At 42.4% G+C, this 139,598-nt stretch overlaps 2 protein-coding genes across 2 annotated transcripts; both read left to right on the top strand.

Annotated features, from left to right (window-relative positions):
* The first annotated feature begins 51,133 nt into the window (after positions 1–51,133).
* CD96 (CD96 molecule) lies at positions 51,134–79,477 on the top strand. The gene is made up of 13 exons (XM_081859545.1): positions 51,134–51,353; positions 54,596–55,000; positions 59,303–59,349; positions 61,659–61,749; positions 62,346–62,519; positions 63,349–63,423; positions 63,906–64,001; positions 67,480–67,602; positions 68,435–68,548; positions 70,963–71,052; positions 73,478–73,567; positions 76,781–76,904; positions 78,404–79,477. Exons 1-13 carry the CDS (start codon positions 51,293–51,295, stop codon positions 78,573–78,575), a joined length of 1,662 nt encoding a protein of 553 aa, XP_081715671.1. The 5' UTR covers positions 51,134–51,292; the 3' UTR covers positions 78,576–79,477.
* Positions 79,478–92,036: 12,559 nt separating this feature from the next.
* Positions 92,037–115,621, top strand: PLCXD2 (phosphatidylinositol specific phospholipase C X domain containing 2). Its single transcript, XM_081859568.1, has 4 exons — positions 92,037–92,848; positions 108,476–108,936; positions 110,874–111,115; positions 114,998–115,621. The coding sequence occupies exons 1-4, from the start codon at positions 92,740–92,742 to the stop codon at positions 115,146–115,148; spliced, it is 963 nt and encodes a 320-aa protein (XP_081715694.1). The 5' UTR covers positions 92,037–92,739; the 3' UTR covers positions 115,149–115,621.
* The last annotated feature ends 23,977 nt before the right edge of the window (positions 115,622–139,598 follow it).

Genomic DNA, 139,598 nt, shown 5'->3' on the forward strand with positions numbered 1-139,598 from the left:
AATAGCTTTTGGCCAAGAATATCCTTAAGTCTATATTTACCTTATTACTGCAATTGGCATTGTGGGGTTGGTTGAAATTCCTGTTATGGTGGCAGATCTGACCGTGAACAAGCACAGAGCTCAAAAACCTTTCATGAGCCCAGGAGAGCCTGTGTGCCTTATCAAGGGGCAACCAATGAGGCTTATCTAATCTAATTATTACTGTGCTTCCAGGGAAATTTAGAACCATTATGTATATCTGAACTTAACATGACCCCGCACAGTTAATTTTCCTTAAACAAAGGTGATCTCGATAAGGATAGTGGCATTTGTATCCATCTACATTTTATCTCTGTGTTTAAAAACTTGTATTAGGAACAGACAGGTTCTCTTAAGTGAAAAAAGTTCTGCTTGTGGACCAGGGATAGCCTATGCTGTTGAACTACAACTCCCATCCGCCCCAGCCAGTATGACCAGTGTTCAAGGAATATGGGAGCTGCAGTAAAAAGAAAATCAGGGGAGGGGGCACCATCTTAGTTAACCCTGTCATAGATGTTATGTTTCCCATAGCTGTATTTTGTATGATACTTTTTCCACATGTGACACCCATGCTCTGAAGAAGTTATGTCCTGAGCTATCATGGATTTAGACAATTTTGATGGAAGAGAACATGTTTTAATTAGAACATTAGAGATATTTATTTCTACACAAACACATATACATATATCAAATAGTCACACATTGAAGGAGAATATTGTTTCATATGTTTTAGGTGAAATCTTCGCAAATGGCATTTATCTAGCACATTTTTGTGTGAGGTATTCCCTATGCCTCCCCCAACCAAGTACATACAATTTTACTCATCCAGAACTGACACAGGCTGATATTTTGCCATATATTTCCTCCTAGGCTTCTCCCTGTAGTTATGCTATCCTTGGACAGTGAAGCTATTCAGTGCATTAGCATTTACATTATGCCAAGTGCTGCAATTGAAACATTTATCCTGCAATTTCCATATAAATGTCTTAAACAGCTCTCCAGCTTGTCTACATGTTCAGCTATAAAAGAGTCATCTTTTGTTGAAGAGGCTAATATCAGATGCGGTAATACCTTTACCCCAAGGCAGCCCCTCTTAGTAATGATCACTTTTAAAAAAAATAATTTAGGTTCACTTTCCTTTTCTCTGTACAGACGCCTCCATTCATAATGAATTTAAATCCACGCAACACAAACCCATCTGGAGATAGAATTATGTAGGAGGCTCCATTTTGGAAAAAAATACATAATTGCATTATAATAAAGATGTCATTTCTGAAGATAGTGGGTAGTGAAATATGCCATAAACTGAGACAGGTGCCAATTATTCTTATAGATATTATTCTTTTGAGATAACTCAGTTGGGAGTTTTAATAAATAATATTCTGTTCGATAGGAAAATCTCTGGTCTCTGAAACATTAACTGGATGAGAAACAAAAGATGTTTGTCTACTAGAGCCAAAAGCAGACTCCAAAGAGCATTGTGTTATTAGAAGGACAGCCCAGATTTATATGAACGATGCCTAACATGACTTTAACCAACATCTAACAAAAAGTATAGCCTATGTGGCACCTCTTTTGTTCTCCCAGTAATTCTATGCATAGAACTATTATGAAGCATAATTGTTAGTCATGCATGACCAGTGCAAGCAAGTAATACGTAAATCCAATGATGATTTTTGTGGTCATTAATAAGTGTACTTATAAATGTGCAGCATTGCTGCAACATGGAGAACAAATGATATGCATGTCCAAGAAATAATATTAAGCAGCCTGAAAAAACACACACACACAAACACACACACAGCTCCCAATTATAAGCAAATTTTCTTAAAATTAGGACTTATTTATTTCAAGGGAGGCATAATTTTTTATTCTGATGCAGCCATTCAAAGAACAAACTGGAGAAGCTTGACTGTATATATGCAATTTGATTGTTTTATAAGTAAATGAAGTATTATTTTTTCCATTGTTGTACGGATGGTGTCAGAAGAAGCAAAGCCTCGATGCACAGATTTCTGCTTTCTTTTTTGTGCATTTTATGGTGCAAATACCTTTGAGTTGTTTGTTTGCATCTAGTAGTTCAGTGCTCAAGAGCAGATGGCAGCTTTTCTCAAAAAAGGTGCCAAAAAGGGGGGATTTGCTAGTGATTTGTGTGCCTGCTTTTCATCAATCCAGAGTAACATTGGAATGGAAAATCTCAATTAGCCCACCTCCTCTCTCGCCTCTTGGAGAGCCAGGCCCAGGCTTTAGAGACCTTAAAGCCAGAAGGGATTTTGTGAGGCATTTGGCCTGGATTGATGGTAGCTGCTTAGTATTATGCCACTAATGATCTCCCCCTCCCCTCCTAGTGCCCAATTCTACCTGCTTTGTGTTGGTTCCATTTCTGCCATTTGTTGTATTTTATAGTATTTGTTTATGACTCTTGTTCCAATATTTGGTTGTTGGCTGCCATTCTCTACAAGAACAGTGGGGGATAATTTTAAAGGAACAAATAAATAGTGCTTTTCAGTGCTCCCCTTTGTGTGCAAAAGTATTACAAACGCCGCTCACTATTATGCAAAGGAGGAACATGGCAGAACATGGCAAAGAAGAAGGGAAAGTTGCTTGAACAAGTTGCTTCTGCCTGGTTCTCCTCTTCTGCTGCAGCTCATCGCATCAAGTTCAAGACCTTTCCTGGGGGTCCCATAAGCAGGGAGAGAACAGACGGTTGTATGGGGAAGGAGGAGAAGAAACCCCTCATTCATCAGCAGCCTTCTTAGGTACCATGGGACACAACTGTCCATTTTTCTGTTTTAACATCTGGGGCGAGTGAACAGATCAGTGGCCTCAAAATACTGTGGTTTCTACATTCATCACTGTGCTTGATTCAGAAGGAAAGGTGGACGGCTGCATCCTTGACAAGGTCCTCTCTTTCTCTTTGCAAATCCTACCTGACTATATGCAATAAAAAGTCCCCAGCTTGTTCAACCGTTGCCATAGGCGATTCAGGACTAGCCAAAGGAAGGATTACTTTGCACATTGCATAGTGAAGCCGCAGAATTCGCTATCACAAGATGTAATGACATCCACCAACTTGGGGGTTAGGGCAATGTCAGGCACTGGTGGTGGTTGCTCCGACCTGTCTTTTACAGGTTTTATTGGTGCAAACTATTTACAGTGCAGTTACAGATAGGTAGCCGTGTTGGTCTGTCATGGTCAAAACAAAATAAAAAAATTCCTTCCAGTAGCACCTTAAAGACCAACTGAGTTAGTTCTAGGTATGAGCTTTCGTGTGCATGCACACTTCTTCAGATACACTGAAACACTGAATACACTGGTGACTTCTGTTTCAGTGTATCTGAAGAAGTGTGCATGCACACGAAAGCTCATACCTAGAACTAACTCAGTTGGTCTTTAAGGTGCTACTGGAAGGAATTTTTTTATTTTGTTTTGACCATGACAGACCAACACGGCTACCTATCTGTAACTGGAACTATGGAAGGCACCACATTGAGCCGCATGAAATGGAAGTCCATGGTGACTTCTGTTTCAGTGTATCTGAAGAAGTGTGCATGCACACGAAAGCTCATACCTAGAACTAACTCAGTTGGTCTTTAAGGTGCTACTGGAAGGAATTTTTTTATTTTGTTTTGACCATGACAGACCAACACGGCTACCTATCTGTAACTGGAACTATGGAAGGCACCACATTGAGCCGCATGAAATGGAAGTCCATGGTGACTTCTGTTTCAGTGTATCTGAAGAAGTGTGCATGCACACGAAAGCTCATACCTAGAACTAACTCAGTTGGTCTTTAAGGTGCTACTGGAAGGAATTTTTTTATTTTATTTACAGTGCAGTAACCCAAAAGCTCATGTCTGTCTTAGTCACTTGACAGATTCCAGGAGTGGCCCCTTCCGGTTCTTCCCCCAACATAAGAACTTAGACACCCCAAATCTCCACCTCCCCTCCTTACATTTCATCCCTCTGCGCAAGCAGGGCAATGGAAGAGGCATGTCTGTTTCCTGGCCAGCCGGGCTAGATGAGGCGCTTGGGCTCTCAGTAGCATCTTCGAGACCTCCCCTCGCTTGGCTACCTCCTTCCCCCTCTGCTCCACTGGAGGTATGGCTTTCCCCACCGCTAGACGAGGAGCTGCCCCTCATCAGTGCCGGAGGCTCTCTGTATTCACCTGCCCCACTCCCCTGTTTTGATGGCAGTTCTCTGACAGGCAAATTCATGGGGAATATGTCAACCAGTGGCTACTAGTCATGATGGCTTCAGTATCAAAGGCAGTAGGCCTCCAAATACTAGTTGCTGAGGATCCTGAACAAGAGAGGGCTATTATGCTCACGTTGTGCTGGTGGCTTCCACAGCCGTCTGCTTGGCTGCTGTGACAATGGGATGCTCGACTAGGAAGGCCTTTGGTCTGATCTGGAATAGCATTTTTTACCCCCATTAGGCAAGGAACAAGCATGTCAGATAGAGACCTTCTGTTTTAAACCTTTGAGCACTTGGGAGTTGGGGGGGGGGAGAGAATGATGTTTATGACTTCTTACATGTTATCAGTGCTTTTTTTTCTGGGGGGACGCATACCCCTAAACATTTTGTGAATCTAAGTTTGGTCTCATTAAGGGGGCAATACAGTATTTCAATATGAGTAGTAGAATGAGCGTACCCCTAAACATTTTTTTTAGAAAAAAGCACTGCATGTTATTAATGATCAAATAATAACTGATACATGGACACTTGAGTGAAGGCGACTGCCAGCTGACCCTTGTTTTAGAGAGCTTTGCTTTCAGTCTCTAGAGCCATATTCCCAAAGAAATAAAAGGACTATAGGAAATAATTCCTAAGTGGCTTCATCAACAGCTGGTGATATTTTTAACTCTGCCATTACGCTTGGATGATATGCAGCACATTCCCTGGGTGTAATGTTACCTTTTAATAAATCCACAGTGAAACTCCATAGACATTCCATGCTGATCTCATTGTTTGGGACTTGTGCTGATGTTCTGCCTTTGAAGCATCTGAAGAACCGACAGCAAACAAAATAAAGGGAGATTTGCGTGTTCCCATTTTATACCTGTGTACAACAGAGCTGAAATGAACATTCACAAATATTCAAAAGCTGTTGGATTTTCCGTTTGGGGCATTCTGATGCCTGAATGAGAATCTGCAAAAGTAAAACTTCAAATGTTGGACTCTGACTGTTAACATTTCAATTAGAATTTTTCAGATTTCTTGGCATCTGTTGTTTTGTTTTCATTGTAGCAGACTTCATGTACAAAATCTCATAAGCTGTCTACTGTTACATACTAATTGCAAGGTTTTTTGTCATCAACTGTCAAATACTTAAGTTAAATGTTATGGGATGCCAACCATAAAAAAATTTATCGTATTTAACTGACTAGTGATTTCATGCAAAACATATTTATAAATGCTGATATTGCTCTTCCCAGCCAACATATCCATCTCATCTACCACAATTTATTTTGTTTCTGAGAGATTTTGTTCAGGTTTAGATCAAAGAATCATAGAATTGTAGAGTTGGAAGGGACCCTAAGGGTCATCTCATCCAATCTCCTGCAGTATAGAAATAAATACAGCACTGGAACAAAGGAGCAAGACAAATTCACACCATTTTCAAAGCCAGAAGAAAAGAAACAAGGATCCTTTAAAAGAGAGAGAGAGAGAGTGCCGTATAATTTTATGAAGCACCTCATCTCTGATCTATTACCAGTAATTAAGACATGCAAATCCTATAACACACCATAACATACGATGATGTCTTTTACTGAACCTGATCAATGGTTTTGCTGTTTTCATGGCTGGCCATGGCTGGCCAGCATTTCAGCCCTTTCCTAGCCTTATCTGGAGCTTTAAGAGCCAGTCTTGGATAGAGAAGACCACCTTGCAACGTGGTGATCATTTTTGATCCTAAACCTTCACTGCTTTCTTCATTAGGAGAAGAAAAGGCTATGGAGTGGTACCTATGGGACCGCCTCTCCTGGTATGCCCCGCGGAGGACTTTAAGGTCCAAAAATGACAACACTTTGGAAGTCCCAAGTCACAAGGTGGCTAGATTGGTCTCACCTAGGGACAGGGCCTTTTCAGTTCTGGCCCCAACTTGGTGGAATGCTCTGTCACAGAGACTATGGCCTTGCGGGACTTGACATCTTTCCACAGGGCCTGCAAGACAGAGCTGTTCTGCCTGGCCTTTCCTTTGGACTCAGTCTGACCCTTATGTTTCCCTCCCCTTATGGTTTTGATCTATGGGCTACTATTAAAATGAGGCTGCATTTTAAATTCTATTTTAACCCATATTTTAAATTGGGTCCCCCCATTATGTTGAGGCACACTCAATTGTCTCTCAAGACAGATGCCAACAACACTGTGGGTATTGTCTTTATGACTGGAGTGGTGTTAATTAATTTGGCTTCTTTGGCATTTAATCTGGGCGGGTGAGAGGATTTAATAAATGCTTGTGCTAATAGCTGAGGTAGTTTTGGTTGTGGGCACTGTTCCTCAAGCCTTCCTCAAGCTAGGCCTGCAAGAGGTACTTGAGATGTCCTTTACCTGGCATGCACGCTGAGATGAACATTGGCGAATGGGGGCACAGTGTGCATGTCAGGTATATAAAACCAAGGAGGCAGAAATATTGACAAACTTTGTTGCATTGGCCCAGTGCTTGGCTGTCAACTCACCCGGGAGATAGAAAAGTTAGAATCTCTCCATTTGTTGCCACTCACATGCCTAGACATATTTAATTGATTTACAGATCCTCTAGTTTGTTATATGTTAATAAATACAACCTGTTCAGCGATAAGATTGTTTGTCTCGAGTCTTCTTTCTAATGTGATGGCAAAGGAGGCACCTGAAGATCTTCTGCACAATATGAAAATACTTTCTCCTTTAGGTATTTTGGTCACTATGTTTAGGGCTTAAAAGGAAGCAGCTGGGCAGCCAACCAAGTTTTTAAATAAATGTACTTTTATTTATTTAATAAATATGCTTTAAGAGATTAACACACTGGAAGACAGCATTACTGTAATAAATTTCAGAGAATCAGATACTTCTACTTAGAGAAGTGCTGGCCTCGTCATCTGCCTACTTATTTTTACAGCAATTATCATTACCTCTCTAACAAGTGTTTGCCTGACCGTTCAATATGTGAATTATGATTAATTAGGATTTTCTTATCCCCCCCCAAACATAGTCATCATTAGAAGTGCTGTGAGCAGTGATTAACTGATGACCTGTGCCTATTCATTTTGGATATAAAAGCATGTCTGCCAGGAAGGAGCAAAGATCTTTTCTTCTTAGATGTACTCCTTAGAAAAGAGGACATTTTTAGTTTCAGGACAGAAGGTCCAATTAGAAGATGAAGAGGAACTTTGTTTCAGGCTTTATTGGTGTCTCGTTTCACTTGCCAGCCGACTTCCTGTGACTGAGAGCTCTTATCCATATTGTTGCAGACCACCCCAATCTCCAAGCAGTGCTAGATTCCAGAGGTTTCAGGTGTTTATCCAAAGTTTGTGTTTCCTTTTGGGAATGAGGCACAGCGGAGACTGTGGTATCTTTATGATATATGGTTTATTTACACATATCTACAACCTGAGCCTACAATGGAGGGGTTTACAGCATTAACACCCTCAGTAGTTATTGTTTCTCCCACAGCTGTAGCCTTGGATTCAAAGAGAAATCAAACTCAAATGTTGCTCTGACTGTCTCTTCAGCTTGCTGCTTTACTCCTGGGTCACATCACTGTCAACAAAACTCTCTACTCTAAACTCTGACTTTAGCTATTGAGCAGGGGGCTCCATCCATTTGCCACCTTGCACCGACCACCTGAATGGCTCATCACCCAGGCTATTACCTCACCAGGAGGCCAGCCTGATGCACAGTAAGAGTGACATGACATTGTACACATCATTGATGCAAACACCTGCAGTGAAATTGATTTTTTAAAAAGGAAATAAGCTTAGTTAAACTGTGTATGCTGCTGGGGATGTGAACTCTTTACTTTTCTTCAGCCTGGTAAAACAGGAGCACTTCCTGGAATGTTCCAGATCTCACGAAGGTCCTGATCTCCTGTCTATTAGATACACCAACACAGGGATGACTAAGAGGGATTGTTTCATGGTGGATAATTCCTAGCTTTGCCCGATGTTACTGAATGTTGTGGTTTAAAGCAAGTGTGTGTGTGTGTGTGTGTGTGTACTCAGCATAGACATAGTGGAGAACTAGTTGTATAACCCAGTAATTTTAAAACAAGGATGAAAATATCAGAGATGTGCCTATTTAGTCTCCTAAATCAGCACCAATCTTGAAGCCAAACGCTTGTATTTCATACAGTCAATGCAACCAGTTTTTAACACATCCACCTAGGCTATTTTGCACAGCCCTCTTGGCAGCCAGATTCTGAGATGCTGACAAAAGATTACGGATCACCTTATCTGTGACAGGTGAACAGATGAGTGTTACTGAAGTCCTGCCTAGAGGAAATAAAAGCACAGTTGGACTTTCTGGAACTGGCTAATGATGATGCTGGCAAAACACAATGAACTGAATGAGAGCATGATTTTTTCTACACGGTGTGCCTGACTAATGTGTTGCTCATCACTTCATAATGGGGGACCATACAGTGATAATTTTTTCTCTGCTTTCAAATATCCATACTATTTAAAAGAGAAAAGAAAAACCTGATGGGTAGGAGCTGATAAAGGGAAGTTGAGCCTAACGATCCCCGTTCAGTTTTAAATCTTGCTTTTCAAAGAGTTTGGCTTGTCCAGGATTTGTATTTCATAGGCTAATCACACTGTGATTCAAAACACTCCCCTCAACGTAATCTTGCACACATATGATTCATTAGCAAAGAAGTGAAAATTTAGACACAGCTTTGATGTACTTAGACTATGAATGTGGTCCTAAATGCTGTGATTTGGAGGTTATTGGAGGCACTCTCTCTTTTTCATTAGATTTAGATACCACTTAGAAAAGGTAAGCTTCCAAGCAGGGATGAAGAGCATCTGGCCCTCCAGATGTTGATGGACTCCAGCTCCCATCAGCCCTTGCCAGCCTGGCTAATGGCCAGGGATGGTGACAGTGATAGTGCAGCAACATCTGGAAGGCTACAGATTTCCCAGCCCTGCTTTAACAAAACCACAACACTCTGACTTCTTCATACTCACCTAGTGAGAATACAAGAAAAAGAACCTGCTGCCTGGTTCTTTTCCTTCTTTGTTCTTTGCATTACTGCAACCATCCCTTTCTTGTCCCATTCTCAGCTGCTAGGGAAAATCAGCTGCAGAGATAACAGAAAAACACTACCACCCAGAGCCATGCCAACGTATTGACACAAGAATGTAGAGTGCTTCAGCTGCTGCGGCAAAGCTGAGCTAGCAGAGGAAGCAACACAACCCTATTTGACCCTTATTTTCCACATTCCAGGCAGACCCACTGCAGTTGCTACCTGATTTATCCAGATTAATAGTACTGCAAGTCCGCAACTTTCACACATTTAACTTGTGTGCATTCAGCTTTACACGCTTGGCAAATAAATAAATAAAAAGAGGACAGGCATACAGGAAGAAAGACTTTGGCAATTCTAGGTAAAGGTAAAGGGATCCCTGACCATTAGGTCCAGTCGTGGATGACTCTGGGGTTGCAGCGCTCATCTCATTTTATTGGCCGAGGGAGCCAGTGTACAGCTTCCGGGTCATGTGGCCAGCATGACTAAGCCGCTTCTGGTGAACCAGAGCAGCGCACGGAAACGCCGTTTACCTTCCCGCTGGAGTGGTACCTATTTATCTACTTGCACTTTGACATGCTTTTGAACTGCTAGGTTGGCAGAAGCAGGGACTGAGCAACAGGAGCTCACCCCATCGCGGGGATTCGAACCGCCGACCTCCTGATCAGCAAGCCCTAGGCTTTGTGGTTTAACCCACAGCACCACCCGTTGTGGCAATTCTACTCAACATTAAAGTCAATGTGTTTTGACTATACACTACTTTGGCTTTAGGCATGATCCCTGAAGCATAACCTTGAGTAAGTTGTGGGTTTACTGTACTACTGCACAAAGACCATGGCCACCAAAGATGAAGATATCGAGATCTGAAGATGCTGTGAAATCATGTGCATATCTCTATGCCTCCCCTTTTTTGAGGGGGGGGGTAAGGTGCTGGGATGAACAATATGAAGAAGAAACTGTTGCTGGGAGGTTCTTAAATCCCACCTCCCCCTTGCCTTTTGGCAGCCATTGCCAACCTGGTGCCCTCCAGATGTTTTGGAGACGTAGCCACTGCCGCATCAATTATGTGATCCTAGAGAGGCCTTAGGACATGTTCCTGTTATTTGATTATAGATTGTTTTGTTCTTTAACCAAGCCACCTACGTTTTATCCCAGGTGCAGTTCCAGGAAAGTCTCTTCTATTTTGCAAAACAAAATATTGGGAGTCAGATTAATGTTATATTGCTCCACAACACCTCCTCCTTCTCCTTGACAAAGGTTGCCCATGGGGAAGGACTGTAGCTCAATGGTGGAACATCTGCTTTGCATGCAGAAGATCTAGTCCCTTGCATCTCCAGGTATGGCTGGGAACGTCTCCTGCCTGAAACCCGGGAGAGCTGCTGCAGTCAGTGCAGGCAATATTGAGTCAGATGGCCCATTGGTCTGACTCAGAAAAGGCAACTTCCCAAATACTGCCTTTTGCTGTGAGGAACCATAAGTTCAGGTGGCTGTGGGGAAGCAAGTAGCTCACTCCGTGAAAGTCCTCTTGCTCTTGCCCAAGACACTTCAGACCTCAACAGGTATAGAATATATTGGGGATGAATGCAGCTTACCATGTTCTTTTCCTAAGCCCAAGACAAGCTCCACAATGGCACTAGGGACAAGCTCGCTTCCCACCTCTGAGACCCAAACTCATCACAGAGGCCACTGAAAAGATTCTAAGGAGGACTGATTTCAGAGATTTAGGTATGTAATATTGCTCTCTCCAGGGATGCCTCATTAGCTGGTAAGGAACTGGGGTGGGGTTTTGGGGGAAAGTCAGAAAGAGAGAGAGAAAAAATCATTTTGCCCAGTCTCCTTACCCCACCTCATCTCCCAAGTCCTCATTGGTTCTAGGTTTTTTTATTGCTGGCCTAGTTTTATACTCATTAGAAGGATAGGGTGCTGGTTTCCTTATTAATTTTGTATGCATTGTGATTTAGAGACCACACAAAAAAACCGAACACAACTTTGGTGCTTAGCATAGACAATTTCCTTTGACTTTAATATACATTAAAATAAGTTCTTAGAGATAGGAAAAACTGTGTCTACTTTATCCTCCAGAGAGTTATATACTGTGAGTGAGATTAAATCTGCTACAGGAGGATGTCATCTGAAGAATACAGATGAAAATGTACTAATATGAATAACAAATTAGTCTGTATTTAACATTAGTAATTCTTCTCCAAACTCCTCTTGTGTTTCGCTTCTAGCTCCCAGCACTTAACTGTTTGCCTGGAGTGACCCACTTCGGAGATCCCTGGAAGGGGCAAGTGTTTTGATCCTGAGGTGTCTTGAAATAGGACATCTGAGAGCCCTCTTTACAGATGGACTGATAATGGATTGCTAGATGAACTTCAGAATAGATTTGGCTGACTCAGCTGATGACCTTTATATAACTGTGAATTTTCCAAACCCAGCTCAAGGGAAGGGAAGTTGGTCTGTAGGAAGAGGACAGCCATCCATGCAACTTGGGAGTGCAGCCAAGATCCCTTGTGGCAGCAGGGAGGATCCTAGGACATACTCTTCATTTGCAGATTGGCCATTCAGGAGACCCAGGTACTGTTCACATTACTGTGTTAGGGAATAGTGAAGTTGTTGTTTTCTCCTAGTGTTTCACAACTCTCCCCTCACCTGCTCCAGCTGTTCACATCAGCATGGCTTCAATTAATTTCTGTTTGTGTACACACCAGGTGGCGTTGATGGGGGCAGGAATGTCTTTAACCTATGCTAAGGCTTAAGGATGCCAATCAGCATGAAGCTGATTTGAGAAACAACACATCAGACAGTAGCATCTTATAACAAAATGCAAGATACAGTGGTACCTTGGGTTAAGAACTCAATTCATTCTGGAGGTCTGTTCTTAACCTGAAACTGTTCTTAACCTTAATGGGGCCTCCTGCTGCCATTGCGTCACCGCCACGTGATTTCTGTTCTCATCCTGAAGCAAAGTTCTTAACCCGAGGCACTATTTCTGGGTTAGAAGAGTCTGTAACCTGAAGCGTATGTAACCCGAGGTACCACTGTACCGATACATTTTGGATAGTGTCCCATGAACATGGATTAAAAACCCAGCACTGGCAATGCAGTGAGTGCACAGTAAATAGGAGTGTGAACATAGCTTGAGTGTGTGGATTTGCCCACTATTTCTATTGCAGCAGGCACCCTTGAATTGTTTGCCTGTATCTGCACCTCAATATATCGGGGTGAGGAACCTGTGGTCCAGATGTTGATGGACCACTGGACTTTCTTCATTCCTACTGTGCTGGTTGGGGCTGGTGGGAATTGGAGCTCAACATCTGCAAGGCTGTGTGTTATGCATCTCTGAAACGTATGAAGCTGGTTTAGTACTGTGTACTTTGCCTGAGATTAGCTTTCTGAATATTAGGCAAAGGTCTTTCCTACCACATGCAACACAAAATCCTTTGAGAGGAACCTGGGATCTAATCCATGTCAAGCTGTGGCCCATCTCCACTAGGGAGTCAAGAAAGTTCAGGATTTATGAGGAAGATGCAGAATTGCAGTTAAAACTGTTTGATGATTTAAGGTGAAATTGAGAATGACAATGAGTTTAAATTTAAAATTTAATTGGCAAAAAGGGTTGTTGAAAAACTGTAAAATAAGGATGCAAAAAGGGTGAGGTACGGGGAAGTCCGAGAAACGAGGCGTATGAAAATGAGGTTAAGAAATGATATTTCTCTTCTTTTTTTGGGGGGGGGTGTTTGTATTTGTTGATGTTTGTGTGTTGTTGTTGTTTAGTGTTAAAAATTGGAAAATTAATAAAAAATTATTATTATTATTATTATTTTTAAAAAAGAAAGTTCAGGATTTATGTGATGGAGCCAGTGGTGTCCCTTATTGGTTTGATTGCTCCTTACATTTGTACTGTATCGTATTAGGCTTGTCACCACATACACACCTGGTCACCATCAATGACTAGAAATTTCACCCTGGAGAGGGCATGGGATGCCAGGAGAGGGATGGAGCACTCAGCTCTTCTTCTGGCAGCCCACTGCTAGGCACGAAGGGGGGTGCTTTGCTTCCTTCCCATCCAGTGTAAGAACTAAGTGGGCTGCTAAGTGGGTGGAGTCAGGGAGAACTTACAGTATGGAAACACAGTGAGCTGCTGAAGAAGGGATGATGTTCTCCCTGCCTGTATCCAGGGGATGTCCACGAAGCACTTTTGGGGTAGGTTCCCAGCTCAGCTCCAGCAGCAAAACCCTTGGCTATGTCAAAGGAGAAGGTCAAGCCACACCTTGAGAGTTTCAATGCTGGAAGGTCCAAGCCCAGGCAGATGGTCAACAGGGCACACACCAGAGATGCCAATGTCACGGCATTAGGCTCTACATCAGTAGTTCTCAACCTGTGGGTCCCCAGATGTTGTTGGACTACAACTCCCATCATCCCTGAGCTCTGGCCTTGCTAGCTAGGGGTGATGGGAGTTGTAGTTCAACAACATCTGGGGACCCACAGGTTGAGAAAGGCTGCTGTAGATTAAAGGGTGCTTGAGGACACTTGCAGTCCCTTGAGTGAAAAGGCTCTATGAGAACCTTGGGCATTGCCCAGGAGGTCAGGCCATATCAGCCTTCAGTTGGCCGTTCAACTTTCCCTCCTAAAACTTGATTTCTTGGCTTGCTTTCTTCTACATCTCCCCAGCTGCCGACCCCCTGAACTCCTGTTTTATTGTCACTGTCCCCAGATTATGTTTTGTCTCAGATCTAATCTCTTGTGCCTAACTTCAGTTTGACCTTACTTTATGCGGTCCTCTTGATACAGCTGGGCAATTTTGCATTTTGACCTAAGCCTGCAGTGGACTAATACCTAGGCTACCCCAAGCAAGACAGCACTGTGCGAACAAGAGAAATGAAATAGGTCCTTTTTGCAGGCTCAGAATCCAAAGGCAAAAACCAAGACACAATATAAAAAGGGAAAGGAAGTATGAAACAAAAACAAATGTAGAGCCAGTTAGAAAAAGCCAGAGTGAGGCATCAGTTGTGATTTTAGGAGATGCTTGAATGTAAAAATCAGAGGAGAGTAACTTCTCAAGTGGAAAGCCATTCCAGTGACAGGGAGCTGGAAGGGAAAGAGAGAGGGTAATCTTAACCTCAACTAAAAGACTGGGAGCTGTAGAGTGAAGGGTTTGCATAACAGCATACAGAAAAAGAACATTAGATAGGCCATTGAGATCTCTGAAAGTAAGTATAAGAAGCTTAAAGAATAGATGGAAATCTAAGGAAGAGAATGGTGCAAAGGAACAATATGATCTGAATGACAAACAGGAACCAATGTCAACATTTAGAGTTGGGACACTTGAGTTGAAGCAGGAAGAACAAGGAGAACGATGTTTCAAATGACAGTAAGTCTCTTCAGCACCAGAGCTCTTTGGTGTTGCAAATTTCAGCAGCACCCTGTGCAAGGCAAAAAAAATTGGCAACCCCACCCCACCTCTTGCCTTCAATTCTGCTCAATTCACTACGTGATAGTTGTGGCACCTCGCAGAGCCCCCTAGGCTTGGCACGCAGTGTGGCAGAATTGATGATGCTGCCCTAAATCTGGTTCAATGATCTATGCTACATACACCAGCCCACAAGTGGATGACCCATATCTAATAAGAAGTCTGCCCAGATCACTCTGCAATGTGTGGCTGGCATTTGTACTGCATGCATAGGTTGTGATATCAATTTCCTCAGCTGTTATTGTTCAAGCAGAAGGTAGGAAGTCCGGCCTCCACATACTACCACAGCCTTGACTGTTCCAGTCACGAAATATCAGGATTTCTCAGTTCAAAAAAGTAAGTTGACTGCTGAATTTTCAGGAAAAGGATTTTCAAACCCCCACCCCACAAAAATGATGGCGAATGTGTGGAAGTTTACACTATTTGAACTACTGGGTTTTTGTTTTTGGTTTTTTGCCGTTGTCCTATTTTGGCAGAAGGCTAGGTCATGGTGGAGTATTATGTGGGCCATGTGACAATGGCTTGACTGCTTCTATTGCCAAGAGACCAGGTGATCCATATCTACTTGTTTCCTGATGTCCTCTGGGTGCCCTCTGGAATCAGATGCTCAGCAGACACCGCCCTGCGGCTGTAAGTGACAATGTCATATCTACCACCAAAGGTGATCTCTAGCTCTTCTCTTCTTCCCTTTACACAACTCGCACAACACACCATGGGATGTGACATCATCAAGTTGGGTGCTTGAATGTAAATGTGTATTTATTGGCTGGTTAAACAGCTGAGCGGCTTCAGTATTTGCTTAAGCCCTCTGCTTCAGCTGTTTCCCATTCACTGCATTAAGTTAGGTTGTGCAAATGGATTACACTTGTCATAGTATCACAGCTGATTCTTGACTAGATGACAGCAAAATGCTTCCACAATTACTCAGAGCGTAGTTTAAAATACATCGTGCTGGGGATTTACTAACATCTTGACAAATACCCAGTGATTGTCTGAAGCATTGAGTCTAAGCAAACAAACATGACTGACTATTAATGAAGCAGCTAATGATATTTTATCAGCTATATTTATCAGCCGTTTCTTCCAACCATGTGCAATGACTACATGGAGAGGAAGTGAGAGCATGTTTACTTTCTCTTACCTACCTGGGCTTCATGTGTGAACAGTCTGCATAAGGAGACCACAGACACTGGGTATGAGCCCCTCTCCCTCCACACAATTTTTTTTTTTTTTTTTGCAAACAATACAACAGAATGAAAATGAAAATTTAACATATGCGCGTGCACACACACACACACACACGAAACCCAAAATTGGGATGCTTCATTCACACTCCCTGGGAATAATAATAAATATTATTCATGTAGGAAGGTGGTGACATATTTTTAAAATATTTGCTTTATTTATAATATCAGGATATTGTCCTTCAGGTCTTACAATATTTTCACTTGAAGCCAGAAAGTTACGATCAATTCCAAATAGTAGCATATTTCACAGAATGCATTTGAACATTGTTATCATTCTTATATAAAATGAAATTTGTCACAAAGTTGAAAAGAAATATTTTTTTCTTTGCCCTCTAGCATCTCTTAATTTTAGAGTTAATTTTTCATCCGTAGCTGCAGTACAGATTTGTCTCTACCAAAAATCCTTATTTAATCCTCCTAGGTTTTCCCCCATTTTCTTACAGTAATCATCCTGCCACATCTGTAGAGGAAGAGGATAGTTAACAAAATGCAACTTTTAAATGGAAGCCATGTTTAGCATTGCTCCAGTGATATGGATTGATTTCCTGCAGAGTGGATGGACTGGAGGTATTGGACTGTGAGGGATGGGAATTGCTAGAAAGGGCCCGGGAAAATACAATTCAGCTGCAACATCAAGAGCCCTCATGGAAGGCAGACAGGGAGCAGGCTAAAAGGGAGCACTTCTAAACAGAAAAGGTTCAGGAAAAGGGCCAGCAAAGCAGGACAGGGCAAGGAGGAGAAACAAAAAGGAAATAAACAGAAGCAGAACATGAGGCTCATACAAGCTGTTGACTCACTTCCTTTAACACAGGAATGCAAGAGCTCTGCTGGGTCAGGTGAAAGGCACATCTATTCTAGCATCCCGTTCTCACACAGGCTGACCAGATGCCTATGGGAAGCCCACAAGCTGGGCCTCAGTGCTACAACCCTTGTAACTCAAAGTAACTGGTATGTAGAGCACATTCTCTCTGACTACAAAAGTAGAACACCACTGATAGCCTTATCCTCCATTAATTTGCCTAATTTGCCTCTTTTAAATTCAAACAAGCTAGTGACCAGCATCATATTTTGTGGAAGCAAACTCCATAATGTGCACTGTGAAAAAATACTTTCTTTTGCCTGTCCTAAATTTTCCAGCATTCAGCTTCATTGGATGGCCCCAAAATCTAATATTATAAGGGGAAAGCCTCTCTCTATCCACTTTTCCCACTCCATATGCACTTCTGTCATGCTCCCTCCTTATTGACTTTTTTTTTAGAATATAAACCAAAAAAGCCCGAATCTTGTAACCTTTACTCACAGGGGAGTTACTCCAATCTCTTAATCATTTTTATTGCCCTTTTCTGAACATTTCCCAACTCTACAATACCATTTTTGAAGTGCGGCAACCAGAACTAAAAACAGTATTCCAGGTGTGACCTACCCATATGACATTATGATAGGGACATATTTATTTTCAGTCATTTTCAAAGTGATCCCTAACATGGATTTCACCTTTCACAGCTCCTGTGGGCAGCAGACTACCATATACAGTGGTACCTCGGGTTACATATGCTTCAGGTTACATATGCTTCAGGTTACAGACTCCGCTAACCCAGAAATAGTGCTTCAGGTTAAGAATTTTGCTTCAGGATGAGAACAGAAATCGTGCTCCCGCAGTGTGGCAGCAGCGGGAGGCCCCATAAGCTAAAGTGGTGCTTCAGGTTAAGAACAGTTTCAAGTTAAGAATGGACCTCCGGAACGAATTAAGTACTTAACCTGAGGTGCCACTGTAAGTGCATATATGTGAAATTAGGATTCCCCATCCCGTCATATGAATTCTATTACAATTGCTTATATTGAATTTACTTTGTCCATTTACTGTCCATTTACCCAGTGCCTTTCAGAAAGCTGGGGCTTCTTACTTGTGTCCTTTTTCCGGCTAGGTGTAGATGGCAACCTCTGAAAGCTATGGGATGGATGGGAAGCAATCTTTGGTCAAGAAACTCAGGCTCAAGAAAGCTGGCCTGAATGGATGTCCATCTGCCTGCCTGCCTGCCTGTCTTGAGGGCAGAAATGTCTCTCTCTGCCTAGACTCTGAAATGTGGGAAGCAGAAATACCTCCGTTTTATGGCAAGGTGCCACTATGGAGAAGATACAGGATGTGTTACTTCTTACAGCTTGCAGCTCTGAGTGACCTTCATGGGCTTAACATGTTCCCTGATAAGGCTTGAGAACATGACCCCTAAAACAATGGGAAACTATTTTTGCAAGTTTCTGCCCCCTGATATGTCATTTACCAACACAGAAACAAATGCCTGATATAAATGAAAGGAGGGAGGAGAAAAAGAATCAGTCTACGATGAGAAAAAGCATTTGGGGACAAAGAGCTCCATCTCTTGTTCACACAAACAGTTCCCTGCCCCCAATACCTTTTTAGGCAGCCCCGTTTAGGGAAGCTTTTAATGTTTAATAGACTATTGTATTTTAATATCTGTTGGAAGCAGCCCAGAGTGTCTGGGGAAACGCAGCCAGATGGGCGGTGTATGAATAATAAATATTATTATTATTATTAGTAGTAGTAGTAGTAGTATTGGTAGTATTATTATGCTGTAGGCAGTGAGGGGGGGACCACTTTTAGAGTTCATTCTTTCCACTTGTAATAATTTTACATTGGGTTAGGATGGGGGGTTTTTTTTGTTCTGTGCTGTTTTCCTCATACTTTTTGTACAGCTCCAATTAATCTTTTCTTTTGAGGTATTCTACTTCTCTATTACCAGAACTGTTCCTGGCTATCCCCCCCCCCCCACAGAGCTAGCTTTTTTCTGTGTTGGGCTTTTAGCAGTTCTGATTAATTTGTTACATAGAGAGAGCTTTGACCATGGACAGTTGTGAATAGGTTTAGTTGTTACAGGTTAATGTTTCTTTCTAAATGCAGCTCAGACTCCACAACTTTATTCTGAAACATTACACACACATTTCAGGAGAAGAAAAGGCTAAGGAGTAAATCAATACAGTGGTACCTCTGGTTGCGAACGGAATCCGTTCCGGAGGCCCGTTTGCAACATAAAAAGAGCGCAACCAGAAGCGCCATATCTGCACAGGTGCACAGTGTTATTTGGCGCTTGTGTGCATGCACGAAGCGTGATTTAGCGCTTCTGCATATGTGCGAGTGGCGAAACCCGGAAGTAACCCAGAAGTAACCCTTTCTGGTACTTCTGGGTCGCCGTGGGACGTAACCTGAAAGAATGTAATGTGAGGTATGACTGTATACAAATCTAGAGTGGAGTCCCTAAGACGGTGGGATGGCAGCCAAGCTGATGCTAAATGTATTCCTCTGCTTTCCTTTGGACCACATCAGTGAGGCCTTGTCATCTGAGCAGCCCAGGATCTCTAGATACACCAGCCAGGCTTGTGCCCCAGAGGGGTCTTTTTGGTGCTACTAATGCAGCAGTTTGATTTCATCCCTCATTGTACCTCAAGACAGACGGATGCCAACAGCCTTAGCTAAAAGCCAGGAAGGTAAAACTGAGATGTATCTCCTGATCCAACATAGGATGAAGGCACCAACGTATATAGGTTTAAGGGGATGAAAGTTCAGCTGGAGACACATCAGTCATCCTTTGCAGAACCCACATTCTCTATCTGCCTTGATTGAGTCTCTCCATTTGTATGTATTAATATCAATATTTTACTAAGGTGATTTCAGTTAAAATAAATAAAGTGATATGGAAAAAAAGAAGGAAAAGTGAGAGGGAGGAAAACAACAACAAATATACATATAAAAGTGAAAATATGCAAAACAGAAGAAGCAATATATGATATACCCATACATCCTTGTATAAATTGGTATAGTGTTATTGTCCTAGTGCTTATGTAAATGCTAATAGCCTACTACATTTTGTATAAACTCGTTGCAAATGTTATTGTATTTGTCCATACAGAGTCTGTGCCTGTAAGCAGTCCATTCATAATTTGCCAGTGATGTCATATCGTCAGTCCAATGGCTGAAGGGTATCACATCTTTATTTCCCCCCAATTCTTCAGTATCAATCTCTTGGCCACCTTTTAGGGCATGGAAAATCCATTTCCGTTGTTCCATTGATAATTTCCGTAGTGGAGGTATATAGTTCAATAAAATATTATCCGCTGAAAGATTTAACTTTTTTTCTGCACAGTCATAGTTAAACAGTCCAGCACTTTCTCCCCAAACCTGTTAAGTAAAGAACACTGTACAAACATATGTTTCAGAGAGGCATTGTCCTTGCCACATCTCCAACACTGAGCTATCTTAGCTGACCCGTTTTTATTCAGCCGTACAACCACTTGTATGTAGAAGATCCCTGTTTGCTTAACCACTCAGGAATTGTAGATCTGATGCTGGTTATTAAGTAACCTGAACTGGCTGCCCAATATTCTGTGGTGTTACGCTTCGCTGAGCTCATTGTAACTAAGAAAATATTTTTTTGTCCACAGCCTTCTCTAATTCATTTGCATGACTGGCTATGAGTGGTTTGATCGTTAAGTGATGGGGAAAAGCACAATACAGTGAAGCTTTTAAAGTAAAAATATCAGGGACTGAAAGTTTGCATTTCATTTGAGGCATCTCTGGATATAATATTAAAAAATAATAACAGGAAAAAGTAAAGACCATCTTGCACATCATGGACTTTAACTTTAAAGACTGTCGTTTCAAGATTAAATATCTCACCATCTTGACTGCTGTCCATTAAGCCTGCGTTCCTTGTTCAAATTCTTCAGAGTTTATTTCCCTTGACTAGATGAGGTCGTATGATTTCAGTTGGAACCAAGCATGTCATGATGTCTGTCTGTCTGCTTTCTGATTCATGTTATTAGTCAATCTAATCAGGACAAATATTCTACATTATCATTTGAACGCTTAAGGTGTATCTTGATTAATTGCAGAGAACACTGAAAAAGGCAGGCATCCATCTAACTTCCTGCATGTTCAGCTTCTATGCTAAGCTAAGAGTTCTTTACCTTCTGTTTTTTTAGTATTTTAGTCTTGCGGGGGCGCAATTAGTGCCAGCACCATCCGTTAAGAGTTTGGGTGTAATCTTCGACACCTCCCTTTCCATGGAGGCGCAGATTGCAGCTATAACAAAGGCGGCATTTTTTCATCTCTGCCAAGCTAAGCAGTTGGCTCCTTACCTCTCTCGCCCTGACCTAGCCACTGTGATCCACACAACGGTCACCTCCAGACTGGATTATTGTAACTCGCTCTACGTGGGGCTGCCCTTGAGACTGACCCAGAAATTCCAGCGGGTGCAGAATGCTGCAGCGAGACTCCTTACGGGGTCCTCGCTGCGAGATCACATTCACCCAGTGCTATACCAGCTGCACTGGCTCCCGGTGGAGTACAGGATGAGGTTTAAGGTGCTGGTTTTAACCTTTAAAGCCCTATATGGCCTAGGACCCTCGTACCTATGGGACCACCTCTCCTGGTATGTCCCACAGAGAAACTTACGGTCTTCAAATAAAAACATCTTGTAGGTCCCAGGCCACAGAGAGGTTAGGCTGGCCTCAACTAGAGCCAGGACTTTTTCGGCTGTGGCTCCGATCTGGTGGAACACTCTGTCACAAGAGACCAGGGCCCTGCGGGACTTGACATCTTTCCGCAGGGCCTTCAAGACAGAGCTGTTCCGCCAAGCTTTTGGCCAGGGCACAGCCTGACTCCCTCCTTCGGCAATCTTCGCGGAGCTCTGGCCCAATCGTTGCCAGTGGTTTGATTTGAATTAATTTTATAATGAATAATTTTAGAGTGTTGTTTGTGTTGTGTTGTACTGTTGTACTGTTTTATTGTTGTTAGCCGCCCTGAGCCTGGCTTCGGATGGGGAGGGCAGGATATAAATAATAATTATTATTATTATTATTATTATTATTATTATTATTATTACTACTATTTATCTATAAGCCACCTTGAGTCTTGTCAAGGGAAAATGAGGGTTTTAACAACAACAGCAGGAGCAGCAGCAGCAGCAACAACAACAACAACAACAACAACACACCAGTATAAAAGAATGCAAATAATATCTATGCATCCTAAATACCTTCATGCTCAGTGGGATTTCTGGCAGAGAAGATTTCAGATTTGACTGCATTCATATCAGTTGAAAGAGCATGCTAAACATACTTAGCCCAAGCCCAGAGAATGCTAAAATCTCATTGAAATGAATGAGAGTTGCGTTGTGATTGACTTGGCCCATTGGATTTGATGGGATTCAAATGAAACTAACTTTTGTTGGATTCTGGCCATCTTCTTTTCAACATTTGTTGAAATGAATGAAGGAATCTAGTCTTATTGTCCACTGGCAATGAGTCCCAAGGTTGGGTATGTTGCACACAATGATATCTGAGTGGCAGTAGTATGAAAAGAGAAAGGAGATATGGCCCTAGGTCAGCCTTGCCCTTTCGGGTGCCCTCCAGATATTCTGGACCACAATGCCCATTGGTCACACCCAGCACAGTCAGTGGTCAGGGATGGTGGGACCTGTGGCCCCAAAACATCTAGAGGCCACCAGGTTGGAGAAAGCTTCCTTACCAGGGTTTCCCAAACTTGGGGCTCCAGGTGTTTTTGGACTACAACTCCCATCATCCCTAGCTAGCAGCACCAGTGGTCAGGGATGATGGGGATTGTAGTCCAAAAACAGCTGGAGACCCAAGTTTGGGGAGCCCTGCTATAGGCTATCTCATGTATGCCTAACTGATGAACTTTTGGCTGAGGCTGTAGAAATCTGGCCTTTGGATGTTGACAACCCAAAGGGAAAATAGGATGTGGTTTGCAAATATGGGAGAGCCAGCTAATTCGACTCTCTGATGCTGCTGTAGCTGCAGTGACAAATCTACTGTTTCCTGGGCCACAGCTAAAGTTATTTATAGCTTCAGGATGCTTGCTGTGCAAATCATTGCCTTTGTTTCACAGTGAAGTTACACGATCTGTCCACTGGAGATGGTCTTTTAGCACCTGTCTACAAAGACGAGGAAACAGAAACTGCATCCATACAGAGGGCAGATTTCAGCTGTGCTAATACAAAATTTCATGCTGAATTGGAATTGCAAGGAGTAGTACCTCACACGAAAGAGAGACTGCACATTCTGAGCAAATTTATGTGGACTGCACTATCCGTATTCACTTCACAATTCTCCAGGTTTTCTGTCTGGAGAAAAACAGCATAGCGATGGGCACAATTTCTAAGTGCATATTGGTCAGGGACCAGGAAATGAAGCCCCCACAGTGTGCCTGCCAGGACCTCCTATGGCATCAGCAATGGGTCTCAGTAAATGTCGCTTTGCAAAGTTTCTGTGCATTTGAGACTGTTTGTTCTTCATGCTTAATTCCTGTTTCAACTGGCTCAACATCTCCTAGATTAGGGTTGCCATACACCTGGAATTTCCTGGGCACAGTCAGTATTCAGCCCTCTTAAACAGCATCCAGGTGGAAATCGCTGAAATGTCTGGTAGTGTAGATTTTCATGAATTCCACTAAAAATAGCTCAACAACTTTTGTGTCTAGATTTTCACTTATTGCAACCCTATTGAAGATGCCTCCATGTTCCATGTATTTCATTGGATGCTAGAATTGGACTCCCACCCTGCTCTCTTTGTGTGGTTTTGTTTATTGTTTCTGCGGAAGAACATTCTCTGTGGGCTAAATGCTGCATAGTAGTATTAATGAACATTAATGTATTAATTATCCAAGTTGTATACTGCATTTTTATCCCAGAAGCCATCACCATGCATAATGCAACATTGGAGAAAATAAGTAGAAGCAACAGAGACTGAACTGTCAAAGCTGAAACACATTGCAATAATTATCCCCTGGATGATACAGCTCTCAGAGAGGCCTTGCTCACCAAATCATTTATCCGGTACAGAAATCAAGTCCAACAATGTGATCGGTCATTAGGGTTTTACTAATAGTAACAATCAAATGGCAGTTGCCTTACTTTGCCTAATGGTAGATCTGACCCTATGGAATAGGTAGGGGGAAATTGTGCATGTAACTTCATCCTAGCTCATCATCAACCAATGGCATGGCAAAGGAGCAGCCTACAGGCTTGACTTGTTTGCTCAGCAGCTGGTGCGCAAAAGATTCAATCCTGATGAGGTACCCCACTGTGGGGTACATGCAGGCGAAGGGGCAGCCTTCCGCCTTCCTACCTGATGCCCCAACTCCAGAAAGCTCTGGATCACCCTGGGCATCCTAACCTGATTTTAGGCTGTCTTGATTTGACTTAGCCAATGCCCAGATGGGTCCTATTTGGTTCAGGATTTGGCCAAATCCAATGGACATCGGCCTGGTCCTCTATGACAGGTATAGGTTCTCCCAGTTGGTGAGTATATGATGTGTGCATTAGAAATAAACAATAAACCCTGTATCATTTGCTACTGACAGTATTCTTCTCTGGGGATTTCCATATCATGGGAGCATCTCTGTCTTTCCATTGTTATCCAGATTCAATATTGTTTGCTCATAAACAGAACAGATAGTTCAAAGCTGCCTTGTGGAAGTTAATTGTAGAAACTGGATGACTTTCAATTATACAGACCAATGATATCCTGGCTGCTATTCGATAAATCAAGACTAAGGATAAAAGTGAGGACTTTAGCTGCTTCACTGGTTTTTATTGCGATATTAAATGACAATATGAAACCTTATAGAGCAAGGCAAATTAAGAACTTATTGGAAAAAATGCATCCAGGAGAGCTCTTTCCCCTTGAAGATACATCTTCAAGCATAATGCCTTCCTAGGCTTTATAGTGGTAAAACCAAAGTGATGATATAAATTCACACAAACATGCTTGAATTTAATTTCTCCGTATCTGCACACACACACCAGAATGTAGTTGGTGAAGATGGTTTAGGATTATATAATATGATGGAATGCATCATTCTGAAGATGGGGAAAATGGGAACACTTTGATTCATGTTTCTATAGAATCGTTTCCAAATGTCTTTCCATGACAACTAAAAGGAAAGAGAGCTTTGAAAGAGGAAAATAGGTTTGTTCCATTGCATAAAATTATTCAGTCCAAGCATAGTTTAACATAAGCTATGAATCTAGGCATACATTTATCCTATATTATGCCTATACATCTATGTGTGAGAGAGTTTATCTTCCACAGTCTCACAAGCTCACACATGCACTGATAACTACCATGCTCTATCATGCATAATAATAATAATAATAATAATAATAATAATAATAATACCCTTCTCAGGGAATTTGCTATTGGAAGGAGCGAGGTAGAAGCATTTGCAATTAATTCTGACTAAAGGACAGATAATCTTATGCTGTGTTAGGAAGCCTCTTTGATAGACACTTACAGATGTTCTAAGAGTCTCATGTATTAGAGCTTTTAGGCAGTGCAATAGTGCATCTGGCAGATTTATCCAGTAACTTACATTCATACAGGTCTTAAAATGGGGATAATATTTATTGAATACATGGAATCAAAATATGTACATTTATTACAGCAGTGGGGAATAGCTCTCAAACAGGCACATTTACTATGGCAATGGGGATTAGTTTAGGAATATAAATTATTCCCTCTGTGTGTGCGTGTGTGTGTGTGGTTTGAAAAAATTAGCTAGATAATTCTAGCCACAACTAAACTAATACATATACAGCTCATACTTGAGGAGGAGCATGAGGCATTAGAGGAGGTGGGTGAAGGGTAAGTCTATAGAAATGGAGGAGTGAAAGTGAGTGTAATCTGAATTATGAGGCAACACAGGGTTGCAGAAGAAGAGAGCTTCAGCACTGTTTGAAGTGGTACACTTATCTCTTCTTTCACTCTGACTCACTAGGCCTCAGTCACGTGCAGCTGCCATGAAACTGAATGGGAGGCTGAGTTAGGAAGGGATCTGAGGTTGGCTTTGAAAGAACCGTCACACACAGTCAAGATAGGATAAGGAAGCTGATGGTGGGGCTACAATTTGTAGGCAAAAGATCTCCAGAAGATAGGATAGAAGGTGACACAGATACATTTTTCAGCCCTGATGGGTAAATTCTGGACCAATAAAACTGGGGCAGAAATAGTAAGACAGGAAATGATTCTGAGAGTGATTCCGATTTCTAGTGCACTTCATAGCAATAGGATTCGGTGAACGTATGCCGTATTCCACAATCTTCACAGTGATGCAATCAACACTTCCTGGAACAGGGGTGCCAACTTGAAGAAAATATTGAGGGAGGCAGCTAAGCCCCACCCCACATAATCAATCACATGACGCAGTGCACTCGCACCATTTGAATGGCAATACCCATCAACTTTGGGGCTCCCCAGCCCCCTCAAATATTTTATTGGGCGGGAGCAAAGACCCCTCGGCCCCTAAGAGTTGGCTCCTACATCCTGGGATCCCTATGGAAACTCATGGGAGCTCATAAAATGCCCTGAAGTGGACTGAGGAAATTTCAGTCGGCTATTAAAGTCTGTGGATCTATCAAAGTTATTTAAAAGTCAAATAGAAAAGAGTCTCTTCTGCTCACTCTGGGGCTTTCATCAGAAGCAAAGCAATTATATTTTGGAAGCACAGGTTAAAAGTTCCAAGAAGCAACATTACCCAAAATGAAGGGTGGAAATATTTTCTACTAATGTTTCCCACCCACATCTATTAATATGATTCCCAAAAACCTCTCCTCTTGACTCCTTGTGAATGGAGCACTGAAAACCTTTATGCCACCCTTCTAGTGGCTTGACCTCTTTTATGTTAATAATGCAAATTGCAGCAATGTTAAGACAATAATTGTATAATGATGAGTTGACCCCAGATTATTTTCTCCTCCTTTTTCACTGCTCTTCTAAAATAAAACAATCATTTGCTTCTGAAGATGCTCAGAAAGTTTGCTTCATTACTAAGCTTAATTATATGGACTTCCGAAAAGTTGCTGTTAAGTGTTCTGCACATTTCCAGATGTTAAGAAGTCCAAGGACAGTGTTAGTGGAGGAGAGAGAGTCCTGGAGAACAGCTATTATATTTGATTTAACAAACGTTGCAGAGCATTGTCAGCACTAGCAGGAGAGCTAGTGGTAAGAATTACTGCCAGCCATACCCTCCTGCAAGATATTGCATATTGTCAGAGACTGAAGCTCCCACCAACTTTCCTTTAATGTTTTCCTCTTTCAATTCACACGCAACAGTCTGTGACTAGTGAGCATTCCCAGTCCTGACTAGGCTTAAGATTTCTCTGTTGAAACCTGTGTTCATGTTGCACTTGCCTTGGTTGAAGCTAGTTTTCATGAATAACTGTCACCCCCAAAACGCCTTCAAGAACAACTGCAAATTTGATCCCCTAAATTCTCTCAGCACTACCTTGCATGCTTATGGGATTAATAATGAGGTATTACCTACTTTTTTGTTCTAACAGAGTCAAGCAGATGTTTAAAGAAAGCATCCATCTCTATTTTAAGTGGTGGGGGTTGTGATCAATCACACAAATGTCTTATTCACCTTAGGACCCATTATGCAAAACAATACCTGTTCTGGAGAATTACTTTGTAACCCTTTAAGACAATCATTCACCGCCTTATTGCCCTCTGATTTCTTGGTTGGGTGGTTAAAAAACTTTCCAACCCACAAAAGACTTTGTGAGTCAGGTGAGCTCAAGGATGGTCTCCCATTATTTACTAAGGTATCTGAAGACGTGTGCATGCACACGAAAGCTCATACCAATAACTAACTTAGTTGGTCTCTAAGGTGCTACTGGAAGGAAATATATATATATAATTTTTCTTCGACTATGGCAGACCAACACGGCTACCTACCTGTAACTAGAATTATTTACTAAGTTACCCTAGGCACAAATTTCTTACTTGTATCTTTTGATCATTGTCAAATAAATCCCTCCTGGGCCAGATATCTACAGTACTTGCAGGCAAACATGTATTCACTAAGATCAAGGTAGCAAAATTTGCTCTGGCAGCTAAGAACATACAAGCCAGGTTCCAAAAACCTTAGGATGGGTGAGTGGGTAAAATGTGCTTTTGTTCTATTGTATTTTTAACACATGTATAGCTCCCTGTGGAGGGACAAGGTGTGGTTTATATTATGCAGGGAGTATTTAGGGTTTTTTTCTTGGCATGGGAGGGGTTGTATATATATTTGCTGAATACGTTAAATGGATTGCTATAATTTATATTGTGGTGAACTATGACTTGAAGCAATGGCATTTCATTCATTTTCTCTCTAGTGAATGAATGCTAGATATGTTTGGGACCTACCACCTTGAACCCACTGCATTCCCTTTCCGCATAGGTTTGTATTTGTATTGCATGCTGAACTTTGGCAAAATAAATAAATAAGCTTTGCACGAGGTGAACAAGGAAGGCAAAAGGCAGAACCTTAAACTTTTTATCATGTAAGTCATTTGTCATTTATCTTTTGCCAGTTTCATTGTGAGGCCAATCACAACCTTTGTGCATCTATAGCCTCTAAAATGCAGGCAGCCCCCTGTTTACATGGGGGTTACATTCTGAGGCACTGTGAGCATCAGTGAAACCACATATAATTGAAACCCATTGAAAAAAACCTGCAAACACCCTATTCTGTCCCCACCCTGACTCTGTTCCACCCTCGTTCTGCCCTTTTAGTGATGCTTCACTGACGTATTCATGATGTTTCCAGGTCACTTCCAGATTTGACATGATGCATGTTTACACAGTCACACACATATTGAACGTGCATAAATGGGGGACTGCCTGTATTGAATAATGTAAATTTCCAGTCAGCAATTAACATTTATTACATTGCTTTTTATGGGCATTTTGAAGATGGTGGACTAATCTACCTTCCCAATAACGAATCATGCTGTTCCATCATCAATGAATCTGCAGGCTGATGGAATATTGAATAGTGTGCATGCTCAGAAATAGCAAAAAATTATTCCTGAGATCATGTATTTTGCTAGCACTATGATAACATTTCTGAAGAGCAAATTTGTACATGGCACAGAAATGCCAAATGAGATCACCTGTCTTAGATCACCTGTCACATCTGAGTTTTGGTTGGCCCTGCTTTACTCTAGAGGAGAGTACATGCATCTCAGCAGCTTTACACCTAAGGAGTGCATTAAAAATGAAAGAAATCCCGAGGTATAATCCATACCATTTAGAGTTGAACAGTATGCAAAAGCTAAATTCAGTTTAGTAAGTGAATTATGAAATCACTTCTTGAATTACTGCATAAAACACACATCTTCTGCATGCTGTTTCCCCCCCATGGATAGTGAGTAACAGCGCTTCCACCTGTTACTGAGATATGCTCCCTTGGATACATCTGTGCCTGCCTGGCTATGCTAAGGAAATGAGGAGCCATTAAAAAGGATAATAGAATAAAACACGCAGTGAAAAGTCCAGCGAACCCATCAATAAAAGGGAAGGAAGCAATTGCTAAAGACAAGCCACTCTAAATGTAGCTTTTATAGCCAGAGGGCAGAAAATTGAGAGAGAATTTTTGCAAACAATTGAATTTATAGTAATAGAATGTAAACACATTGCGCCCTTCAGTTCAAAGTGCTGAACAGATAAAAGAGGAGAACAGAACACCAGTGCCTGTTGGAAATGTATTTTTCCTTGTTAAGTCCTAATACTGGAGATTTATATTGCAAGATTCTGAACCTAATGTATTATCCCTCAGTGCCAGGGGGCTCAGCTGTACTGGCAAAAGGTTACGGATGAGACAGAAGTTTCCTTCAGAGGCTGGTGTTTGCGAGGGAAGGTTAAGCATGTACTTGAGTGAACTTTTAATGATCCTTTACTTTGAGAATAGAAGCTCAGTGCCTTTTTGCCATGAGTTTTCACAAGCAGAAGTCCAGGTGCTGTAAGCAGATGGAGAAGAATGCTTGAGCATTCGTTGTAGGTAACAAAGTTGGTTAGCAAGACCTACTCAGCCAGTCCTTTGGAGCGTATTCTGGGACTTTGCTCTCTGCTGGTTGTGGAACAATGAGGAAGATCTCCCAGATCTGTACCATACTGGGGAAGGCAATCTACTAGATATCCTGGTCTCAAGTTGTTCATGGCTTTAAATAGCAACAACAAAAGCTTATTGTTGTTGTTTAGTCGTTTAGTCGTGTCCGACTCTTTGTGACCCCATGGACCAGAGCACGCCAGGCACTCCTATCTTCCACTGCCTCCCGCAGTTTGGTCAGACTCATGTTTGTGGCTTCGAGAACACTGTCCAACCATCTCGTCCTCTGTCGTCCCCTTCTCCTTGTGCCCTCCATCTTTCCCAACATCAGGGTCTTTTCCAGGGAGTCTTCTCTTCTCATGAGGTGGCCAAAGTATTGGAGCCTCAGCTTCACAATCTGTCCTTCCAGTGAGCACTCAGGGCTGATTTCCTTAAGAATGGATGTGTTTGATCTTGCAGTCCATGGGACTCTCAAGAGTCTCCTCCAGCACCAGAATTCAAAAGCATCAATTCTTTGGCTTATAGTTTGGCCTTATAGCTGTTAGGCAGTCAGTGCAGATCTGTTAACACTGGTGTGAGATGAGTAAAGCCAGGTGCCCCATGAAGCATCCCTGCAACTGAAGTTGGCACTAGCCTCAGCTTCTGAACCAGGTGCAAGGATCGATCCACATACAGTACATTACAGTAGTCAAATTGTGAGGATACTAATGTATATAGACTACCAAAGCAAGGCTGTTCCGGTCCAGGAAGAACTGCAGTTGGTGCACCAACCTAAGTTGGTAACAGCTGCTATAAAGAGAAAAGAGAGCAGTTTTGTGCTTGGGTCCTGTTTACAGGCTTCTCACAGGCATCTGTTTGGCTACGGTGAGAAAGGATGCTGGAGTACATGGACCATTGGCTTGATCCAGCAGGCTCTTCTTATGATTTTATCTTTTGTCCTGCTGGTGGTGGTGGTGGTGGTGGTGGTGGTGGTGGTGGTGGTTGTTATTGTTGTTGTTGTTGTTGTTATTGTTATTGTTATTATTACCCCACCGATCTGGCTGGGTTTCCCCAGCCACTCTGGGCAGCTTCCAACAAAATATTTTAAATACAAGAAAACACCTAACTAACTAATGGGACACTGGTGGTGCTGTAGTCTAAACCACAGAGCCTTGGGCTTGCTGATCAGAAGGTCAGCGGTTCGAATCCCCGCGACAGGGTGAGCTCCTGTTGCTCAGTCCCTGCTCTGGCCAACTTAGCAGTTTGAAAGCACGTCAAAGTGAAAGTAGATAAATAGGTACCGCTCCGGCGGGAAGGTAAACGGCGTTTCCATGCGCTGCTCTGGTTCACCAGAAGCGGCTTAGTCATGCTGGTTACATGACCCGGAAGCTGTACGCCGGCTCCCTCGGCCAGTAAAGCAAGATGAGCGCCGCAACCCCAGAATCGGCCACGACTGCACCTAATGGTCAGGGGTCCCTTTACCTTTACTGAACTAACTAATACATCAAATACTTTGGTTCTTAAGATGCATTCATAATGCTAAATATTGTTGCAGACCGTTTTTGTTCATGCCGATCCTGCTAATATAATATTACTATGTGATATTTTAACATGCATGCCTGTCCTTGCCCAGTGGCACCTGCCATTTGAGGATCCAATACAAACGGATGGCATTCATCAGGGTTTCTAAAGTGTTTGACTGTAAAGACACAATTTCTCTCCCATTCTGTGCGAATTCTTTTAGATGTAAATTGTGCCTTCATCGGGAGCTATCTTGCAGGAGTGCTCTATTTCAGGGCATCTGCAGCACTGCATGTAAATGAAGCCCCTGGGAATTATGAGGAGCAGGCAACTCCTTTGGGTATCGGAGCCATCAGTATGCAGGCAACATGGGGCCTCATCACACTTTTCATCACTTGCACATGATGTACTCTCTTTGCTGCCCTAATGCCTCCACAGCAAGGAAGGGAATGAGTTCCCAAAGATCGCTGCAGAGAAAATGTCAGCGGTGGTGGGGGAGAATGGTGAGATGAGGCACTTCAAAGCCGATCCTAAGCATGCTTACTCAGAAGTACATCCCGCTGGGTTCAGTTTAAAGATAAGCACGCCGTTCAGTTCCTTTGTTGTTACATTGAATTACTCTGCCCCGTCATTCCACTTCTAAATTCTAGTTTAACTAGGAGAATTTCTATTGTAAAAAAACCTATTTCTGGAATTGGAACCTCTGCAATCTGCTGCAGTGTTTAATTCGTTTGCTTCTTTGTTTCAAATGTAATGCTAAATCATATTTCAGCCTTGTGTGCTCCACACTTGTCCTCCTCTGGCGTGGCTGTGAGGAGTCTTTCTTTTTGAACCACCCACAGTTTGTCAGTTTGTTTAAACTATGGTTTGTCTGAACAAGCCAAGATCAAACCACAGTTTCCTATTCTGGCTTGTTTCTTTAAACCATTGTTACAGCCAGTGGCGTAGCGTGGGGGGTGCAGGGGGGGCCGGCCGCACCGGGCGCAACTTCTGGGGTTAGGACAAATCCATGGGTTAGGGGGCGCAAATCCACGGGTTAGGGGGCGCAAATCACTTGCCTTGCCCCGGGTGCTGACAACCCACGCTACGCCACTGGTTACAGCTAACCACAGTTCAGACAAAGTAACAAGCACAGTTTAAACCAGAAGTGAATGCTTCTGATATCTTTCTCGCAGCTGCACAAGAAGGGGAGTAGGAAACTGGCTCCCTGCAGATTACATTACACTGTGGTTTAGCATTCTGTCTCAGTTTCATCACTGTTTCCAATGTGCATTAATAAAACACCACAGAAATGGCAATCTTGATGTGATTTCATCAATTGTTTGAGTTTTATGCGGTGTTGTGCAGGTTTCCTGATCTATGTCTACGCTAGACCACATTGCTTTTGGGCAACCAAAAAGGAATATCTGAAATGAGATTGTGAGACAAAGCATCACTGTTGACCTAAAAAAAATCAAAAATCCATCTGCTCATTTTTAATTGATGAGGTAGATTATTATTATTGCAATGCAAATCTTTGGAGATGGATAGAGTTAGAAGTGAGCTTGTCCTGAAGCTGTTATCACTAAGGGGGCTCCATATCTCATTCTGTAGCTCTCCCAGAATGCATCACTTTATTTAGGTAAGGTTTTACAATTATTATTTTTTCCTGCTTATCTGCTCCTTTCCTTTTGCCCTTTGTGATTTTCCCATCCATTTATCAGGCAATGTCATTTGTTTATTTCCCTACAACTCAAGGCAGGAAGTTAACCTACACCAAGAGACCAGATTGAGAGACTACTGGCATCATCCAGCCTTTTATGTGTGACATGATTAACTATCTCTCGTAACAGATGGGTAGCCATGTTGGTCTGCCATAGTCAAAACAAAATAAAAAAAATCCTTCCAGTAGCACCTTAAAGACCAACTAAGTTAGTTCTAGGTATGAGCTTTCGTGTGCATGCACACTTCTTCAGATACACTGAAACAGAAGTCACCAGACCCTTCTATATAGTGAGAAGGTGGGGAGGGGTATCCCCACCACCCTTCTGAGTAATACCCCTCCCCACCTTCTCACTATATAGAAGGGTCTGGTGACTTCTGTTTCAGTGTATCTGAAGAAGTGTGCATGCACACGAAAGCTCATACCTAGAACTAACTTTTGTTTTATCTCTCGTAAGCGACCCTTACAAGTGGGTAAGCAGTGGCCTGGTACCATGTTACTTTCCTAGTGGAAGCTGGGCAGAGGATACATTAGTGAGACTTAACATTTTTTAATAGGAAAAAAGAGTATGACAGCATTTATACTGATTTCCTGCTCAACAATTCCACAGGGCGGTTTAATCTGCATGCAGCGTAATAGTTTTGTGCCCACTGCTGCCACCTTTGGCAAGGCTTCCCACACCATCATTTGTCAGACAGAAAAGCTGCTCCATAAGTCACTCCAAAGATACATAGACCTCGAAGGCACACTACATGCTGCATGTGAAATGGATCCCATTGTTTTAGGGCTCATTTCCAGCATTGTGGAAGATTCCTATCGCTCTGCTGGGTAAGAGAAGCACTCACTTAATGGGAGCACTAGGTGTTGCCGTGTACAAAAATGCAAACAAGGTTTGGAAATTCTAGGAAATGAAAAAGGACTTTGCTTGATTACCTACAACACACACCTTTTTTTGCTATTAGCTGCCTTTATACCAGGTGTTTCCAATAATCAGATGCTGCAGAACAGACATAGCTCAGCGATGTAGCACATTCTTTGCATTTAGATTGCCACAATTTCACACACACACACACACTTTGCCTGAAGTCTTGGAAAGCTACTGGCAGTTAAAATAGGATACCAGACTAGAGGAAGGTGCCAAAACCATTAGTATGTTGATGGCACTCAGTTCTGTTTTCATATGACTCAGATCTTGCAATCTCAGGATTTTCTCAGTACTTGGCTAGAAGTGGGGATTAAATATGGGCAACAATGAGATCTACAGCCAGCTCCAGGACATGAAACTGCAGGAGTGGGGGACTTTTGTCATGCTGGTATTGTTACAGTGCTCTTCACCTTTCACACTGCAAGGAAGAATAATGTAGAGTCCAACTTCAGCCCCTGTTGCATTGTGGGAAATGTAAATGCAAAGTTGAATTCAGTCCCTTCTTGTTTTGGCATCTTTCTCTGTCAAGCTCTCCAAAAGAGAAAAGGAGAGGACAGTGTGTCTTTTCCATTGGTTGGAGAAGCAACAAAATCTCTTTTTAAAAAAAGTTTTTCCCCTCCCCAATTTTACTGCTTTGATAATAACGATGCTAAGCGATGCCATACAAATTATGCACATTGACCAACTGCGTTGATAATTGACTTAATGAGCATCTAGCTGATCCTGGAAAAATTAATTGAGAGGTTTGAGTTCACTGCCTTGAGAGTCCTAATCTTCCATTCCAGAACCACTAAGCAAGGATGGATGGATGGATTTTGCTCTCTGGAAACGAGACAACAATCCCCTGAGACTGCACTTGGCTGCTTCTCAAAGTACATCACACTGGGGGGTCTGGCTGCAGAAGCCAGACAAAGCACCTTCCATGTGTCTGGATATGCAATGCCAGCTTGAGCTTGCTAGCTAAAGTCAAGCAAATAAACAGCCATCCCTTGGGCCTGGCTCAAAGGACCATTGAAGTTGTGACAAATGGCTGAATTTAAGTCAATTGGTAGGGTTCTAAAACGGATCTCCCTTCACTCAATGCTTGACAAGGACAGAGGTGGAATAGGCAGCCAGGGCTTAGAGAGTGAAATATTTTGTATGACAGCAGCCGATTCAGTCAGTAGCAAAAGAAGAATGCATGAAGAGTCCTGCTAGATCAGCCCAGCAGCACATCATCTAGGAGCCAGCGTGGTGTAGTGGTTAAAAGCAGTAGACTCGTGATCTGGGGAACCGGGTTCGCGTCTCTGCTCCTCCACATGCAGCTGCTGGGTGACCTTGGGCCAGTCACACTTCTCTGAAGTCTCTCAGCCCCACTCACCTCACAGAGTGTTTGTTGTGGGGGAGGAAGGGAAAGGAGAATGTTAGCCGCTTTGAGACTCCTTAGGGTAGTGATAAAGCGGGATATCAAATCCAAACTCTTTTTCGTCTACTTCTTCTTGTTGTCGTCTACTTTTTCTTGTTGACCACAAGCGTCATCTAGTCCAACCTCCCAATGTGGGACTCAAACCCGTGACCCTGAAATTAAGAGTCTCATGCTCTATCAGCTGAGCTGCCCTTTCTTACCCAGCATCCTGTCCTGACAGTGGCCAACCAGAAGCCTGAATGCAACAGCAGTTCCCCCATGTGAGAATCCCAGCAACTGGTATTCAGAGGCACAAAAAAGCTCAACAACTTTGGTTCCAGCACCTCTTTCTCTAGAATAATAGCCCTGGGTAGAACTTAGCCGACACCATGTATGTGTGGAAGAGGAGGAGGATTGCACTCCCAGTGCCTGCCCCAACCTCTGTGTGCATTCAGGGGAAGGTCTAGGCAGAGTCTGACCTGCATGCATATGATCAGGACTCAGCAAAAGCAAAACTGGGAACTCCAAACCAGTGCTCACATGTGAGTTCTTCAGTGGGATGAAATACCGTGCAAAACCTGCAACGCTTTACCATTAAACAGTGTTCACTCCAAATCTCAAAGCTGCTTGTAAACTGGAACTCAAGAAATATATTGGAGAAGCAGAAGTATACAGTCAGTTTAATTGTGCTCACTTGTTCCCATCTCTGTTAAATCCTTTCCTGCTGGTTATGTAGATGGAACATGCTTTTCGTATGCCATTTCAATCCCTTTTTCATGAGTTGCTTTTTCGGGAGAGCCAATAGTAAAATCTCGAGTTTCTCCAGGGCCCAAAGAATCTTAGCTCTGATTGTTCATTTACTCCCCAGGAAGTCATTAGGAAAGCAGCATAGGAACCTGCCTGAAATGTACCAACATCAGAATGGGATGTGATAGTGTGGCTCAAATTCCATAGGCATACATTATTGCCTTGATTATTATTGCTAGCGTTTCGTTTCTGGTTTTGTCATAAGCTTTATTGGAAGAGTAAAACATTAGGCTGCTAATATTATTGTTGTTTGCTGAGTGACTGACTGGCCCATTAGTCTTTAACTGAACTGAGGTCAACATCTTGAAAAATATCTGCAAGTTGGCCTATTTACAAAAATATTGTAAACTTTATGAATGTTAAGAAGGATGCTAGAGTAAAAACAACTTGGCACCATTAAGCTAGATGAGGAGAAATATGAAGATAAGTTAAATTTAAGAAAAGATAAAGTTTTGGAAATTTTCGGTTATATTTAAACTTTTAAGATCTAAATAAAGGATATTTAAATTAAGAGATATAACATCGGAAAACTAGACAATAAGAATAGAAACAAGGAGATAAATTTGCTGAAAAAAATTTACAGTCAGGAATGCAGGAGTGGGAGATGAGAGGGAGTCCAAGAAGTTAAGAAAATTATGTTAAGAGATGTGTTGTATTGATTTTTTTGGTATTGTAATTAAAACAAAAATTGCTAATAAATATTATTTAAAAAAGAGAGAAAAATATCTGCAAGTTGGGTCCTCCATCATGGAGGGCATGTGTTGAGGGGAGATCACCAGAAACTGCCTCCCTGTTGTGGGGTGGGACCGTTTGGATGGCCACAACACCCCTCTGTTGTTGGGGCAGAAATTTGGTCAGTTGGGCTGGCTATTGGATGCTGAGGGGCTACTTAAGCTGCTGCACATCGCTGGAGAGTTTCACTTTCTTGTGACGTGCAGCGGATCACCCAACCTCCTCTCCCTATATTTAGGGTTGTTCTTTTGACCTTGCTATGCCTGTCTAGGGGTCGTCTGTTTTTGGAACAGGGGCCGGGTAGGAATTTTGCCATTTGGTTGATTGGCTGGTACCACTTGGCTTTTGCCTACAGTGCAGCAAATCATCACAATTTTGTAAGGTTGGCGGTTAGACATTTGGTACAATGTTTTGTGGCAGGGACATGGTTGGCTATTCCTGCCCCTCCATTGCTGCTGCTAGGGAGTCCAATAAAGGAATCCAGGGGCTCGCCTTGCTTTTTTCTGAATCCTGTCAAGGGGGTAGGGCCACGCCAGAGCCCCTGGGAGCATCTGGAGTGAGCTGTGAGATCAAAGGAGTTCTCGCTCCCCCAGGATACTTTCCCTTACTGACATATGGTGGTGCCCAGTGTCAGTCCTGTTCCTGCCACCATGCAGGTTCAGATAGTCTGGAACCAATGCCTAAGCAACCACTCACATGCTGTAATCAATAAAGTTGTGGCGAAAATTTAATGCCAAAAACCTTAAACTAAAATCTGTGTCTATTGTGTCTTCATTTGGGGGTGGTTTTGGGGGTCTTCACATGCAAAACTGAGCAACTAGGCCAACTTATCTGCAGCATTTTCACTTAACAGTAAAGCTGGTATAAAAATGAATCAAATTAAGTGCCCTTTTGCTAAACTCTGTTGGGAAATTATGCTCCAAGTTACCATTGTAAATCTCCTTCTCTCCTCCTCTTCCTCTTTCATGATATATAATATAATTCAATAGCTGCTTCTGTTGTTCATTCTTGTGTAATGATATACACATGCATGCATACACACACACACACACACACACACACAGCCATTCTCTCTGGCCTATATGTAAAAAGTAGTTGCCCATAATGCATATGCTTTCAGTTTGGCAATTAAACTTATCCCTTTATTTGCAATTACGGGGGGGGGGGTGTATAAAAAAGGGAAACTGCTTATGATATTTTCAAAACACTTAACATTGCATTTCTCCCGCCTTTTTTTTTTTAATTTAAAAAAGATATTGCAAGTTGCTCTGTTCAAAATCCAATTATGGAAGCAGACTGAAATTAATTTACTGTATCATTGATTTTTCAAGGGGCAGGAGTTGGCTGCAACAATTCGGAACAATTAAATAATTATAAACTTCAGAGTTGCCTAAACAACAATAATATAGAGAGTAATAGGTAAATGAAAAATCTGAAAATCAATTACTAATCTACTAACTGACATTGGGCAAGCCTCTACTGGCTTCAGTTGATTATCCCCCACCCCCAAAAGGAATGAGGAATAGCCGATGTTGATGTAAAATGTTTATAAATGCTACAATTGGACTTGCACAATCCATGCTGTAGAAACAGTACCATGAATTTGCTGCAAATGAAGGATGGCTTGTCATATATGTGTGTATATATGTGTGTGTGTGTGTGTGTGTGTGTGTGTGTGTGTGTGTGTGTACACAGAGAGAGGGGGGTAGGGAGGAAGTCATAGTAAGGTAAAAGATAAAAGACCCCTGGACGGTTAAGTTCAGTCAAAGGCAACTATGGGGTTGCGGCACTCATCTCGCTTTCAGGCCGAGGAAGACAGCATTTGTCCAAAGATAGTTTTCAGGGTCATGTGAGCAGCATGACTAAACAGCTTCTGGCACAATGGAAAACTGTGACTGAAACCAGAGCGCATGGAAATGCCATTTACCTTCCCGTCATATGTTTATCTACTTGCACTGCTAGGTTGGCAGGAGCTGGGGCAGAGCAACGGGAGCTCACTTCTCACGGGAATTCGAACCGCCAACCTTCTGATTGGCAAGCCCAAGAGGCTCAGTGGTTGAGACCACAGCGCCACCCGCACCATAGACATGGTATTACTGTGCTAGCAGTGCCATATAGGTGTCCAATGTAAGTAGCCACATCCTCTGTGTGTGTTGCTTACTGGGTCCACAGTAAATCAGTCATGTGTGATTACTTAATAACCAAACCAGCTCATATCTCACCATACTTACCTCCATACAATTCCAGGGGTGGTTTTGGGAGTCTAGTGTTCTGTAATAAATACTGAACTAATGTACGTGGAGGAACACAACTAGGTTTTAGGGGAGGATTGGCAACCCACACAACAACACCCTGGTCCCTTTGCTACCCTGTTTTCTCCCCATTCCTCAGTGACCTGGTCAGTCTGCTCTCCTAGCTGCCGTCACCCTGACTTATCAGCAGTATTAGGAAAGGCTTTGTTTTTCTTTTTTAAAATAACCAGTTGCATGGCAGCAGTAGCAGGTACCAAGCATCATCTAGCCAGCTCCAGCTACCTGTGGCCAATTGTTGGGTCACACCCACATCAATTAGATCTTGTACTTCTTTCATTGAATTCCATTCAAGAGACACCTGAAATTCAAAGTGAGAATGCCTGACAAATCTCTGCTGGAAGAGCGTTTCACAGCACAGGCCTGGCAAAACTGCCACTTCTAGTTGAGGACACTTTGGTGATTTATATAACCTGATCACCTCCCCTAAATGACTTATGACATATCTTAGAAGCCAAGCCATTGTGTCTCTGCCAAAGAAGCAAAGTTTCCTGACCCCTGTTTCTTTCGACAAGCCTCTTCAGAGGGTTTTGGGGGGCACCTGAAAATGCTCAAGTAGGGAGGAAGCTCTCCTTCAATTAACATGTGCTAGCATCTGAGTCTAATTTGGGGCAATTGCCTGCATTACCTCAGACCACATTGTTCAGGAAGACCTTCAAATCTTGTGGGATGGTGAAAGGTGGTTGCAGGGGGAGCAGGAGATGGAAAACTTCTTTCTCTGAACTTAAGTTAACTTACCTTAGGATCCAGCCCAGTAACTGCAAGACATGAAAAGAACATCAGTTAAAGAAATCAAGATAAGGTAGGAGGCAAGATTCAAAACAGCAAATTTCAGCACCCATAAGCATGTTTATAGGACTGGTAAAGGGTGGTTTTCATGGCTTTTCTAAAAAGGAGGTAGGGAAATCCACAGTGAAGGAGGTAGCATCAAAAAGGCCATATAGTCATACCTTGAAAGTTGAACGGAATCCGTTCTGGAAGTCTGTTTGATTTCCAAAATGTTCGGAAACCAAAGCGCAGTGGAAGCCCCATTGGACGTTTAGGTTCCAAAGAACATTTGCAAACTGGAACACTCACTTCTGGGTTTGTGGCATTGAGGAGCCAAAACGTTCGACTTGCAAGGTGTTCGGGATCCAAGGTACATTATCAATATGACCATTCTCAACTCAAATAATCGTTCACCTGCAAAAAGCCTCCTTTCCTGATCTCAATGGCCAAAATAGGCACATCATGGTCTAACTAGATGACCACTTTATTGGCCAACCAGATGCCTATAGGAAGTCCACAAGGAAGATCTGAGTGCCACAACACCCCTCCGATTCATTTCCCCAGCAAGTGGTATTAAGATGTAAACAATGGACCAGTAACCATTGATGCTATTGACCTAAGCCTGCTGTTTACTGCTGGATACTACATAAAACCTTTCCCAAATGCAAAGAGATCAAAATTAGTCATCATTACTTTGGGGTCTTCAAATGTAGCATGTGCTCCCAGCTGAAGAAGAGGGGAAAACCTGTTGGAAATAATGTACTAGAAAAAAGAACCTCCTTCCTAGCCTTCTGCTATTAGTCAAGTGGTTGCCTGGGCTTGACAGCTTATGGTGATTAATGAACTGGAGAGTGTTCAGGGAACAGCCATAAAAAGTACAAAAAGGTTGAAATGTGAGATGTTAGAAGGGAACGTTTACTGAGCAATTTAGTCCAAGGAGGAGAAGACTAGCGGTGTTGGGGTATTCAAAAAACTCTGCTAAGCACAATGTCAATCATTTGCATGTCTCTGTGTGTTTGACCACTGAGACACAACATGAGAAATAAGCACCGCAATTCAGATCATCTGTGTGTAACTGATTCCCCTTGGCAACTATGCCAGGCAACACCTTGACAGCTTTCTGCCCATTCAGCATCACAGTCAGGAAGTCTGCTTCTGGATCAGGACCAATGACTTTACGTTTTTGAGCCTCCAAGCAAGGTGATGAGCCGCTTCCTGCTTTTGAAAAGTTAAGTCCCTTGCTACAGTACATGTGAATGTCATGATAAACTATGCTTTATCCTCATGGTAATAATCCCAGCCTTTCCTTGGGCTTCCAAACTCCCCCCTCTCCTCTTCTGGTATAGCCACAAGTAAGGGCTTAGATACTTTCGCTTCTGATTGGAATTAGCCACAATTTAGCATTAAACCTGAACAGGAAACTGTAGTTAATCTTAATGATGGTTTATTGAAAAACAAGCCAGCTTCATAAACTGCAAAATGAAGTTGGCTTGTTTCAAGCAAGCCATAGATAAGATTAATCACAGTTTATTGCAAGCTGTAGTTAATCAAGAAGGGACACAAAATGTTCTGAACACCTCCTTACAACTGGTGGAAACAGGGGGAGCAAGGCTCATTCCCCTCATGACAAACCAAGGTGATTCTGATTTCCTACTGCAGTCATTATCTAGATACTATGCATTGGTAAAGGTAAAGGGATGTGAGTGGTGCTGTGGTCTAAACCACTGAGCCTCTTGGGCTTGCTGATTGGAAGCTAGGTGGTTCAAATCCACATGACCGTTGCTCTGTCCCAGCTTCTGCCAACCTGACAGATTGAAAGCATACCAGTGCAAGTAGATAAATACTTACAGCTGTGGTGGGATGGTAAATGGCGTTTCCATGCGCTCTGGCACTTGTCATGGTGTACTGTTGCACCAGAAGCAGTTTAGTCATGCTGGCCATATGGCCCAGAAAACTGTCTGTGGACAAAAGCCTGCTTCCTCGGCCTGAAAAGTGAGATGAGCGCCACACCCCATAGTCACCTTTTACTGGACTTAACCCTACAGGGGTCGTTTGCTATGCATTGCTTGCTCTGCACAGTAGCTCAGAATATTCAGAATACCCTCCATGCATCTTCAAACTTTATAAATACATGTTGGTTGGTTTTTGTTTTAATCTTTATTTAGTTCAAACTGATTACGTCTATGAGTCATGCAACTTTTGGGAGTTTTTTTATTTATAAAAAAAACCCTAATCTTGGCAAATGAAGTGGGGGTTTGTTTCCTTCCTGCAGGAAAGACAGATTCTGCCAATTGTTCTTCTCTGCTTTGTGGCAGCTCCGCTGAAAAAACGACAGTGATAAGCCCTGATTGGGGAGGAAGGAAGGATGTTTGTTTTATGTATTTATTTTTGTCTCTGCTTTGATTCAAAGTCTCTTATGTTTCTAATTTCTGGGGATTTGGAGAATTGACTCTTAATCCTCACTGTTGGCTTTTTAAGATGCAGCATGAAATGCAGTTTCCACACAAAAAGAACGAAAGAAAGAAATTAAGACATTATTGACTTCTGAACGGCTCCTCCATGAAATATTTATTCTGCAGGGGTAAGCAACATCCAGATACTTCTGGACTGTTTGCATGCACAAATAGTGTGCGGCATGCTTAAAGGCTATTTAATATGAGGGTGAGACACCCTCTTATTCTTGTTTGTCTTCTCTCTGAGGCAAACTGCTACTATTCCCGTATGATGGGTGAACAGGTGAGGCTGCGAAATACCGACTGAGAAACTCCACCAGTTGTATTCAAGGCTGAACCAGAATTTGAACTGAGACCTGACAGGTCTGAGGCCCACAATAAAATTATACAGCTGAACTCTCTTGATAAAACTCTTTTTATAACCTGTGGTGATAGACGAACCTAAGAATTGTTCAGTGGGAGATTCTGTGTAGAAAGCAGGATTGTGCTCATATTTTATTTTTGAGCTGACATCTGGTACAATCCATCAAGTGTGTCACACCTCACAAGGTGCCTCAGAATAAGGGGCAATCGGGTCAGCCCTACCATTGGGCTGAGTGAGGCAGCTACCTCAGGCAGCAGATCCTAAGGGAAAGGGAGTGAGGGTGAGTTGTCTGAGGACAGGGCTGTGTGTGTGTCATGTGGCTTGCTCTGCCCCTTCTAAGCTAGCCTCTGCCTGCCAGTACAGAGCAATCTAAGATTTGCATCCAACGTAGTGCTAAATGTCTTGTCAGCAGAAGGATTCATGCTTGCACAATAGAACTTTCTCCATTTTCTCTTGCAGTACCCCTTAAATAGTTCTGGGGTCCCCCAACCACCCCAGAACAGATTGGGGAGTGCATGGATTTCGAATAAATGTGCAATTAATTGTGACTGTTTTGAATTCCGTTGTGTTGTCTTCCTCAGTGGGTTGTGCAAACCTCAGTTCTGAATAGTGCTTTTTATAGGATAAGGGGCACTAGGGGCATGCACACGAAAGCTTATATCCAGAACAAACTTAGTTGGTCTGTAAGGTGCTACTGGACAATTTTTTAATTTATTTCAACTGCGTAAGACCAACACGGCTACCTACCTGAATTATGGAACCCAGTGAGCGTTGACTCGGGGGGGAAATAGGAACCACTAGGGTATCCTAACTCACGGGGTTGTTATGAACATGTAACAGAGGGCAGAGAGCCATGGATACTGCCTTGGAGGAAAGATGGGTTTTAAATATAATAAATGGGAAGAGATGATATATCCTTTAAAAAGAAGAAGACTGAAAGTTGCCCCCTCCCCCTGCTAACTAACATAGCTGTCTAAAGTTGCGGAACAGAAAATAGGCCAAAGTAGAACTATGTGGTATTTGAACACAAGTCCTTTTTTTTTTTTTTTTTTTTTTTGCAAAGTTAGTTTATCATTTAATGACATTCCCGCTTCAAAGTGTCCTCCCCCACCCCCACCCCGGCCGGTGGGGAGCTGCGTTTCCTTAAGCGATGTTTAGAGGACACCGGGCTGCAAGGGAATCATTTCTCGCCTCTAGCACGAACAGCTCTCGCGCCAAGTCCTCTGAAAAAAAGGCTCGCTTTGTGAATAATTGAAAGTGTCCCCAGAGTTCAGGATTTCTTTTGCTGGGAGAGGGGGGCGGGGATGCCTGCGCTGCTCTCTCGGAGGCGGCGCGGCTGTAACCGTCGAAGAATTGCCAGGCAATTGATGTTGTTTTTCTGAGCGGGAGGGATAATGGAAGGGGCTGGTGGGCCTTGGGTTGCGAAAGCCATTTAAAAACAACAACCCAAAACCTTCAGGATTGCCTTCTCTGGAAGTGAAAGCACCAAGAGGAGCTAATTGGGGGAGCCCCGTCGCCATCCTCCAAATGTGAGCAAAGTTAACGCGCGCCCGGGGATTTCCCTTCGCTGCGCGTCGAGGCTCGCAAATGAGATTGCGGCGCCACCTACCGACGGTTCTTCAATACTGCTTCTCTGGGGAGCGGTAGCAAAAAGCCGCGTATTCCGAAAGTGGGATCCGGGTGAACTGCCAAGAACTTAAAAGAGAGCTTTCCAGACTTTTCATGTTGGTGACACACTTTTCAGACATGCCTCATTTGGCGACACAGTAATTCGGTTTTGCATCATTTCGCCACACAGTAATTCAGTTTTACCAGCAACGGAAGTGTTCCAGCGTGGATAGCTGGCGATTTGAAACGTAGATATTGAATCATGTTCACATGAAAGCGTAATGTCCTTGGGATACGGCTAATGACTTCTGTCTTTTCTAAAGCAGAGCATCAAAGTGCCTCCTAAACTGATGACTTTGAAGCAGAACACTACACACTGTCTACACAGAACACAGAATTTGTCTCGTTTTACGTTAGCATCCCAGCTTTGTGAAGTTGTGGCCACAGTTCCACTGAGCTCTTTCCTGACTCTCCCTTCTAACTATCGTGTCTTCTGGAGCTGCAAGCTCTGCACGTTTCCCAGGGAGGTCGGCATATCAAAGCAGAGAATCTTGCACATTGTCTTCCATTGTCTTCTCACATGGCACTGGCTGTGCTATATTCAGTCTAAGGATGCGGAAGATGTTTAGTTTGGTTTGTGTTGTAATACCAACCTAACCCGTTGCTTCCTGGAAAACTGTGTGAACTGAAACCCAGAATTCCCTTAAAACTTGCACTTCTCCTCATTCTGCGGTGTGGTTCACCAGAGGAAAGTATGTATCTGAGGGGGAACTGTGAATTATAATAGTAGTGAAAATAATGTAACAAAAGGGTGTATATTAGGATAAATCTGCACTTAAAGTCTAATGAATTTTTGTCAGGGTTTGCATTTTTTTTATCCTGCAAATTCCATCCCTATCTGAGACACAGAGAATTAGCTGCACACTGTGGCCTAGCTTTCAGCCTTCTTCCTCTTTCCTCTTAGATTAACAGCACTGTGCTTCAGGTCCTCTGCACAGTTCCCTGCCATGGATCTGTTTATAACCCTTTTTAATAAACCTGTGGTGTCAGAAATACCTGTGTGCCTAGTACATATTCAGGAGACAGAATAGAGGCCAGGGGTCTTTGCACCATTGTATCAGTGCAGACTGCCAGGAGCAAAACAAAATAAAAAAATTCCTTCCAGTAGCACCTTAAAGACCAACTGAGTTAGTTCTAGGTATGAGCTTTCGTGTGCATGCACACTTCTTCAGATACACTGAAACAGAAGTCACCGGACCTTTCTATATAGTGAGAAGGTGGGGAGGGGTATTACTCAGAAGGGTGGTGGGAATGGGTGATTGGCAGATAGCTGCGATGAGCCTGTTGACGACTCTTAACGACTGCAATAGGTCTAACAGGAAAAAGCAAGGGGTGAGAAGGTGAAAAATGGCTTTGTCATGTATAATGAGATAAGAATCCAATGTCTTTGTTCAAACCAGGTCTCTCCATAGTTTTAAGTTTGGTGATAAGTTGCAATTCAGCAGCTTCTCTTTCCAGTCTATTTCTGAAATTCCTTTGTAATAGAACAGCTACTTTGAGATCTTGTATAGAATGTCCTGGGAGATTGAAGTGTTCTCCTACTGGTTTTTCTGTCTTGTGGTTCCTGATGTCGGATTTATGTCCGTTTATTCTTTGGCGTAAGGTCTGGCCTGTTTGTCCAATATAGAGAGCTGAAGGACACTGTTGGCATTTTATGGCATACACAATGTTAGACGATGAGCAATTAAATAGTCCCGAGATGGTATGTGTGATGTTGTTGGGGCCAGTAATGGTGTTGTCCGGGTGTATGTGGCAGCAAAGTTGGCATCTGGGTTTATTGCAGGCTCTGGTGCCAGTGTCCGTGTTAGGTCTGGTTGTAGTATTATTGTGGGTTAGGAGTTGTTTAAGACTGGGTGGCTGTCTGTAGGCAATGAAAGGTCTTCCTCCCAGAGCTTGAGAAAGAGAACTGTCATTGTCCAGGAGAGGTTGTAGATCTCTGATGATGCGTTGTACTGTTTTAACTTGGGAGCTGTATGTGATGACTAGAGGTGTTCTGTTATTTTCTTTTTTGGGTCTGTCTTGCAGCAAGTTCTCTCTGGGTATCAGTCTGGCTCTGTTGATCTGTTGTCTAACTTCATCTGCTGGGTATTTTAGTTCTAAAAAGGTTTGCTGTAGATCTCTTAGGTGAGAGTCTCTGTCTGTGGAATTGGAGCAGATGCGGCTGTAACGTAGTGCCTGGCTATATACAATGGACTGTTTGGTATGTTTGGGATGGTAGCTAGAGGCATGTAGATATGTTTGTCGGTCAGTTGGTTTACGGTATAAGGTGGTGTCTATGCGCCCATCCTGTATTTTTATAGTAGTGTCCAAAAAATGTATTTCTTGCATAGATTGATTCATTGTTAGGTTGATGGTGGGGTGAAAATCATTGAATTTCTGGTGGAAGGTGTCCAGGGTCTGTTGACCATGTGTCCAGATGATAAAAATATCATCAATGTATCGCAGGTACAAGAGAGGTTTGAGTGGGTAGGAGTTTAGGAAACGTTGTTCTAAATCCGCCATGAAGATGTTGGCATACTGTGGGGCCATGCGGGTGCCCATTGCTGTGCCGCTGATCTGAAGGAACAGGTCATCACCGAATTTGAAGTTGTTGTGGGTAAGGACAAATTGGCAGAGTTTGGTAGCAAAGTCCGCTGTGGTTTTATCTGAAATATACTGCCAGGAGCAATAACACCAGGAGCAATAACACCAGGAGAAATATACTGCCAGGAGCAATAACACTGCCAGGAGCAGTGTGAGGATAAGGCAAGGGAACAAGGCATAGACTAATTGGAACAAGGCATTGTTCAAACATCCTCCAAAACTCAGTCCTAGAATGGAGCTCTTAGAATCAGTATTGTAGAGTTGGAAGGGACCCTCAGGCCAATCTAGTCCAACCCCCTGCAATGCAGGAATCTCAACTAAAGCATCCATGACAGATGTGTTAGAATTCCTGCTCCATGACTACAGTTTTGACTCCACAGAGTGGCAAGTGACGAAGACAGGATGTTTGTGTTACTGTGTTCTGTGAAGTGGGACTATTGTCCTTTGTTCTTTTTCTCTTTGCTGTCTGATGCTAGAGAGAGAGAGGGAGCCATGTTGCAGTGCTCCGTGTGTGTTTATATGTAAATAAAGTAGATTAGCCAAAAAGCTGAGTTGCTGACGTCTGTTACACATGATGCACAAACTCTGCAGATCCCTAAGTGTGCCAGTGTTGGTTGCCATCGGTCGCTGTGATATTCGGGCTGAAGAAAGCTTATGAAGCAGCATGCCAGTCGGGCATGTATCTCTGCCAGGGTCCTACTCGAGTGTAGGCTGAACTCCTGACAAGATGGCCATCCAACCTCTGCTTTAAAATCTCCAAGGACTCCACAAAGACTCCACAACATTCCACTGTTGAACAGCTCTTACTGTCAGGAAGTTCTTCCTGATGTTTCCCTACATGATATTGAAGAGTTGCAGCAGCTTTGTGCTGCAACAACCTCTCTCTGCCCTGGCTTTCTATAGGTGAGATACTCATATCTATTCAGTGGGTTTGCTTCTTTTTTCCTCTAATGGCCCTCTTCTCCCCACTGAGCAATGTCAGTGCTCAGTGTACACACAATCTGCTGTGTACATAGTTGATCAAACTGGCAAATTAAAGGAGGGGATACCTTGTATTAGACAAACCTTGCTTCCTGGTTTATGTTGCCTCATATGACCCATTGGCCGACATTCTGAAGTTGGCGTCTGCAAGAGTCAAGCAGAGAGAGATTTTTCAGAATCATTCCATATATTGCATTGAAAGAAACAATGTCTTCTGCTGAGCAATCAGTTCTGCAAGATTGCTCTTTGAGGTATTAGTGTGTGTGTGTGTGTGTGTGTGTGTGTGTGTGTGTGTGTAGGCAAGCTATCTGTTTATCTTATGCTGCACATTCATGAATATTGAAAAGGAGCATTTCGGGCATAAGGATACCACTGGCAAGCCAAGGCACATTTTGAATCGGAGTCGTAACTCATGATCTCACATTCTTTTCCACTGCTGTATTTTATCTCAAGTGTAAATAACTAGCGGTCCTGTCCACATCAGCTTGAACAGGATAAATTAAATCTCACCACCAAGCAGGAACCTCTTGTCTCATCTTCACTGACATGCCCGTTCCCTGTGTTATGACAAGGGCCAGAAAACAGGGTCCAAGGAAAGCCAGTGCAGATGAATAATGGTTGTTAGCATACCTCTCTGAGGACAGGACCTAATGACCTAGGAACTACAGTGGAGTTCAGAGCGACCCTCTTGTGCACATGGCATATATCATACTGTGCTTGCGCTGTCGTCTCCAATTGTGATGAATAGTTATGGGATCAATAAAACTGCTACTGTGCAATTTTTCTACTGTGTCACACAGATAGCTGTATATGCTGACCTCTTGCTCTTTTTTCTCCTGCTGTTAAAGGAGAAGTAGGTGAGGGGAGAGAGAGGGAGAAGGCAACAAAGCAGAAAATGGAATGGTGTGCCTCCCAAAAAAGGGTAAGAGTTAAAGCAGTTATTTAAATCAGGTGAAAGTAGACTTTAGGCCTGTGGGGTCTACTGTGTTGTTGTCTCCTAGGTCTCTAAGATCTGCCAAGCAGAGTATATAAAGTACAGTGGTACCTCAGGTTACATTCGCTTCAGGTTACAGATGCTTCAGGTTACAAACTCCGCTAACCCAGAAATAGTACCTCGGGTTAAGAACTTTGCTTCAGGATGAGAACAGAAATCGTGCTCCGGCGACATGGCGGCAGCAGGAGGCCCCATTAGCTAAAGTGGTGCTTCAGGTTAAGAACAGTTTTAGGTTAAGAACGGACCTCTGGAATGAATTAAGTACTTAACCCCAGGTACCACTGTACATAAAAGATGTTATCATTTAAGGGTGAAGAATTTTCAGCACAAGAAATTGTTTTGAGTACCGAAATGTAACTGAGCTTACATAGGAAACAGTCCCAAGAACCTCCCATCTCTGGCATTTCAGCCAAATAATTTGGGGTAGAGTGGGAATTCATTTATGGTTGCCATTGCTAAGCAATCTTCACTAATTTACATACTTCAAACCATCCAGAGATCTGTCAGTGGATCCCACCAACACTCACCCCAATTTACAGTAAATTAGTAACATCCCAGTCTTCCTTCTGAGCTTCCACCCATCTACTTCTGCAGCTGTATTCACATTTCAGAGTTGGTTGGCTGAAGCAAAACGTATAATGGTGCAGAGGCCCATCCTTGGTTCCTTTCAAATTATGAAAAAGCCATTTGCCTAAGAATCTTTGCCACGACCCTCTTGTTTTTCAAATCTCATCAATACTACAGTAATGCCATCAGCAGTCACAGACACGCACACACCTTTTCCCCACCAGCAAAGGATGTGAGCTTTAGGTGAGCATCTCTCATCAATGGCACCAGGTTGAGGCCTGGTCCTGGGAGCGAATCACCCTTGGTCACCCTGATGGATGACATTTACAAAGAGAGGGGCAAGGTGAATGTGACTTTCCTGCTTCTTGATCTCTTTATGGCTTTTGGTGTCACTGACCATGGTTCCCTCTTGGTCTGGCTCTGTGGGATGGGAACTTGGGGGCACTGTGTTACAATGGTTCTGGTCCTACTTACAGCACTCTTGTTCAGTACAGATTGGGCGGTGGGTGTGCGATCCTGGCATCCAGTAAAATATGGGTGTACTTAAGGGTGTGTATTCAATGTAGGAAAGGCTGAATTGCTGCAAACATGGGCCGAATAGGAAGTGCAAACAGGCCTTTGTGTATTGTGGATTTTTGAGCGGCTATTTATTTTGACCTTTGGCAGTCACAATAGTGCCCACAGGTACTATGATGGCAACTCCTGCTATAATATAAAAGGGGAAAGAACAAGCATTTGCTCTAACACCACATGAGATACACATATATCACTAATGGCTTCATGTTCTCCCAGGGAACTGGAAGGTGTTATTGGTTTGTTTTGTTCTTGTTTGTAATATGTATTTTGTGTTTTTATCTAGAAGAAGAAGAAGAGGAGGAGGAGGAGGAGGAGGAGGAGGAGGAGGAGGAGGAGGAGGAGGAGTTTGGATTTGATATCCCGCTTTATCACTACCCTAAGGAGTCTCAAAGCGGCTAACAGTCTCCTTTCCCTTTCTCCCCCGCAACAAACATTCTGTGAGGTGAGTGGGGCTGAGAGACTTCAGAGAAGTGTGACTGGCCCAAGGTCACCCAGCAGCTGCATGTGGAGGAGCGGAGACACGAACCCAGTTCCCCAGATTACGAGTCTACCGCTCTTAACCACTACACCACACTGGCTCTCATCTAGCATTTTTATGCTATGAACCACCCTGAGATCTTTGGGTGAAGGGTGCTATACAAATTAAGTCAATAATAATAATAATAATAATAATAATAATAATAATAATAATAATAATAATGTTGTCCATTGTCAGGTCAAACTGTTTTATTTAGAGCTGAAAACTCCAGCTAAACGTGATCAAAAATATTTTGGAAATGGAGGCAAGTTTTCTTATCATGCACTGTTTCATTTTCTTCTACTCCTCCTCCTCTTCTTCCTCCTCCTTCCTGGCAAACTGCATATGAACATACGTTTATTCAAATAAAAAAACCCTAAACACAGTGGTTTCCTGTAAGCATCTATTTCCTCTCAGAGATGTGAGAAAGAAAGCATGAAAAGCAGAACTCATCATGCAAACAGGAGAAAAGTCCTTCTGTTGTATGTCTAACCACGGACAGAACCTTTTATCTTCTTTGAGAGACATTTGAATGTGTTGTTACTCTTTCTTTAAAAATAATTTTTCTTAGCAACGTGAGGTAAAGATGGAGAGGAGATGGCAGTTTCAGGTGCATTATTTGTTCATCCTCACACACTTGATCAATGGTAAGTTCATTTTCTTTAAAGAAACCTCTTCCTGTTAGGTTGATAAATCTGTTGCATGCCTGAGCTGAGGGCGAGGACCCAAGGCGATGTGGTGGTGTCTCTTTCAAGCTTTATATCCATGGTCGTATTTCTTGGGGACTTCTGAAAAGCCACTTTGGGATATAAAGTACAGTACTGCATTAGGCTGACATTGCAGAGCAAATATTTTGGTTCTTATCATAAGTGTATTTTCAAGGGGAGTTTGCTAATAACTATGCGGTTAAAATATCCTTCCCATTTATTAATAAGAATTCAAGAATAAGCTATACTTTCATTTCTGAAGGAAAGTGCTGGGTTGTCTGTGGAACCTCTGTCAATGTGGACTTTGCACTAAAGAGGACAGAATGTAACACAGGGGATGGGGAAATGGGAAGCATCTTGAAGATGATATTGGATTCCAGCTCCCATAAGCCGCAGCCATCACGGCCACTGGTCAGTGATATAAGAGTTTTAGCCCAACAATATTTAGAGGGCCGCAGGTTCCACACTCTGTTGCAACATTTCAAAAGTAAGGGTGTTAGTTGTACAGCCTTGATCACAAATTGTTGTGATCTTATGCAGCCTTTCCTTCATGTGGGGCTTAAGAGAATATCCATGGGCGGGCTTTGGCAATATGGTGTCCTGAGTGAGAACAAAATTTGGTGCACCTTCCCAAATATTTCTTATTTTCACAATAATTCCTTTTAGTACAGTTTCTTTTTAATGGATCTTCTCAGTAGGTACCTGTATAAATATTATTATTATTATTATTATTATGCCTCTCTTCAGCTTGGTGCCCTAAGTCTGCTGCTGGAAAATCCTGGTAGGACAGGGGTTGCCAACCTTTTTGGAGCCTATGGTCATGTTTGCAGATGGGAGAAGCTGTATGCAGTTTTGCCTACAATATACATTTTTTAAAAGCAATTTTCCTCCCTAATATAATGCATTTTGTATGGGTTTTTTCAGTAATGCATTTTATGTGGACTTCAGCCTAGTGTATGCTCCACATTGATTGACTGAAGAACCACAGTGCTGAATTTAGAGAAATGTGAATTAAGAAAAATGGCTGCTTTGCTTTGTGTAATGCTTCAGAAAGGACAAATTGTGCAGGTTTGCCTTTAAAAGCGAACGGAATCAAGTTTCTCCCCTATCCCTACCGCTATGGTAGGACGTGCCAAAAACCAATATAAGCAAAATGGCTGTGGTGCTACCGTAGTTCTATCTACTGGTTCTCCCTAAGTGCTCCTGTGCTGGTTCAGCAAGTCTCATGGATAGACTTGATCCTATCAGATAGGGCAAGCAGCTGAATCTCTCTGGATAGGATTATAAGCCTAAATGCAGACCAGACAGTCAAACGAGAGTCAGCCCATACTTAACAACTTTGGGCTGATAATAGACCCCTCATGACAACTTGAAAGATACAGATACTCAAGAGCTGCAGCACGTTCTGAGATAAAAAGACTATTAATAAAAGTTAAGTATTAAAATATTTATTCCTAATTCCCTGTTGATGTTGCACTTTGATCTTCATGCCTGCTCTTAAGCATAATTCTCAGGAAGAATTTCCTGTGTAGAATTCTCTAAAAAGTGAAGCAGCTTCCTGAATGCAAGATGCTGAATTGAGATCCCTGGGCTGTTTATACTGTTCTTTGTTCCTCGTTAGAGAAATATATACTCTTGCTCTTTATTCTAAAAAGTCTCTTAAGGCGTACTCACACAGCGTTTAAAGGCCAGGATACCATGATTGTCGGTCCTAGATAAAGCTCTTCACTTGACCCTTGCACCATCTCATAAAAACCCATGCAATCTAGTATTCTCTTCTCACACAGGGATATGCTCCCAACATTTTTTGCCCCAAATCGGGGACACTCCCTCAACCCCCCCCCCCCGTCCCTCACCAGCCCAGGCTACCTTGCCCACCACCATTTGCAAGCATGCCCAGGACACCTTGGCCTGCTGTCACACCCTCCCCCCCCACCTCCACCTGCCCAGGCCTGCCCCCACCACCTTAGCTTTGGTGGCTCACTGTCGCTGCAAGGCCAAAGTCAAGGCAGCTTTGCAAGGCCACCTCCTCCCCAATCCTGGTTGCTGTGACCTGATTGTGGGGTATGCAGTGGCCAACTAGATTCTTATAAACAGGACATGAGTGCAACAGAGCTGCATCCAAATCGTGATTTCATGTAACTAGTATTCAGAGACATGCTCTTCCAACTCTGCTATTCTATGATTTTATGCTGCCTCCAGCAGTGGAGGCAAGTAGCCACTGGCAGCCTTGTTCTCCATGGATGTGTGCAACTGACATGGGTGGTGCTCTGGGTTAAATCACAGAGCCTAGGACTTGCCAATCAGAAGGTTGGCGGTTCGAATCCCCGCGACAGAGTGAGCTCCCATTGCTCGGTCCCTGCTTCTGCCAACTTAGCAGTTTGAAAGCGCACCAAAGTGCAAGTAGATAAATAGGTACCACTCCAGCGGGAAGGTAAATGGCATTTCCATGCATTGCTCTGGTTCGCCAGAAGCAGCTTAGTCATGCTGGCCACATGACCCAGAAGCTGTATGACGGCTCCCTTAGCCAGTAAAGCGAGATGAGCGCCGCAACCCCAGAGTCAGTCACAACTGGACCTAATGGTCAGGGGTCCCTTTACCTTTACCTTATGTGGACATAAGAAGGGGTCACCAGATCTCTTGGCTTTCTGAGGTGTGATAGCAGGCAAAAAGACTCTTCCAGCATTGAAGCCATGAAGGGGCAACACAGGTAGAAAAGGGCTGTGGGGGCCAGTCTTTTAGCCATTTTTCTCTAGGCCATACTTTCAGAATAAAAATTTGCTCGTGCCATTCCAATTTTTTTATTGATAACAAATACAATGGAAAACAAAAAGAGACAATTCCTAACAGTGCTAGAGTTATAACATAGAACACAACTAATTTATAATATGTTTGTGGGACATCCAGAAGGTATAAAATAATGCAGCTATGTAATAACATGAATCATTCCCAAATATAATATTGATTGCCCTTGAATCTTGCGCCACATTTGTCAGTGTCTCCTGCCACACCAGGCCACACCCTTTGAGAAGCACTGTTTTTGTGCCACTATCTTCATCACATCGCTCATGCCAGTTTCCCCATATTCTTCTTCCAGGTGTGCAGTGGGAGCCTAGGAATTATAAACATGAGGATATAGAGCATGTGAAAATGACACTGTGTGCATTTGTGTTCTCTTGCAGCCCAGTCTAACATCATCCTTCAGGATGGGAAAACTGTCTATGGTTTGCCTGGCAGCAATGTGACTCTATCATGTAGCATCCCGAAGGAAAAGGATATCTATGTAACACAAATGCAGTGGACAAAGATTCAAGATGGTCGACCAAGAAAGATAGCTGTGTACCACCCTACCTATGGCACACGATACCATGAAACAGCTTACAGCTACTCTGTAAGTTTCAGGAAGGATGTCCACAATTGCCTGGGTGGCCACAGTGATATTACAGCCAGCAATATAAAATGCAGTCAGTGGATTCTGCAGCTGAAGAACGTGAGTCTGGAAATGTCTGGCTTGTATGAGTGCAACTTTGCTACATATCCAACTGGAACAAGCTGCTCTGAAATCAATCTTGTTGTTAAGAACAGTGGTAAGCAGTAATTGACACATTAAGATTTGTTTTTAATGAGGGGCATTATAATCTTTTAAACAGTATCTCTTTCGCAGTGACTTCAGATAACACATTTGCATTGCTGCTCCACTGACCGTGTTCCTGTTGCAAGTAATGTGCTTCAGTTGACGTTTTAGAAGAACTTGAAATGCTTCCATTCAGGGCAGAAACAGTAAAATGGCGAGTTTTTAAAATTCTACTCTGCCTTATTCTCCAAGGAAAATCAAAGCAGCCAACAGATTAAATAATCGCGCTGTGTAAAACCAATAATGTTTGTTTTACCAATGCAATAAAACTCAAATTGACAAATCCAGCAGTCATCAACATAAATGCAAGCTGAGCCAGCCCAAAAGTTATTTCATCAGCAAAATGTTTTACTAAAAAGCTACATCTCTGCCTGGTGCCCACAAAGAAGTTACCTGTCACACCATGCTTGGGTGGGCAGCCTAGCAGCAACAGCCCTAATCCAAGTTGACAGCTGCCTTTCCTCACATGGCTGTGAGATCTGGAGCAGGAGCTCCGATGGCAATCAGAATTCGATTGAGCATCTGTGTTAGGGAATCATACTCCATGAAAGCTGAGATGAAGAGTGAAAGGAATATAGAATACTTCAGATGCTGGAAAGGTTGCCATAATGTGAATTTACCATTCTCCTGAAATATTGGGTTGCCCACACACCCGCTTGTGCCATGTCTAGAAAGCACCACTTCTCCCAGGAAAACCTGCTCTTTAGCACTGAATCAGAGCAAATGTCAATCTGCAGAAAACCCAATTGATGTTTGCTCTGATTCAGCGGTAAAGATTGGGTTTCCCCAGGGGAAAGTGGTGGGGAAAGTGGCAGTCTGCATGAGCCCTTCGTCCCACTTCTCATTGATTAGATAAGTCTATGTCTCGTGATGGTTTCTATAACAAAATGCTCTCCATTGAGGAGAGGAGTGACATTCTTGCATATGGAAAACTAACATGTCAGGGACTAGGACAAAGTCGATACCTCTCCTTGATATGTAGTTCAATATGTGGAAGATTATTATTTTTCGGTGGAAAGAAACTTCCTGGAGTATGTCTATATGAGTCTAGGGAGGTTACGAGCATTTGAATAAGGATGCTTGCCAAAGGTTGGAGGCAGGATCATAGCAAGCAAGGATTAACTGTGCAAGCTCCCTTCTTGCAGATTGTCCTGCTGCAGGCATGCATGGAAAACAAGGGACAGGACTTGTTTGTTCTGATAATCACAGAATCATAGAATTATAGACTTGGAAGGGAACCTGAAGGTCACTGAGTATTGGAGGCAGGACTAACTGGACTGATAAATGCAGTTTTGATTGTGACAGGCACACTGATCATACATACCAGTTCAGGGTTTTTATCTGCTATTGACAACTTAATAGATAAGAAAAAATCCAAGACCATAAAGATGATCTGGTCAAATGGATAGAGCATCTAGTGGAATGGATGCATTGTTTGAGATAGATTTGTGTTTGCTCCTGATGCTGCTCTTTCAAGCTTTGCTCTTCATTTCTTACAGAAGTGTGACCACCCACCCCAGCATTATCACTAACTACTGGACAAAAGTCAGACAGACTGTTTATTTTATTCTTCCTCTCTTCCATATAACAGCACTAGCCCTTGCTGTCTGCTGCATTCCCTGGTTGAGAGTACAAAATAATAGCTAGCAGAAAAACAAACAAACCCCAACATCCTGCAAAATTTGTCTTTTCACCCAACTGGGTTAGAAGATGCTCAGAAACAGAGTTGGAGGATGAAGGATATTAGTCATTAAGAAAACATAACTTCACTTCAAAGTAAAACAAACCCATCTGGAGGGAACAAAACCCAACCCAAGTCACTGGGGAAGGATAACTGGCAGACGTGGAGGACCAAAGTGGAGGCAATGAGTGTTACTGCAGAACTGGATCAAAGGAAGGATGACACAATAAGACTGTTGACGCAGCATTGTGAGAATGCAGAGAGCAGCTCTGGGAGCTGCAAAATATTCAGCTACTTAACCAACCTCTTCCTGACCTTAATTTAAACCACCTGGTCTGCATTTTTTGCATTCATCCGCTTGGGGTGTTTACTGGTCGACGAGATAATTGGCCTGCTCTTTCTCTAGCAAACACTGTCTTTGGCTATGATGCTAAACACCACAATTCAGCACTGCGGGAACAAGGCTGGGTGAGCAACAGACATAAAACCAAACCATGGTCCATTGAAACAGGAAGCAAATGCTTCTTGTCGCCTCCTTGCAGCCATGCTAAAAGAAGAGAGGATATGAAGCAGGGTGGTGGAGGGTGGGGGTGATGCAAACCTGAGGCTCATCCAAACTCATTTGAATAGAATCATAGAATTCTAGAGTTGGAAAGCACCTAAGGGTCATCTAGTCCAACCCCATAGTATGGTTTAAACAAGGCCACTGTGTGGCAATGCTGTACTGCAGGCATGGGGAAACTGTGGCCATGCATATGTTGGACTGCAACATCCATTGTTTCTGACCAGTGGCTGTGCTTCCTAGGTCTGATGGAAGCTAGAGTCCAACAACTGTAGAGTCGGGGTGACTTCTAACTCAACAATTCAATGGTTCTATGATTCTAACATGTGGAGGACCACAAGTTCTTCCCTCTCCTGTGTTACATTCTGTCTGGTGCTCTTCAGTGCAAAGTCTACATTCACAGAGGAGCCAAAAATTAATTACAAGCAACTTGTACAATCTAAGTTTGCCCATAGATCATCACCATTGATGGAAAATTGCCTTGGACCCCAATCTAAGTGAATTGAAGGGAGTTCACAGAATGAAAGTTTCCAGTCAGCTCTTCCCACTACCTGCTGTCTGCAACCCTAAGAAAGTCTCTATGGAGGAACATAGATAGTTGTCTTATACTGAGTCAATCATTGCTCCATCTTGCTTAGCACTGTCTGCGGTCACTTGCAGCAGGTCCTCAGACATGGGATATTTACCCAGATCTACCAGGAGATACTGGGGAGTGAACCTTTTGACCAAGCAGATGTTCTGCCACCAATCTATAGCCTTCCCCAGAGGGGGAGTTGCTCCTGAAAAATGTGGGACATGGCTCAGGGGGCTGCTCAGGGGAGGAAAGAAAAGACAGCAAAGTTTCCTTCTGGGGACTTCCTTAAATTATCTTGGTTTAGGATCCAAGCCCAATTTGTGGCAAATCCTTTCTCAGCAGTCATCTGTGCCTCACTTCACCTTGTTCAGATAGCCTCCCTGACTCTCTAGAGCAGCCTTGCTCAACTTTGTTAATTGTTTAATTGCACACTGAGATGGAGAATGCCTGTATGTGTGTTGCTAAGGCTTTAACATTGGAAAATTTCATTGGAATATACTAAGCTAGAAAGAGCTCTCTGAGCTTCTAGCTGGGTTGATAATTAATTGTTGATGTTCTCTGCTGGCCTTCACATGAGTGTTTAACCTTAGATCACGTGTTCAAGGTATTCACTTGTAAATCTTCATTTTCAAAGGTAGTTGCCTTTGCCTTTTGGCACAGTGGGAGAAGGATATGATAAGATGCCTCTCTAGGAGTTGCATAACCTTAGGCTGGATGCAGACTAATGCAGGATATGAAAGAAACAGAGCTTTGATCTTTGATTTGATCACAACTATGTTATATATTTAAGAAGAAGAACGTATGCTTGAATATGCATATGCTTTATACAAATTTCTGGATGTATCATTGATTGTTTTGTATCTGTTTTTTGAAGAACTTTGAATAATACTTATGGATATTTATATTCCCAAATTATTCCATTTTTATGCATCCAATTTCTTCAGGCTGTGCAACATTAATATCTGCAATAAACCTTGGGTCCCCAGATGTTGTCAGAATACAACTCTCATCATCCCTGGCCTGCTAGCTAGAGAAGATGGGAGTTATAGTCCAACAACATCTGGGGACCCAAGATTGAGAAAGGATGCAGGTGGCTGCATGGGAAGAAATGGGAAGAAAATGTCTTAAGTTATTTTAATAACCAAGCCTCTGTGAATTGTCCTTCAGATTTTGGCAAAGTAGAAATAAAGAAACTACGGTAGTCTCATTCCCCCAAGAAACTGTACTCAGTGGGGAGTTGAAACCAAAGCCATAACTGAGCTATTTCTAGGCTGTTGAATGGATCCTAGTATCTGTAGTACTGTTCTTGAACATCATTTCGTCTTCTATTTGAATCTGTTTCATAAATGCAAAGTAATGATTATTCTGCAAGAATTTGCAGTGCTGACTTGGCTGCTGTCTAACTAATGTAAACGTGTATTTTCTTTCTGTGCTCAAGTGAAACCAGAAATCTCTATTGGCCTCCAAGCAAGTTTCACAAGAGAGGTGAGTAAATTTAGAGGTACCAATGCATGAGTTAGTGTATAGCTTTATTGCTCCAGTCATCCAATCAAATGGGACAAAATTGAGAATTCGGCCACAAGAAAACCAGCTAGGGCAACTGATTTGGGAACGTTTCCCCCTCAAGTTTGCAATCATCCAGTCAGAATTTTCTCCTAGTACCGTATTTTTCGCTCTATAAGACGCACCAGACCACAAGACGCACCTAGTTTTTGGAGGAGGAAAACAAGAAAAAAAATATTCTGAATCTCAGAAGCCAGAACAGCAAGAGGGATCGCTATGCAGTGAAAGCAGCAATCCCTCTTGCTGTTCTGGCTTCTGGGATAGCTGTGCAGCCTGCATTCGCTCCATAAGACGCACACACATTTCCCCTTACTTTTTAGGAGGGAAAAAGTGAGTCTTATAGAGCAAAAAATACGGTAATTATGTGGCCCTTGGATGGTATTGAACCTTTAAAGGAAAGAATTCAGAATGCTCATTAGCTTGAAGTACTCGTTCTTTGACATCTGCAGGCGGCATAAAAGAATAGAAAAGAACAACCATTTTTTTCATTATCTCATCCTTGTCCTTTGTTCACATGGAACCTGTTTCAGGATTTACCTGACCACAGGGAAAGGGCTGTAGCTCAGTGCTGGAGCAGCTGCCTTGAATAGAATCATAGAATCATAGAGTTGGAAGCATACAGAAGGCACTATGTTCAATTCCTAGCATCTTCGGGGCTCATAATGTCCCCTCTCTGAAATCCTGGAGAGCTGAGGCCTGTCGATGTACACAATGAAAAGCTAGATGGACCAATGCTCTGATTCAGTACAAGGCAGTTGCCCATGTTGTTCCCCTCCATGTCGTTCCCTTCTTATGAATGGGATCGTCTCAGGAGCAGGCCACGCCCATTACCAATCCACTCTGTGCATTATCAGGCAATGCATAGAGGGGATTGGTAATGGGAGCCAGGCTTTGTACACTGGTAACTGTATATATTTACATGCAAGAAGAACATCTGAAGAAGGCTCCAGGAGTTATCCTGTCTAATTCAGATTTTAAAATCTACACATCCCAGATTATATATATCTATATCTATATAGTATTAAAACAATATTATTTTAATTTTGAAATAAAATGTTTTATTTGGCCCATTTCAGATCATAACATTTTTCCTAAGTTTGATATGCTTGAAAACACAGGTCCATCTTTTAACATAATCCCTGCTTCAATAGCCTAAGGAGTCATTTCAATCTCATGTGTTGTTGTTCCTATATCTGTCCATCTTCCTATTGCGTTTCTTGTTCTCAGTTTTATACCCGCAGAGAAAAGTGAAATAAATTATTTATATGGTCAACAGGGGGGCAGTAAAAAATACAGCAACCACCCACAGTTCTGAGCTTTCTAAAACGGCTGGAAATGTTAAGTCCCTGTCTATATTTTGCACCTCAGATCACATTCAGTTTAAAACTTCAGTTAACAAAACACTCTGCAGGTACAAGCAGATCTATGAAGGTAAAAGCATTTTTTTTTAACAGCTCATCTTTCTCTAGGTAGTTTAGTATTTTGCATCATATGCATCGAGAATAAGGCTCTTGTGGTCTGCTCGCGGTGTCCTCATATTTAGCACTGTCTACGGGGTACCAAACCACATCCTATCTGCTTTTAGACAAAACGCATGCCAGATGGAGCCACAGCTATGATCATCCTTTCCTTCATGTTTTGAACTATTTTAGTGGTAATGTTTTAGTGGTTTCATTACACCTGCAGCACTGTACAAAATGTTCAGGGTGATTATGGGGACAGAGGATCAAAGACTGATTGTTTCTGTAAAGCTTACTCTGAAGTATTCAAACGTCTTATTGATTTATTGATTGATATGGCACCTTTACTATGGTGATTTGGACCATCTTCCCTGTGGGGGAAGAAGAAGAAAGCAAGGGTGGCAGGCAAAAGAAAAGGTCTGTCCTTGTTCCAGTCAAACTGCTCTTGCCCTCAGGTTAAAGGACACTGGGACTTCTTCAGGGAAGAAGGCAATGAGGGAGACAGGTAAACAAAACATCAGTTGGACAGTCTCATTGCCACCACAGGGCAAAATTACATTTAATAACATGTATTTGTTTGGGTATTTTAAAAGTGTAAACCACCTTGGGTACCTTGGCAGATAAGCACATAAGTGCTGTAAATAAGTAAGTACAAAAGGACAGGTTATGTGAGGCTGATTATCCCACACAAAGATCCAACATTACTCTGCAATGTAATGTTCATTATAGCCAAGCCATTATTGACTTGTTTTCCTTTGATTTTTCTAATAGGCTAATATTACTTGTGTGGTAAAGAAGGCATTTCCTAAGCCCGACCTTCAGTGGTACATGGGTGGAGAGATACTGAAGGACAAATCCAGAGGTAATGCAAACATTGTCTAAAATGGCATTTCAAAAATTCACTTAAAAAAAATATCCGGCTGTAACCAGAGAGCGCAGTACTCTTTCTGTGAGCAGGAGAATGTAAACATTCACAATCTACGTGGGAGGAAAAGCAGCTTTTATGCTGAACACAACTCTCATTTAATGATAAACTAATACTCCACCTTCCTCAACAATACAGAGAAAAAGGCACACACAACAGTAAGGATTCCATTATCATAATTCCACAAAAGCAGGGAGAAGACGTGCAATTTAACCTGGCACTGAAATGATGTTCACATTAAGCTAAGTCAGACCATTGTTCCAGAAAGCTCAGTATTGACTTTCCAGGGTTTCTGGCAGAAGTCTTTGTCAGCCCTTTCTGGAAGCATCAAAATTTAACCTGGGATCTTTTGCATGCAAAATAGGTGCTCTGTCACTTTACTGTGGCCCAGTGCTAAACCTTTGAGCTATGGTTTTATCCTCCTTGTTAGCTGGTTTGAGTTTTCTTTGAGTTTTAAAGGTTTGAATATGAGTTTTAAAGGTTAAAAAAAGAAATAAATAAAGACCGATCTCATTTCTACTTATTTTTCAAAGGAATATCCATACAAAAAGAAGATGCAAAGTTTGAGGGAGGTTTTTATGAGAGGAGATCACTGTTGACAATACGAAGTACAACTTGGCCATCCATTTATCAGCCTTTCAAATGCATGTCTGTGTATCCTTTCCCTGGAAATGACATTTCATCTGAAGAAATAGTTCTCCCTTATGGTAAGTCAAATTAAGTTATGAGCCACCTGAAATCCAAAGAGCATATGATATGCATGAACTCAATCTAACTGAAGCCTCTTTGACAATGCAAAGTCTGCAGAAACAAAAGAAAAACACTTTGTTCCATAAATCACTGCACACATGTTTTCAAGGTATAAATTTAGTCATGCTAAGAAAACAGTTGAATATGCTGGTATATATTCAGTACTAATGCATATTCAGCAGGCAATATATATTTTTTGTATTATTTATAAAATTTCTAAACCACAATTATGACAGAATCCACAGTGGTGTACAGCAACAGTAAAAAATGATTATACATCACATCAGCACCACACATCTTTTATAGTGGAAAAAACCCTGAAAGGCAGCAATACTATGAAGCAGACTCAGGCAGTAAAACAAATTTAAAATGCCTGGGCAAATAAAAATGTCTTCGTTTGTTGGAGAAAAGTTTGTAATGTCAGTGCAAACATTGTTTTGCAAAAAAAATGCTGCTGGATTTTTGTGGCCTCAAAATTCTATTCACTTTCTCTACAATATTTTCATAATCTAGAAATTATTTAGAATAGACATGAAACTTCACTCTTTATTATGTTGCCCAGCACCACAGAGTACTTAGAAATTTGTATTCTCATCTTAAAACATTGGCCTCAAGGGATTAGCCTGTGTTATCATTGTAAGGTCACTGCAATATTGATGAAAAGTCATGTTTTGTGTGTATTGTGTTGGTACATCAAGAATCCAATCAAACTCTCAGTTATTGTGATGTTGTCATTAACCTATTACTGGATTGTTCACTCTCTACTGCAATGGTTATTTTCAACAGGGTTTCAGACTACAGCTTTGCCACTCTCAGAATCTGTTACTCAAGTTACTCCAGTCTCGGACACCTCCACACAAAGTAAGTGAAGTCTTTGCTTAAAACCTGCACACACAAAAATCACATAAATACTGAGAGTAAATGTTGCAATGGTAGAACATTTTCTCAGCTACCATGATGTTGTTTCCCCACCTAAATACAGACCCATAAAGTTTCTGGGAGGTTACTAAAGCTCTATTGTAAACTCTGTTGTAAGAAGAATGAATTTAACAAGCAAAGATATTCACTAAGCTGGAAGAGCTAAACCACAAGACCAGGTTCAGTCAATATCCTAAGCCAAACCATGGCACAGCACATGTACAGTGGCAAAATGACCGGTGAGAAACCTGCATTCTTGCACTCTTGAATTCTTGCTCAACCATGGTTTGACTTACCCCACCATACAAACCCTACTGTTGTTTTAACCTACCAAGAATCAAATCTCTCGATTAGTACTAAGTTGTTCTTAAGCTATTATTAGACAGTTCATCCACTACATTTGAGGCTATTGTTATTTTCAACAGGGCTTCAGACTACGACGATGGAAGCTTCAAAATCCAGTAGTCAGGTTACTCCAGTTTTGGATTCCCTCACAAAAAGTAAGTTATGTTTATCTGTATGAAACACTTCCTGCACTTTTCTGAGAAATTCATCCAACAATAAATGATTAAAATATTTACCAAGCTATGATATTGCTATTCCAACATGTATCCCATTCCATCTAGGATGGTCCACCTGGAGAACATCTCACTACATTTGTTGTTTATGTGGAAAGTTCAATATGGCAAATTGAACCCACATGCAATGCCCCTAGGCTAATTGGCATCAAGTTTTCCCCTCAAAGCCTAAGGATGGGGAAAGGGTCTTAGGATCACGGGCAGAGTGTGTGCTTTGCCTGCAGGAAATCTTAGGCTGCAATTCCCACCATCTCCAGGTAAAGCTTAGAAACAATGAAAACCAGAAACCTGAAGAACCATTGCCAGTAAGACAAACCAATGCTCTGACTCCATCTAGAGCAGCTTCCTGCAGTCCGGTGTTGCGTAGGGACTGAAGAATGTCTGATTCGCACCTCGATAGACCAAAGAAATATCAAGTATCCCAATATGTTCTCAAGCTGCTCTTACACACTGCTCATGTGAGGAAGGGGGAATGTTCTGATCTCAAGTTGAGGACCTCTTTCCAGCCAAACAGCTGCAGTTCCTTTCTAGCCAACCTCCCAACAGGCAGCCACAGGTCAGTGGTGGGCAGGGGCCAGAAGCAAAATATTGATTGACTCACATACCTCTCTCCATCCCCCATCCAGGCAATCAGGAAGCATGAGCAAAGTTCAAAGATGCAATCTAGCCAGGCAATGAGTGTGGAAAGCAGGAGTTTGGTCTGGGCAGAAGGGGGTATGGTTTGGGGAGGATTCTGGGAGACATATAGAGAAGCCTGGAAAGCTGCATTCAACCCTCAGGCCTGAGTTTCCCCATCCCTGTGCTAATCTACCACCACTGCCAAATCTTCTCAACCACCATCTCCCTTCTCCTTATATTCCCCCATCTGCTCCTACATATAGGAATGTGATTTTTCAAGGTAGAGAAGGAGAGAGGGGAACATGAAGCAGCATAAAATCTATGTGTGTGTTTCTCCAAGTTCTTATAGGGTGGTTTTGTGTCCTCTCCTTTGTTTTTCTCTTCATTTTGCCTTCCCTGGCCAAGTCACTTGGCAAAAGACTAACCCACTTCCTCTGTTCATCTGCAGCATTTTTATTTGCCAAATCTCTAATATACATATTTAAGTCCGCCTCGTAAAATAAGCAGAGAAGGCACCGGCAGTGAAGTGACTTCATCATAGCCAAGTGATGCAGCCCAAAAGGGAATGCAATCTGAGAGATTCTTAAAATATTCTCTGAATCCATCTCTCCTGGGAGCCATTGTGCACATGTGAAATTACATTAGGAGCTGCCGAGGTCCAGATGGAGCACCAAATCAGCTGTTTGCTGAACATTTGTCTTGAGCTGGCTCAGATTTCCTTGTAGGACAGGCACAGCATCGCATCATGATGGGATTTCATACATCTGACAAAGGGCAGCAGTCGGCTGTTTCTCCTTTTCTTTTTTTAGTTCAGGTTCACCTACTCCTGAGCTTGTTTTCTTGCAGCCGCATTTGTTGCCAAGCTAACTTTTTCTAAAATATTTCTTAAGTTCTTTCATGAATGCCTGTGAGAAAGTGGGATGGAGCTCAGTGGTAGAGCATCTGCTTTGCACAGAGAAGGTCCCAGGTTCGATACCTGACATCTCAAGATAGGATGGGGAAGATGCGTTGTCTGATACCCAGGAATGTTGCTGCCCTTGAGTGTAGATAATACTGAGGTAGATGGATTGTCATGGACTGGCTGGATCCTGAGGAGTGGTGGAAGGCATCAGCTGGGGAACCACCAAGGGGAAGAGGGCTCAGAGCCAGGGGAGTGGTGGCGGAATGACAATGAGTGGTCAGAGGGAGAAGAAGAAGCATACTGGGAGGAGAAGGTATCAGAAGCAGATGCGGTAACAAGATTTGGTGAGCAGGAAGAGGCTGTGGCAAGGGCAGTTCAGACTATGAGGCAGAAGCAGAGGCTGGAGGGGAGTAGGGCCAGGAGACAGAGAGGCAAGCTGCTGAAAAACCCAGGCAGTTTTCCCCTCCTATTGTGACTAGCTCTGTCTCTCCCCCCCCCCCCAGTTTCCTAGAACTCAAAGAAATGAAGAAGGCAGAACGGAGGGGGGTTGTGTGCAGGCACAGTTTATGACTGCTTGGGAAAGACCCTGGAGAGGAGGAGCCTTAGGAAGTGATGGGAAGGTGGGGACCTTCAGTCGTCGCAACTTCCTTGTTGCTGGGGAAGCAAGGGAAGAGTTGCTGGGATCACTAGCCCTGTGCTGTTTTGGTTTCTTGAATAAGGGATTGATTTCACTGACACCATGTTGTGCTTTGATTGCTTGGCTCTAGCTCCTGAGATGGCCCAATGCACTTATATATTTATACTTCACCTTTTTTCCTTGGTGGGACTCAGAGTGGATTGCAATAAAAATAGTAAAGGTAAAGGGACCCCTGACCATTAGGTCCGGTCGTGGCCAACTCTGGGGTTGTGGTGCTCATTTCGCTTTATTGGCCGAGGGAGCCGGCGTACAGCTTCCGGGTCATGTGGCCAGCATGACTAAGCCGCTTCTGGTGAACCAGAGCAGTGCACGGAAATGCCGTTTACCTTCCCGCTGGAGCGGTACCTATTTACTTGCACTTTGACATGCTTTCGAACTGCTAGGTTGACAGAAGCAGGGACTAAGCAATCGGAGCTCACCCCGTCGCGGGGATTCGAACCGCCAACCATCTGATGGGCAAGTCCTAGGCTCTGTGGTTTAACCCACAGCGCCACCTGCGTCCCTACGCAATAAAAATAAGAAGCACTAAAAACATAGAAAAAAACAATCAATAAAAACCAATTATATATATATACTCTCTCTCTCTCTCTGTGTGTGTGTGTGTGTGTGTGTGTGTGTGTGTGTGTGTGTGTGCAAAATATGCTAAAAACATACCAATAATTCCAATAAAAACAGCATGGCCCCAGCTCTTTCAATAAAAGCAGGCAGTTCCCAAAAGCCTGTTGGAACAAGAAAGTCTTCACCTGCCAGTGGAAGGACAACAAGGAGGGATCCTTATCCAGTATAAAACAGATTCCTATGCTCCTTTGAAATGTCAACATGTACTTGCCTTTTAAAAACATGAACCTGAATACAAACTCAATTGCTTTCAAGTATGCTCTCTTATCTAGTTGATGTGTAGGGGGCCCTGATACAGGCTCCTCTTTTGTATGCAGCAATGTTATATGAGAAAACACTTGCGGAAGTCCTTCTTTATTCACTTCATTGACTGGCACTGCTCAACATGACTATCTGTACTGTGTGTGTGGAATATCTCCACTGCCGAATTGAACAGGGCACTCGACTTCCTTAGACGTCCCATGTCATGGTTCATAAATGTCATGTTGGTTGCAAAGTGCTTTTGTTGCTCTTGCTGCCTGACAAATCCCCTGCTTGCCTTAATAAAGCTGTAACTTCCCTTTGCCTTCTTCTTTTCACTGTAAAAGTTTCCCATTCAACTTTGCTCAGTGAGATAATCCGAATGACAGCTGTTCGGCGCTTAGCTTCCATAGGAACATCCTTTGTGCGCCAGGCACTAAGAGACACTTTGACACGGAGTGTTAATCACTGTACGTCTCTCCTTCTCAAGCTTGCAGCCAGTGTCAGAGAGCCAGTTTCTTTTCTCCCCAAACCCAGATAGATGTCAAGGATGATTGACCTCTTCCCATAGAAATGTCTGAAATAAGACTTTGAAATGTGTCATCCTTCAAAACATGGACTCCGTAAAATTTCGGCAAGAGGTATTGAGAAAGCTGTGGCCGGGAGAAAGGGAGGGGACCTACCAGTGCATTTTTTTCTGGGGGTACGCAGGGCTACGCGTACCCCTAAACATTTTGTGAATCTAATGGGAGCAGAAACTAAAAAAAAATTAAATGTTTAGTTTCTTCTCTAGCACGGTAAATCATAAGTCCCATTGCTACCTCCAGTGTCCATTTATTGTTTTTATTTTTCCTGATTTGAACTATAAAATGGTGGTTTTCTTGAATCAAAATGAGAGTCGCCCTAAATATTTTTTTAAGGGGAAAAAAGCACTGGAACCTACAGTAGGAGGGAGGAGGAAGAAGAAATTGGGAAGAAGCCAGAAGAAGTGGGGGAGAGGGGCAAGGAGGCTAAAGGGAAGCTCAGGAAGATTTTAAGTATGTTCTGCGTTTATGTGGAAGATTCCAAGTCCATTTTCCAAATGCAGGAAGAATACCCCTTCAGAGTTGGAGGTGGCAGGAACATGGCATTGGTGTTGCTATGCACAGCACACACCCCCCCCCCACTCGAGCCACACTTCATGTCCATGCATGTTGTTCAAATGAATGAACAGGGCATTTGTATCCCCACAAAATGAAGCTTTTTCACTAGCGTTGTGACCTGTCCCATGGGAAATCTCTTCAACAAAGCATTGATGCAACACTTTGAACAAGGACCTTAAAGACACTTTGTTTTCCACAGAGCCCAGACTTTCGACTACAAACCTGCAAGATAACACCATTACTAAGATCTCCAGTTACTCTGCAGTGCCACAAAGTAAGTAGCCTATAGTAGCTTTTTATGTTAACAGCCAGATGTGCTGACCCATTGCCCAGCAGAGACCAGTTGTTTTGGTTTGGTGGGGAGGGGAGAAAGAGGGAGAGGGAAGTTAGCTTCAATGAAAGTTCCAGAAGTGAAGAGAAATGCAAACAATCCCTTTGCATATACAGTCATACCTTGGTTCTCGAATAGAATCCATTCCGGAAGTCCGTTCGACTTCTGAAAACGTTCAAAAACCAAGGCGTGGCTTCCAATTGGCTGCAGGAGCTTCCTGCACTCAATCGGAAGCCATAGAAGCCACGTTGGACGTTCAGCTTCCAAAAAAAGTTCACAAACCGGAACACTCACTTCTGGGTTTGCAGCATTCAAGAGCCAAAACGTTCGAGTCAGAAGGCGTTTGAGAACCAAGGTACAACTGTATGATCGAAGAAAGATGATAGAGCTTTGCTCCCTATTTTGTGACATTTTGGTTGCCCATAAGACAGGGAATTTGGGATTTATTTATTTTTATCAAACTAAATGTGGCAATATAACCCTTAGCCGGGCATGCAGATACAACCAACCCCTTCTTCTGTTTACCTTATCAGGTGGCTTTCTCTTTGAGAAAAACTCATTTATTTCACACACAGAAGGTTATATCCTCCTCCCTGCTGTGGATTAAGTGGCAGGAGCTCATCCATGCCTGTCTCTGTCCCACTACACCTCTGCCTTCTACTCTGGGCTCACCCACACTCTGAGCCCCCTGTTTTGTTTTGTTTTAAAAAATAATATTTATTAAGGTTTTAAAGGTTACAAAAAGAAAAAGAAAACACACCAAGTTAAACACAAACCTGTAAAAAAACAGAAAAATAGAAAAATAGAAACAAAAAAACACAACAAACCTTCCCATAACTTATCTTTCATTTGCTTGTTTCCTTGACCTCCTCACACCTCCCTTTTTTGTATTCTAGTTCGATTAGCTATTTCAACAAATCCTTTCCATCCTTCCCAATTTTTATCCTATAATTTATCTTAATATAATGTAACTTTACCTTTCCTCCTTTACTTGCCCTTCAATAGTTCAACTCGTGCTAGATTTCCACCCTCCTAGCTGTACCATATTGCTCTGACTGAAATGTCACTTGTCTTGCTGCCTGGAAAAAGGCTCCCAGTCATTAATCCGGGAAGACTCTAACCAGTGGCCTAAGGGTTAGTGCTTGCTATTCACAATTACGATTCTCTTAACACAATCATTTCTCATGTCTAACACGCTTAGCAGGCTGCTCCTCTTTCAGGCTGTGGATGCTTGCTTGACTTACAAGCTGCGAAAAGCTATTCCCTGTGGCACGTCATTCTGCTTAAAAGTTCACATACATAACACGCAATTAGGATCCAACAAACTAATATTGATCGCTCGCTCCCAAACTGTTTCCTACACGAGTGAGAAGTGTCGGATGAAGTGTGGAGGGCAAGGGTCTGACAAGAATACCATTTTCCTCCTTCACCCACCCACCCAAATACATGGGCTGCAATAGATCACTGGAAAAGAAATTAAATTCGCTCAAATCTCCCCAATGCAGAGGTGCAAGAGCTGCAGATTCTGAGGGAACTCAGTGCCCTCACCACGGAGGGAGAAGCTTTGGATATTATAATGGAAATCTGGGGAAAGGAGGGACAGTTCTCACAGATTTCCTCCCTCGTCCTGTTCCACAATGTCTGAAATTGCCCAGACAACAAAGGTTATTTTCAGATATGGGGCTAAGTGAAGATATGTCCACATATATTTATGACATGTGCAGAGGAATGCTAGAACATTATTTGCTTTTCTGTTATAACTATATCCAAAAATATCTGTGTGTCTGCAATTTAATTGTAAACATGTATAATTAAAGCCACCATGTACATCACTTCTGCTCATAGGGTTGTCATATGTCTGGAATATCCCGGGCTTAGTGGAATACTGCAGTCGGAAGCAGTGTGTGGTCGGAAATCGGCAAAAATATCTGGGGAAATCTGGATGTATGGCAACCTGTGTCCTTTTTTTTTTTTTTTTTTTTGCTGATTTTTCTTAACAATATCTCCAAAATATTATTATTATTCAATTTTGCCCAAAGCGCAACAACTTTGGCAAAACAAAACAAAACTCAACAACTTTTGTGCCTGTATTTTCACGCTTTAAAATATGGCAACCCTGAGATACAACACAGTGAGTGACATCTTCCACTCACTAGTTCATCATTTAACCAATGTTTTAGTTTTGCTTGATGCTGATGCCAACAGCAGCCCTTTTACAAAACTGAAATATCCAGTTGGCTAAATTTTTATCATATAAATAAATAATGGTGCTAAGATTGTTACAATTTCAGAACACGGAAATCAAGCCAGTATAATATATATATGTTGGGGGTGTTGGTTTGGATTTGTTTTTAAAGGGAATCTATCCACCAGCAGAGAGACGGAAGTAACCACACTGACTACACTTGTTCTTTCATCCACTGGGAAGGACTGGTTTAATAATACAGGTGAGTTACTGTTTCTCTTTCAGATGTATCCTGCTGCAAACATTTCTTTTTGATCCTGATCTAGAAATCTTTCCATTGATCTCTTGGGTGGAGGTGTGGGATTGAAGGAAGGTGATTCATGCTTAAATTTCCCCTCCCCAAATCTCCATGATCATAACCATCGATCATGGCAGTAGGGATGTTCAAATGACCTTCTCTGCACATACAGCAAATGCGTATTGGAGGAACCAGTTGTGCCTGGTGTCTCTCCCTCCAGTGTCACAGCAACCCTTCCCTCACTGTCCATATACTCAGCACCATGTTTGAAGTGGGAGCCCACAAGAGTGCAGATATGTAAGTATCGGCTCTCCATTGAGAATAGTTTGCAAACAGGGCCGTGTATTGGGTGGAGAGCTGATGTGTGTACAGCTGGATATGTTTGGAGTCCCCATCAGATAACACCTGTGGACATTAGAAAATAATAATAATAATAATAATAATAATAATAATAATAATAATAATAATTTACCCCGCCCATCTGGTTGGGTTTGCCCAGCCACTCTGGGCGGCTGCCAACAAAATATTAAAATACAATAGTCCTTCAGATATTAAAAGCTTCCCAAACAGGGCTGCCTTCAGATGTCTTCTAAAAGACTGGTGGTTGCTTTTTCCTTTGACATCTGGTGGGAGGGCGTTCCACAGGGCAGGCACCACTACCAAGAAGGCTCTCTGCCTGGTTCCCTGTAACTTCACTTCTCGCAGTGAGGGAACTGCCAGAAGGCCCTTGGTGCTGGACCTCAGTGTCCGGGCTGAACAAAGGGGGTAGAGATGCTCCTTCAGGTATACTGGGTCTGAGGCCGTTTAGGGCTTTAAAGGTCAGAACCAACACTTTGAAATGTGCTCAGAAACATACTGGGAGCTAATGTAGGTCTTTCAGGACCAGAGTTATGTGGTCTCGGTGGCCACTCCCAGTCACCAGTCTAGCTGCTACATTCTGGATTAGTTGTAGTTTCTGGGTCACCTTCAAAGGTAGCCTCACGCAGAGCGCATTGCAGTAGTCCAAGCGGGAGATAACTAGAGCATGCACCACTCTGGTGAGACAGTCTACAGGCAGGTAGGGTCTCAGCCTGCGTACCAGATGGAGCTGGTAAACAGCTGCCCTGGTCACAGAATTGACCTCCACGGACTGCTGCGAGTCCAAAATGACTCCCAGGCTGCACACCAGGTCCTTTAGGGGCAAAGTCACCCCATTCAGGACCAGGGAGTCCTCCACACCTGCCCGCCTCCTGTTCCCACAAAATAGTACTTCTGTCTTGTCAGGATTCAGCCTCAATCTGTTAGCCGCCATCCTTCCTCCAACTTTGCATGATGCAAGTGGAGTGGAAGAAGCAAAGATCACCAGTGTCAAAGCAATGATTCTTCAACATCAACTTTGTTGGAGTGGTCATGTTGTGCAGGTGCCTGATTATCATCTTCCAAATTTCCGAACTTAAAAATGGAAAGCGTAACGATGGTGATCAACAAAAGAGGTTTAAAGACTCTCTCAAGGCAAATCGGGGGGAAATGTAGTATAAATACCGACAACTGGGAAACACTGGCCTGCGACTGCTCCAGTTGGAGAACAGCCTTTACCAAAGGTGTCATGGATTTTGAAGACGCTCAAACTCAGGATGAAAGGGAGAAAGGTGCTAAGAGGAAGGCACGCTTGGCAAACCCTCACCAGGATCAACTCCCACCTAAAACCTATGTCCCCACTGTGGAAGGACGTGTGGATCCAGAACTAGCCTCCACAGTCACTTATGGACTCACTGCTAAAACCGTGTTCATGGAAGACAATCTTACTCAGCTATGAGTGATTGCCAAAGAAGAAGAAAGAAGAAGAGGGAATGCATTAGATGTACACATGAAAGGGGTCACCTGAGCACCTCAGTACTAACCATTGATTTGGAAGTGTGTACCTGGTGCAGGGGCACTGGGTGCTCATTATGGGTCTCCCTACTGGTATCACTCCTTTGTGTGTGAGCAAGCACATACATAAAAATGAACTGCATGGCATCATGTGCATTTGGATGCATGAAGGTTCAGGCACAAGTGAGCACAAAATGTGCAGCTAGAGAATGCGCTAATGCATACATGTACAAAAGTTAAGGCAGGTATCTTAACTTACTATTTCCATGCTTTTTGTGTGTGTGCATTACTGAATTTAAGTGCCTGAAACAAAACAACTTACCCTTAATTATAACCCATTGAGGTGTGGTTGAGCTTTTAAGATTGTTTTATTTATGTTGATGCCAGTTTCAGCCCTTTTCAATGTGGAAATTATCTAGTTGGCTACAATTTTATCATCAAGATAAACAAAAGGCTAAGATGGTTAACATTTCAGAATAGGAATTTAAAGTTTCTGTAACATATCATGTGGGGATCACTGGGTTTTTGGTTTTTTAAGGTGATCTATCCACCAGAAGAGTGACTGAAGAAACCCCTCTGACTAGCCATGATAATTCATCCACAATAAAGGACCAGTTTAAAAGCACAGGTAAGTTACTGTTTCTTTTTTAAACCTACTTCATTTGGGCCCAGATCTAGTAGGTTTTCCAGTGCTGGTTCTGGTAACATGTATCTCTTAGGTGAGAGAATTATATGAAGGGGATTCATGTTTAAATCCTACCCTTCAACCCTCGATGATAATGATTGTGTCTGTCTATCTATCTATCTATCTATCTATCTATCTATCTATCTATCTCTATCATCTATCATCTATCATCTATCATCTATCATCTATCTATCATCATCTATCTATCTATCTATCATCTATCTATCATCTATCTATTACCTTTATCTTCCAAGGATCTCTAGGTGGTGCACATGGTTCTTCTCCTCCCCATTGCATCCTCACAAAAACCCTGTGAGGTATGTTAGGCTAGGAGACAGTGACTGGCCTGAGGTCACCCAGTGAGCTACATGGCTGAGTGGGGATTTGAACTCTGGTCTCCCGGGTCCCAGTCCAACACTCTAACCATTACACCATACTGGCTCTCCACCACAACACCATTAAATCTAACAGTAAGAGCATTCAAATGGCCTTTTCTATACATACATGCAATGGGTGGAGGGAGGACCAGGTTGAGACTGGTGTCTCCACCTCCAGTATCATGGGTTCCATATCCCTATCTTCTTTATCCAGGATGCAGGTGGTGTTGTGGTCTAAACCACTGAGCCTCTTGGGCTTGCTGATCAGAAGGTTCAAATCCCACCGATGGGGTGAGCTCCTGTTGCTCTGTCCCAGTTCCTGCCAACCTAGCAGCTTGAAAGCACGCCAGTGCAAGTAGAGAAATAGATACCAGTGTGGTGGGAAGGTAAACAGCATTTCCATGTGCTCTGGTTGTCGTCACGGTGTTCCATTGCACCAGAAGCAGTTTAGTCATGACCTGGACTTTCCACATGATCTGGAAAGTTGTCTGTGGACAAACGCTGGCTCCCTCAGCCTGAAAGAGAGATGAGAGCCGCAACCCCATAGTCGCCTTTGACTGGACTTAACCATCCAGGGGTCCTTTCCTTTTTTTATATACTTCCTTGACCACATGCTAAGCATAGAGTTTGAAATGGGAGCCCACATGAGCTCTCCATTCAGTTAGAAACTGTTCACAGGACAGCTGACTGGATGGCGAGCCCATGCTCATACAGTTGTACATATTTTGGCCGGCTTTCCTTCAAATGTCACACATGGACATCAGAGGGTGATGGTGCCAGCAGAGTGTGCACTATTGGGGGTGCAGCCACATATTAGATGTCTGCATGGAGTGGGCTGTTTGAACACCACCAGTACTAACCATTCATTTGGGACTGTGTATGTGGTACAGGAGCAGTGGGACTCCTTATGAGTTTTTTTTTTTTTACTGGGAGACCTAATATGTGTGTCACAGAGCACATGCAGAAAAATGAATAGCACAGAATCTCATGCAAAAATTGCTCTTTCTAGATATAAATCTGTGCATAAATTGCCCTTTCTTAATCAGGAAACGTGCTATTCTTGGTCAGTTCTTTTTAATGCATACTGATTATGTATGTGTGTGTACATTGTACAGCTTTTATGATATTTTTGAATTGTAATACAACAATGTACTCGGAACAAAAACAAATAAAACAGCCTAACAAAAGTCAGTAAATGCAATCAAATAAACCCTAAAAGTGGCACAGAGCAACTCTAAGCATATCCGCCAAGAGCAATTTCATAAGGCTGAAACATACATCCAGTGAACCGACAGACAATTTGAGACATGAGCGTGTGTTTGATTTTCTTATTTTGACTCAAATTAAAAATCCTCAGTGACCATTATGCCATGGTACGTGCTCCAGAGAAACATCTTACATTTGCCTCATTTCCTTTTGCTAGAAGTAACAGCCACTAGTTTGCATATGTCAGTGTCTCACAATGCCATTTATAACCACCTGAGCAGCTATACAAAACTAAATTAAGCTTCCTGTTCTTTGCTCTTCCCTTTGCACCATTCACTCCTCTGAGACCCATCTGAGAATGTCTGTGTGGGCAGAAAGGGCAACACCAAAAATACAGGTTAGAGCAGAGCAGAGATAAGCAAAAGCCTTTATATTCCCCTTGTCAGAGGACAACAGGCAAAGGAGCGCTTGGACAGCTCCTCCCAAATGCTTCTATTGACATAGATGTGACATACATGCAGTTGCCTTGAAAGACTGAAACTGCAGGATGTGGCTACTCACATCCTGAGTGGGAACTAGTTGCTCAGAGCTCAGAGCTACTTTTTATTGCTTGCTAGGCATGCTGCAAGATGCTGGTTTTGACTGTGAAACTGCAAACGATTGGGGATGGTTTGCCTGCTTAGAAACAGAACCTTTTGTCCTATCACAAAAGGTGATGGGACGAAAAGGACAAAGCTCAAAGGAAGAGCATCTGCTTTGCACCCATAAGGTTGCAGGTTCAATCCCTTACATCTCCAGATATGGCTGGGAGAGACCCCTGTCTGAAATCTTGGAGAGCCTGTACCAGTCAGGGTAAGGCTTCCTTGATCTTGACAGTACTTCAGACAACCATGCATCTCAAGCTTCTGTTTCACGGAGCTAACTGGCACTTCTACCTTTCCAAAGCTGCAAGGACTGAGATGTGTATTAATGTGTCAATCAGTCAAAAACAGATATGGCTGTCACAGCTTCCAGGGTCGCCTCCAGACTGTCACTGTTTTGTGGGAGGGATTCGTTTGCATACCAAAAATGCAGATTTGTGAAATTAAAAAGGATTAAAGTACCCTATCACAACAAATCTGCTTTAAAAAAGAAAAAGAAACCCAGACATTTTGCTGTAAGGGAAGTGACAGGGAAATGCACTAGAAATAGATAGTGGTTGGTTGACAGGAAGTCGTATGACCTCTGCACAAACACATCAGAAGGAATGCTCATTAAATAGTGGACATTGCATAACCGTCATGCATGCATTGTGCAATCAAATCAGGATGAATGTTCAATTAACAGCTCCGCTAGAGGAACCTCAAAATCATAGCCCCTCGGTTACCAGCTGCTGTGAACAAGCGCTGCTGCCTTACCTGCAAGCAGCAATTTCACACAATTTGTTTCTCATTGTGACTACCAGTTACAACTCACATGGTGACAAGAAAAATGTATTGTCTGAATCAGCCCTTGGTTTAGAAATGGGGGAGGAGAAAGCAGCTGTTTGAAGTTGTATTGTTTTTGCCTATGATAGCTGGGGTTCTTTTTTCAGGTACTGCAACTAGTCCAGGAAAGACTTCCTTCCCCTGGCCAGCAGTTGTAGCCATTCTGCTTCTCTTATGCACATGCTTATTCATTTTGGGAGTCAGAAAATGGTGTCAGTATCAAAGAGAAATGTAAGTAGTACATGCCCGCCTGGCATTTTGCATGCTAATACAAAATGTGCTGTTGTGAAATAAATCCCCAATGAAAGCACTCGGAAAGGGCCATAGCTCAGTGGCCGAACAACTGTTTTGCATGGAAAAGCTGCCAGGTTCAATCCCCAGCCTCTCCAGGAAGGGCTGAGAAAGACCCCTGTCTCAAAAACCTGGGGTAATGGTGGCAGTCACAGTGGACAATAAGCTAAATGGACTAGTGGTCTGACTCAATATAAAGCAGCTTCATGCAGGCCTGCGATTTGTAATCTGATTAGGATGATGTGTACAGTAATTTAGCATACTTGAAATTGCAGTTGCTGAGCCCCATTGACCACAGTGGGACTTGAGCATGTTCAGTGCATCTGCACTGATTTGCATAATGCAGGGTAGCCAAGATGGCACCCTTCTTCAACATTGCTGGACTACAACTCCCATCAACATTGGCCATTCAGGCTGAGGCTGATGGGAGTTGGAATCCAGCAACATTTCAAGGCATTACATTGACTTGCCCCAGCTGGGGGCCGCATCACAATAAAGAACTGGAATACAACAAGAGTGGTGCTGTGTAAAAACCTTGGCTAATTTAACAGATTTGCTTGATAATTGATAATAATTATTTATTATTTATTATTTATTATTTATTATTTATTATTTATTATTTATTATTTATTATTTATTATTTATTATTTATTATTTATTATTTATTATTTATTATTTATTATTTATTATTTATTATTTATTATTTATTATTTATTATTTATTATTTATTATTTATTATTTATTATTTATACCCCGCCCATCTGGCTGGGCTGCCCCAGCCACTCTGGGTGGCTTCCAACAAAATATTAAAATGCAGTAATGTGTCAAACATTAAAAGCTTCCCTAAACAGGGCTGCCTTCAGATGTCTTCTAAAACACTGGTAGTTGTTTTTCTCTTTGACGTCTGGTACGAGGGTGTTCCACAGTGCGGTGCCACTACCGAGAAGGCCCTCTGCCTGGTTCCCTGTAACTTGGCTTCTCGCAGTGAGGGAACCACCAGAAGGCCTTCGGCACTGGACCTCAGCGTCTGGGTAGAACAATGGGGGTGGAGACGCTCCTTCAGATATACTGGACCAAGGCTTGCACGCTCTCTGAAGGAGCACATTTGTTGGAGGTAGCCCTCAATGCACCTTTGCCATCAGAGACCTAAGTGACCTTTGTGGTTAGAATTATCAGCACTGTCTATACCCTTCTCTGAACTGGAGTAGTCTGGCTAATGTAGTCCATTCATTGGCAACCTCAAAACTAGATTGCTGTAATCTGCTCTGTGTGGGGCTGCCCTTGTATATTGCCCAGAAACTTTATGTATGAGGCCATTTTCTCCTCAGAACAATGCCTTCTTAATTTTGTTTACCTTCCCTACCATCTTACTGTGTGTCGCTGTTGTGTTTTGCTGCGTATTATTTTTAAATACACCGGGTGTTGTTTTTTCATTTTAGTCTGAACAGACCGCCGTCTTTCAAGCCACCTCCTCCTCCAGTTAAATACACCTCTATTCAAGAATTAGAGGGAATGTACTCATCATGCAATGAACAGGAAAATGGGCCTGAAGCCTTCCAGGATAATACGAGTCTTTATTGTATGAACCTCACAGGCATACAGTGGCAGTGAGCCACATGGAAATTTAGACTGCTTAAACCTGCATGGATGCGAAAGCTGCAATATAGCATAACTATGTGGTCAGAAAATAATGCAAATGTTGAGCAGCTTGTGGAGGAACCATGAAGTGGTTGTGTTGCAGGAAGTCAAGTATAAATCAGAGCTATGTGTACCATCCATATCATATCTATTCTACTTTGTCTGGATTCAGTGCGTAGTAAAGGCAGCGTCTCTGAAAAGCACTAACATCAGAATTTGAATGAAATCATTGCCTGGTGATTTCCAGATCTCCTTATCTCTAAGCTTGCCTTGTGATTTTGAGATGCCATTAAGAAAAGGGGGAGGGAAACAAATGAAGGTTGGGCAGATACATATTTATTCTTCCTTCTTGTTTGTCCCATGATTTGGAAAATGCCATAATTATCTCTGAGGCATTTGGGAATCAGATTTTTAATATAGTTTTCGTGCAATTTTAAATTACCCTTGTATTTTGATTTTCCAAACACTGTCTTGTGTATGTTTTTAAAGGCACTTTAGGATAATAAACGGCTAAAAAATAATGCTGTAGTAACCATGTAGGACCAGAAGGTGGCTCTGTAGGCTTAATTTTTGCATATAAAATGTTTCCCATAATATGGCCATAACCCAGAATATAAACAGCTGCTAAATCTGTTAATATGCAATATGTTTCAAAATAAGTGATTTGTGGATATAAACAGAGATAAGTAGGCTGAGTACTTGACATTTTTCCTTTTTTTTCTTTTTCTTTTTTTAATGTATGAATTTAAACCAAAGATGAATATCCATACCAGAATTTGCCTCTGATTTTCTGTCAACAGTAGCTAGTATTTTGTGAACTTCATATCTGAAAAGCTCTGATAGTAGGATGCAAATAAAATATTTGCCAAATGGTTTGCAAATCTCGTGATTGCTAAGTTTATTATCATAATTTAAAAATACAATTTAAAATAAAATTAAATGAGTACTAAATATTAATGGATTTATTCTTTTCCTCCTAACCACAGTTCATGTATGTTTGCTATAAGGTGGAAAGTGATACTGAGTTTGCGATCCTCATCTCACCTACCTGGGAGTAAGGCTCATTGAATTCAATAGGACTTACTTCTGACACGATTAGGCTTATGCTGTTAGGAAGTCTTGCAGATGGATAGATTACCTGATTTTATTTAGGAGGCTTGAGATAAAGTCACCCTGAAATGGTTTAGTGTTTTGTCTTTAAGGAAATGTGAAAGCAGCTGCCAGTTTAATTTTAATCATATTTTGAGTCTGGATAGTTCAGTCGGTAGAGCATGAAACACTTAATCCCTGGGCTCGAGCCGCACGTTGGGTGAAAGATTCTTGCATTGCAGGAGATTGGACAAGATGACCCTCGTGACTCCTTCCAACCCTACAATTCCATGATCCTATAAGTGTTTGCATAAAGGCATTCAATCAGATCGCTCACATTTTCAAATGACACAGAATACTGAGCCTTCTAGGGTTACTGGTGTTCCAATTCCAGATGGTCAGAGGGAGGCCGGCCCCACATATTCTGTGATATCCCATGATTAGTTACTGTTTCTTAGAAAGTTACTGGAGGTGGGGTCATAATTTGGCTAAAATTGGAGTAGGGAGCCAAGAAGATATTATTAAGGGCCATCACCTTTAATCTTTTAACCACTAGGGGACAGGGGTCAGCAAACATTTTCATCGAGGGGCCGGTCCACTGTCCCTCAGACCTTGTGGGGGGCCAGACTATATTTTGGAGAGAAAAAAATGAATGAATTCCTTTGCCTCACAAATAACCCAGAGATGCATTTTAAATAAAAGCACACATTCTACCCATGTAAAAACACCAGGCAGGCCCCACAAATAACCCAGAGATTAATTTTAAATCAAAGGACACATTCTACCCATGTAAAAACATGCAGATTCCCAGACCATCTGTGGACCAGATTTAGAAGGCGACTGGGCCGGATCCGGCCCCAGGCCTTAGTTTGCCTACCCATGCACTAGGAGAACTAAGCTGTCTTGTCACAGATGTAACTGTCCTGAATGACTGTGTTCTGTACTTGCAGGATCTCCTCGCCTCACATATGCCCACTTGACAACTTTATTTTGTGGAACTGGTACTGTTACAGATGCCACATAATACAGACTCTGCACTTGTAACATACCCTCCAACATTTCTTTGAGGAAAATAGGGACATCCCATTCCATAATGATAATTTTACTATTTATATCCCAGACATCTTGCCAAGTTGCCCCAGCCACTTTGGGCAGCTTCCAACATACATAAAAACATAATAACAGATTAAACATTTTTTTTAAAAAAATAAACCCCTCCCTATACAGGATGGCTGGGGGGGGGGGTCAGATAATGCCATACCCCCCAACATTTCTTCAATGAAAATAGGGACGCGGGTGGCAGTGTGGGTTAAACCACAGAGCCTAGGACTTGCCAATCAGAAGGTCAGCAGTTCAAATCCCTGCAACGGGGTGAGCTCCCGTTGCTCGGTCCTTGCTCCTGCCAACCTAGCAGTTCAAAAGCACGTCAAAGTGCAAGTAGATAAATAGGTACCGCTCTGGCGAGAAGGTAAATGATGTTTCTGTGCGCTGCTCTGGTTCACCAGAAGCGACTTAGTCATGCTGGCCACATGACCCAGAAGCTGTACGCCGACTCCCTCGGCCAATAAAGCGAGATGAGCGCCGCAACCCCAGAGTCAGCCACGACTGGACCTAATGGTCAGTGGTCCCTTTACCTTTACCTTAAGGAAAAGTGGGACATTCTGGGATCAAATCAGAAACCGTGATGGCTTCTCTAAATTAGGTATGTCCCTGGAAAATAGGGACACTTGGAGGGTCTGTTGTAAGAAATTGATCTTTGGAACTCCCAGCCTCCTGACATTAGGTGCCTTGGCTGTACTCTTTTCAGTACAGTGGTACCTCAGGTTACATCCGCTTCAGGTTACATCCGCTTTAGGTTACAGACTCTGCTAACCCAGAAATATTACCTCGGGTTAAGAACTTTGCTTCAGGATGAGAACAGAAATCGTGCTCCGGCAGCGGGAGGCCCCATTAGCTAAAGTGGTGCTTCAGGTTAAGAACAGTTTCAGGTTAAGAACAGACCTCCAGAACGAATTAAGTTCTTAACCCGAGGTACCACTGTACTTGCTTAAATATGTGTGTGTTTAGCCAAGCCTATCCAGACATGCAGAAGTTGCATGTGTTTTACTTCTAGTTAGCTATTGCTGGTTTTAATCTTTTGAATATTTTTAAATATCAATCTTAACTGTTTTTTAAAATCAAAATACTTCATATTTCTGTAAGCCACTTGGAGGCTTTCTTGCAATCAAGTGGTATCAAAATTTTAATAAATGACTGCAAAAAAATAACTGCACACTGCTCAAGAGAAGTTTGCATCGGTGGAATACTTTTCCAGAGTTCTCCTTTGCAGGCAGCTTGTAGCTCACGTCAGGTGTTTTGTTCAGTCATGAAGCTGTCTAATGAACCTCTGAATGGTATGCATAGGTACTTATGGAATGCTAGCATGGGGCACGTGGCAATCTTAGCAGTACATCAGTAAAGCAGTCTAGCAGAGTGGATCGTGATGTGATCTTCCCATGCCCAGCAAATGATGATCGTCACATCCTGTAAATGCAACAGAACGTTGGAACAGCATGTGATTTCCAAGGCTCAAGGCAAGCCGTTTCGCCTTCCGGATTCATTAATAAAGCACACTATGTTTTAAAAACAGACAGGTGACATAGATAATACGCCAGTTTTGAAGGTCTAGGGTGTGGGTAGTTGGCAGAGCTGTGTGAACTGGGTGGGTAAAGGAAGATTTCAAGAAGCAGCTGAGGGTTTAGATTTGACATTAATCATATTTGATGTTAATTGTGTGAATACAATTGATGTCCAAACAGCTGTTTCACTGGCATCAGTGGAGGCTTACCTTGAAATGAAAATGGCTTCAGAGAGCCCCCCCCCTTTTTTTAAACAGGACCTTGCCTGGGATAGAAGGGATTAAACTCTCCCTTCCCACCTCCAATCCCAAGGCTGCTCAGCTGCTTCCCACAAAGGCTGTTTGCATAACAAACCACACACACACACTTGCATTCCTGAATGCAATTAATGCCACATCTAGTTTGGTTAGCTGGGATGTGTGCCCCAAGTTAGCTAGGACAAGTGTTGAGAAACTGCTCTTTCAAAAGCATCCGGGACTGAGGTTTTAAAACTACCTTTTTCTCAATACCCTTGTCTCACTATACCTTTAATTTACAGGTCTTGTAACTCCACTATTTAAACAAGAGACGGCTAATGGGAAAGACTCATTTACGTCAAAAAGTTGTCTTTTGATTTTGCCTTGTTTGACTCAGTGCTACTTTGTGGTTTCGAAACCAAAGTAAGATTTCCTGACTGCTGCGATTGGGAAATACTAGACTGTTTTCCCCTACAAGTCTTCTTACTCTTTAGAAAATGTCTCAGTTAGTAAATGCTCAAATCTATATTTTAGATGACGGTGAGTTGGTGATGCTATCGGTCCAAATTTCCCTTCTCTCTTTCTGTCTTTTCTTAGTAGTGTGCTGTTTGTAAAGACAACCTACCATTTTCAAAAGCTACTCCAAGCCATGCATGGTGATTGTTCAGAAGAAGAGTTTATGTCCCCTCCAAAAATATTAAAGTCATTTGAATTTTACCATCACTTCCAAATGTGCCTGTGAGGTTAAAACAATAAAAAACAAAACAAATGAGATTTCTAGACTGGTTTGACTGGTTTGGAAATCTTTTTTTCCCCCACAGCCAAACATATGCAATCCATCCATAATAGAAACTCCCTGAAGAAGGAGCGTGAAATTAAAATATCACATTGATCTTCATCTGAGATATGATCCCTGGTGAATATGAGCTGATTACTCTTCCCCTTGCATGGCTCCCAAGAGCTTTATTTGCAGGAAGTCAAGAGGTTTGCTAATAAGCTCTACTAATCATGTAAAAATACATTCAAAGTAAGGTAGAAACACAGTGTTGCACTTTAGTTCTATAGGGGGTGATCCCAAAAGAACTGTTGCAATAGTTACATTGAACTCATACATTCTTCTCTGTTCTGTTTACTTTGTTTCCTTGTTTTGTTGTTTACTTTAAGTTAGAAGAGCACAATCACACTCCAATTCAGTGGTGAATTGTTATTTTAATTATCTTTGGATGACAGCCATACAAAATTGTAGAGCAGGTTCCTTGAAATCAAGACTTAAGTCTATTGATTTCAAGGGAGCCTACTTTGAGTATCACTTCAATGGATAACACCCAATATAATTAGAGGACCCAGAAAACACTGGTGGTGGCAGTTCAAGAACTGCCCTAGTCATTTTAGGTCACTGAAGTAGGAAACTTGTGTGTGAACCTAACCACTCCAGGTGGCAGTTGTGGGCTCATATGAGCAGTGCTATTTTTCTAGAAAAAGAGGTGTCAGAATTCTCCATGAACACCTTCCTTGTTCTTTTATAATAGTAATGGCGCCCACCTGAGAGGTGGAAAAAAAGCCCTGCGTATGAGGTAAACACCTCCATATAAACACACAAGCACACACATGCCACTGTGGTTTGCGGGCAGAAGGCTGTCACTGCAAAACTGAGAAAGTGGATGAGGGACCTCATGAAAGTAAGGCTTCCTCAGGCTCAATTACAGCATCAAACAATGGTTTGACATTCATTCATTCTTTGTATAACCTGCCATTTATCCTGAAGGAGCCTCATTGAATGCAGCCAGTGTGTTAGCTACACCTAGGGTGAAGTCATTACTAAGTTTCAGCTGAGTGAAGATTTCAATCCTTCATTCAATCCTAGTATGCTGATCATTGCAGTGCATTGTCTCTCCAGCATGCTTGAGAAGAGAGTTAGCAGGGACAGATTTGGTAAAAATTAAAATCAATCAGTGAATGAGATATGCTTAGGGATGGTTAGAACAGTGTGGAAGAGGAGGAAAGAGTGACTGTTTATATATGGTAAAGGGAATGTTTTACCTTCAAAGGGTTCCAGGTACCATCCCTGACATCTTGAGATAGGGCTGGGAGAGACCCTAGAAAACTCCTGCCTGTCAGTACAGACCATAATGACCTAAATGGATCAACAAACTGAGTCAGTAAACAGCAGGCTCCCATGTTCCTACAAAGTGCAACTTCTCTTCTTCCAGTTTGGCGGCACTGTGTGTGTAGGCGATAGAAGTACCTACCTGAAAAACAAAGGAACACTTGGGAGGTGGAAACAATTTGTTTCACTTTTATTATGGATGATACATCTCACCAGATGCTTTTGTTTCCTGGTCCACATTTCTTCTAAAGCAGCATTTCTGTTCCTGAAAAATTCCGATTTTCAGAGCTGCAGAGTTATGGATTTGCTCTGGGTTAATGGGGCCTTGCACTCGTTCCTGCTCCAGGCACCTGAGCTGTCCTCTGATTGACCTCAGTGGCTTTAAAAGCAAAGTGCAACATTGCCTGTAAATGGGATTGACATGAACTATGCCGGGTCCATAGATTCTAATGACAAAAGCAATGTGTGAGCATTCATTGTATTTTCTGCCATGGAGGATATAGAGTTCTCCCCCCCCCCCCGTGTGTTTGAAGCATAAAAAGTACATCTGTTACCTGCAAGGGGTATTATGATGCTGGGAGAACTTTTTTACTATTTGTAAAACCAAAGGTTCAACAGGGCAATACTCAACATGCCTAGTCAGTGCAGAGTTCAGTGGGGTGAGTGGGGTCAGGATTGCAGCCTAAAGCCCAAATCACACGCATGCAATGACCATCTGTCAAAGCTTGCAGAGACCATCAGAAGCTTAGGGATTTTGTGAAATATTCAGCGGTTTATAAATGCTTTTAAATAAATGACTATGTGCCAGGCAAAAGAGGCATTTAGCCCTCTCCCTGCTCATGCTTGCCCTCCAGGTGGTGTTTTTTTAATGTCCTAAGGCTGCAATACTAAGCACACTTACAAGATGGTCCCATTCCTGATCCCAGCAGCCTTGCTTGCCCTTTCCTGCCACCTACCAGCACAATTTGCCCTACAAACTAAAGTCCAGGTGACCTGCAGAGGAAGCAGGAGGACAGGGCTGAGCTGCTCCCATGCAACTGTCTGCTTTGCTTCCACCTTCTTCCTCTTCGGCCTCCAATGCTGATGAGTACCAAATGGCATTGTCAGTGTGAGGCTGTTGAGGAGCTGCCCTGCCCTGCCCTGACTGTTCCTCTGCTGCTTGTTTGTGCCACCTGCCACCTGGGCCATTTGGGTGCTCGCTTCTTTGCCTCCTCCTCTGTCATCACACTGCAGTTGACCTGGATGCCTATTGGCAATGTGACAACATTTTTTTCTTACACATTATATACCTAGATACACATTTATATTGTATACATATACAGTGGTACCGCGGGTTACATACGCTTCAAGTTACATACACTTCAGATTACAGACTCCGCTAACCCAAAAATAGTGCTCCAGGTTAAGAACTTTGCTTCAGGATAAGAACAGAAATCGTGCTCCGGCGGCCTGGCAGCAGCAGGAGGCCCCATTAGCTAAAGTGGTGCTTCAGGTTAAGAACAGTTTCAGGTTAAGTACAGACCTCTGGAACGAATTAGGTACTTAACCCGAGGTACCACTGTATAGTATGTTATTACACATTATATATAGTCAGACAACTCCCCCCCCCTACAATATATCTCCTGCATTTCTTCCAGTGTGACCAGCCCCAGACTTGCCTAATTTCAGCAAGGTATTGGCCTCATTCACCTTCAGACTATACACTCGTACTTCTTCCCTTGTGGTGTCAAGGGAAGTGAGACCCAAACTACAAGTTAAATGAAAATTTGTATAGTAAATCCCCATGACTGCTGTCCATAGATTTAGTTACACAGTAATATAGCAATACAACATTTTTTGTAGTTATAATTGCTACTTTCTTGACTTTGCCATACAGCAGGTTTCAGCTAAAGGATTTGGAAGATAATAGTTTGTCAACCTTTTTAATGACAATGTAATATAACCTATTGTATAAATGACATGTGCTATCCTACTTAATCCTTACCTCTGACTCTTTCTCGTTTTACATTTTACGACGGTATATAGAAACCGGCATATGCATAGAGGTTGAGGATGGATGCATTAAGAATGAAAGGCAATCACTTTATTTGACTGCTGTGTGGACAGCTGGTGCAGGAGGAAGTTGCATGGAATTGTGGGAAACATAAGCAGGCTGACTCAGGAGAACATAAAGAGCAGGCCACTAGAAGCCAGGGATTCTTTTTTGATGCCTGGGGGAAGAGGGTGAGATTTCATCCGGACAACAGCTGATATCCTACTGCATTCTTAACTTTGTCTCCACCACAGAGAGAGAGAGAGAGAGTGCACATTCCAGTTTTTGTATTCTCATAGAAAGTGGATCCAATTCCTTCCAAGATGCCTTATCTAATTGAGTGCATGTTTATTTGAAACAAACTCATTCCACATCAAAGCCCTTCCTCTCCTTTATACTTTGGCTATTGACTTGCATTCACAGCCTCGAGAAGAACAGATAAAACAAGCCTTACATGTCTCAGTGCTGCACAGCTGTGCAGCCAGTACTGACATGTCATATTTACCATTAAAAACACCATTATTGTACATATTAGAGTATTTCCGTCTCAGGAGACAATGGAGAAGTGTGTCTTTGGGGATGAAGTCAAACAATTGGAAGGTTGCAGCACTTGCTGTGGCTGTAGAGACCAGTGTAGGAGAGACATGTTTTGTTGCAGCCGAGGTAAGAAGAAGAAGAAGAGTTTGGATTTGATATCCCGCTTTATCACTACCCGAAGGAGTCTCAAAGCGGCTAACAATCTCCTTTCCCTTCCTCCCCCACAACAAACACTCTGTGAGGTGAGTGGGGCTGAGAGACTTCAGAGAAGTGTGACTAGCCCAAGGTCACCCAGCAGCTGCATGTGGAGGAGCAGGGAAGCGAACCCAGTTCATCAGATTACAAGTCTATCGCTCTTAACCACTACACCACACTGGCTGGATGAAGACATCCAGTTTTGCTGCTATTGGTGCACCATGGTGCTTCTTCTCTCTGTGCTCCTCCAAGCAGTCATTCCTCCTCTGGTCACTGCTACGGATACACAACATGTCTGTCTCCAGGCACTGTTGTCACCTGCAAGGGATTCCCTTAGGGTGGGGTTCATGTTGGCAGTCTTCATGTCACATTTGCAGACATCTTTGTAATGCAGAGTTAGTTTGCCAACAGGCCTGGTACCTGAAGGCAGCTCCTGTAGAGCACATCCTTGGAGATCCTGCCACCTTCCATTCTGGGGACATGACCAAGCCAGCATAGACATCACTGAGGCAGAAGTGTGAACATGCTGGGAAGGTGGGCTTGGGAGAGTATATCTTTGAGAATCTGTGATGCCATGCGAGGCCCAAAATCTTCCTGCTGCACTATATATGGAAGACACTGAGGCGTCACTACTGGCAAATGTAAGTTGCCCACAGCTCACTTCTAAAAAGCAGTGTGCTCGACATGCAAGTCTGGTAGACCTTCATCTTGGTATTGATTGTTAGCATCACATTCTCCCAGACCCTTTTGGAGAGGCAAGCCATTGCCATAGTTGTCTTATCCAGCTCAGCGTTGATGGAGAGGTTGCTGGTTATTGCTGGTTATGGCAGAGCCCAGGTAGACAAAATTGTCGACCACCTCAAGCATGTGGTTACCAACCCAGGTTATTGGTCTTTGTCAGGCTGATGGTGAGGCCAAACTCCATGGTTCTTGCTTGCCTGGGTGGAGGATTGCATGTAACAACAACAACTCTGATATTTGCATGCCTGGAATGCAGCCTACTGTATAAGGGTCACAGTCCTCCGTGCGCCAGTAGCGATTTAGTCATGTTGACCACATGACCCAGAAAGCTGTCTGTGGACAAATGCTGGCTCCCTTGGCCTGAAAAGCAAGATGAGTGCTGCACCTCATAGTCGCCTTTGACTGGGCTTAACCGTCCAGGGGTCCTTTACCCTTTACCTTTACTGTATAAAGGTATCATGCCCATTGCCCCATTGGCATGTGCCCACAAGAGAATGTGGCTCTCAGGTTTCCCAACCCTACCTTAAAATCACACCTCAAATTTCTTATCTGCAGGAAAGACTGGCCCCTGTAATGTTATACAACAGAAGGTGACCATATTTGGCACTTCCAGTTGACATACGGCTGCCGACGTGCAGGTCCTTTTGGACATGGAAGAAGGCAGAACGTGGGTGGGGAGGAACGGGGCAGGGCATACTCCGCCCAATGCATGAGGGGTCAAGGAATGGAACCCCCATGCAAAATAGTTACAGCCTGTATATCACTTACATCTTTTGTGTGTTTTAACACATGCTGTGAGAGTGGCAGGTATGTCCTCATGGGCATGTGTTTTGGGCATCAAATCTGTGATGTTGTGAAACAGTCTTAAGAGCATCAAATCTGTAATGTTGTGAAACAGTCTTAAGAGTTAATAAGAGTTCATCTCTCTCTCCCCCCTTCTGTATGCGCCTTTTTGCCATGATGAAGGGTAGGAAGCCACAAAAACTAGTACTGCATACAAGTGTGGCGAACAAAGAGCTCCACTGTAATTCAATTTTAAGTTGATCCCACAGTCTGGGATGAAATTCATCCTGTGAATTCATTCTCAACCTCACAGTGTGACAGATATCATTGCAGCAGGATCCAGCTCTGAAACCATCACTATCACTTGTCAGTATAGTGGACATGCATGCCTCAGTGAAAATAAAACCCTGAAATGTTTTGGCAAAGTACACGTGGCGTTTGGTCTGCAGAGACTGGGCTCTTTTCCAAAGTGTCGCGTCTAACACATATTTAAAATGAGCCTCTGGGATCAGGTTACTGAATTAGGAACATGAAGTATTTTCTGGAAGTGACAATGAAACCACGTAATACATTTGATGATAAAAAACTGTAATCTCTCAAAGGTTATGGACATAAGGTAAAGCCACTGGATAATTTTCCAGGCATCTCAGAATGCAATCCAGATTCTGTATAAAGGCTTTGCATTTTCCAATTGCTTCCATAAGGTTAATAAAGCAATGACTTCATTGCAACGGCCAAGAGGTTTGCTCCAGGTCACACCAAAAATTCATGTGCTCAGCTTCAACACTGACATTTTTTTCAAACCCAACACTCCTAAATTAAGGTGAATGAGCAACACATTAGTCATTCTGTGTCTCAGAGACATAGGTCTTTAGTTAAGATAGGGATCACCGGTGCCTATTATTTTCTAAGCTCAAGAGGTAACAGATGAAAGAGAGAGAAAATTCACTTCTGTGCAGTATTTTGGAAACCTGAGCTCTGTTTTGTCATTAATAGATTTGGATGGCAGGAATAAGAAGATGGGCTCTGTCCCATTGAAATGTAGTTCTTGTGACTGAATTCCATTGAACCTCAGAGAACAAATTGGTTGCAACAAACTGAAGCTGTATTTCTGGCTGGGATGCCAGGCTGGGCGAGGAAGTTGAATTGGATGGAGCTGTCCCACCCCCCACCCCCAGTGCTGCTGCCCTCTGCAAAGCAAGAATGCACATGTGGCAGTTGCCCTGTCCCTCCATAAAGTCACACAGGGTAGAGTATGGGAGTTAGGATTACTTACAGGCAATAAGCCCCACTGAACTAAACTGTAAAGGCATATCTATTTCCAACTAGACATAAATAGGATTGCACTGTCAATCAGAGTTAACTTCAGCTGAATGTTTGTTATGCAGGGTCTTGCGTATTTTGGCCCATTGGTAGCAAAGTGCATTTATTTATCTTTGAAAGTAAGATGGAAGGGCGGAATTACAAGAAAGAGGTCAAACCTTACGCTATGACATTTGTGAGATGTTATATTGGCTGTTATTGTGATGAAGACCGTGTACATAACCCTTTCTCTTGCACGATTTTTCTGAACAAGATTGGCATGTTGCTATCTCAGAGAGAGAATACAGGTATGATACAGACACTGGTATTTTGTTTTTTAACCACTGAAGAACATAACAGTTTGGACAGATGATTTGATAATGAAAATAGAAGGGAACATTAAGAACATCAAGCAATCCCTGCAGGATCAGACCAAAGACCAATCCAGTTCATCATTCTGCTCTCAGAGTGGCCAACAGAGCTATGCGTTCTCTGTGCTAAACAAAACATAATCAAACTACTGTGCCAAGCTAATCCAAATCCCACCCAAAAAAAAAGCAGAATTCTGCAACCCGGAGAAACAATGCACATTTGCTTGAGTCCTCTTATTTTGCATGTTTTGTGTTTTTGTTTTTTGCTTTAGCTAATCAGAAGGAATAGTAGCATACAGACCTAGCTTCAGAAATCTTTGTGGAAACCATGGGAAATACTGTTGCTTCAGCTGTACTGCTACTGCTACAGTAGCACAATCTCCTGTTTTTGTGCTGAAGGGGGGTGGGTAGCCTGTGTCTCTCCAGATGCTGTTTGCTTCTATACTGCATCAGCCCCAGCCAGTGCAGCAAAAAGTCAGGGATGATGGGAGTTATAGTTCAACAACATTTGGAGGAACTCCCATCCTTGTAACAGAGTATAGCTATTCAGAACAGTTTTGCAGTTTAGCTTTATTACATGCACCAGCATCAAAAAGAAGAAGAAACAGAGTGAGTGTGCTTCAGTATTTGTTTTTAAAGCAGACTTGCAACCACAGCCACTAAGCACATTTCAACAAACATTAGAACGTGGCTTTATTTATCCTGCTGCTGCAGTTTGATCTACTTTGCAGAAAAGAAATGGTAGAAGCATGTTGTCGAGGCTTTGGAAATAAGTAGGGCAGCTGAAATGAGATTACAGAGGAAGAGTTTCTATTTATTTATTTGATAAAGGATTCCAACCTTATTGTACTGATCCTGTTTTGTTTTTATAGTTACACACAATGATAAAAATTTTAAAAATTATCTCAAAAACGATTTTTGTCCAATGCTTTTTCACCCTTTTAAAAAGTAAGGATCTTGACAAAAGAGATAAAGGCAACTTCTGGAGAAAGTGGGTAAAATTGAGTGTTTTCTCACAAATGACAGTCAGATGATGAGACTCACCCCCCCCCCCTTAAAAGAAAAATCATAAAGGAAATTCAGAAGATCCTTTTGGCTACTACACTCCTACTACAGAGACACAAACAGTTGCACACACACACACATAATAATGGCCTGTATCACCTTGCAGCTAACATGTTTATTGCAGCAGAAGCTTTTGTTGAGGAGAGAACCAACTTCATCAGAAGTTTGTCCATCCTGGAGTTTCATTTTTAATGTTTCTTTCAAAACTGGGAGAGGAAACCTGTGGCCCCTCCAGATGATGTTTTCTGAAAGCAATAGTTGTTTGATTGCGGAATGATCTCCATCTGGAGGTTGCGGACTCTCCTTCCTTTGAGGTTTTTAAGAAGAAATTGCATGGCCACGAACTCTTCAGTCACGCAGCGCAGGGGGTTGGAATGGATGACCCACGGGGTCCCTTCCGATTCTATGATTCTGCCACCTTAGTGCCACGTGCCCTCAAAGAGCCCACACGCTGGGCGCGCCGGAGAGAAAATGAGCCCAATTAGCGCTGAGCCAGCCTTCAACCAATGGGCGGCTGGCTGGGAACTGCCCTGCTGTACCAACCGGCTGCGCCAGCAGCCCTGACACGCGACGAAGGGAGGGCTGTGCCATCAGCTGGTCGCCAGCCAATCAGCGCGCCGAGGCTTGGCCGGAGAGCGATAATTTGTTTTGACCGCTCGCTGCCGCGCGCTCCCGTGGGAGATGTCCTCAGGCTTGTTCCTGGCGCAAAGGCGGGACTCCTCTGCCGTCGCCTGCCAGGTGCGCGGCGGGGATCCGCGCGCTGTGACGTGAGCGGGGAGGGCGGGGCCTCCGCGCGAGCCCCTGGCCGAGGGAGCGGGAGGTCAGGCGTCCTGAGGGAGCCCCTTTGGCGCGAAGGGGCGCGAAGGCGGGATTAAGCGGCAGAGGCGGCGGCGAGGCAGCCGCTCGGAGCATGGCAGAAAGGGAGCCGCGGGCGCTGGCCGACCCAGAGCGCGGCAGGTGGGCGAGACCTCCGAGGAGACGCTGCCGCTGCTGACGAAGACTTGGGCGAAGCGGCGAGCCGGAGCAGCCTCGGCGACGGGCAACGGAGTGCCGCGGAGAGGATGGCGCTGGAAAGCAGCAGCAGCAGCAGCAGCAGCAGCAGCGCGCACTGGATGGGCTCCCTGCCGCCCGCCCTCAGCGCCCTTCCTCTGGCCAATCTGGCCATCCCAGGTAAGACCCTGCTCTGCTTTGGGCTCCTCCCGGGTATCCCTGGAGCACCTGCTCCTTCCTGGCTTGCTTGTGATGGGGAATCCAGCCGAATTACTAGGAAGGGGGGTTTGTTTGTTTTCTAAGCGGTGTAGCCTAGTGGTTAAGAGACTTAGCCGAACCAGTTAGGGAATCCCAGGGAAGCCACTCTCTATTTCAGCACCACCGCTCCCGTGGGATAACGCTGACTTCGCTTGTTGTAACGATGACAGATGTATGCAGTGGTTTTTTTTTCCTTTAAAAAAATGTTTAGGGGTGCTCTGATTTTGACTCGAGAAAACCCCCATTTTATAGTTTGAATCGGGGAAAATAAATACAGTAAATGGACAAAAGTACAAAGATTCACAAATCTTTAGGGGTATGCGTCCCCCTGTGTCCCCCCAGAAAAATGCACTGGATGTATGTGATAATAGATCATAGAGTTGGAAGGGACCACAGGGGTCATCTAGTCCAACCCCCTGCCATGCAGGAATCTTTTGCTCCACATGGGGCTCGAACCCACGACCCCCAGATAAAGAGTCTCATGCTCTGCCAACTGAGCTATGTTGGATAATGTCTGTGAAACATTTTGATGTGCTGTACAAAATGTGAAGTATTAATACAGTTTTGCTGTTATTAGACACTCGTGGAGTAAATCATCAGTCTTAAACCATACTATCACAATGAGGAAAATCAGATCTTAACTTGTACTGTTTTGGTGGGGTGACTAACACACAAACATATAGTTCTTCTGATTGCAGTTTTATTTATGATGTCTTTCCCTTCCTGTTTATGGGCTTTCAGATTTTATTGTTGATTTATTCTATGCTGTCAGCTAAATCAGGGATATTCACTGAAACAGGTTAGACACTCCATAGGCAACTAAAACATTTTGGAATACTGTTGTTTCCCTAATGTATTTTCACCAATCTTCTGGAAAGTCAGAACAACAAAAAATGAAAAGCCTCTTTTGGATAGTACCCAAAAGGAAGATTTGTGAGCAGAAGCTGCTCTTTTCAATTATTTTTTCTCAAGGAATGTGTGTGTGTGTGGTTATTTCAGAATACCAATCTGCAGCATAATTTTTGAGTTTTTGGAAACACACCAAAGTTATTAAAACCTCAAAAAATAAGGAAACAAGGTGCTTCTAGGGCTGCAGCATTAGGAAGTGGAGGAAAACACTCTAGACTAGTTGCTTAGTGCTTGATCAAAGAAGTAGATGTATTTACAGCTAGAAAGTGTTGACTCTGAAATATATATCTTAGGAAGAGCTTAGTGCCCTGGATGTGTTTTCCTTCTATGTTTCACCCTCTTTGGTGCAGAGGTATTTCATCCTCCCAATCACATATTCATTCGTTAAATATCTGAGCACTAGTCAAAACAATCTGGCTCAAAACAATCTGGTGTCATTCAAGAAATGATCCTTTCTTTGTGGTTAAATCTGTGGTAACTAGTTGTCAGTGTCTTGCCGTTTAAGAGCATCCTTTAATCTTCCACCTGAAATGGACCACCTTACCAGTAACTTTTGTACCTGGTTACAGTATGATTTGGGACGTGGGTGGCGCTGTGGAGGGACGCAGGTGGCGCTGTGGGTAAAACCTCAGCACCTAGGACTTGCCGATCGTCAGGTCGGCGGTTCGAATCCCCGCGGCGGGGTGCGCTCCCGTTGCTCGGTCCCAGCGCCTGCCAACCTAGCAATTCGAAAGCACCCCCGGGTGCAAGTAGATAAATAGGGACCGCTTACTAGTGGGAAGGTAAACGGCGTTTCCGTGTGCTGCGCTGGCTCGCCAGATGCAGCTTGTCACGCTGGCCACATGACCCGGAAGTGTCTGCGGACAGCGCTGGCCCCCAGCCTCTTAAGTGAGATGGGCGCACAACCCTAGAGTCGGACACGACTGGGCCGTACGGGCAGGGGTACCTTTACCTTTACCTTTACAGTATGGTTATTTACCATTTGTTCATTTTCATTTACGAATATATTCTGGTGAAACATCTCAAAAGTGGTTAGCAATAAAAAAAAATCAAAAATAAAAGCTTCTTTGAAAAAAAAAAAATCAAGTCCAGTACAGATACAAACTGTGTAGGTTTTTTTAAAGAACCTACCTAAATGGCTTGTTGCCCAGGTTCCCAAACCTGTATCCCCCTCAAACAGCCTCTGAATAAGTAAAGGCTGTTCAAACATTCATACTAGTGCAGTAGTGAAGAAGCTTTCCAATGGGGACTACTAGCCACTGCTGTAGAACCATCAGTGGAGGCAGAATTCCCACCTGTATCTGTCATTGTTGGGGGTGCGTGTGTGATGGGGGCAACTCAGCTAAGCACTGGAAAGCAAAGATTTTCTGATTATCCCTTGCTCTGCAAGGTTCCACGGCAGTCTGGACTAGATTTTGATGTTGTGGGAAGGGGAGAGGAAGGGATGAGAAAGTTCCACTGCACAAGCGAAAGTCCACTTTAAAAGAGGACTTGGATACACCTCATAATCCCCCCCTGAGTCTCTGCTCCCTAAATAGCTTTCATGTCACTGCCCCAGTGAAAGTTGGAGTTATTTATGTGAAGGATTTAATGAGAAAATATGCACAAAACTTGACATTTGACTGCAGACAATACTCATTCTTGATACCACTGCCAAAGTCTTATCAAAAAAGTGATAGGGTCAAGCTGTTCTCTAAAAGGGTTTCCTGTGACCTAATGTTTTGTTATTGAACTGAATTCAAATATCACAGATGCAGGCAACAAATTGACTATATATACCTGGTTTCTTCCTGGGGAGTGGGGAGAGGAAACACATTTACAATGGTACCTCAGGTTAAGTACTTAATTCGTTCTGGAGGTCTGTTCTTAAGCTGAAACTGTTCTTAAGCTGAAGTACCACTTTAGCTAATGGGGCCTCCTGCTGCCACTGCGCCGCCGAAGCATGATTTCTGTTCTTATCCTGAAGCAAAGTTCTTAACCTGAAGCACTATTTCTGGGTTAGCAGAGTCTGTAACCTGAACCGTATGTAACCCAAGGTACCACTGTACATACATACTCATGTGCATATGAATTCTGCATGATACGCTTCTCTGCCCAGTGCCCATAAAGGTGTGATAGAATAATTCCCCCTTTTTTAAGATAAAGAGAACGGTGGTTGAACATTACTGTAAATGAGCCTGGTTAACCAGGATAAAATGTTCAGTACTGTCTCCAGCTTTAGGATGTAATCGGATAACTAGCTGAGGTCAAAACAACATTCCTCAACACAGCCTAGGTAGACTGTGTATTATTGCAATTATAGGCTTATTATTGAGGAAGGGTGACCTTTTCTTAGAAATATTCATAGTTGGTTTCTGCTAGAGACAGGATACCAGACTAGATGAATCATTGTTCTGCTGTAGTAATGACCATGTCTGTTCATCTCCCAGAACTGGCAAAGCACAGCTAGACACGACCTGGCATTTGGCTTGTCATGTTTTGCATTTGCAGGACACTTGTCAAACAAGGAATGTCACAGTTCAGCAGAACCACAGCTTCAGCCCTGCTCTTCAAGATATTAATAAGTCTATGAAAGGCCCTGTTGGGGCATAACAGTACAACTGCTCCAGTAAATGTATGCTCATAATCCTCCATATGTTTCTTGATAAGGGATGGGCAGTGTATCCCTATTAAAACTAATCTCATTTTAATGTCTAGTGAGACTGAGGAGATATGAAAACATGTTTTGAATTTAGAGGTCGATTGGCTTATTGAAAGAACTTTCTCCAAAACTAGATCCTGCTACTGCATTTTCCAAAATGGCTCAACATCTAAAACCGATAATTATAATGTTGCAAAAAATAGGCTATCTTTATCAAAATTTGCAGGTCTTCTATAGTTCAGGGATAGCCAACATATATTGTTCAACCACAACCCCCATCATCCCTGTTCAATGGCTAGATTGGTTGGGCTGATGGGAAGTGGAGTCCAGTAACGTAGAGAGTGGAGTCCAGTAACCTCATTGCCTATGCCAATCATGTTCCTCTATCTAGTTGTGAGAGGCCTTGTGTATGTTGGTAATTGAATAGAATGAGGAGAGATAAGAAGAGCTCCCTGGCTGCAGCATTCCAGAATTTCAGGCAGGATTCTTGCCAAGCCCTACCTGAAGACTCCAGGGATTGAACTAGGGACTGCATGCAAAGCAGTTGCTCTACCACTGAACTATGGTGCTTCTCTTATCTGGGTTCAGGAGAAGCCATAGCTAACAGACTAGCCTTGGCTGGGCATGGGCATGGGCACTTCTAGCCCCAGAGGCTGCTTGAGACTTCAGTCCTTTAGGACTTTGTCTTCAGTCAAAGCATATATGGAATGAAACTTAGCTAGCAATGAGAACTTTTAGGAATGGCTTGCTTTTAGTTATTAATGTTTACATCATAAATAGCCACGTGCCCTAATGCTGATAATGAGTAGTGCTCAAATGATTTATACTGTTTATTCTAGTCATTCCATTGATGTGCCTTATCATAAAGATAACATGAGTAATTGTGAGCTGTGTGAATAAGTACTGTCTTTTTCCAGTCCTGAATCCCCCAACATTCAGCTTCATTGGCTCTTCTTGAGTTCTAGTATTATTGGGGGGACGGGACTTTTCTCTATCCACTTTCTCCACATCATTCTGTATATCTCTGTTGTATCTCTTCTTATTCAAGTATGATTAACATTGGCTAACTCCCCATATCTCTAGTATTCACAACTGAATTATAACCAATTTCTTTTACTGGCTTTAGTCTCCCTCCTGGAAGTTAATACTATCCAGTATTTTGTTGTTGTTTTCTTTCTCCAGTAAGCATAGCATATCAGTTCACTCTGTGTGATGCTGTACATTGGTAAGTCACATTGAGTACTGAAATAATTTCCTATTACATCATGAGCCAGATGTTTTGCAGCATTTACACTAAGCAACTTAAGCCGTCTGTGTATCTATTTAACAGTGCCATCCTATGCATATCTACTCAGAAGTTAGTCCCATTGAGATCAATGGAGCTTACTCTCATTTAAGTGGGAATAGGACTTCAGCCTCAGTTACTTGTTGTAATTTTATCTGTCTTGTGGTGTAATATGAATATGTTATAGTACTTGATGTACCTTACATAACTGATCATGCTGAAATTGCATGCTGTCTTCTGCTGAATATTAGTAATGAGTGGAAGGGATACATCAAACCTTAATTATATTCCTCAGTAGTAGTTATGTATCCTATATGTGTCAATAAAAAAACACTTGTTTCTTGGTTAATGTTTGCTCAGTGAAATTGTGACAATATGGAATGGGAGAGCCATGTATTCTGAGCTGAAGCAACCAGCTCAAACCTCTTCGCATGTTGAGCTTCTCAGGTAGACTAGAGGTTGAATAGTAGGATTGATTATGCATTTTCTCCCAAGGTAAGGGGAAGTGACCTTGCTAAGCCTGGTATTAACCCATTCATACATTAGATTTAAGTATGTTGATTATATGAGGCTGGTTATAGCACATGTTATGATTTAACAGTAAACAGTGGGACAACCCCCCACCCCCACCCCACTACTCAGACCTGTACCTACAAATCATGAACCTGTGACTAGAAATTGTCACACCAACAGAAGTGTGGATGAACCCTGTGCAAGTGTAATCCCTGTGATGAAGAAGAGTTGATAGCAGTGTGCTGAGTACGTAGGTGCTTGTTAAATCATCAAGTTTAATAGATGCTCATCCAAGCTTGGCATATGATTAAACAAGACACATGGGATTGGGTGATGGCACATACAAGGTTCCTATTCTTTAGCAGCAAGTTTAGGAAGATGCAGGGAAATGATGACAAGCTATTGACTTGCCTTTTTCACTTTTCCTTAACCAGCATACATCAGGAACAAATGTTTTACTTCCTTATAGCACATTACATTTTATGTCACGGGCTTCTAACATTCAAATTCATGGGCACCAGTATGTCTGTTTGCTAAGCCAAATTTCTAGCCACTTAGATGACGGCCATTTGGTGTCCTTTAACTTACCATTGTAAACAAGTAAACTCATTTTGGCAAGTTGGCTAGTTTAACTCATTCAGAATTGTTACACTGAAGTTGATATTGGTCAAATGCAATATAAATGGTGGATTTCTTGCAGGTGCTCCTGATTGGTTAGAATTGCTTGACAAAGCCCCGGGCTCCGAAGTTCCCTGCAGAAATAAACACACAGACACAAGTATGTTGGGTTAATGGGATAAATTACACCACAACTTTATTGGTTACAGATGTTAGCGGTTTAGCTTAGGCATTTGGGTGAAGCCAGACTATATCCTGGCTCTTCTGCCCATCTGCAGGAAGTCTCTTAAGGGTCAACTACCGATAGGGAGAGCCCTATGATATACATCAATTGAGAGCACCCCAGGGTCACCCATGGGGTCATGGCATGGCCCTAGCTGACACCCAGGCTTTGGACAGGAACCACACCCCCGGATCCCTTTAATGGAGGGGCAGGCGGAGGCAACAGCCTCCCCTCCCATAAACAAGGCTTACCCAATGCCTAACTGTCACTCAAACCAAAATGCTCGCAGCCAACAACCTCACCTGCAACCAACACCTAATGCCATCAACAGTATCAGCCAGCCAAATATCATTACCCTTATCAGAAAGGTAAACACCATTGTTACGAAACAAGGCCACCTAGTTGAACATAATAGTGGGATGCCGTATCACCCGGCCCTTCAAGAGCTGCACATTCCGTTCCACTGTACGATCAGCAATTCTCTTGGCCCTATTGATTGCCGCCAGATGGGGGCAATCCCACCAACAACGCCTCTCCAAAAGCTGGGACCAGATTAACATCAAGTTTGGGGTGTGTGACACTGCCGGGAGCCCTGATGACGAGGGCAGCACCCCTCCGCCCACTCCTGGGTCACTGCGAGGTCCCGGATGTCCACCAGCAATGGCGCACCTCCAGGGAAGTGGAGCTGTCTAATAACATCTTCAGGCCCTCCAAAAAGCTCCCTTGTGTGTGTCAATAGACCCAGCTTTGCTTTAAACAGAAGCATGAGCAAAGCATGGTAAATTAATTTGGGGGCATGGTGTAAGAGGATTGTGTGTGCTTGTATGAGGGCAATAAATAAGGTATTCTTTACAATTTCCTCAAAATAGTTTTGAACCAGCATGAATTAGTTCAAATAATAAAAAATATAAGTTGCATTGCACTCCTTTCCATCTTTACCACTTTTGTCTGAAGTTTAACAAATAGCAGCAAGTTCTTTTAAAGTCTGTGTTTGATTGCTTAATTATTTGATAGCTTGCTCAACTAGAAAACCGTAAATGAGAATGATTTATGTTACCATTGCTTTTTACAAAATATTAAAATAACTCATCAAACATTTAAAATGTGTAATGCAGGATAAAACATAAGAAAGAGTGGCTTGTGGTCCGAGTTTCAAGAATTATGTTTTCTGCACTGTTTTTCCAGTATTGGAACTAACTCCAGGAAAATGATGAAGTCTGTGTTTGATTGCTTAACCGTGGAAAACCGTAAATGACAATGATTAATTATATGTTACCATTGCTTTTTACAAAATATTAAAATAACTCATCAAACATTTAAAATGTGTAATGCAGGATAAAACATAAGAAAGAGTGGCTTATGGTCCGAGTTTCAAGAATTATGTTTTCTGCACTGTTTTTCCAGTATTAGAACTAACTCCAGGAAAATGATGATCTGCTAGCTGCTGCCTTTAATCTCTGTGGCATCTGTTGAACTGCCCCTTCTCTCTTCCACCCCCCTCCTCCCTTCCTTTCATCTCTCTGTGTGCATGCTGGATAGTAGTTTCGCTGGGTTTTGACACAATTCTTTCCATGAGGATAGGTTCAGCTGTTTCTCTTCACAGCCTGCACTACGCCCTTCCGCTCTCTATCTCTTGGGGAAAGCATATAATGACTGCACGTGTTTATTTCCCTACTTTGAATAATTTGCTGCATAAAAAGCAAAAAGTCTGTCAAATGCTTTTAACCATTTCTGGGTTTTCTTTTAAAAACCAGTTTAATGTTTAATACACACTGATCTGCTCTTGGTGTAAACGGTTATTCTTATGAATTACTGCTGTACACATTAATAATAGAATCATAAAATTGTAGAGTTGGAAGGATCATCTAGTCCAACCCCCTGCAATGCAGGAACAGTGGCGTGGCGTGGGGGGTGCAGGGGGGCCGGCCGCACCGGGCGCAACATCTGGGGGTTAGGGTTAGGGGGCGCAAATCCACGGGTTAGGGGGCGCAAATCCATGGGTTAGGGGGTGCAAATTACTTGCCTTGCCCCGGGTGCTGACAACCCACACTACGCCACTGTGCAGGAATATGCACCTGTCACATGCAGGGATTGAATCTGCAACCTTGGCGTTATCAGTGCCACACTCTAACCAACCCAGCTGTCTACACCTATACTAGTCTTACTCTGGATGTGTTAAGTCTTCATAGTAAACCAGGGATGGCTATCCCTTTTCAGTTTGAGGGGCTACTTTTCTCTGGGGGCTGCATAGCAGAGTGGTTATAGCCAAAAATGTGGTAAGGTCCACACTCTTATCCACATGTATTCACACACCATACACACATACCACTTACACACTGTCACACACCCGAACCATGTTATTGTTACATCCTGTTATGAAAAGTACTGACATCAAAAGATCTTGTCTGTGGTAGGCTTATTACTATGCGGATCTTCTTCAGTGAGATTATGCATGTGTCACCGGAGATAGCAGTTTTCAATAGCTATTGAAATCGCCCAAAACTGAAGCTGTTATCTTGAGAGGGCTAAACCCTTTGACAGTGGTAACGAGGAAATTCCATCACAGACTTGCTTGTCATATATTTCTGGTGTTTGCAATTCCAGGATTTCAATTTGAGAGAGAGAATGTGGTGAGCATAAATTTGAAGAGGACAGGTGTTGATGGGCAAGTGTGCATTGATGAGACAAGGACGAAATATTTGAAGTGGGTGCGCACTGCTAATTTTCCACTTCCCCAAGTTAACATGTACGTAGTTGAAATTACCTTTGCACCTTGATGATCGTCTAGTAAAAGACAGAAGGCATTCCATGTTAAGCATTGAAATTAGAACAAAACTTGGTTAAATGGAAACATTGTTTAATGTTGCACAAGAGGCGACCTCTGACTTCTCTGACATACTGTATGCTGCAATTCTGCCCATCAGCATTTTCTATTCCACATTTTTCCTCCCTTGATTCAACAAAATAAAGATTCTGCAACACAGTGAAGGCATTTGAAGATTCCATGCCACCTTATGTCACTTTTGGGGCAGGGCCTAGAATGCTGTTGCAATTGTCATTTCATTTACTCAAGCTGTGATTCATTTGTAATACATACTCATGGAAAGTAATAACCTTGCAATGTTCTTGTAGAATGTGGAACTGAACTCACAGAAGATTACAGATAACAACTGTAAAATACTTCATGGTTTAACTTTGAACCTTGGACCCTGACCTACAGCAAAATCATTTTCTGTAGTATGAAAATACACACAGCCCAGGAAAAATGTAGGAAGCATAAAGGCAAATGCTTCTCTTTAAAAGCTTGGCTAAGAGGGGAACAGATTTCTACTCCTATGGCATGAGGACCAATCTGGAATAGGCTGATGAAGAGATTCATTGAAGGGCAAAGCAGCTAAGCTTGACCATCTGTTTTCTTGGAGGTCATGTCAGCATGAAAATGCAAAGATGCAAATTTAGAGAAGGCAACACCACTACAAAAAAACCCTGCTTTATTTAATCTCCAATTTACAGCAGCATAATTATGACTCCACAAAACAGTTTGAATAGAACAAACATTATACTTAAAAGCTCAATGCTGGTTAATTGGGCTTCCAAACAGTGCACTGCAGTGGGCTGGTCAGTCTACAATTGCCTACCAGATTTTTTCCTAAAGGAGTGGATACTGACTTTGCTGTCAGATTAGCCTTCAGCTCTAGTATGCCAAATTCATACGTTTGATAACATTTATTGATAGCCTACAACTTCTGCTTGGATTTCTATATGGGAAAGAAGTAAGTGCGCAAAAGTCAAAATTATATCACACCTGCAAAGACAGTACCTAAAAGCAGATATGAGGACATATCTCTGAGAAAGGAGAAGGATGTGGATGAGCCACTGTAAAAATCATCATCATCTTCATCATCTTGAAATAATTTGCCCCTGGAAAAGCAACAAATTTCAGTATCCAGAATATTGTTAGTTTCCTAGTATTGTGTATTTGCCACTTTTGCTGTGTATGGCATTTTCACTTTTATCCCAGAAAATAATGGTGATCTTTCTATTTTATTTTTAAAAAATGGTTGCATGCATTAGACCTGCTGATTTCAAACAGCAAATGACCCTGGGCTGAATTTGAATAAGTGTTTTGAAACCACTGAGCATCTATCTCAAAAGATCCAATTCATTGTAAAAATGGCGTCTTAGAGAGAGAGAGCATGTGTGAATGCTCAGCAGAATTCCATGTTGCTATCTTGTGTGCATCGTCACATCATGCTGATCTCTGCTGCTGAACCATGTCTGCAAACGTTTCTTAATGTGGGTTACTGATGGGGGTGCTGAAAACAGGATTCAGGAAATGGCAGTGAGTGCATGTTATTGACTCAGCATACCCTGGGTAGGGCTAGGAGTGAAGATGAGTATGTATCCCACAGCTACTATGCCCCTATGTGGCTATGAGAACATGGTCTAAAAATACTCAGCAGAACCCCCTAAGCATTCAAATGCTTTGACATGTGAGAGAAAAATCTCCCTAGAAGCTGCATTTTTAAAGTGGAAAAAATAGCAAGAAGGGAAATGGTTAAGCAGCCTCTGCCCCATCTTTCTCCCAGTCTCAAATGCAGCCACCGAGTCTGCTGTAAACAAGAACCCCAACCCAACTGTTCAGCACATTTAAGTTGGCCCTAAGAAGGCTCTTGATGGCCTTCCTTGTCTCTTTGCTGCAGCACTGAAGAGAACTCTATTAAATCAGTTTGCTTGTCAAGAGAGGTCAGTTGTGTTATTCATTTGGCTTAATTTGTCAACATAATGTTTCCTCCAGCCCTTAGCCTTCTAACAACCAAAGCAAAATGAGCAGTTCAGTTAGCTTGTATTTTAAAGGCTGTTTTAAAGATACTAATCGGCTTGTTAATGGTTTGAATCCTCAAGCCTCATGAGGTTTTACTGGGTGCATTTCCAACTAGGTCAGGTTTGCTTCCATGCTAGTGCACTGCCAAACTGGCAGTCAGGAAATAAATAAAAAAGCACTTTTCCACAGTTGACCTAAGGGGGCATTTTATGAAGATTTATGGTGGTGTATCTCCTATTTGAGAACAAAATGCAACATATTTTCATATAGCCTTTTTTTAATAGCACATGCTATTCTGAAAATGTATGGTGGTGTTTGGAAATTACAGTATATACTACAGAGGGTAGTAACCACAGAATAATATTTATCCTTTTACTGCAGGATTTCCCAAACTTGGGTCTCCGGCTGTTTTTTTGTACTACAACTCCCATCATCCCTAGCTAGCAGGGATGGTCAGGGATGATGGGAATTGTAGTCCCAAAAAAGCTGGAGATCCAAGATTGGGAATCATTGTTTTCCTGCATAGGACAAGGATGGAGAACTGTGGCTTTCTAGATTTTGATGGCTCTCCTGATCACAGACCATGCTTGCCAGGACTGAAGGTATGCGGACAACATATGGAGGCACACCAGTTTTCCATCCCGAACACAGGGCCCACACAGATAGACTTGTCAGCTCCTTGAGGTGTAGCTCCTTTTCCACTTCCTGGACAGATGTGTTTAGAATAACTCATACACTCTACAGCAAGTTCAAATGAGGCTCCTGTAACTCCTTTAGAAATAATGATACAAATAATTTACAAATATTGTGTATATACTTGCTGTTGTTATTCAACACAGTGACTGCTTAGCAAGGGGTGCTAGAATGGGCAAGTGATGGGTTTGCAATTGGCTGGGCTAATTGCAAGAATGTTAGGAAGGCTAAAGAGATTATCCAAATGGCATGACATGTTAAATTAAGCAAAGTCAATCACTCTCCCCTGTTCCTCTCTCCCTCTCTCTTACTCAACTGACACAACTAGCCCAGCCTTTTCACTTTCTTCTCAAATATATGGAAGACAAATCCGTTTTCTTTTTAAAGCTGAGAAATATTAGTTTCAATATGTGTGTTTTAACGTGCATTTTCCCTTCTGATATGTACTTTTTCAAATGACAGGACTTCTGCCGTGAAGGTACAGAATATTGTAGTCCTTTTTTAAAAAAAACTTATTTTCTGGAAAACTGGGAGAGGGCATTTTGCAAATCTTTCTTAGATTTTCACATACAACAGTTTGACTGACAGTGTGCATGATTTGCTGGAATCAGCTGGCTCTAAAATGCTTTTGTGGATTGTGAATATTAGCTTCTTCCAGTGCAACGAATTAGGTAGATTACAGATGGAAAAACCAATATACATATAAGGGATTAGCCTCACTTCACACTGGAGGTACTTATAGTCATGACAAGGGCCCACAAATCTTTGTACTTAACCCTGTACTCTGATTGCTAGCTAATACATCTTCATTCCATTATCATTCTGAAATTCTTGCAAGGGAGGAATGGCAACATTAATTTTCTTTCTTTTTGAGTAACATTTATGGGTTTTCATTGGAATAATAACTTTTCCATAGAGACCAGTACTGTATATTGAGAAGAATCTGAATACATGCATATTGCTATCAAGCTCTATTTATATGTGGGTGGGTGGGCAATATCTGTGTGCATTCATAGCCTTGAAGAGCATGGGGTAGCTACGAAGGTAAATTTACATTGAACCCTCTCACAAGGGCTTTTACTATCACACTGTTAGAATGGTTGTGGTACTTACTAAACAACAAGATTAAAAAGGCAATTATGCAGCTGCAGTTACCTTCTATTGTTAAAAAGATAAGAGGGTTGGGGGAGAGCTTAATAGGGGTGTGATATACCCATATGCTAAGTTTGTGGCTTGAAATATGCAAATAGGTTGTAGAACAGTTGTTTGCCCCTGCTATGTTGCATTCCAAGGGCACATGTGCATTGGTGGCTTTCTAGACTTTTCAGTGCAATACAGTGCATGTTTACTGACATCTGAGTATTCAGCTGGATATTAACCATGATGGCTATGTTCCACTGTCAGCGGCAGTATGTCTCTGAATAGCAGTTACGGGCACTTGAAGATGGGCAAAGTACTGTTGCTCCTGCTTGCAAGCTACCCACAGGCATCTGATTGGCCACTGTAAGAACAGGGTGCTGATTGAGGTGAGCCATTGGCCCAATCTAGCAGGTTCTTCTTATAGTCTTATGTAATGGGACTTGCTCCCCGATAAGGGCATGTTGAAAAGCTGTTGTGCACTTCCTTGAATTGTGTGGGAGCTGGATTTGTTCTGCTTATGAGACATAGTTTAGTTCCTCCTGGATGATCAGAGTATGAGTAACTCTCATTAGCTGGCATCTTTCCTTTTACATGGTTTTGTGCCAGCTCACTGTCATTTATATTCAGTCACAGAGGAAGAAATTCTTTGTTTATCTGCTTTGGCTTCAGGCGAAAGAAGCTCTTACCTCTTCAACATTTATTTTTCTTCTGTTGTTCGGTCTCTGAAGATCAAATATGCCAAGTGCTTTGAACGAGAATTCCATGTGTAAAGCAAAAGAACCAATTTTTAACAAATTTGTAAAGTAAAAATAAAAAAGTCCTAAACAAAGAAGTGAGGAGCGTAAATCCTTCGTGATGCTGATTGTTGCTGGCATTCTCAGAATGCGGCACATTGATGTTTTGATTTGTACACAGTATGGGCATCCAGGTGGATTCAATGCCACTAACAAGGTAATCCATTTAAGACCTTCATCTCATTTGCAGCTCAAACTGGGCATGGCAGGAGACATGTTTTTGAAGAGTCTGCTTGCGAGCACACATTAGGTGGATTCCAACCCCCAGCAAATGGCATATGTCTGATAACTATTTGCAAATAAGGAACTTTATTGTTTGGTGTTTTGTTTTGTTTTGTTTTGTTTTGTTTTGTTTTGTTTTGTTTTGTTTTGTTTTGTTTTGTTTTGTTTTGTTTTGTTTTGTTTTGTTTTGTTTTGTTTTGTTTTGTTAAAGGAAACAACTGGTGAAATTAAAAATAAAATATCATGTTAGTTACAATGACTATGTTCCAAGAACAAACTCTGGTTACAGATCATGTTTCCTTTCATCCCTCTGTGAGCCAGGAGGAGCAAAGTGAGTACAGTTTTGCACATGCACAGCAAGCTATGATTTATGCCTTTCCATGACATGCTGGAAGCAGCCTAGAAGTGTCATCATACCAGCATGTGCTCTTTTAGTGTTTAGCATACGATGTAGCAAGAAGATATTTCTTAAGATAACAAGACAACGGTGATACATTATGTATCCGTGTTCAGCGCAGCAGGCTAAGTAATCCAGAGGGAAAAGCTAATGGTAAGCTGACTGCTTGCTACTCCCTATCTCTGACTTGTTTGCAGGTGCCGGTCGCTGGAAGACTGTCCAGTGTAAGACTAGTCCAATATTAGCACATGGAATGTGCAGTTAAAGCCTTTGATCTGAAAACATCTAGGAAGCATTTCTCTCACCTAACACAATTGCACAGCAGACATAGGATGTCGCCTTCTTAGGCCAGGGTAGGCTACAGTGTCAGAGGATAAATAATCACAGGAATGAATGGCTTTATCTGGAGCACCTTATTTGGGTGTGTTGGGTGTATACACTGTGGGGAAGTTCAGTCAAGCAATTAAGCTCACCCCAGAAAACAGCTGTTTAGCAGAGCTGTCTTTACTAGGTCAACACCAACATACACTACTATATACACACACACAAAGGTAATGGACCCCATGGCTGGGGCTGATGAGAGTTGTAGTCCCAAACAAATAGAGGACAGCAGATTGACAAGGGCTTTCCTCTGATGACCCATGGACGACATTTTCTCATCACCAAATATTGGGTGGGGAGATGGAGGTGGAAAACATCTAACATTGGAGCTTCTGTTTCTTCAAATCCCAGCTTCCAGAATACAACTACAAAAACAAACACCACAACTAAGGGCCAATTCAGGCTGTAAAATTCCTCCACTGAGGATACGTGCAGCTGTTCTATATGATGGTTTTTTTAATTCTTGAATTGTTAGTAACATTTCTATGTTTTTTGTAATGCTGCAAAACAGTGACAGTTACTGTTTTGATTTTAATTAACTGCCTTAGGCATTTTGGTATAGAAAGGCAGAATATAAATCTTTTGAATAGAATGACATGTGGAGAGAGAGAGAGATGCCATGTCAGTGACTGCAACTGCGTTTCCCCTCAACAGTCCTGATCAGAGTTGAGCCTGGCTGACAGTATTCCATTTCTGTTGAACCAAATTCATTCTAGCAGTAGCTCCATCTGGTCTTATAACCCCCATTTACAGCTGTGTGTACTGATTTAGAAGTGTTAACAAGTGGCCCTAAGTGATTTTCCCAATGTTAAAAAAGAGCAACACAAGAATGGAATCCAGTTCAGCAAATAGCACTTGGCAAACCCCAAGTTGTAGGACTAAAATGATGTTGTCTTTCTTCTCTGTAGGGTCACATGATTCCTTCAGCTACTGGGTTGATGAGAAATCTCCCGTGGGACCAGATCAAGCCACAGCGATCAAGCGGTTGGCTAAAATCTCTTTGGTGAGGAAGGTAATGAAGAAATGGTCAGTGACACAAAACCTAACATTCAAGGAGCAGCTTGAAGGTGGAATCCGCTACTTTGACCTCCGTGTATCTTCCAAACCAGGCGAAGCAGGTCAAGAAATCTACTTCATACATGGTTTGTTTGGAATCAAAGTATGGGATGGGCTGATGGAGATCAACACCTTCCTAGAACACCACCCTAAGGAAGTGATCTTCCTGGATTTCAACCATTTCTACGCTATGGATAACAACCACCATGCATACCTGATCAGCAGGATCCAAGAGGTTTTTGGATCAAGACTCTGCCCAAAGGAGTGTGTGGAAAACGTGACATTACAAAACCTCTGGGAAAAGCAACAGCAGGTAGGAAAGCGTTTCTCATTTAGCAACAAATTTCTATAATTCAAAGAACTCTTAGAATTGAAAGTGTCTTGCTTGAAGCTGGAATGGGGAGGCAAGCATGGAGTGCACCTTTCTTGCTCTGAGCTGGAGAAAGCAGCAGAAGATTTCCCCCTGAGTTCATCCTGCATTTCAGATGCATAGCATAATACCTTGTCCCTTCGTGAACAGAACTCTAGTTGACCAGTAAGGCAAGCCCCAGTTTTCTTCCTGTCTATAACATTCATTAACTGTGTGTTCAGTACCATTAGGATTACTTTTGGGCTGCGATCTTTCATAGCTTCGGTTCCTTATTGGGGCCTCACCCCCTTAAAAGACTTTTGTGGGGCCTGGATGAAACTAAAACTTATCTCATGGTATGGCAACTGAAATGTTGTTCTTTAAAGTATGACTGGGAAGCCAGTAGTTGGACTTCAGCTCCCTTCAGCCACAGCCAGCATAGTTAGTATGCAGGAATGTTGGGATTTGGAGTCCACAGTGTCCATCTGGAGGGCCACAGACTCCCCATTCCTGCTCTGAAGCACCTGGTATCTCACCACCTTCCAGATCCCCTACCCATCATGACTGGCTACTCCACTGTCCTAGTGACCAGTTCCCACCCTGCTCTGCTCCTGTTGGCTGTGTCATTCCAGTCTGAAATCCACATATCATAAAGGCTGGATATGGCTATATTCTACTCCACTATCAGAGGCATTATGCATCTGTATACCAATTGCTAGAAATCGCAGGTGGGGAGAATGCTGTTAGGGCTTCCCATAGGCATATGGTTGACCATTGTGAGAAGAGGTGGGCTAGATGGACATGTGTTCTAGTACAGCAGGGCTCTTGTTCTTTCCTTAGTCACTGCCTTTCCTATAAACAAGTGTCTGATGCAGTTACCCCATGCTTTCTCTTCTCCTGAGCTACTGTGGCCTTCAGTCTCTTTCATTTATTAGTTGTGGTGATAGCCCTGCTTCTGCTTGCCCTTCTCAACTTATCATGTTCTGTTGGTCCTGTGGATTGCTGCAGACATGGTCACCTATACCTACCCCACCCCTTCCAAAACATCAGCGCACCAACCCCCGGAACCTGTATTTTTTCCACTTGATTTTCAGTTCCTTTTTTCTCAGTAACCAATCAGGCTGACAGCACAGCAGTCAGTGCTAAAGGAGCTCCTCCTGGTGGCATATATGGGGGTTAGTGCCACTAAAGGTGCAGTCCTAAAACACACCTGATAAATCATGTCTCATGGAATTTGTAGGGACTTGTTTCTCATCAAATGTACTTAGTGTTGTGCCACATATAACTACGGCAACAACAACAAAAAATCATTGCAAACCCTCTTCTTTCTGCATGTTATGTTACTGTGTACATATTACATACTGTTTGGCCCAAAGCAGTGAATGGAATAGTAATACAAAAGAAGACTACAGTAAATACAGCATACCAAGCAAAACACTATGAAAAATCACACTGGATATACATTGGTTAGCTGCATTCATGCACTTACTACAGATGCAGTCACCATTTCTGCTCTTGCTTAGAACCCAAGGTACCACACACACACACACACACACACACAGTCTCTCACCTAGGAGCAAGACCATCCACAGTCATCCAAGGGAAGTATTCTCACCACCTCACAGCCCAAAGATGAAATCCAAAAAGCAGACTGAGCAATAGTTGCATTCTTATGGTCACCTTGCGAAGTGAAGTGAGCCTAGAACTCCCCAGCTCCTGCTTTTAACCTCTGTGTAAGCCCTATTTGTGGCAAATATTGACACCAATAATGCTGTCGTCCTGCTTGCCCAGTGTATAGAAAGCAACATTTTGTGTGAAATTATTTTTTAGCGCTGAATGTAAGTGAAAGAAGAGCTTGTGTGGGAAAAAGGCTTCTGATATGTTCTCTCTCAATTTCTCAGGTTCTTATTTTCTACCATCATTGTCTCTATGAACAATATCCCTTTCTGTGGCCTGGGAATAAAATCCCAGCACCATGGGCAAATACGACCAACGTACATAAACTGCTGCAGTTCTTGGACACTACTCGTGGGGAACGAGCAAAACAAGGAACTTTTCACGTTTCTCAAGCTATTCTTACACCAAGGGTCAAAACCATTGCACGGAATCTCATCCGTGGCCTGAAAAACACACTTGTTCACAAGTAAGTGCCTGTTTTAGCTTCCTTTGAAAACCTTGTTAACCTGTGCTTGCAGTCCTAAACCCAGGTACCTAGGAGTAAGCCTCACTGAATTCAATAAGACTTACCTCTGAGTAGATATGGTAGCCTTGTCCTTCTTACTTGAAATGCATATAAAAATAATCAAGAGTCCTCTCCCAAACCTCCAGCCAACAGAAGATAGATGATAGAAAGAATAAATTGACTCCACTTATTAATTTACTCAGGGTGCAATCCTGTTCACACTCAACTGGAAGTAGGTTTGGGTGAATCTGCCAATTTCATTTTTTCTGTTTTTCACTTTTCCCCCAGTTTTAAATTCAGTTTTCCGCATTTCCATATCAGCTTGCAATTTTTTTAAAGTCTTAAAGACAGTTCATCAGCATTTTAGTTCAATTTCTCCTCAGATAGGCACATGTTGCATGCTTTTGCAAAATTCAGAACAGTGCAAATTTCAAAGGATGGCAAACTTTAATTAAACTGCAGCCATTTTGCTCGGAGTTTGAATCAGATTAAATGTTTTCACTAAGAAGGCAAAAATCCATTACCACACACACACACACACACACACACACACACACACACACTGATGGTGCCATGGGTTCCAATCCTGTGCTCAAAACTTTATTCCATTTTACTGAAATAAGTAGGCTTACTTATTTCTGTTGATGAGATTAGAAACTGTAGCCGATAGTGTTGCAAGTTGCTGCCACCTACAGACCACAGTAAGTAATTGAGCCCATTTCTCCTCACTATATTACATATCCATGCATTTAACATATTAGTAAGTAGTGATGGCTTTCATTTCATTTCTTGGTTAACTGATCAATTTTAAAATAGCCATGTAATGCTTTAATTACTTTCAGAATGCTCTCTGAATGAAATGAGAAAGCACTGCATTCATTGAAATGAATATTTTTAAATGCAGGGGACCTTTTAATTCAACACAGCTATCAATCTATGAAAGCTACAGTGGCATGGTGTGCTTGTGTAGCAACTAGTAATACTGGCTGCAAGTGGAAAATGCATAATTTTAACAGTAAAATCATACATGGGGTTAGGATGTCACTGACGTATCTTCATCTCTGACACATTTCTTATACATTGCCTCCAGACTGGCACTATTTTGTGAGAGGGACCCAAGCACTTGCAGGAAATTTAGGTTTGTGCAGTTAAAATGGGTTAAATCATTCTGTCACCCTATTATAATCCACTTTAAGAGGGGGGGCTATTGCAGTTGATAGGGTGTTGAGAAAAGTGTGAGAAAGCTTTGAAAAGTGTGGGATGAATGATGAACAGCAAGATGTTTGAATACACCACAAACAAATCAGAATGAATGGTTAATAAAGACTCAATAAAGTCTAACCTCCACATGAGCTACATACAAGCAAATCATGATTAATTCTCAACAAACAGGCTCTGTGGAGAAGCTCATATCCACAACTTGTCAATGCCACTTTTCCAAAGAAGTTGTCTCTGCAATAATAAGACACTAGATGATGCTAAAGTGCTTCCCCCCCCCCTTCTCGGGAACAAATGTATTTGATTAAGAACTTTTGTGCATTTAGTCCCCTTACTCGAATGTTTAATAGCAAAAATGTAAAAAGAATGGATTACCATCATCATGCCAATTCAGAAATGATACAAATACCCCAAAATACCCAGTATAAATTTCATGGTATTTGTTCAGCCAAATATTATGGGTCATTGAAATCAAGTAGCTTCATTCCATTGACAGGACCAACACACTGTCCTGTCTAACACAGTGACTAACACTTTTGCTTAGCTTTTCCTTCTGTAATTCCTCATTGCCACCCAGCTAAGCAGTGCCAGATTACTGAATAGACAGGGTAGGCCCCAGCCTATGGGCTCCATGCCTTTTAGGGGTCCTGTGACAACGGACCAAAATAATATTGATTTGATCTTGAATGAAAAGTGCAGTCAAACTTTATTAGTTCAATGATATCCCACTAGAGCTTGTGTGAGGGGGGAGAGCTAAGATTTCTTCTACCTAGGGGGCCTCTGCAGGGTTTAATCTGGCATTGTAATTAAGCCATTGCTGAAAATTCCAGGATGTAAAGGTGACTATAAATGCAAGCCAAATGTGTACATAATGGCCCAGGTAGTCTTTTGTTAGCATGGAAGGAGGCTTCTAGGAAAAAGAGCGGAAATGAAATTACTGCAAAACCTGGTAATACATAAAGATGTTATTAACACAGTTTTAATAGAGAATTTCCTTTCAGTACAATACCTTCCACTGTTAAAACCAATACATCATATTTTATAAGCAATTCAAAAAAAACAAAAAACTTCCACATTACATTTATAAAGACTTACTAACTGTACCAGATAATCTCAACTTTTAAACTTGCACCTTTCCTGAGAAATTTGTCATGGCATGCTGTTTACTGCCAAAATGTAGTTTTTTGTTTCATTCAGATAGAGTTTTGAAAGAATAACACACAGCAATATTAATTTTTAAGGGAAGCTTGGGTGAAAAACTGCTCAGCATACACATGGGGGCTCCCTAAGAATGTGTGAGCATATGCCTGCCACCTCCATGCACACTCATTGCATATATTTTGAGTGCCAGAACAAGGCCGCTGTGATTTACAGAGGTTTCCTTTTAGACCTTGAAAAGGCATCCTGTACTCGGACACTGATACATTCATCCTAGTATCTTAGCCAGAATGTAAAAATGTTGCTCAACGTTGTTCCTCTCTTTTGCATATATAGATAGATAACCTCTAAGCAGTTTAGATAAAAACAATAACAATACAGCAACTTTCAATAACATTTCCAAAACACAAGGAAACACTACCCAATTGTATATCACAAACAAAGCCAAGCAGGGTACAAAACAACAAAATGAAAATGAAGAGTCAGAGTCTAGGATAAGTTGGGTAAACATAAGGTTTTAAGAAGTGCTTAAAGGTCAATACTCGCTTTGCCTCACAAATTACCCAAGGTGGGAGGCATTTCAGATGCCAGGTGATTGCATCTGTTTCTGTATTGTCACCAGGTGACATCCTGCTAATCAAAAGATCTTAAAGATTGGCTTGGTCTGTACAAGGGGAGAAGGTGTGCTAGGTACCCGATTCCAAGTTGTTTAGAGCCTTAAGTTCAAGGCTTTGTAGTTGACATTTAGCTTGGTAATAAATAGGCAGCAGTACAGATCTTTCAATGCTGGTATAATACATGTCACAAAGTAGGCTGCCAGTTTCATTCTGCACTAGCTGCAGCCTCTAAACCAGATACAGGGATAGCTCCAACAAGCTGCAAAACATTTCCTTGTTTATTTCCTTCTCACACACCTTGTTGCGTTGTTCCTGAGCCAATCAGAATTTTGCTTTTAATGGGTGAGAGATTATCAGATGTGGCTTGCTCCACTGATAACTTCACCTATGAGTTTCTGCTGCATCTCATAGGGGGTGAGATGCTGCCACCCCCGTTTCTCAAAGAGACAGTTCCATATTGGCATAATGGTTTGAATCCAAAGCCTTCCACTCACGAAAAGTTCCTCCATTCATGAAACAGGGCTTAGATCCAAAGGAGGCTTACATTAATAGAAGTACAGAAAGGACCATTTTTGCCAAAACCCCTTGCAGGCCCCTGGTCTGGAGAGCCCCCATCCCCAACTCCATAGCAATGGGGGCATAGTGAGCTGCAGGAGGAAGGGGGTGAGACCTGAGTGCTCCCCTTTCTGTGAGTTGAGCTCCACTCACAGAACTCTGGATTCAAGACCATGCAGTTTGGGAGAACGCTGTATTTGTATGCAGTGCCAGCATGTTGATTATATACAGGATGCAATGTGCCTCATGCATACGACGAAGGATCATGTTACATTTTCCTTTCTTTTCCCTTTAGGAATCTCCCTTCGATTCTGGACTGGGTGAAGCTGCAGAAACCAGGCGTCATGGGCGTTAACATAATTACATCAGATTTTGTGGAGCTAGTTGACTTTGCAGCTACCGTAATTGCATTGAATGAACTTCTCCTAGAAGACAATGAATCCTGACAACGGGAGAAGTTTTAATGTGGAAATGTTGTCCAGTCATATCAAGAATTTTCTTTCAAGCTCTCTCTCCACCTATCGGTTTTGCTGTTTCACACAATGCCAAGGCACAAGGCCATGTGTTGATTGGACTGCACAGTCCTCAACAGCACGGCTTCCTTCGTCCCTGTGCTGCATGTATGGCTGCTCTGCCTACATCTGCTGAAATACAGAATATGTGCCGGCTGGACACTTCAACATCTGTAAATCATTAGCAGGAGCCTCTCTCTAGACTTGTTGAGTGTGTGCATCCTGCATGTTATGAAACCCAGGAGCCCAACTCTAAAGATAATTATTGAACTCTAAGTACACATTTACCAGACTAGCCAAAAGATTTTGTTCTTGGCAACAAAAGTCAGGCATGTGCCCTGCTTTCTTCCTTTCAACTGTACTGTATATTAAACTACCTCAGTCACTAAAATACAAAGCACAAACAGCGTCTGAATTGCTAAGAGTGACCTTTTTGTAAATACAGTACCGTGTATGAGTTTTTAAGAGTTTATTGTGAGGTATAAATGAAGTTTTTAAACCTCTTTCTTTCTTTTTTTTACTTGAACTCTCATTTTAATCTATTAAGAAAATGTGGTAAATTAAAACTATTGGAGCAGATAGATGGGCATTTTAAAATACAATGATATTTATTTTGAAGCAATTGAAATATCTATGGTGGTATGAAGTACAACGGGAATGTAATAAATCTGTGGATTTTGTAGGAAATCTTTCCCAGATTATGTAGCACAATCTGGTGGGCGGTGAAAGAAGATATTATGTATCTCTCAGCAAGTCACTGCTCTGACCTTGCCTTCCCCAATTAGCCACCTTCTGAGGGAAGTTAATTCTGCTGTGAGTTTTGCACCAGCTGTAACAGAATATTTCAAATACTCCCCTATGCAGAGTTGGAGCAAATTTGCTACCATTAGGGGAGTCTGTTACATCTTTGCATGAATTGCTTCATTGCCCTGGCCTCCTTCCAGTCAGAAGATGAACCCAGATCAGAAGGTGAAGATGGGTAATCTTTGCTCTTACATGCTCTGAAAGTACCCCTTTTTGGGTGTTAGCATTTTTAAAGTGTAGTTTGGTCATCAGAAGTTTGGAAAAAACCAAGTGAGTGCTTGTGGACATTTCCTACATAATCCATATGAGTTTTGCATTCCAACATAAAGTGTGTGCAATTTGGTGGCAGAAGACTAAGATCAAAACTACTTTTATCTTGGCAGAAGTTTGCTTATTTTATTGTTTGTCTCCAAGACAGTATGCAAAAAACTATATAAGAGGAAGGCTAGGGTTTCTGTGAGCCTCAGGTGGGTCAATGTCACCCCTCCAATATTTGACCCAAAGGTTTGTTGGTGCTGCTACCTCTGCTGCTTTTGTAACCCAATATCTAACATGTAGCAGCTTAATTTATTTTAAGTTTCACATATGCACAATATGTGATTAGTGTCTCTTTTTGAAGTTTGTGCTGATGGGGAAAAGCATTTATGTTGACTTTGATAACTTCCTGTTTGGAAGTTCTTCCCTTGGTATTCATAAGGGTTAGATTTATCCACTGTTATTATATAATTTTAATGGACCTTCAGGGAAAAGCAGATTTGCTGAAAGGAATTTCAGCTTCATATCTCAGGCTTGCAATGATTGCAAATGATGCCCCCCAAAAAATCCAGGTTTCAAATCTGGTGGTTTGAGTTTTCTTTTATGTCCATTCCTCATGCTAGGAACCATTTCAACCTGTCTGAATTAGTTTGAACAGGAAATGAAGGCATTATTTCCTGCCTTTCTAAAGGGCTTTCACAGGTGTATACAGAGCCTGAGTTTTTGTTCATTTTATGAACCTACTTTGAGATGGAATCACTGGGCTTAATAGTTAGGTTGATATGTGGTTGTGTTTTCTTCCTTTCTTCATCTCGGCTTATATTTATTTGTACATAATAGTTTGATATAACAAAATGTGGTTGTTAAGCATACAGTGTAGCAATGAAAACTGGCACGAGGGATTTCCTCTGAAACTGAAGCATTTGCACAGAAGGACTTTGAAGGTATTTGATGGTTTTGTCACCAGTAAAAAGAAAATGATGGTCAGCGACAAGTGCTTAAGATTTTGAGGTCTATTCCTAATGAGATCTCCATTATCATATGGAGGGGACATACTTGTTGCAAGTCTGAGGGTGAGAGACAAGTTCAGACAAGTTTACCCTTTGAATAGACAACTCCACACCTGAACTTGTTTATACCATTCAAGAGTGAATCAGTGGTTGGAAGAGTCAAACACTGATTTGCTTAGAATATGTAACTATATGATCTCACCTTTCAGTAAAAATGAAGTGACCTGTGAACGAATCACAGTGGTGCGACTGAAACCGCCTGGAATTTCCTATTTGTGTAGACAGAGGCAGTTGCCGAGAAAAGACTTGATAATGACCTCTGATTCTTGATCATGTATATGGATACTTTGATGTGGGGTTGAAACAGACATGTATGCAGTTGGGTTTGATAGCTGCCTGTTCTTAAGATGGTGAGTTTGTTCTATTTATTTTGTATTTATTTGAGTTTGTTTTCAGTCCTACCATGCAAGTTGCAGAGCAAAAGTATAATTTAAAGCAAATGAAAATATAAGAAAGGTATATTTTGATATCTTTGATATGGCCAGTTGAACTCTGTCAGAGCACCATATGTTAATGCCAGAAGATTCTCAGTTGGGGCCTCATTAAACTTTTTCACATTATAAAGTCACCCCATGGTGATTTTTGTGATGTTTTGTTTGCATGATCAATATTTCATTTGGTTGCTTCCTCAGTGTTGGGTGAGAGGTGCTTCTCTCTGTCCTGGTTCACATGCAGTGTTGAAACATAGTTTTAAGATGGTGCTTTTAATGTACATGAGCAATCTGATGCTCCTCCACTTCTGTGTTGCACAGCAGAGGAAGCAATGCAGAATCTGGTGTTAGTGTGAACCTGGGAAAACAAGCCTTGTTTCCTCTCCCAGACAGCAGCAGGGAAGGAACAAAGTACTTGCATACATTTAAAGCTACCATTTACTTTAAACTATGGTTTGATGTTGTGGGCAAATGCAGCCCCTGAGCAAGTTGGCTTTAACTGGATTAAAGTTAGAGCTGGCATGCTAAATATCATGCCTCAGTCCATGAAGGTGAGTTGCTACATGGAAATCTGCACTTGAACTGTATCGGTTTTCTTGAGAAAGGGGGTTATATAACTCGAACAGTTACTGTGAATTTCATTTGCTGTCCTTTTCATTTGAGCTTGGTGTATAATAAAACAAGTCCTCTCAGTGATCAGAAGCATAGCAACTAGACATAAAACAGGAGGCTGCTTTCTGGTTTATGAAGGACCTAATCTATTTGATTCCTCTGGCTTAATAAGTGTCCCTTGAGCATAGTCTGTCCTCCACTCCTTTTCAGAAAGAACATTTAAGGCTGATTTGCACATGCATGTTTGCTTGTACCACAATGGCAGAAGTGCAGATTTCCACAACACAACTGTGTGAATTGGCTCTCTTGTGGAGGTGGGGAGGGTATATTGGCATGATTAAAACTCACCTGAACCTTACTGTGGGTTGCCAACAGCTTTTCAGAGGAAGCTGCACTCAGAGGAAACTTCCCTTTTCAGAGGAAGTTTGCAGAACTAGGACCACTCATGTGGTTTGTAGTATCTATCATTTGCCATTAGAGTCATGCAGAATACATTTAAGAGCAAAGGTATTAAAGGCAGAAGAATAAGGCCAAGTATGTCAATATTATTTCAATTCTTACAAACTTTAGGTTGGGATTTTATTGTGCAATTTAGTGGTTGTGCAGATGAGACCTTGTGGTATAAAGGGATTAGATTTTTTAAAAAAATTGTTATTTATTATGCTGTTAATTTATTCTGTAGGCTTCTGTAAATTATTGCATTTGGAACTGTTATCGGCCATATTATGTTGTGAATTGTTATGGACTGCATAAAATATTGTTTTAATGAACCAGAATAAATATTATACTTTGTCCAGTGCCTAGCACAGTAAGCCCTAGTACTTGAGACAACTTGATGCATTCCTGCAGCCAGCAATATACAAGGGTGGTGGTGAGAGTTTGGTTGTCTCAGTTAGCATGAATACTCTTATCACTATGGTTCTGGCTGACCAAAGCAATGGGTGATCAGACACTTAACAAAAGTGCTCAAATGGTCTTTTATGTCCTGGAACTCCTTTGCAGACTTGGAAATGTGACAAACATCAAAGTTGCAGGGGCGAAACAGAGAAACATTTTGATTTTGAAGCAGACAGGCAGATCAGGTGGGAAAGAGCTATGAGTCAGCTAAAGGGAAAGCATATTTGTGTGCAGAATCTCTTTCTTTAGGAACCCAATACATGGTTAGGAAGTGTGCTGTCTGGTTTTGGAGTCTATTTGCTTCTACTATGCAATACTGATATGAGAAATACTCTGAAAGAATTTGTGCTCTATCAGGTTAAAATTTGACTGAAAACATGAGAGATTTTGTTTTGATTTTCACAGTGTAGCCCATGAAATATATCCTTATGGTCCATAAGCAATCTGCAGCTAATACTTTTTGCTACAAACAAAAGTGATAGAAGAATACAAAGGTCTATTAGGATCTCAAGTATTTATTATGACTATTTATTTCCTATAAGTACCTGATATCTGACTTTATGTGAGCTACACTTTTTGTGTGTCTGATGTCTTTTTTTAATAATCTTTGATTCTTTTCCTGAAAATATATACATTTCATTTTTTCCCCTTTCCAGAATGTTGACTGTTCCAAGTCGAATTGGTTCACTGTACCTTACGTTTTCTATTTCAAAACTCCTGGGTATTGTAAAGCCAGTATACCTCACTTTATTTCTGTACATAAAATTGGGGGCTACATCTGTTCTTCACATTTACTTGGTGTTTTGTTTCTAATCGTGAAATTTCTAACTTTATATGTGTGTCCGCACCATGACTGGATACAATGGAATTATTCTGTTAATTGTTCAATTGTAATAAAATTATTTTGATTCTTTCTTTCTGTTGTGCAAAGCAATTACAGGAAATGTACAACTTTTCTTCCAACAACTTAAGAAATGCAGATAACAATAAACAGATGAATTCGCATTAGAAAGAAGTTTGTTGTATAGATTTCAAGGTTGTGTGCTATCTAATTCAGGAGTAGCTGACCTTTCTGACCTGGTGGGTGCATGTACAGACCAGAGGAAATGTCTTGGGCATCACACACATTCCATAACACTCTCCATCCCAAGTGTTAACCCCCCACCCCTTGCCCTTCATGATACTATTAGACATGGTAGGGAATGCCTTCTGTTGTCTAAGGGAGGCTTCTTTCAAGTGTGATTTCAGCAGAGGGAGGGGCAGGAGCAGTGGGATCCAGGGATGGCTTCTGTGAGCACAAGCCTGCCTGTGGTCCACAGCAGTGATCCCTGATGTCGTAGTTCATTGCCAAGGTTTATTACTGTTCCTTTCATCTAGAAGATGCTACTTCACCTTCTTGTCTTTCAACCTGGGAAATTACATTTGATTCTCTGTAGAACTTCATTTTGGCACTGTAAGGCAATGTTTCAGAAACTTGGCTGTTTTTGGACTACAGCTCCCATCATTCCTAGCCAGCAGGATCAGTGGTCAGGGATGATGGGAATTGTAGTCCGAAAACAGCTGGAGACCCATGTTTTGGAAACCTCTCTGTAAGGAATCCTTTGTAAGATTCCTTAATAAAAGCAGGTACATCCAAGTTAGAGAGCATATTGGTCAGCCTTTTTGAGCAAGGGGCAGAGGTGTTGTTCTTCCCTCTCAGACAATTCCCACTATAGAGTACTCCAGTGTAGCATAATGCAATAAGGAGCCCAGAACCAGAGTGCTTATGTATTCTATTCTCCCCCAAATGGTCTGGTGGAAACCAAAACTGCCACGCTCCCATGATGACTTGCCGTTAGCTGTTGGAAAATGCTGAGGTTGGCTGTACCATAATCAAACAAACCTACTTCCAGGTTTGTTTGTTTGACGGGGCAGAACTGGTAAGGGGCAAAGTACACAAACAGAGAGTGTCACAAGGACCAGCCCTCCATGGACACATCCTGCCTTTGAAGAGAGCCACCAGGTGAAAAGGAAAGCATGACTTTTGCACTGCTATTGACCTTTCTGGGTATTCTGCATGAATGCACTGAGACATAGGGTTCAGCACCTTCAACAGTTCTGTAGAGGAGGACCTGCTGAAAATTTACCCTTCTGCAAATCTACTAAATGTGCAGAGCCCTGCCCTATCTCTCTGATCATGTAGAACACCCAGAAAGGTCAAAAGTAGTTCAAAAGTCATACTGCTTATGACTTTATACAGATCACTATGCAAAATTAAGAGTGGCTGCATTTTCAGCTTGGTGGATCCTTTACCAGTTTCCACACTTGCTGACCAATATTTCTGGTCATGTGGTCAAAGGGGTCTTGATTTGGATTTTGTCCCAGAAGCATGTCTTTGTCTAAATAGGCCTACATTTATAGGCAGTTACCTTTGGGAAGCTAAGAAACTCTTATGGGAAAATCTGGTAAAGATTAGCCCTCCCCCAACAAAAGACTAATAAATAATAAATAATAAATAAATAAAACAGACAAAAAAAGCAGGCCAACCCCTCCTAGCAACAACAGAAACCCACTCATTTTTGAAATAAAAATTGTGAGAGCACCGTACGAGGATGGAAAATTGTGAGGGCACCACAACATTATATCTCTATTATTATTACTACTACTACTACTACTACTATTATTACTGAAAGTTATCCACTTTTTGTCTAGAGAAAGGCATTTAAGAAAAAGAGTTAAGCTTCATTACAGAGCAGCCCCAAGTACTTTGGTTTGTGCAACAGCTCATTAATTTACCTTGTGGAAAGGCTTTCTGGCAATGTGATAAGCCTCCTGGTTGCTGCTTCAAGACAGCCACATTCCTGAGTGGCACATGGCAGAGAATTTGCCTCTTATGAAAGAGCCCTTGGCTGGGGCTGGAAAATGCTCTCTTAATGCCTTTTGAAGGAAAGCCAGCTGGGGCCGTGGAGTGTTTGCCAGCAGGTCTTCTTGCACATATTTTACTCTTAAGGTAAGCACCGCATATGAAACCTGTAGAGTTAAGTAGATGTTGGTTACTAATTTAGCATTCCAGCCACATGCAGTTGGAAACAAGGTCAATCATTCACCTAAGGCAGGAGGTCTCTGTTAACTGGAAATGGGGGGGGGGGGACAACAATCTGAAGTGCACTTGCCTTTATTGGAGCTGGAAAAAATGGGTGTTCATCCTCTCAAACCAACATTTCAGATTAATCCACTAGATGAAGTCCAAAGTACTGTTCAAAAAAGTAAAGCAAACAAGTGGATTAAAATACTTGAACTAGAGTAGCCGTATTATTACTACTATTTGCTATTTTAGTTTCATAAGAGAAGGTTTTACCTAATCCTTAGCAGTAGCAATATCTGGATGCACTATTTGGAACAGTTTAGGAGAATGTTCAGTATTTCTTAAGCCAGCAATTGGAATGTCTAAATCGGAATTTGCAGACACATTGACTGGTTAGGGGGTACCTATGCGCCCCTTGTTTTGCTGCATGCCACATAGCTTCCTGTGGCTCCTTCCTATGTGAAATAAGCCACATTCCTAGAATCGTAGAGTTGGAAGGGACCACGAGGGTCATCTAGTCAACCACCTGCAATGCAGGAATCTTTTGCCCAATGTGGAGCTTGAACCCACAGCCATGAGATTAAGAGTCTTGTGCTCTACTGACTGCCCAGGTGTGACCTATATGACTTTTATTGCATGCTGCACTGGTAATCTGCTTCAAAGGTGGGGTATTATACAAAATATTTCTTTTACCCCCAAAAAAATAGCATGTTCAAATATTAGAATGAGAATTAGGTGTGTGTATTACCTAAAATTCCAAAGTATAGTATTGCATTTTAGTGTATAAAATTGCACATATATGTGTGTGCTTCTTTAAAAGCTCCTTTTGGATACAGTGGCCTTATAAACTTGCTTCCAAGCATGTTGGGGCACAGTCCTCATAGGAACATCTCCTCTGCCAGCCAATTACAATGCACCACAGATACAGTCTTAACCCAGCTGCCTTTCCTTCCAATGAACCTTGCCAAGAAGAAGGAGGCTTCACGCGCAGATCAGATACTTGCTTTTGGTTCATACTGTCTGGGGGTTTTTTAAAGAAAAAAACATTGTGAAATAGTATTGTTCAGTTATAGGTAAGGATGCTACATAATGGAAATTAGTCATTTAAAAAGCAGAGAGCTGGCGAGCAAGCCCTAAGGGTACATTAGTACAACCTTGAATCAGAAGGTAAAATCCCAAGAAAAAAACATGTAGATGACAAAGTATCACGTCAGACACTAACCTTGGCCATACACCAGTGCTATCTCATTCAGGACGCACCTTTGCTACAATGAGACAGGAAGTGGGCAGGGTTGGTATACAAAGAAGTTGTCTGGTGCCAGGCCTGAAATGAGTCATGTGCTATCAGGAGATCTTGAGCCTGATTGCTAGGATCCAGGAACAGGAGGATTATTGCGTCCTTGATACCTGAAATGCCCTAAGGCTCTGATTCTGCATGCCATGTTAAAAATGTGTCTTTACATTTAATAAGTATGGTTTTTATGGTGTTGTTTTAATGCAAATAGCACCAGCTAGAGAAACTGATAATTATTAAGATCACAGCAGGGGCAATTGAACCCTTCCTTGGGAAAATCCTTCCCATAAAGCCCGAATTTGCATTGCTAGGAAACTCCTGACTGGTTTGGATCCTAGCAGCAATTAGTTCCCACCGAAATCACTGGGTCTTAAAGTCACAATTCACTTTTTATACTGATTTCATTGGCACCCCTTGGGCTAGATTCAATCCACTGGTGCCAGGAAAGAGTTAAATCCCCACTCCACAGCTGCTGTGATCTCAGTAATGATGTGCACACCCACAGCTTGTGCGATTTACGGTTTTAAAAAGCTACAAGTTAGACGCAGATTTAATATCACATCCAGGTTAGCTCTCAAGTATATACATTTAAATAGAAGTTAACACCCACTGTCAGGAACAGGAATTTTAAACCCCCATCTTACAATTTTCAACTAAATAAAGAGTGGCTAGACCTTGGTTTTGTAGTCTGACACTTTCTCAAGGCGTTATTATTGCAAAGTCTGATATAATCGCATTCCTTATTTTGAAAAAGGTATCCCATTCTTAATATTTTGAGGTCAGATGGTCACCACAGCATTCTTTTCCTTATTAGCTTGCCTCCTCTGGGGAAACTAGATTCTTGGTTGCAATTTTTCAAATATAAAAATGTGGTTCAAAATGTGGAAAGCTCCCTTCTTAAAACAACTGTGCCTTTGTTTAAAACATTACAACAAAGCAACATTTTAGCTCAGGCTGGTGTGCTTGCTGATTAAGGCACATGTGATACAGTAAGCTAAAGCAGCTGGGGCCATGTGGGAGATTTTAAAAAAGAGGATGAACTTCCTTTTGGAGAATTATGGATTGCTGGACTCTCCACAGATCCAAAGCTAAGATGGAAAAGATTTATTGTTTGTTTTGACAGGAAGGAGGGGGGAAATATAAGCTCCAAATTACAAGTCTCACAGCATCAGCTCAATTGTTCGTTTTGGTCAATCTTGCTCCCAGCACTTGATTAGTCATCGCTGCTACAGAGGTCAGGTGTAACAGCACTGTAACTGGGTACTTATGTCCATCTCAACCACTTCTGCCTTTAACGGTCTAGTCACTGAACCATGAGCGCAATGGGAAACAAATTCTCCCAGTGCTGCTTACATGTCTGCTGCAGATAGTTCAACATGACCTCTCACGAGCCGCCATGCGCTTGGTACCTAAACATGACTATGGGCTAAAAATCAGATAGTTGTTTATTTCCTTGACATCTGATGGGAGGGCGTTGCACAGGGCGGGTGCCACTACTGAGAAGGCCCTCTTCCTGGTTCCCTGTAACCTCACTTCTTGCAGTGAGGGAACTACCAGAAGGGCCTCAGAGCTGGACCTCATGAATGATGGCTGAATGATGGGGGTGGAGATGCTGGGTATACTGGACCGAGGCTGTTTAGGGCTTTAAAGGTCAGCACCAACACTTTGAATTGTGCTCAGAAACCCCACCACAATCCAGGACCTTGTAAACACCCCCATGTAATTGCAAGGCACTTGGAAACACAAATAAACTTGAAGTGAATTGGGAAGAGTTGAGCCTTACCTGTGCCAGTTTGTTTCTAAAGTTGAGAAGGAATTGGAGGTTGCCCAGCAGCAGAAAACTTTTCACCCGCTCCTATTTCTTGATGCATTCATAATATATGTTACACTCTTGATGCAACAGAAAACCATATGGGACACAGACAATATACACAATGGCTCTAAGCTTTTATCTTTTCATCTAAATGTAGGCTTATGTCATCACTAAACAGGTTCTCTGAATTCTGGACTGGATTAACAAGGAAACAGGTTGTTTATTGAATTGTGGTGCCTTATGGGCATGATTTACTGCACTCAAACTGTTCCAATTTAAAAATAGCATCTAGAATATTGTGCCTCTAAAAGGAAGGACATTAACATTTGAGATGAGCTTTGTATGGCATTCAGGCTTATATGAATTTCAAACTGCAATAAAAATTCTGAGCAAAGTCTTTTCTGGATTCTACCTAATACCTAAGGTTCTCTTCTTAGGACTTTTTCACACAAGACTTTTTTTCCCCCTGGTGCTGATATAACTTCACAATTGGAACACCATGTAAACATGGGTTCCTTATTGTCTGACAGTTGTACAATTATGCATAAAGTATTTAAAGTCTATCGTGCATCTTTGTATCCTTTGGCCCTCATAGCAGGAGTGCCAACTTAGCCCTGTGAACGTTAGGGCCCGTGAGTGCCATGCAGTTTGCATGGCCCTGACACTGAAATTTGTGGGTGCTGGGTCCCTTCATGTGGAATTTTGTGGGTGTCCGGGCACCCAGAGCCCCAAGGAGTTGGCACCTATGCCTCATAGAATCATAACATTGTAGAGTTGGAGGGGACCCTGAGGATCATCTGGTCCAACCCCCTGTGGTGCTGGAATATGCAGCTGTCCCATACAAGGATCAAACCTGCAGCCTTGCCATTATCAGCACCACGCTCTAACCAACTGATCAGACCAGTTGTGACCCATCTTCTACTGCAATGGTTTACAGAATACTATTAATTCAGCTACTAACCTTCTTTACCAGACCAAAGTTAAAAGGTAAAGGTAAAGGTACCCCTGCCCGTACGGGCCAGTCTTGACAGACTCTAGGGTTGTGCGCTCATCTCACTCTAGAGGCCAGGAGCAAGCGCTGTCCACAGACACTTCCGGGTCACGTGGCCAGCGTGACGAAGCTGCTCCAGCGAACCGGCACCAGCGCCGCACACGGAAACGCCGTTTACCTTCCCGCTATAAAGCGGTACCTATTTATCTACTTGCCCTTAAGGGTGCTTTCGAACTGCTAGGTGGGCAGGAGCTGGGACCAAGGATAATTGCCCTCTTGAATGATCCTTGAACATCTGAACGTTCCTGACATTGTTAGAGTGAACAGCAGGCATCTGTTTTGAAACTCCATTAGATGGTTCTATGAGGATTTTATTAGCATTATTTATCACTATTCTTCTGCCTACTAGTAACCTCATGTTTGTTTAAAACTGAGAAAGCAGACACAAGGATACAATCAGGCAGCATCCTCAGACAAAAGCCCTTTCAAAGCTAAAAATAGCTGCTCAGAGGCTCTGGGGGGTGGATTTTAGCCCAGGTTTACTTTTATATATATATATATACCTCATTTGGTCATACAAAATAGAATCCAGAGGGCTTTGGGGATTCAGCTGTATGGAGGTGGAGTCTCACTGGGATGAAAGGGGATTCTTCTTTCGCTGTAGATACATTGCTAAATATGGCTTGCATTAATAACAAATGAATCGGTTCACTGGCAGAGCTGAGGAAAATTTCTCCAGCGTATCCTAAGACATGTGGCAACAACCTTAATACTGCGTGCAACTGGGTAAACAAGATTGCTGTTTTATACCAGCAAGAATTATGTAGATTGGAGATGAGATTTGTCAAGCTGCTTTTTCAATCTCCTCTTAAAATGGTTGCAGCTAAAATAAAACAAAAAGCCCAGAAAGTTACACTTCTGATATGAACTTTTTGCCAGGTTTTCTTTTTACTTTATTGCATTGTTTTATCTCAGAATGCACAAAATAACATGAATTATGCAAATATGAGCTGAAGTAAACAAAACTTCAACCAACAGATAATTGTGGAAGGCAAGAGAATGTGTTTTCAGCAATGCCAAAAGGGCAAAATAAGGAATCTGGGGTATCAGCACATGATAAAGAATTGAAGGGAACTCAGAGAGAGGGTTGAGTGGTTGTTGGATCCTGTGGATCTCCCTCTCCAGGGGCAGAGAGGGAGATTTGTTTGTGGAGGAGATCTACATGCATCCTGGAGATGCCTTGGTGTGGTAGCAAGCTCTCTCATGGTCCTGCAACACCACCTGCATTGAAGGCCAGAAACAGAGTTCTCTGGCAGTGTGTCATGGGAGACTGTGCGTTCAGCAGATTCTGTGCTGCCTTATTCACCCAACATAATACACCCAAACTGGCCAATGCAGGCAATGGGAGGAAAAGAGTTTAAACCAGACAATGGAACGAAAAGTTGCTCCCTCCCAACTTCCACAAGCCAAAAGGGCTTAGGAAGTGGTGGTTTCTTCACTATGGATTTCCCCTACTGCTTTATGATACTCTGCCCATAAAGTATTGACCCTGTCCAATGGAGCTTATCCTAGGATAAGAGTATGGTGGCAACCTTCCGCTAAACAGATTTCTTAGGGAATAAGTTCATATGGTACTTGCTTCTGAATAAACACACACAGGTTGCACTGATAGTCTGGCTGAAATCTGAGAATGAGGATGCAAAGAGGATTGTGTATGTCATGTCCAAGTCACCTCTGCCCTGGAGAAATGAAACCATGAGCCTGTAAAGGTGCCTTCCATATGATAGGAAACCAGAAGACCCATGTTCTTCTTTCGCCTGGCCTTCCTAGCCATCTGGACTCAATGAGAAAGTTTGTATGATGTTTACTAATTTATATGTAAGGATTTGTCTTCAGGAACACAGAACCAGAACCAGAAGTGGGAAAGAAATAGGACTATTCTGCTTTAGTGACAAGGAAATGGTTTAAGCTGCAAGCCTAAACTCACTCTCTAGGAAGGAAAAGCAAGTTAGGCTGAGACATCCAAGACTTTGCCCAAGACTTCACAGAAAATTTCATAGCTCAACAAGGTTTTGAACATGAATTTCCCAAATCCAGCAGTCTAGCTACTGCACTGTTCTAAACACTTAGTTCTTCATTTTTGTGTGTGTACCTGATGCCGACAAGGCCAATGTATGAATATGTGGATCTGTATATTTCTGATTGATGTAAGATACACATGTCCATTTTACACATGTCATGGGTCCATTTTCTCATTTTTGCAGGTTGCGTGCGCACACACACACACACACACACACACTGCATTGTACTTACCGTAAATTGCTCACTTTTTGTACACATTCTTCCCTTAAATGTTCCACATTTTTATACATTTTCCAGTGTGTTTTCTTCTAAAACAACAATTTTTGGTACACATTTTTAAAAATACATATATACATTTTTTTAACCAAAAGTGCACTGCAGAATTTGGAGACAGGCATAATCTTAATGGCGGCTGCGTTCTGATCTGCATATAAGTCAAGAACTGGCAAGTTAGACCAGTTCATTTTAAAATGTGGACTGAACAAATTTCTGTATCCCTAGATGAATGCCAGCTGTTAGATACATTATTATATCATTTGTTGAAAGCCACTGAGCAAAGCACAAGAAGCGCTAAGGATGCTTTTAGAATGTGCCAAATACCGTTGATGTGGCTTGCAGTACTGAAGATGAAAGCATCTTTTAGTTAACAAAGATTCTTCATTCCAGTTGAAAAGGTCTAGCCAGGAGAAAAAGCAATTTAAGTTGTCTCTTTGAAAAAGGTCTCAGAATTTGTCTCTGTATGTTCTGTTCAGTAAAAATGCTTAAAATAAGTATCTGGACCAAACTGGCTTCTGTAGCTGAAGTGCCAGAAGTAGAAATGGGCCCTGGGGGATACTAAGAATATACTTACAAGATTTACACTGACGGTTAAAATATTTATTTATTTTGACTGTGCGCTACAAGATAAACACATTACATAGTTGGCACAGGGCTGTAGTGCGGTTGTCATGATGCCAGGTTTCCATATATCCCTTTTCACCCAGGTAAGAAAATGTTAGGAGTAGTGTTTGCATCTGGGCTTGCAAGGTATGTAGAAGTGAACTATCCATTTGTAGAAATAGATGGAGAACTGCTATAGTTTTAACGGGAAGTTTGCCTGGACAAATTTGTAAAAAGGTCCTGTGTTGACCTTTGGAATCCCATTCTTTGTCACTGCTGATCCTGGGAATGCCTCGTTACAAAAATCCCCTCAGAGAGGGCAGCTTGTGGGCAGGTGCTTTGATACAGAATACAGCAGCCTCAAATGTCATACTTGGAAGCTTCTCATGAAAAAAGGCCTTGCAACCCAAAGATGGGACTGTGTTCTATGTGTTCTATAACAACCACCTAATTTGGTTTCCATTGCCTTACTTATTTATTTTTAAAAAGTATAGTACCACCACCTAAAATGAATCTTCGGCTTTACTGACATAGTGTTTCTCTTTCCTGTTGTTCTCTACCCCAAGGAACCTGTGTGTCTCAATTTAGACTGGAGACAGGTCTAGAGGAACTGCTAGATTTTGGATCTTTAGAAGTACGGGATCAGCCATTGTGTGTTTCTTCATGCTAGGATCACAACTGTAACCTGAAACCTACATAGTCCAAAGAGAGCCAATCTAGGAATGGCAAATCTGGGTTCTCCAGGTGTTGAACTCCAACTCCAACCACCCCTGGCTGATGGGAGTTGGAGCTCAACAGCAACTGGATTGCCACAGGTTCCTCATCCCAGGTCTAAAATTATTAAGTCTATGGCTTCTTCCTGCACTCCATCTTAAGACTGACTTCAGTGTAGCTGTTGCGGCCTTAACATTCTGACACAATTTTCTCTTCCTTCTCCCACACCTTGTATAATATTCAGCCAAATGAAGAGTCCTGGAGAAATCAAAATCTTGCTCAATATTTTGTGACTTTTCAGTCAAGCTGCTAATTATTTTGCCCTATTGTGGATTTTGGAACTTTTCTTATGAACCAACGCAGTTACCTTTGCTTTCAGGGGGGAAAACTACTGAGAGTTCCATTCTGAAGCTCTCTCTCTGTGTGTTGGACTGTTTGCTTATGACTTTTGCAAAGAGGAGGAAGACGCTCCGTTCAGATTCACATTGTGGGAGGCTCAAAACCTGGTAACCATTTCACTATTGGCTAGAGCTATGGACATAATTCATGAGGGCTTCCATTCAGTCTTCTGAATGGCACCACTGGCATTCCTAGCTGTTTGGAGATACACTTAGGCAGTCTTCCTCTCTGAAGCTCAGCCGTGCCCACGCATTGAGATGCTATGAGACAATGCCTGATTTCAGATCTGGAATGTTTTAAGCATGCCATCCCACCCACTCCCACTCCAGACTTGTTTGGAGAAAGCACTTGTAGACCAAAGGGCCATTCCCCGCCTCTGATAAGCATGCAAGCTAATTGTTTCTGGCTAAAATATTCATGAGGTGGAATGCACCTTCCTTTCAACGGCTGATGATAATAATAAAAAAGAGTTGTGCTGGGAGCATTGTTGGATGAAGGAATAGTGTTGCAAGGCTGTGCATAGCCTAGAACACTTAGGAGGGAGCAGTTTCCATGCTCTTTTATAACAACACTGAAGCGGCTTTAAAATATTTATTAATAGAACACTGGATCCGGCTTGCAAAACCTCCCAGAGTTGAATGCCTTATTCATCCACATGCAATGTCCCGCGGAGCCTGAAGCTCAGCACTTTTAAACCACAGTTCCTATTTTGAAGGAGTCCACTGGAAAGAGTCTTCTTTTTCCTTTTCTTTTGGGTCTTTTCCTCCCTGTTGAGAGAAGCAATAAAGTCAGCAATATTCCTCGCCTGCATGAGTCCAGATACAAAAGCAGCAGGTGAGGATCTGGTCTTCTCGGACAAGTTGGCCGCCAAGGCAGCGGGTGCTGAAAGTAATACGGTAGTGGCAGGAACAATGCAAAAAGGAAAGGGCAAGGACTGCCAGGGCATATCTCTCTCTCTCTCTCTCTCTCTCTCTCTCTCTCTCTCTCAGCAGCTCACCCACAGTAATGAGATCACAGGTCCATTTCTCAATAGCAGAGTACAAGGAGAAGGACTGTCATTTAGTGATAGAGCAATATGCCTTGCAGCCCAAAGGTGCGAGGTTCAGTCCAGGTAGAGTTACGGCTAGTCAGCTGACAATACTGAGCTTCAGCAACCAATGAGCTGACTTGGTGTTTCTTATTTACTTATTTATTACAATTCGATTCCACCTTTCTTTCAAAGGAGCTGAAGGGAGGTGTACATGGTTTTCCTTCTCCTGATTTTATCCTCACAACAACTGTGACGTAGGTTCGGCTGAGGGATGGTGATTTATCCCAAGGTTGCCCTGTAAGCTTCATGGCTGTGTGGGGATTCTAACCCAGGTCTCCTAGGTCCCTAGTTCAACGCTGTAACCATTACACTACACTGGTATATAAGGCAGCTTCCTAGGTTTCCATGCATGTTTTTGCATGCAAGATGTCCCAGGTTTAATTCGTGGGATCTTCTGTTAGAAGGATCATCTTGGAAGTGTTGGGAAAGGCTTCTGAACAACCTTTGCCAACCAGAGTAGACCAAACCAAGGCAGATGAAATGATAATCAGACCTAGTATAAAACGGTTTTTTATATACTGGAACCAACTCTTTCCCTGTGCTCCTCTCTATGTCATTTGTCTACAGGTTAGATTAGACTAGTGTAGATGGAAGTGAGAGCTGGACCATAAAAAAGGCTGATGGCCGAAGAATTGATGCTTTTGAATTATGGTGCTGGAGGAGACTCTTGAGAGTCCCATGGACTGCAAGAAGATCAAACCTCTCCATTCTTAAGGAAATCAGCCCTGAGTGCTCACTGGAAGGACAGATCCTGAAGCTGAGGCTCCAATACTTTGGCCACCTCATGAGAATAGAAGACCCCCTGGAAAAGACCCTGATGTTGGGAAAGATTGAGGGCACAAGGAGAAGGGGATGACAGAAGACGAGATGGTTGGACAATGTTCTCGAAGCTACGAACATGAGTTTGACCAAACTGCGGAAGGCAGTGGAAGATAGGAGTGCCTGGCGTGCTCTGGTCCATGGGGTCAGGAAGAGTCGGACACGACTAAATGACTAAACAACAAAGTGTAGATGGACCTTTCTTCAAATCAGTAATTCCTTCTGAGCTGGAGCACACAATTGTGCTGTGTGATCATTTGTCTGTGTGTTCCAAGAAATCAATATATGAAATACTGTAAGCAGGAAAGTCCTCTGTGCCCAAAACACCCACTGCTAGAGCTGTTTGCCAATCATATCTCCTAACAATAAACTGCTCAACCGCACTTTTTTTTCCTGAGGTATCTCTACCTGAGGTGGGACTGCATAATCAGATCCCTACTGATTCAGAGAAGCAGCCGCATTGCCTGCCCTCAGAGGGAATTCCTAGTTGTACTCTGCATAAGTTACTGTAGTGACCTTGCTTCCTTCTAATTAGGATGCTTAGGCAGAGCAACGATTCCCACAGAATAATCCTTACTCTTGCACAATCTGACAGCAAATTTCTATGCTATCTTCTCAGAAGTAAATCCCAATGAGACTTGCGCACGCTTGGCATTCCAACTTAAAAGTAAATATGGGTGGAATTCAATGTCTCACTATGGTGTACATCACATCAGCACAACCTCTACAGCTTGCCAGCAGAAACAATCCCCCCACCATCCCCTGTGTGCTGTTCTGGGGGATCTCCCAATACCCACAATTGGGTGGGGGGGTGTAGGAAAGGAGCTGGGGAAGCCCTGTTGTGCAAGCAGAAACCATCCCACAGGGCTTCCACAAATGGGACTTGTTAGATGAATCCCACCCCATGGATGGAAGCCAACACTAGTCCTACTCAGAGTAGACCCACAGAAATTAATGGACATGGCGAACTTTAGCCCATTAATTTCAATAGGTTGACTCTGAATAAAACTTAGTTGAATGCCAGTGTGTCCCCGTCCCCCACAACAAAACGTTGCAGGCTGAGGTGCTTCTGTTTATGGCATGGGTAGGCAAACAAAGGCCAGGGGGCCAGATCTGGCCCAATTGCTTTCTAAATCCGGCCCATGGACGGTCCTGGAATCAGCGTGTTTTTACATGAGTAGAATGTGTCCTTTTATTTAAAATGCATCTCTGGGTTATTTGTGGGGCATAGGAATTTGTTCAATTTTTTTTTTTCAAAATATAGTCCGGCCCCCTGCAAGGTCTGAGGGACAGTGGACCAGCCCCCTGATGAAAAAAGTTTGCTGACCCCTGGTTTATGGTTCTGGCTACCCCAGCCCATTCCCCTTTAGCAGTTGCAGTGCACCTTCCCTTCTGCAACCGTTAGCACTGCATACCCAATAAGCATGAGCTGTTTCACAGGATGAAAGTGATGATCAGACATATTGAAATCTTGGATTTCCCCATTGATTTCTATGGGCTGCTCTCTCTTCCATCTCTGGGGACAAATCCTCATTTGCTCCATTCACTCCTCCACATCATTTTCCATAGCCACCCTCCTAGTCAACACTCCATGAGCACTGAGCATGCTCAGTCCCCACTGGGCCGTTGGATCTCCCCCACAAGGCTTCAAATCTTGGGGGCACCCCAGGTCTTCTGATACCTCCCATGTGCATGTGATGCCATTTTGACTGTCATATTTTCTTATCTCAAACCCCTCATTGCAGAACCGGGCAGAGAACAGTTGATTCCTCAGAGAGGCCAGGATCAGAAGCAGACCTCTGCATGCTGCTGAGACAACTGCATGCTTTGGGTGACTTCCAGCCATCATCTGCCACAGTAATCTGACCAGGGTCCTGACACACCCTGCCTTGCCTGTTGTGATCCCATGTATCGTATCTTAACTCTCCTGGGCAGGACCCTGCCCTGCCAGTTAGTGACAGTGCTGGATCAGTCTCTCCAGGGTCCTCCAGCTGATTTAGGGCAGGATGCAAAGTCTTGAACCTTTATTAGTATACAAAAGAAAGAATGCAAAACACATTCATGTTATCAATTACACTGTAGACTTTTCAATCCAGGCATCTACTGCTTGAAAGGGCTTTCAAAAGAATTATAAGCATGCCATATGTTTATCTCCAAACACTGATAAAAGTTAGTGAAACTTTTCGGGGGGGGGGTTCCCCCATTTAGCATTTGGCCAAGGACAGGATAAATGGGCTAATTCTTTTTGAAAATTAAGGTAGCTGCAACCAGCAAATCAGATATATCAAGGAATAATGCACAGGTTTGGCACATAGCTGTTTATGAAGCTTTTGGGATTGTCAATGAATTACTCTTGATTATAGTGATCTCTTCCTCACAAACAAACTGAAAAGAAGATTGAAACTGGCCTTGATGCTAATTCCAAAAAAGCTTCAGATTTCAGAATTTCAGGGAACACTGTCTTTAAAAATCCCCTAGGAAGAGAAATCAGAAATGGTGGTCCACATTTTAGGGACAAAGGAAGTTTCCTTATTTTATGCCAGACCATTGGTCCATCTAACTCGGTATTGTTTACACTGACTGGCAATGGCTCCAGGGTTTCGCTGCTAGTCCTATCTGGAGATTCCAGGGATTGAACCTGTGAACTTCTGCGAGGAAAGCAAATTGTCTGCCACTGAGCAATGGCCCTTCCCTGCATCCTTAAAATGGCAGAAACTGTCCAAGCTGTGATATTTGGCCTTCCTACACTGATCCAATGGCTTAGGCTGTGGTTCCTGTACTTAACAGACCTTCTGGAGCCATAAGAAATGCTCTGGAGTAGATTAGGAGAGTGGATTAAACTTCGAGGGCCTGAGAAAGGGCATGTTATTCAGGGGAGCACACGCATTAGTCTCCTCTGTATAATCTTGTTTTACGTACCAAATGCTTGACTTGGAGCCAAGCTTCAGCCACCTAAATGCCTTCCATGTTTCACATGCAGTGATTTTCTTTTAGCTGCACAGATCAATCCAAAGTGAAACTATTTTCCTCAAGGGAAAGTTAGATATGAATGGAAATAATCCTAAAGGCAGTAACATTGTCATTTATCACTGAAATAATTACTTTACTTTTTTAAAAAAGGGCAAGAAGGAGTAGCTTAGTCAGTGAAAGTTTCTCACTGCATTGCTGGTAAAACTCCAGCAACAAAAGAAAATACATTGGCCTTAAATGTGCAGAATTTGGAATTTAAAAGAAAGAGCAAGTATAACTCATAGGAATGTACTATATTTAATTACAAGGATGTGTCATTTGTTAATCAGTATGTTCTGGGGATTTAAAAGTCAAGTTTAGCTTCTTTATTTTCTGCTTTCAAATCTAGGCTGTGAGTCAAGAAAAGCATACCTTATATAGGTCTCCTTTCCCACTTTCCCCCCTTGAAATGGAGCCCCTTGCATACCCACACGTTGCACATGGCTTTTGAAATGTGGTGGAATGATTTTCAAAGCAGCTTGCAATGCAGTGTGGAAGGGCAGCTTTCAGGGGGGAAATACGTCAGAAGCTGTAGCATGTGAACCCAAGTTTTTCCCTGCACACGAAGAGGCTCGCTGGAGTGGACACAAATCCTAAACTGCACCACAGCAGTTTCTCAGTTCACAGACAGGAAATAGGGAGAGGAAATAAAAAGAAAACAAAAGGGCAAAGTTCAAAATGTGGGAAATGGAGCACAAAATGCAACACGCCCAGTGCTTTTCAGCGTATCTTCTTTTTCAGGAGAAAATAGATTTTTCTTTCACTTCTTTCATGCTCATTTTATTGTCTTCTAGTTCCAGTATTCAGCCTCATAGAAATTATACCTTAACTCCTTAGATACTTCAGCAGCCGAACTCCTCTCGTGTCTCCTGCCCCGCCTCTTCTCCAGTCTCTGATTCTGGACTGCTCTCTGTCATAGTCTCTTCCTGCTCACTAAACCCTGTTGCCTCTTCAGTTTCCAACACCTCCTCCTCATTTTCTGCTTCCTCTTCTCCCTCTGACCATTTATCTGTCAGTTTGCATTTGTGCTGGTCCAGGGGGGAGGTTACTGTGGGGCGAGGTCCAGGACCTGAGTCGAGGGTCGGCAGAAGAAGGTTCCTGATGTTTGGGTTATACCTTCTGGGAAGCTGCGTACAGCTGGTTTTTAATAGGTTCTGTTATTATAGTCATGCTAACTATAATAGTGAGGCCAGAAGGAGCCTAGGTTTCACACACTTTGTTTCTGTTTCTCTTTTTGTTCTGGTGTGGTGTTCTGTACATGGTATGTTATAGTGTTAAAGTTTAAACTTATTATAATTAACTGTAAGTTTGTTAAGTCTGCTGCAACTGGATTTCTTATGGACAGTGCCAATCCTGATTGTATTGGATTTGTGACCATTATGCTCATTTGCCTTCAGTAGCAGTAAAGCTCTGCTGGATGAAATACAATTGCCTCTGGTCTATTTTGAGGGGAATCCTGCTAACTATACATTGGAATCTACTCTGGATCAGTATTGAGTAGACTTCCAATGACATTATCATCGTCCCACCACCAATCCCCAGGCTCTGAGCCCTTTTCTCCTGGGGGTTCCTCAGCTGGTGTCACCCCTGCAGCCTGCCAGTCCATGACACTTGACTGGGGGAAAACGAGGGAATGCATTGTAATACCTCCTTCTTTACCCGACTTTCGTCCAGTCCTAAGAATGATGATGATTGAGGAACTGTGAGATTTGTATTGCCACCCTTCAGTTTAGCATCTGTTGACATGTATTAGCTATCTGCATCATTGGCTAGGTGTACAGGGACTATAGTATTATATAACCCCTTGGTCTCATGAGCAACCTAGACAGGCCAGAGTGCTCCTTTGCCAGTTCAAAACAGTCTATTTTATGAGTTGATCTGTGCGAATATTCAGTCTAACTTGACACCGACAACTCAAGAAGTTTCTGAGAAACAGGAAAACCCTTTCCAGTATTGGCAATGCAGAGAAGGCGAAGTAACTCCCTCTCTAACTTCTTGATCTGCTTTTACCATGAAGTGTGAAATGTGATTACCATTCTCCAGGGCTGGAACTGAAAGGTTGATGTCAGCATTATAAGCTTGGGCTAAAATGTGAAGAGGAACAGACAGGAAACAGACGTGACCACAGTGTGCCGTCTCACAAGGGGTGTTCACATCCTACATTCAACCGGTATACAATTGGCCTTGATCACTACTTCATTTTCTTCTAATGTTGATGAAGTACTAATCAGGCTTAAGCACTGAACCAAAGCCACAAGGAGACGACTAGACAACACTAGACAACAAGAAACTAAAAATAACCACCATAAAATTTGCACGGAATTCTGGTTATAATTTATAAAAGTTTCCATTTTGAAGTCATTTATAGAAGTAACTTTTGCCCTCTCATGGACATGGACATCCATTCAACCAGCTCTGGGAGCTCTGCAGCCTCAAATTCTTTCCTTTGAACCTTAATGTCCATATCACCGCTAGATCTGGGATAACAATACACCATAAAAGGCCAAACCATGCAAAATTGCACTTGCTACAGAAAGAAGAAAACAGACCCAGCTGCACTGCTGTTGGTTTTCTCTAGACTTTTAATTGGCAAAGTCAAACTGATGCTTTGTAATGGAGTCAGGCTTCAGTGAAGTTCACAGCCATCAGAGTTAATTGGTGGCTGCTTGAAGAACAAAATAATTGAGCCAAGCGAAATAAAAATAGCTAAACAGCAAAATAAAACCCAGTGGAATCTACACGTTCTTCTTGGTTGCTCATATGGTGTGATGTGTTGATCATATTTGCCAAAATACAGCAACACATGCTCATATCAGCATCTAAACACTATAGATAATACCAGAAATTTGGTCGTAAAGTGTGTGTTTTAGTTGCAGAAGGTTCTATATTTAATCCCTGGCATTTCCATCTTAAAAGGATCGGAAGAGCTCACCTGAGACCCTGAGGACAATACTAGCCTAACAAACACCTAATTAAAGGCAGGTGGTGGGGAGAAACTATTGTTCTTAGCTTATGCAACTTTAAGACATCTGAAGGCAGCCCTTGAAATGGAGCCCTTGCAGCTTTTAATGTTCGATGCATTACTGTATTTTAATATTTTGTTGGAAGCTGCCCAGAGTGGCTGGGGAATTATTATTATTATTATTATTATTATTATTATTATTATTATTAATTATTATATGCATTGTTCAAACATTCAGTGGGGAACTATCACCCTGCTGTAACTATTCCAGAACAAAAAATGAATGTCTGCATATCTTCTCAATCTTGCTCTTCTGCTTTCAGCTGACAAGCAATTGCCATTTCCCCCATAACTTCTCCCTGTACAACCTGTGACCATCCAAACCCGTGGCCTTCCAGGTTCTGTTGGACTCTAACTCCCATCAGCCTCAGTGAGCAGTGCCAATGGTCAGGGGTGATGGGAGATGGAGGACCACTGTTTCCCCATCTCTGTGCTAAACCAAGTGTAGGTCAACAGCCATGTGCTGTGAACTGCCATCTACTGTATGTGCTCAGTAAGACTTCTGCTTGGCAATCCAGTGCAGGCACCTAAATCAGTATGGTTGGCAAGCACCAGGGAGGTTGTCCTGCATGGGTAGAGGGTTATATATTTGGTCAGGAGGGTTCCAAGATGCAGCACAGTACATTTTTAAGCATCATAAAATTGCAAGGTCTGGGTAGAAAATTGAAGCTCTGTGCAATTTCCTGGCCAGTGATGAGGTGTGCGGCTGAGTCTATCTGTTGTTGGTCATAAAGATGAATATACCATAGCTCTTATTTTCACCACTAAAATCACTTTGGTCATGGAAATATGGCCAACTCTTTTTGGTTGGTAGTTAGGAATGAGAATTTCAAATGGATTGCATTCGATAGGAATTCCTATGCCTTTAGAGAACAAACCAGCAATGAAAGGTTTGGTGTGTGTGGCTTCTGCCACTGTCTTGCTGGACAAAACTCTCCTAACCAAATAGCAGTGAAAGTTGGATACGCCCTCTTTGGGTCAAAGATTGGCAAGATGGGTCAAAAACTCTCTAACACTGCATTCATGACCTTGGAACTGTTTCAGTAGCAAATCTTCTCTCTTTTAGGGCACCATTAAATTTGCTAAATGTTTGGCCCAAACGTTCCAGATGACAGCAGGCTTATTTATTTTATGGTTGT

This window comes from Podarcis erhardii (genome assembly GCF_964252035.2).
Source record: "Podarcis erhardii genome assembly, chromosome: 4".
Lineage (NCBI taxonomy): Eukaryota > Metazoa > Chordata > Lepidosauria > Squamata > Lacertidae > Podarcis > Podarcis erhardii.

What these genes read in the sequence shown, in the direction of transcription:
- CD96 (XM_081859545.1), top strand. Translation starts at nt 51,293, where the DNA reads ATGGAGAGGAGATGGCAGTTTCAGGTGCATTATTTGTTCATCCTCACA. An exon ending in TTACTCTGCAGTGCCACAAA is followed by an intron (nt 68,549 to 70,962) that starts GTAAGTAGCCTA and finishes TTGTTTTTAAAG; the next exon opens with GGAATCTATCCACCAGCAGA. An exon ending in TGTCAGTATCAAAGAGAAAT is followed by an intron (nt 76,905 to 78,403) that starts GTAAGTAGTACA and finishes TTTTCATTTTAG; the next exon opens with TCTGAACAGACCGCCGTCTT.
- PLCXD2 (XM_081859568.1), top strand. Translation starts at nt 92,740, where the DNA reads ATGGCGCTGGAAAGCAGCAGCAGCAGCAGCAGCAGCAGCAGCGCGCAC. An exon ending in GGCCAATCTGGCCATCCCAG is followed by an intron (nt 92,849 to 108,475) that starts GTAAGACCCTGC and finishes TCTTCTCTGTAG; the next exon opens with GGTCACATGATTCCTTCAGC. An exon ending in AAAAACACACTTGTTCACAA is followed by an intron (nt 111,116 to 114,997) that starts GTAAGTGCCTGT and finishes TTTTCCCTTTAG; the next exon opens with GAATCTCCCTTCGATTCTGG.